The sequence below is a fragment of the Onychostoma macrolepis genome, chromosome 16, assembly GCF_012432095.1.
Source record: "Onychostoma macrolepis isolate SWU-2019 chromosome 16, ASM1243209v1, whole genome shotgun sequence".
NCBI lineage: Eukaryota > Metazoa > Chordata > Actinopteri > Cypriniformes > Cyprinidae > Onychostoma > Onychostoma macrolepis.
In genome coordinates this window covers 13,015,056-13,134,752 of record NC_081170.1, presented here as the reverse complement: position 1 = coordinate 13,134,752, position 119,697 = coordinate 13,015,056, and the positions used below count along the sequence as shown (strand labels likewise).

Below are 119,697 nucleotides of genomic sequence, written 5' to 3'. Positions count from 1 at the left end.
GTTTTGCACACCAGACTCAAACAATTTTATCTGATCTTGCTTTGTTCACAAGAAAAACACCCCTCCTGCAACAACAGTAAAAACGTTGCTCATTGTCATACATACTTCACTGTAATGGTGATGCAGTGAGATTGATCTTCACTGGAAATAGCAAAACCTGTAAATTAGGGGTTGTTCACATTGGACCTATTGTTCCAAGCCACATATATGTAAACGTCCTAGTCATGCCTTTATTAGCGCGCAACAATTGAAGATGAAGATCTCTGCAGAACTTAAAAGAAACAAAACAGACAAATGACTCATGTTTAATCTCCTTCTACCTGTCAACATCTTGCCAGTCACACTTGCACAATTCCCTCACTTGATAGGCTAAACCATGACAAAGTAATTCCAATGTCATAAATCAAACAGCCTTGGTTTGACGTTTGTCTTCTTGAATATTTTAAAATAGTATTTGTGGGCTTTACGCCACACGGAAATATATGAACTTTTATATAACACACTTATAAAACAAATGGTGTTCCAGTCGCGTTATACGCAACGATAAAATTAAGACTTTTTACTTGTTCACGATTTCAGATATCTTCCAACGGACGGCACTTCGCTTAAAAATGTTTTAACGAAGATTTGTGTCCGACTCCTTACCAGGTTTATATTATGTAGTATTTTACCATAACATCTGATTATATATTTTATTTGGTATTTTAATTATATAGCCTATTAGTTTATAATTAATCCAGTTCCATCTCCGTGTTTTAATGTTGGTACCTCTGTATACGTGTTTTTGTATTCACCATCACTGAGGTTATGCGTTCCACTGCGCTTCATTTTAATTCATTTTTATGTAAACATACATTAGATGGACGTCTTTAAATGCTGAGCTTGAATTGGTAATAAACAGTAGGCCTAGCTCAGCTGTTTAAAACGCATCTCTCGAGTCCCTGCAGTTCTTGGATTTGAGGTTGTGCTGAAAAAACTTTGAGGGGACTTCGTGATTTTACCCCTTAAAGGGATAGTTCAGCCAAAAATGAAATTCTGTCATCATTTAATCACCCTTAAGAGGTTTTAAGCTAGTATGACTCTCTTTCCTCGGCTGAACACAAGATATTTTGAAGAACGTGGGTAACCAAACAGATTCTGGTCTCTCAGATTCTGGAGATTTTTTACCCTCACTTTTGTAGTCAATGGGGACCAACAACTATTTTGTCACCCACATATTTTTCAAAATATCTTCTATGATCAACAGAAGAAAAAAGTCATACATGTTTGGAACAATTTGAGGGTCAGTAAATGATGCCACTTTCATTTTTTGGTGAACTAGCCTTTAATTCCAAAGAATCTGAACTCTTGCTAGTGTTGGCTCTTGACAAGCATTGTTAAACTGCTGTTGCAAACCAGCCTTGCTTAATTAAATCACAGTAAACTTATTTAAATGTGTAACAGAACATTTTATTTGTCTGTTTATTTGTCTACATCATTTCACACAATATCAACATTTGTCCTTGAGGAAAGCAATGATCTCCTCTGTATGTTTGTACTAATGATAACTTAAAACACAGATGTTTTTTTTTCTGATGCGAAAAAAACCCAAACTTAGAAAACATTGTACAAACATGAGAATTTTTACAAAACTATACACAATCGAATGTGCTTGATAAAGTTTCATTTTACAATCTTAATGATTTTTTTCTTTGTAAATATACTGACTTTCCATTATTATAACTCTTATTTGGATCAATCAAACTTGTTTCGAAGGAAAATGGGTGCAAGTCATTTACGGGCAGAACATAAGGAGGAAGTAAATAAATCACACCAAAAACAGAAAACAGAGGAACTTTCTGCCAGACAAGTTTCATGACTAAGGCAATCTCCTGCAAGTAAGTTCATTTGAAGCATTAAAAAGGATATATCATTACAAGAATTAGAACATAAGATCCTTACAGGAAATTTGAGCGCTAGTAGGGACCATATGAGGAAAAGCTCTTTGAATGAAGAATGTTATGAAAGACGCTTTTTTTACATTAGTATTTCACTGCACACCAAGACCATTTCACTGAAAAACATCCTCCTTCTACCCTCAATGTATATATAATATACACATTTTACTAAATCTCAACACTTTCTACCATGTGCACATTAAATAAATCAAATTAAAGCCAGTCAGCGCAAAAAGAAACACCTTCCAATGATATGCATACATACGAACAACTCCATCTTGGTGATCGCATGACCACACTTAAATAATTGCATGCAACGCTTGTAACGCTTTAACAGCATTAGCAAAGCGAGGGCTGCGAGGAAGCGGGCTGTGCGCTGGTCTCTGAACAGCTGGACCCCACAGACCGGTTCCTTCTAAAAAGCACAATAAATACGGCTCTAAATCTCCCAGGTCAGCAGTTTGCTGCTAGTTAACAAAACGTCAGAATAAATAGTGTAACTAGGCTTGACATGCCCTCAGGATGCATTGTGAACAAACATGGCATGACATAAACTGTTGGTGTGCTGGCACACAAAGTCAGGGAATTCATCCAATGCAAATGTATCAATGCAAATACATTAGTTACTTTGTCTGGCCGTGTTATTTCTGCCACGCCGAAAATACATGTTTGCATAGAAGCATTTACTTCACAGGAGAAGAGAACTGTCAGAGCTAAAGGCTGGGTGTTTGTCACACATTTTGTTTTCTGATTGAAGAGGTAGTTTTCACATTTATCAAGGGATATGGAGTAAAGTTTACTTTACAGAACACCAGTGCCAATGTCTAATAATCATAATAACATCAACAACAATAACAATAACAAAAGCAAGATGCTCTTTGTAAGTCTCAACAGGACATAAACTACAGACTCTGAGCTTTGCCCTCCTCGGTCCATCTCACAGATTTTCTCTCTCGATAATGGAGCTTGGAATATGGGCAGGATGGAAATGGAAGATTTAGTGGGTTGGGTTTGGGGCGCAGGTGTCATCTCTGCTGTGAGTAGCGGGTACGAGCCTCCGTGTCTTGGAGCGAGGCTGGAGCTGAGGTCCTGCGCTGCAGAAAAGGAGGGAGAAGACACTCCAGGCAGGATGGAGGAAGCAAGGCCTGAAGCTTGGCCAGTAGCACAGGGATACGGGTTAGAGCTGGAAGCCTTCCATCGGTCCCTCCGACTGCTGGAAAATGTACTGGCCCTGATTCTGATCCACCTGCGGAACGATGCTGGCGTCCTCCTCCTCTACACCAAAGTAGTGCTCGATCAGGTCAAAGGCCTTCTGGTAGATCTCCTGGTTCTCATGGCTCTGCAGGAACTCAATCTTGTCCAAGCCTGTGTGGGAACACCAGTAAAACAATTATATAAGCAAATGAACAAACAGCACTGTAAACACTGTCTGCACGAATGGAAAGCATACGACAATTCAGACTATTAAAAACATTATTATAAAATTTGTTGATTTGCTTATGTTTTTTGTGCATGTTTATTTTTGTTTAATAATAATAATAAATGTTATCTTTAATAATACTATTATTATCATTTATAATATTCTTCAACCAACCCAGACAAATCTGAAATTGTGAAAATCAAATGAAAAACACCACCACTAAAAATACATGATTCCTGCACCTTTTAAGCAGTGAATTTTTTATACTTGTCCAATTGTTCAAGATTACTGGATAAGGATTTTTAAATCATTTTCTAAAGACAGAATTGCTGACAAATGAGCAGTTTTGAACAAAAAAAGAGCTGACCATAACTAGAAATATTTATGACTGCAATGACTTTTCCAGACCTGGAAAAACCAAACAATACATTAAATGCATGAGATGATTCAAGGTATTAGGTGAGCCATGCCTACCATAAGCCTCTTCGATGAGAGCACAGTAAGGATTGATGCCTGTTCCGTTCTGTTTGGATTCCTGTTCTCCCAGTCTGAGAATGTTCTCCAGGCCGTTCAGAGCCACCTGCACAATCTTGGAGTCCATCACTGTCAGCAGGTCACACATGGGCTTTATGGTGTTGAGAGAAACCAAGTATCTGCATGTAAAGCACAATTATCAATTTCTTTCTCACTAAACATCCACCTAAATAGCACCCCATAACGCAGTTTTCTCTTCTAGAATGCTGGTGTATATGTGGGTTAAATGGGGAAACAAAAAAACAAAAAAATGCTAGCATAACAATAGAGGACTTCCTGGAGTGTCACATAAAAATTCCACTTCAAAAGTAAATTGGATATTTATTTTTTAAGGAATTTAAGGTATGATTATTAGTAGGGATGTGCGGCACTAGTCGACTAAACAGTTCAGCTCCTGCTAGTCGACACTGAAATCAATAGTCGATTAAACGAGAGAAAAAAAAAATACCATAATTTTAACGTTACATTTAAAACATTTTAACAAGCAGCTAAAATAAAACTTTTGAAAAATAATATATATCAAAATATTTAAATATTTTTAAAAGCGTATCTGGGCGGAAACTATATTTTTACCGTCGGAAACTATATTTTAGACGCCGCATGCCTTTCCTTCTCGTCAGTTTCGTCGAGATCCCGGACCTATAGCTTCTATTTCAACTGGCGCAGCTTTTGTAGTCTTTACGGTAGCGGACTCCGGTCCGAATCCGTGAAGGCTTTTGACATAATGAAATAAATACCAAACGCTAATTTCTAGTACATCAAATTTATATCTAGCAGATCAAGGTCAGCCCTAGAGCCGTTTGGGTGCAGTCGTGCGTGCAGTGATGAGAGCAGAGAGCTGCCCGCTGCACGCAGACAGATGAAACTTTCAGTGGGTGAAAAGCAATGGCATTTTCAAAAATTAGGAAAGTTGACGGGTCCTTAAAAATCTTAAATGTTACAAGAAAGTCTTAATTATGATTTCAGGAGGTGTTAAATGTGGGGACTGAAAGACAAGAATTGCGCTATTTTTTGAATAAATATGAGTGCTGCACGTTTCAAAGTCATCTGCTTCGCTGCTTTGTGGAGTCTGTCTCTTGGGCTTTGTGTACTGCCATTCCCAAAGCGCCACCTGCTGGAAGAGAATGATTTTCCATTTTCAATCAGCCCGTACAGTCTGCTGTTGTCAAAGGCCAATGTGAAAATCAATCCATGTTTTTAAGCAGCAAACACACAGAGTTGTGAATGTGAACTGGTGGATCAACAAGATGATGTGTTATAAAATGTAAACAATTAAGGCAGTAAAATATATTTATATGTTATTTAATTAATATAATACTTGATTATTTTTGTGAAAACCTGCATCTGAACAGTAAATCGTGCTTTTTACAGTCATTTAATTTTTTATTTATTTAGATTTTTTTGTGCAAAAAAAGCAAAAAAAAAAAGGTCTTTAAAAGTCTTGAATTTAAGCTTAAATATCCTGCAGATACCCTGGCCTGGCAAAAACCATCGAATGTTTTTTTTATATATAATTGTTCGGACCTCGGCTGGTGGGGAGGGTTCATTACTGGACCTCGAGCCGTTTTAGTTGAAGACCCCTGCTCTAAACGAAGATTTCCAGGCTCTTTTCGAAACGGTCTGCTTGCTTGTAGTTATCTCTCTGCGTGCCTGTGACTTCAGTTCCTGCCGAGCGCGTTTTTTTTTTCAAGTGCAGAATCGCCTCTAGTCCATCTTTCACCAGACCACGTTAACATGTTAAATTCACTGAACAAATGCGCATGGTCTGAGTAAGTAAAACGAGCATTGTTTTGTTTTTAGACAATATAGCCAACATGAAGTACATTTTTAAAAGCCGTTTTAATGCTATTCCTTGATAAACGTTCCTTTTTTTTTTACTTGTGTTTTAATACGTTGGCTAACGTTATATGAAAATGAAGAATTCTGTCAGTCTATTTTTCATTTCTGCATTTCTCCAGCTGATCTGAATAAATAAGCTATGCACTGGTTTATGTCGAGTTATGCTCTTCCTTATTTTCTGTTTAACGACCGCCTAAAATTAAATGATGATAACGTGAGGCAAGCATACGGCATAATCGTGACCTGTTTTTAGCAGATTTCATTGAGGGATTTGACAGTGTGATGCAAAGATTAAGTATTTCAAGTGTAGGCTGTTATACACGCACAGTTTTTTTTCTTTTGCCATTTTTTGGGGAGTTTCTAGCTTTTAGACTAGTCGGATACAAAACTTCAGTTTAAACGACTGTCAAATTAGTCGTAGCGCACATCCCTAATTATTAGTGCAAATTTTTTAAAGGTTTTTATTATTGTTTAAGTGCACATTACTTGTTTATGTATTAAAATGACATCCCTAGTATTTACATAACCACATGCTGTGAATAAAAATAAAATATTAAAAAAAGAAAAATCACTGATGGGCTGACTATTACTGCCATCTACAGCCCAGAAATGTGTCATGCGCTTTGATCCCACTCTGTGCTTTAATGACTGTTATTAGTCTAACCAAAATCCCTGTGTAAATGATACTAAGCTCTTCAAGTCTGTCTTAAAACAGATTATGGGTAAATGATAACTTAAGGCAGTGAAGGTGGTTTAGCATGCATTATATAAGATTCTCAGAAAATTTACGGTAACGCAATGAGTCCTCAATCAAAATAAATCCTTTTAAATTCCTAGAATAGGTAAAAACCAAAGCAAAAAAAGCCCACAGTGCACCTAATCTGCTCTGGTGTGCCTCCAGAGGTGGCGTTGGTTATTGCCCATGCGGCCTCCTTCCTGGTGCGGAACTCAGCTTTCTGCAGTATCTCGATTAGCACTGGGAATATGTTGGCATCGATTACCGCCTGCAACAGAAAAAGCATCAACCCATGGCTGTTCAGACACAACATATATGTGGTATCATAATCTTATAGTGTCTCGCTCAGTCTAAAGTACCTGGATTTGCGCTCTGTTCCCAGCGGTGATATTGGAGACAGTCCAGCAGGCCTCTTTTTTGATGGATTCCTTCGGACTACTGAGTAAATGGAGCAGGCAGGGCAGAGCGGAGCAGTTCAGAATCACCTGACATACAACACAGCATCACAACAGATCAGAAAAATGCACTTTTTAAAAAAATGCAGACAACTTTGCATGTGATAAACAACAGCTATACTACCTGGGTCTGAATATCGTCTCCAGTTACAATGTTCCCCACTGCTCTCAGTGCAGGGGACACCACCTTGTAATCACTGTGCCTGTGAATGGACAACACATAGCTGTTATTCTAAGTCAGTGATACACATAATGATATGGTTTACTGATTGAGTTAGCATGTCTGGTCCTTACATGAGCAACTCCACCAGCCTGCGGCACACGCCTGAGTCAATAACTGTCTGGATTTTGTCGTTGGGTCCATCGGACAGGTATGAAAGTGCCCAGCAGGCATCTGCAAGAACATCAGGATCACTGCTGAAGAGCAATCTGGAGAGCACGCTCAGACATGGTGACACCTGTGAAGAAACAGTTCACAGTTCGATCATGTTACAAGGGGGAAAAAAACTGGTTTACACAAAGAGAGTGTATTTGTGTGCATCACTGAAATTGGATAACTATGCAGTTGGAATGTGGTTTTCTCAGAACTCGTTTACAAACTCACCTTTGCGAAGTCCGGAGGTGGATTTTTCCCTCTGCACAGGTTGGATAGCGCCCACACAGCGTTTCGGGTGGTAGTGAGCCGGTTTGATTTGGCAAGCAACCTGCAAAGACGAGGAAAGAATACGTAATCAAACCACTAGATGGCAGTAATGGTAAAGTCTTTTAAATAACAGACACACTACAGCAGAAAAATGCTGTGCATAGTGAAATATAAGCACACTGGCTAAAGTCACAAACCACATACCAGCAGGTTTGAGAGTGGGAAACAAAAACTGTTTGTGACATCAGAATGACGTTAGGAAGTGAGATTTATTCAGCGTCAGCTGTTCTTATAAGGATAAGGCCCCTAATCATAAGACTTCTACCAACAAGATTTAAATTCTTTGAACACATAGAGATTTCATTAATTCTGAATACTTGTAATGAGAAAAGAACAACAAGTAGGTTTTTTTGGATTGGAACTTAAAGCAACCTAGACATCAAGATTTGGTCAGGCAGCATGGTCCGGAGAGCCAATGTTTTTCTCCATTGACGGTCATTCAAAACATAGCTGTGTATGCTGACTAAATGTTTTTTGGCAAGCAAAATACAGTAAAAGATACTAGTTAAAATTCTGGGGTCAACTGATCAATTAATTGATCAAAATTTGTAGTAAAGAAATTAATAATGTAACAAATTATTTCTATTTAAAATAAATGCTGCTCTTTTCAAATTTGTTCAGTTTCCACAAAAATATTGAACGGCACAACCTTTTTCAACACTGAGAATAATAGAAAGTGTCTAGAGCATCAAATCAGCATATTAGAACGATTTCAGAATGGCTGCTGAAAATTCAGCTTTGCCATCACATGAATACAATACATTTTTACAATATATTAAAACAGAAAAGAGTTATTATAAGTTTCTGTAATATTTCAAATATCACCTTTTTTATATATAAATGTAAAAGTAAATGTAGTCTAGTAGCCTTAGTTAGTTTTTTTTCAAAAATATTTTCAAACGTCAAACAGTGGTTTTCACTTATATTATAAAAGCATGAAACAGACTTATTTACCCTGTCTGCATTTAACATCACAGCTAGTGAATACTTGCTAGTGAAGGGTTTGGGACTGTGTGCGTTGCGTCCATGCCATTTAATATCATTTTTCCTGCAGGATATTACTTTTAGGGCTCCGCAAAGATATTGGGACCTGCACTATTGAGATAACAGTTTGCTTTCAACAGGTATCATAGACTTCCTGAAAAGCAGCAAATATAATCATGCAATCACAGTGTTGGGACCAGTAGATGACACTCACTGCTGAAGAGAAGGCAAGATGCCACAGTTGAGGACGTAGTCTCTGCACTCGGCATTATCCCCGGCTATATTTCCTAATGCCCACACTGCCTGTAAAAACAGTTACACACAACTGATCACTTTCATGGTGCTAAGGAGTTCTGATAAAACAGCTACTGGATGAAAAGCATGAACCAGGCTACAATCTGCAAAAAAATAAAAAAATAAAAAAATCACCTGCTCTTGTACATCCTCATAGTCTGAGTTGAGTAGCTCTATAAAGATGGGCACGGCCCCTGTCTCGATGACCACCTTGGTGTGTAGGAAGGTTCCCGAGGCTATGTTGGTCAGGGCCCAGGCAGCTTCAAACTGGTCAAAACAAGCAACAACAGCCTCTTAAAGCTTGGCTGTAATGGCAATGTAGCTTTCACAAGACTTGTGCTATGAAATGTTCTTACCTGCAGAGTCCAGTTATCACTCCTTTTTAGGAATTCAACAAACCGGCTGACGACACCAGGTGTGTGGATGACCTCATCAATAGGAGGATTGGGCTCTAAAGGAAATGAATAACATCTTAATCTTGATTCTTGACTTTAAACAATGGTCATCCATGAGTTGATGAGACGTAGAAATAAAGACACCAACCTTTAGAGAGTAACTTTCTGAACTTTTGAGTGGCTATGAGCTGCTGGTCTGGATCCTCAGAGAAGATCATCTGAATCACGTCTTGGGTTATAACTCCTTCCTGCACAGATTGACATAATAATGCTTATCCAAGATGTGGTTTTTGACATAAAATAGTTTAAAAGCACCAGAAAAAAAAGTGTGTATGAAAGGTGTCAATAATGGTCTTATACAAACATACTTCAATGGCTTTTCTAGTAATATTATATCTATCTATCTATACACACACATATATACATCCATATAGAGAGATAGATGATAACATTATTCCATTTTTAATAATTGCTGTTCTTTTGATCTTTCTATTTTCCAAAGGATCCTAAAAATGTATTACGGTTTCTACAAAAATAATAGTAAGCAGCACAACTGTTTTAACACTGATAATAATAAGAAATTGCGGGAAGAAATTGAGGACCAAATGAGCATATTAGAATGATTTCTGAAGGATCACAGAACAGTAAAGATAGGGGGAAAATGACTGCTGAAAATTCAGCTTTTCCATCAGAGGAATCAATTAAAATGTATATAAATAAATTCTATCCACCTTTTTCTTCAACGCAGAAGTAAGCCTATGGGTGAGATTTCCAGTTCATTAGCCGCTATAGGCAAATAACGAGGAGAATAACAACGTGCAGTAAACGGTAAAACTGTTTGCACTACAAACCAGTGTGTTCATAATAAAGATAATACATTAAAATAATATGATGACACCAATTTTCAATATCAAGCAGCAAAACAAACAGTTTTTTACAGCTAAAAATAGCTGGACACGGATGAGACCGGACGCTAGACCCATAGAATTTACAAATTCCATTTCACGACAACAAAAATGTGGATAAACATTCCTTAAAAATCTAAAAATAGGAAACCGTTATTTTAAATTCTAATAATATTTCACAATATTACTGTTTTACTGTATATCTAATTAAATAAATGCTTCCTTTGAGAACATTAATTATAATAACACAATGCTAAAATTGATACAAAATATATACAACTATGCAAATTTGATTTTTTTAAAGTGCTGTGTAGTCAATTCAATATGCTTAAAATTATGCAGGACTAATAACCAAGTCCTATGACAAAATTACTGACAAATATGTCTGTTCTTTGTGAACTTTACGGTCCAATCATTTGTTTGACAACAATGACAGATGGTCTGCTGCCTGGATTACTTACACCTGATACAGGTACAGTGGAGCTGATATCAGGATCCTGAATGGGGCATTCAAGCATGGACTCATCACCAGGTGGCAGAGACACATTCCTCCTCTTGAACAGCTGCAGAGTGGGTAGAACGGTTTATTTTAGTAGTTACTTTTGTACACAAAACTGATACACTAAATGAACAATTCCGGTCATATAACCCTTTAATATATACACTTTTATTCCAAAATGTATGATGAAACCTTCATGAACAAAACTGTAATTTAAATTGCTTGTATAATAAGGAAGAAAAAATGATGACAAACCTGCTCCTCCCTCTTCTGTTTACGCAGCTGTATCCCTTCCTCCTCTCTCCGTCTCCGCATTTCCTGGGGGTTCAGGGCTTTATTCTTGTAGCTCTTCATTCGATAGCTTTCTTTGCCTGGGCTTGCCATTGCGTCTTCAGATCAGAGAAAGGAATGTGGTCAGATGCACATTCTGATAATCAATTTCTGCTGTCTATTCAGCACATCAACCATAAGCCTAGCAATACAGACAAGAATCACAACTGGTCGAGCCAGTACGCAATTCTCCTCAATTTATGCCAAACAGCATGTGGAGACAAAAGGAATAGTTTCTCTGAAAGCAATTATGCTTGTTAATACTAGCATTTCCTGTGTAACACCTCTGAGCACTAACTGACACTTTGCATGCTGAACTTCCTTCATTATCCGGTCAATGTTTTTGTTGTTCAGCTTCCTTTCATATCAAACAAACAGTTCAGAATAAAACATGTTAACTCAGCAGCTTTTGTCTCATTTATCACCAGTATATTTGACTAAAGACGTTCATATTTACAGTATCATACATATCATGAATAGTCTTTAGCAAGTTAGTGGATCAATAATATAGTAGTAGAAACTTTTAGACATTGTTTTAGATTTTGTCTCATCATGATGACCTTTAATTTGGCCCAATGGGCTTTATCATAAATCATAAAATATGAAAATATAGGGGAAACCATGTCATGTATATCTTCATTTCTATTTTTTTATTTTATTATTCTTTATTTATTTGCATTATTTTTGCATTGAAATGCAGAGGTTATAAGTTCCTTTCATTAATACTTTTTTTAAATGTAAATTTTAACATATAATGCAACAACAGTCATTTTACTTTATGCAGTGGATTACTAAATGAGACTTATGCAAGACGGCAGTCTGAGTCACCTTTTAGTTTCAATGTAAGGAAAAATATGCAGTGAAAGTGAATGATGACTGAGGCTGTCAGTCCCAACATCTTCTATTGTCTTCCACAAAAGAAAGAAAATCAACAGAGGGTGAGTAAATGATTGCAAAAGTGTAATTTTAAGGAGGAACTTTCCCTTTAAGGTGCAAAACATACGTCGACATCTTCTCTAATTTCTAATTACTCACTTTACACAAATGCAGCTCTTGTAAACACTGGTGTTTTAATCGGATCAGCTGGTTTTGTGTGGAATTGTGGTGGAGGACTGGACTAATTTTACAAAGACGGTTTATCACATACTACATAAGTAATCACAGCTCTAAATATACAAGTCTAAGCAAAGCATCTATATTAATACCACACAATTTATTTGGCTAATCAAACAACTAAATATTCTTGGTATTCATCATTTCAGAAGCGCATTAGCACGTATTTCGTGGACGGCTGAAACCAAGACTTTATTGGTCACAAATCAAATCAGTTTCATAAATCCACTAACGTACTGTTAATACGTTTGAGGTTTATAATCTCTCCAATCATTCAGTCTTTTCACTTTCAGCCTAAACCTGCAGGGACGACTAAACTGTAACCCACCTTCTCTGTGCTAACATGCTAAGCGTGCTATGCTAGCTTGGACTAAAAGTCAAAATGGTTAATTACTCTGTCAGTTCGCCCTATTGTACTCCCTGGAAAGAAAAGACCTTTACATCGTATATAGTGTATAAATCTCACCCATTAGTCGTAGATAGGAGAGGGATGTACTGGCCGTGTGTTTTTAAATTTCTCTCAAGACCCTCCCGAGTTCCTCCAGCTGAGGGCAATATGGCGTCCACTGGTTAGGAACGTCACCTCCGCTGCTGTTTCCGGTTTTCACGAGCGGCCTCATTCAATCATAATAAACGGAAAGTGAAACGGGTGATTGTTTAAGTCAACATATCTACCTCTGAACAGGTACGTTGCATATCAATAACGATTTCGAGATATATTCGAGTTGAATTTTTGCTGTTGTACATGAAGTCAGTGGAAGAAGGCTTTTAGATGTTATAAATGTAAGTTAGCAGGGTGATTGTCCAGTGTTCTTTGTTGACAGAATCGATGCTTGATGTCGCGTCTGGTGCGTCTCGATAAAATCCGGATTTCAGATTAACTAAAGCCAAATTGCCTCAGAGTTTTGCTATTAGTTGATTATAACGTTTTAAATGCGTTCCAAACAAACGCATCGCTTACCACTGTTTATCGAGTTTTACCCAGGTAAACAATGTTATATATTAATATATTGTAATTAAGTTACTACACATATTTTTAGTTAAGGCCTGTCACGATTATGAACTTTTGCCTGTGGATTAATTGTCACACAAAATTTGCGATTAATGAAATATATGATTTTCTACATGGCTTTATGAACAAACGCTGCACAGCGGTAGAATTACATGAGTAATTATCATTATTTAAAACTAATAGGTATTATTAATAATATTTTTTTTATAAAACTATTAACAAATGGTTACCCATAATTCATATAGGCGTGGGCCATTTTTGTTTCTTTATTTCATACTAATTTGTTTAACCTGCGAAAGTTATACAATTTCCTTTATGGCTGATTTAAAAACATTGCAAATGGGTAGAATTACATGAATTATAAGTGTGATTAACAAATAATTATTATTAATAATATTTATAATTAAAAAAATATATATGTGTACCATATTTTGGGTCTGCATTATTTATTTATATTTGTTTGTGGGAAAATAATGGTTATGTAGGATTAATATTATATTATATATTATTATGTAATATATTTAATATGTTGGCCATAAATCCTTCACTTTCTATTGTAATTTTCAGACAGTGTGATTAAACCCACAACCATTATGTCAAAATCATCGTCAGGTCTATTATTGGTACTAAAATCAGAACAAAATAATATTTGATGTTCTTCAAACTGTGTGAGAATTTTGTCATTTTGATTTTTGTTGTTGTTGTTCTTTGCCACAAATTTGCCACAGTTTACTAACAATACCTGTAGTAACTATGAAATTTTTGCTGATACTATTATGGTTCATTTGTCCATTTGTTTTATCCAGCCTTGTGACAATGCCTGTGTGTGACATCTGCTGTGAAGAGCTCCCATCTGAGGCAGAGATGAGAACCCATCTCTTCCTGAGTCACACGGAGAATGTGATGGCTTGCCCGTTCTGCTCTTTGTCCGGCATCTCATATGACGAGCTGAACTTCCACATCAACACTGCACATATAGAGCAAGACTGCCAGGACACGAATACAACAGTGGTTGACAGTGGACAGAAAAGCTCGAATGACTGCATTACTCAAAGTCCCAATTCTACAAGGACTTCCAATGTGAAAAATATGGACAAGGTATCTCAAGCCTCACCTCAGTCACCGAGTACAGGGACCTCTCTTTCTCAGGGAACCTCGACTAGTCTGAAGAGTTCACCACCTGCAGCAGCCACAGCGAATGGTGCAGTAAAACTAGTCAGAACTACACAAAAATCCAGCAACAAGACAAGCAAGGAGAGGGAAGATGGGCGGCGAAAATCAAAGCAGAAGCGTTTGTCCTCACCTATTAAAGGTGCTCTTGAGTTTACAACATAAAACTGACTTAAATTAGGCCGTTAGACTAATATTTTCTCTCTGTGTGTTGCAGAAGGGTGCTTTGCATGTCCAATGTGCAGTTTGGTCTGCAAAGACTGCTTTATTCTGCAGGAGCATGTTGAGCTTCATCTACAGGGCCAAGCTGAAGGTGTCTTATCTCAAAACACAAATATCACTGTAGCAAGTATATTTGCATGTTTACAAGTATTCATTTGACACTATTTTTATCACCAGCTGTCTATGATTGATGTCTGTTATGGTTTGTCTTCTTAAGGGGCTGGGTCTGAGGTTGGCACTTCAACAGAAGCATCTTCTACAAGCAGTGGTAGATCAGGTGAGTTAGCAAGGTGGTCAATTTGACAGTTCTGAATAAAACTGGATGGCCAAACTAAGCTATAACTGTATTTTTGGGATCTCCAGGTGTGATGCGCTATGAGTGTCCAATGTGTTCTCTGAGTTGTTCCAGTAGTTCCTCCCTTCAAGAGCATGTTGAGCTACACCTGGAATATGGCTCAGCATCTGCAACAGGTATGTGTATATTAATAAGTATGTAACTGCATATGAATTTTATTCAAGAAACGTTGGTTAGTTACATTTTAGTTTAGAAATTAAGATGTTCTGTGGGTTCTGTTTACAAGTACAAAGCATCAAGACGATAATAATCAATCAATTCTGAAATCTGTTGTAGCCTTTGGTGCAGCGAAACTTGTGGTTTCTTAAAACATCTGACTTGATGTTCATTTGGTTTTGCTGTTTTGAGGACATTCATCTGAAGACCTGACTCTGGCCAGGAAGCTTCAGGAGGAAGAGGAGCAAAAGTGGAGGGAGGCTGCAACTAGGCGGGAAGCAGAGGACTTTAAGAAGCTCCAGGTTAGCTAAAGAAAATGTCACTGTGAGATTTCTAGAAAACGTTCTCCTAAAAAGTAGTGTCGATCCTCTACAAAAAGTTTTATTTCTTTACACTTCACTACTCTTCAGAAGCAGTTTGGGCTTGATAACAGCGGTGGTTATCGCAAGCAGATGGAGAGGAATATGGAGAGGGCTGTGTCTCGAGGTCAGATGGTTCCTGCAGAGTTCCACAAGAAAAAAGCGGAGATGCTTGAATCTCTGGCCTCTGGGGTGGATGATGGCAGAAGCAAAACATCAGGTCTGATTGAGAGTGCATCATAGAGCTACATATATATGCAAATTCATTCTCTGCCAGCAGGAGGCGCTTAGAGTGGGAGAAATAGAGGTTTCCCCGGTAACGGCTGTACAGCGCTCCGCTCACAAACGCTGCTTTATCAGACATTACATGCAAGATGAAATGAAAATGACATTCAAAATGTTCTGAAGACCGTTGGTTTCCTTCAGAAATACAGTGATATAAAAACACCCGCACCAGGTTTCGATTTTGAAACTTGCAGTGCTCATGTTTATTCAACGAAGTCAAAGCCTTCTATTTGTGGCGGGTGCAAATAAATCAATTTATGGGAAACATTTTACATAATTAATTATTAGACTGAAAATCTGTTCAGCTATTTTATCTTATTATCAATGTTTTTTTACACAACATTTTGTGTAAAGAGTGATACATTTTTTTATTAGGGCTGTGCAATTAATCAAAATTCAGTTTCGATTTCGGCCTCCAACGTTTATGAAAATATAATAATCGAGATAAAACGATTATTGCGCCCCATAAACCCCCTTTCCAGCAGTGCGCTTTCACTCCTACATAAAAGCCCATTTCCACGTGTAAATCAGTAAAATCGTGTAACGTGACTTTTGCAAAATGGGACGTGCTTGAGTTATTAAAGTTGATTAGATTTATTAATGTTTTTAAAAGCGCGAAAGAGAACTTGCGCTTCCTCAGGAGGCTTGCGCTCAGAGACGAGACGGAACAGAACACGGACATGTAAAGTTATCTTTTAGTGCCTAAATGGTCAAATACACACAAAAATTGCTTGGTGATTATTCACGTAAACCCTCGTCGGTTATGTAATAAATGAATGTAAACAGATGAGAATAAAAATGTAAATTGGATCCGTGCGGCTCTTAAAGTGACAGCGGGCTGTATTCCTGCTGCCGACTGTGGGCTTAATATTAATCAAACAACAAAAGAGACAAAATCACTCACTGCTCTTCACAGAAGGTCTTTTGTAGCTTTAATAAGAAATAAAGGAAGTTTAATTCTTACAGTTAAGACTATGCTGTTTTATTTGACATCTAATTATTCAGTTTCTGTAGGCTGTTAACTGAATACTTAAAAAAAAAAAATTAAAAAAAAAAAAGTTATATGGCCCACTATTAATCGTGATTACAATATTGACCAAAATAACTGTGATTATGATTTTTGTCATAATCGAGCAGCCCTATTTTTTTATAATTAAATTATTTGATAGATAATATTAAAAATTGATAGATACTTTTTTGTAACTTTTTATTAGTGTTTTTACAGTCACTTTGTCAATTGAATAAAGTTATTAATTTCTTTCAAAAACAAATCTCACTGACCCAAACATTTGAACTGTAGTGCGTGTATATATTTTTAATTAATATATATATATATATGTAATTATTATGTAATTAAACATTATTAGTGAATTTAATAAATGTATTTTATTCATTAATAATTGATAATAGAAATTAAAAATATTGTAGTGTTGTTATTATTAGGTTTTTAACTATGTAGCTATTACTTTTTTAATGTTAGATAAAAAAAACTGTAGAAAATTAAAATAAAGAAAACGGCTCAAGGCTCAGATGTAACCTTTCTATTTCAGGACTTATGGGAGCTCTGTATAGGTACTATCAGAGGAACACCTCTGACTGTGCACATTTGTGGCTTTGTGCTGAGACTGATCACTACTCTTCATCGGAGGGGGACAAAGGCTGGGGATGTGGCTACAGAAACTTCCAGATGCTTCTTTCATCTTTGCATAGAATGGAGCAGTATAAACTTTTACCTGGTATAACATCAGTAACATCATGTTATTCTCTTGGCTCCCTGTTGATTTTCCTTGTAACAGTACCCATCATAAAATTTTCCCTCGCAGTTTCAGTTCCCAGCATTCCGAGAGTGCAAGCCTTAATTGAAGAGGCGTGGGGTCAAGGCGCAGATCCTCAGGGTGCTTCACACTTCAACCTTCGACTGCAGGGGACACGGGCTTGGATAGGAGCTACAGAAATCTATGCAGTTCTCACCTCACTTAGTGTGAAGTACGTACTGAAACCCCAAGTTTACGTTCACACACTACTGTTCAAAAGTTTGGGATCAGAAAGATATGTACATTTTCTGCTCAACAAAGACTCCTGAAAACATGTATGGAGGCTTTCTCTAATTAATTATTAAGTAGCACAACACTGGTAACAATAAGAAGTGTTTCATGAGCACCACAGCAGCACATCACAATGATTTGTGCAAATTCAGCTTTGCCATCACAGGGGAAAAAATAGAGAACAGTTATTTTAACTAGTAAAAATAAATAAATAAATAATATTTTACTGTATTTTTGATCAAATAAATGTAGCCTTGGTGAGAGACTTCTTTCACAAACATAAAAAAAAATCAAACCAACCTCAAACTTTTGAATAGTTGTGAACATGTAAATAGCTTAAATCTTATTAATTTCACATCTTAACTGTCCTTTAAAAAATTTTAGAGCCCGAATTGTGGATTTTCACAAGCACACTGGCCCAGGAGACACACATCCCAGACTGTTTGAGTGGGTGAAACAGTATTTCTCACATTCTGCCAGTAGGGGTGCAAGACTGCCACCCAAAATAGTGCAGACGACATTACCACCTATATACCTCCAGCACCAAGGTATTTCAAGATTTCTCTTGTAAAAAAACAAAAGCTGTTTAATTGGAATACAGTGAATTTATTCTCCCTCATGAAACTCAAGATAGCATTATCCTCATAGAAACAGACTTGCCTTTATAAGATGACATACGTGTTATCCTGTCTTTATGATCAGGCCACAGTCGCTCTATTGTAGGAGTGGAACAGAAAGTAAATGGCAACCTATGCCTGCTCCTCTTCGATCCGGGGTGTGCACCTGGGGAAATGAGGAAGGTGCTGTCACAGGATACAGCAGTTACCATGGTACGACGTATGCGCAAATTCCCCGGTAGCCTAAAACACAGACAGTATCAAGTGGTTGCTGTAGAAGGGCTGCTAACACCTGAAGAGAAACAGGTAATTTTGATCTACAGCTTCAGGAATTCAAGAAATTCATATGTGTAGTCTATGTTACAACTGTTGAGCTATTGCTTAACATATTTTTGGCATGTTTGTGTCTTTCAGAGCCGCATTCTTAATTCAAGGACACTATGTGCTGAGAAAATTCCTTGATGGAATTGTCCACATCTGCTGACTGCAATTTTATTTACGATTCCTGCTACTTTTATCAACTAGTCCTTTTAAAACAGACTGTGAAAACTGTATTTTTGTATAAATGTCAATAAAAAAATAACACAGAGTTTTATATTACTTGCTGCACAACAAGTCAGTTAATGTTACTTGCGTGTGAGTCTTCAGTTTTTAGATTTTGATTCATTGAATAATCAGCTTGTTTAGTTTTTAAACTACAGTTGTATGCATATGGTACAGTATCTATTTTTGACACCATCAGTGGTCAAGGGATGTTTATCAGCCTTATGCATTAAAAAAAAAATCTGAACCTTCAACGTCCCACTCCTTTTCCCCACCCCACAGACCAAATTCATGTCATTTACAGATCCTCCCCTCCTTTCTCTGTTTTCTGACCAAATGTGATAAAATACACCTCCTGATTTAATCAAGGCAGACAACACAGGACGGACAGGAATCAAACATTCACTCCAGAGGAGAGAGACAGAGATGGCAGGTAAGTAAACCGCATGGTTGAACTAACCAGGGAGGCAGCACAGTTTAGGACTAACCCTATCACTAACATGCATCATATGGTTAATGTACAAAAAATGACAATTCGCTCACAAATTATTTTTTCATCACAAACATTATCTGCTGCCAAAAAAAAAAAAAAAGCATTTTAATCTATATGGATAAAGACAATATATATTTTTTTATATTACTTGATATCTTCCTCATAGACTTTACAGTAAGGTTCAGTTTCTTAGTGTTAGTTAACCACATTAAAATGAACGAACTCTAAATGATTTATTAATATTAGTAGATGCTAGTTTCAACATTTACACACACATTAAAGTTGTGTGTGTTGTTATTTAATGGAACTAATCTAAAATTAACTAACAATGAACCTGTATTTTCAAACGGAGTTTGCCTTATTCATCACGAATGGGCTACTATATGCAAGTTAGCTGATTAGTATCTTAAACGGTGATCTGTGGGGGAGAAAACGCTTAACACCTTTGCGAGTGGCGTTTATAATTCGATTCTCTGTTTGTAAAAAGGGACATGTGTAACGTTGTAAACTTCAAGGGCTTTAGTACATCGTTCACAAAGAACGCGTTTAGAAATGTGAGACGCCGTGCAGTAAAGTGGGAGATAGGGTTGAAAAAAACAATCTTTAACACTTGGACTTTAACCCTGCATTTTTGCAACATCTTGACATGCACGAGCAGTCTTGGGAAGGTTACTTTTGAAATGTAACAGACTACTAATTACCCTATTTAAAATATAAGTAGTGTAACTCTTCAATTATTTATTAAAGTAGGCTAATGTAACTTATTCAATTTGTTTAGCCTACTGTTTAGAATGTCTTAGCTCTTTATCTTTCGATGCCGTCCGACTATTCTCAGTCTTTGCATGGGCCCATGGAAAGAGTTATGAACATGAAGCCAATTGTCTGTTCACAAACTTCTTCAAAGGTTATTGTCTCCTACATTAGATTATATAGGCCTAGATACATTGTAAGGGGGTGGTGTAATGATTTATCCAATAGGGTAAACATTACATATGTGCGTCATACAAGACAAAAACATGTCATATAGAATGAAATATTAGCAGAAAGTTCTGGTAGAAGAATAACTTATTTCCAGATGCATCCTGTTATTCTTGCGGACCTAGCTCAACAACCTTGATTAAGAAAATAACAACAAAGAGAGAAAACACAGACAGGCAAACTCACAGAAATATTTGGCAGAGAGTATGATGTAATCTAACAGTTCCCCCATTTGTTTATGTAATAAACAACATAAAAGCTCTCTGCCCATTTCCTCCTCCCGTAACATTAGAGCAACATTTTCCTCATTCCACTTAAGATTAGCACATTTAACAGTTCTATTCATCAAGGCACTTACGAACATCTTTTACCAACTTATGAACAAAGACAGAAATCATTCAGAGTATTCACTATTTCTCTTGCCGATAGTTCCTAAGCAATTCGGGTCATATTCAGTTAACCAAATCAATTTATCAATCAACTTTTATCAAACCTTTATCATCTGCCTCATTATGAGGGTTATCTGTGCAACGTGATATTTCTACTATAACACACTTTGCCCTTTAGACATTTGCAGTGCAAGTAACTGCAAGCCTTGTAGCTTTTCCTTGGCCTCCGACTTAACAATAATTGGCTAGTCACTACCACATGTTCATAGCAGATGTATGGTATATATTCATTATCTAAGCCATCTTTCCTCTCCCATATTTACAAGGAAATATGTACAGGTGAGCAGGCTTTCAGTACAGCCAGGCATATTACGAATTTTACAGCCATGGCCTAATCATTTTTAATAATATTCTTGCAAGTTCTAAATTCCTTCCTTCACATAATTCTCTATCAAAATCTAATATAATGGATTGCAAAAAAATTCAATGCTTTGCATTGCATAATACATTGTTCACATCTTTGGTTTATAAAAGGCTATGAATACCTATTTTTCCCCAACTAGATATCCGTAATGTAACTATGAGATCTTCACCAAGACAGTCAGATGTGGGCCATTTCTTCCCACTCTTCTAATTTGTGCTACCCTTTTCATTTTAGATAGTAGTGTGTCCAATGTAAGAGTCAAGTTAATAAGTTAATTAGTTTAAACCTGTAACAACTGAAATCTGCTAAAACAATAACATTATCAGTAATATAAACAGACAAAATAAATCTTTTGATAAATCTAAACCACATCGTAATCTCTTCATTCCATGCTTTATCAGGATGATATCAGGATCAGGATGATTTAATCAGTTCTCCTTTTTCTGCCAAACACTGAGTTGCTCCCCAATCTTTCCTTGATTCCAGCAGGTTCTTTATCAGTTGGAGTAAACTTCTGGCTTTTAAGCCACCATGAGTTTGCTCCTTCTCCTCGTTGGTCACCCTAGGGGACTCTTCTGCCCTGCCAGGGTTAGAGGCACGCTTGGTGTGAGCTAAGGATGTTCCACCTTTCAACAATGTTAAGGGAACACCGAAACCATGTATCTCGCTCTGTCACTCGGATTAGTGGCGTAAACCATCCTTGGTATCAGTAGAACCACTTCTACCTGTGAAAGGAGACCTTAAAATTATTTTGTTAGAGACAACACGTTTATTCATCATCCAGTCGATCCATATTGCAGTGACCTGTGAAGACTAAATTCATGTGGACTGAGGCTGTCCATTTTCCCAATAACACCAGTAGATTAACAGGGCTGGAACCTATATCATTCCAATTTCAGTCAATATAATTTATAATTAATTTATTTATCTGATTTTTTTCATTTCCCCCCCTGTATATCACGTCTGAATTTCAATTCAGCTCAGTTATCTCTTTGTTTAAATGTGTCTCATTATCATCAAATAATTTCTTAAGCATGACTCTTTTATTCAGACTTTTCACCCATTAATATCAGTTTTCTGTGAAACACTCAGCCCACATGTAACATGTTAACAAGCACAATGTATTTCATACATTTGACACAAAATCAGTTTGATGACCCTGCGCAGGTGTGGCACTTTTCTTTCTGCCACAGAAATATCCCAGGCCAGGATAGTTAGCCAAATTAATCCACAGCCATTATTTTCTCAGGCATAATCTATCTTGTGTGCCCGCTTTGAAAATTTGGAGACAGCTGTTCATGGCAGTTTGTCTGCCTTGGTGCACCATCACTCAAACACTTTCACACACTCTCACAGTCCATCACAATGGGGTTGAATTTCATCTTGCGGTCATAAAACCCAAATTTTTCAATATTTTGTCCAAATAGTCTTTTAGGCCTAGGCATGCCATAATTAAAAGAACCACTTTTAATTTCTAAAATACAATTAATCTGTGCACTTTGGTTTCATCTTTATTATCTCTTCCTATTGCTCATGAGCTGCTCTAAAAGTTAGGAGATCGCCACATGAACTTGGATCCATGGCCAATAACGCTAACATCATGTAACCGCAATCTCTGGGTATGACAGCATTTGTGATTTCCTGAATTTGGAATTTTAGAGTTATTACTTGAATTCAGCCCTTAGAAATATCAATTTACCAAGATGGAGTGACCAGTTTCATTGCTTCACCATCCATATTTTTTTATCTTGGACACTTTGTGCCCCCCTATTCCCCTATTTTTTTTTTTATTTATTTCACAGCAACTCCTCTCTATGCTAAATCCACTCAGAATTTTTGCTGATTGAGAAATCAAGCAAACACTTTACTTCTTTCTATGGGGTTGGACTGGTGCCTAATAAAAGAAAGCAGTGTGTTGTTAATTGAACAGAATACAAAGAACTGCTATAAAACCAGTGAATTATCAAATTAATGACAAATCAAAATTTGAGGCAGTCTCTGTAGTGATCATTGTATATGCAGTACCTGCCCAAGAGGGAAGAGATGAAATTCTCTGATATCATCAGTCAGTTGAACATGTTTTGGTTGTTTTAGTGTCTCTCTCCTTATGCAGTGTCTTCCGGTCTGTTACTTGGTGATGAGGATCTGGTGGGGCATCGGAGTTTTGACTCGAGATGCAGTTATCTTCCTCTCAGCCTCACATGGCAGATTGTTTATTTCTGCATTGTTTCTCAGTCCCCTCCCAGAAGTGTCGGATTCCTATTACAGGGGTGTAGCCGACTGCCCATCAGCTTTTCCTGTACTCCACAGCCATTATGTCTCTTTCTTCTTGTCGTATCGCCCATTGGCAGCTGTCCCAGAAGTTGTCTGGTTTCTTCTATAAAATGAACACTCAAGAGAACCGCATTGTAAATTTTGACCACAACTGCATATAAGCAATCTGTGCTATGGTCAGTCATCTTGTGCAACTGTCCAAAATTTAAGGAATCTCATCCAGTTAACAATATATAGCAGTTCTGTATTTTAGTTGAAATATTTAAAGCAAGTTCTTCTTTGCAGAAAAAAGCAAGCAATGTATTCTTTACAGAATGCAGAAAAGAGCAGTAACCTATTCTGTCTGATCTGAGCATATCATACTTCTATAAGCCTTACAAATACATCAGCATGATGCATTGCATTGTATTATAACTTCAGACTGAAATCTTGTAAATAGTCTACCAAATGTGACAACCAAAGTCAAGAAAAATTAATTTTCTTCTTTTCTCTTTTTATTATTAGCTGAAAACAGCCGTTTAAAGTAATCACTCACTCACTCAATTGCGATGAATTCTCATTCATCGCAATGCACAAGTTATTTTAGTTAACACAAACTAAAGTCTCAATCTCTGCAATAAACCACATTTCAAGCTGTCCTCCAGGGATAACAGATACAAACTTCACACATCTGTAGATAACAAGATGTAATACAAGCTATATATTTAAAGACATGTTTAATATTCTACTTATTATTAAGTTATCAATATAATTCTCTTGTGGCTCCCACATTTCATATAAAGTATTGCCTTTAACTTTTTGGAACCAATACGTAACTCAAATCTCATAAAAATATATTTTCAGCCAAATTATCTATCATTAGCAAATCACTCAATCTTGGAAGGACAGAGAATGTCTTAATATGAGAATAGGTAACAAAGATATCTTTTTCTGAAGCGTCCATTCCCTTTTTTTAAGAATGGGTAATTAAATAGGTCTTTGTGCAAAACATCTATTCTCCTTCCCTCATATAAATTGTGCGGTAAACAGTCGGACACGATCCGATACTGTTCTTCCTGTATGTCTTAAAATTGTCTCTGCCAAATATGGCAGAGTGTAAATTCACGGCACGAAAATGTGATCAGTTTCTTAACAGACAGTAAGAATAATTCATTAAAGATTATTTCTCACCTGTCTGTAGAAATTCGCGGAAAGACGAGCCCCCATTTGTTAAGAATGTCTTAGCTCTTTATCTTTCGATGCCGTCCGACTATTCTCAGTCTTTGCATGGGCCCATGGAAAGAGTTATGAACATGAAGCCAATTGTCTGTTCACAAACTTCTTCAAAGGTTATTGTCTCCTACATTAGGTTATATAAGGGGGTGGTGTAGTGATTTATCCAATCGAAACATTACATATGTGAGTCATACAAGACAAAAACATGTCATAAATATTGGCAGAAAGTTCTGGGAGAAGAATAACTTCTTTCCAGATGCATCCTGTTATTCTTGCGGACCTAGCTCAACAACCTTGATTAAGAAAATAACAATAAAGAGAGGAAACACAGACAGCCAAACTCACAGAAATATTTGGCAGAGAGTGTGATATAATCTAACACCTACTTTTTGATTACTTTTCTAAATTTCTAATATTTTCAACTGTTAATCATTTTGAAACATTTAAAGCAGGCAGGGTTAACCAGTAGTACTCTACCCTGATTACTGTCAGACTGTCAAAATCCTTCAGTTGAATTAAAGATGATAATAACTAAGGGATAATGTAGGGTAGAGAGGGGGAAAACGCCCCCTTAAGTTTTTTTTCTGTGAAACAAAAGTTAAATGTGTTCAGAAAAGTTATCATTGTTTTAGTGACAAAGACATAAATTATTAACCAAGTATGAAAAATGTCCAGAGTTTTCATGTTATTAGATTTTTAACAAAAATGTCATTTGTGCCAAGGGGCGTTTTACCCCACCTATGGGGAAAAACGTCCCCATGGGTGGGGTAAAATGCCCCCCAGTCTGACAAAGCAATTTGCTTTAAACCTTTACAGCAAAATCAGAGTACAGGCAGCTTTAGCTTAAAATTAAAAAAGAATATAATAAATAATAATGAATTACAAAATTATAATAGCCTATTTGAAGAAAAATTGTTAGCTGATGCTAACTGGCTATCTAATTAGCTGATGCTAAATTGAGGTAATTTTTAAATATAAAGTCCAAATATTTTGTCAACCAACTATTTAGAATACATCTGATGGAAAAACAAAGGATTTGATGTTCAGAACAACTACAGTAATTGCCCATTTCCCCCTGGCGGTGTTTTACCCCACACACTATGTTAGAGAAAGAAATTATGTCATTCTGAAAATATAATTATATTTTTATTAAATAACACATACTCCCTATCTACAGGCCTTACTGTTCTCATATCATATATAATCACTCTTGTCAACGTAGTCCATAGTTACAATAAAAATTTATTTTGACATTATCTTGTGGTTATTTTGGGAAAACAGTAGGGGGGTGTTTTACCCCATGGGGGCGTTTCCCCCACTCTACCCTACATCTTTATTTTGCAATAACACCTGCCTGGATGTACATTATCCAGCTTATTGCAGGCTGCTTGCCACAAAAGTAAATAATTAAACACAAAGCACTGATCTGAGTTGAAATATTTGAATGCAAAGCTTCCATGAAGAAATCAGTTGCTAGCAAGCGGCAAGTTCAAGGACGGACATTTATGGGATACGGTGCAGTCAAACCTGTTTTATTGCACAACATTCCACCACATAAATAATTAAGTACTAGTATTACAGTGTACAGAACAAAATGGCAGCAGCTGTGTTTGTATGAAACAAGAGAGTGAGTCCACAATACCAGGATAACAGTATAAAGAAATTGTACACATAATATTTAATTGAGTTTTAATATATTTTATTAGCTAACCAAACACAAAGCTTCCACCAAGAAAAACTGTTCCTAGGTAGCGTATAGCGCCGACTTAAGTTCCCCCCGATGAGCCTGCCTTATTAGATTTTACCAGTTGTTATTGGGGAATAACATACGTCACGACTGACCAATCAGAATCAAGCATTCCACAGAGCCGTGTAATAATTTAATATAAAGCACAGCCCCCACAAAATCAGACTTAACACCTCTTATTGAGATCATTCTGAGGTTAAATACCGATTTGAAATCATAACAAGAAATAGTTTAATAGCTATGATAGGCTACTGGTTTTGAAATCAAATGTTTGCATTGCTATGACTGGAAACATTGGCATCTAACAATGCCTTGGGAAAAACAGTTAAAAATAAATAAATAAATAAAAAAAATATATATTTATATATATATATATAAAACATATGCATAATAGGAAATAAAACAGTTATCGGATAACTGTCCTATTCTGTGTCCTAAACTCCTGAAACATTGGTGTCTCATTTTAGAGCAGTCAATGCAATTTATGAAAGAAGTCAATTATATCTGTGTGTGTGTGTGTGTGTGTGTGTGTGTGAGTGAAAAAATTCAGATGTAACCCCCTTTGTAATCATTAACATTTTCTAAAGTAACTAAATTAATTACACATTTTTTTTCTCAGTAACTGTAACTAATTACAATTACATTCATTTTGGGCAACACTTTATTTTAAGTTGTCATAATACAGATTAATTACCTAATTAAGTACTTAGTAGTAGCTGTTGTACTTACATGAAATAAAATGTACTTACCATGTAACTAAATTATGGAACAGCCTGTAATTACAGTTTGTAATTATGTAGATGTAATAGGCAGATACTCCCTTACAGAAAAAACACATGAATTTCACATGTGCAAAAGCACATGTGGTCACATGTGGCCACATATACATGTGATTCTGCACATGTGAAACACATGTGTATTCCCATGTGGAACACACGCATATTGCCATGTGAAACCCATGGTACTTTCCTATGTGAAACCCATGGGATCACATGTGAAACCCATGAGATCACATGTAAAATACATGTAAATTCCCATGTGAAACCCATGGTATATTCCCATGTGAAACACACATATATTCCCATGTGAAACCCATGGTACTTATGTGAAACCCATGGCATCACATGTAAAATACATGTAAATTCCCATGTGAAACATATGTGATCACATGTGAAACACATATATTTTCCCATGTGAAACCCATGAGATAACATGTGAAATACATGTAAATTCCCATGTGAAACTTGTGAATCCCATGTGAAGCGTATATTATAAACCTGCTTGTGTTGCAATGTCATTGTGAAATGACTTTAAAAACTCTAATCAATATTTAACTCATGCACAATATACACTCAAAAAATATTTTATTCTGTTTAAGACCTCAATTGTATAGTAAAATTCCATTACGTTTTATTAAGCAATCCTTATACACTATTCATATTATGAAGAATTTAAAAAGAATAACTACAGTCTAAAGCATTTATATAAATCTTAAAGGGATAGTTTGTCCAAAAATGAAAATTCTGTCATTAATTACTCACCCTCATGTTGTTCCAAATAGATCTTAGTAAGATCTTCGTTCTTCTTCGGAACACAAATTGAGATATTTTTAAACATTTCAGTTGCATTGCTATCTATGCAGGGTCAGAAAGCTCTCGGATTTCATCAAAAATATCTTATTTTGTGTTCCAAAGATGAATGAAGATCTTATGGGTTTTGAACGACATGAGGGTGAGTAATTAATTACAGAATTTTCATTTTGAGTGAACTATCTCTATAATAACTGGGAATGTGCCATTTCAGATTTGTTCATAAATAAATAAATAAAAAGTTACTCAATCACAGTTCCCATGGCATGAAGTTCATAGAACCTGAAAGTACACTGAGAGGAACTATTAAGTACAATTAACACAATATTTATTCATCTCTTTTGTAACTGTGTTGTATTTAGAGCTATAACAACTTGAGTCACATTTCCATAATGACATGAGATTTTCACAGGTTGGTAATGAAATTTGTATCGTCTGTAAAGAGGGCCACAGCAACATCTCCACTCATCAGACTTGTCCTAAATTAATGAATGAAAGAGAGATACAAATCACAAACAAATCCATGGTGTCCAAAAATAGTAGTGTTCAATTTAATTATTTTTTTAACCATAATTTATTTTATTATTATTTTTTTTATTTAAAAAGGTTTTTGACAAATAATCTCACAAAGACTGATGCCAAGCTAAAGGTCACCCAAAATTGAAAATTCAGTCATTATTTACTCTTATGCCATATGGCCTTTCTTTTTGATACCACAAAAGGGGAAATTAAGAAATGGTGAAAAATCAAACAAATTTTTATTTGAAAAATTCTGTTGGCCTGTTGTGGAGGACTGCGTTTGTGAGAATATATTTGCTCAACATTTCACTTCAGCTCACCAAGGAAAGATGAACATTGTAAAAATTTCAAGGTTTAAAACACTGCAAAACATGACTCTCAGAAAACTCAAAAGTATTACTCATCTATTGTCTTTTATGAGGTGAAGATCTCCAGACCAAAATAATGCAAGAACTTGATTTGTTGTTCTGATGGGCAGAAAACAACAGATATATTCACCTCAGAACATAAAGTATGTGCAAAATCTTCTAGGAGCCATGAGTCGCATGTGACTGAATTTAAGTTTTGGGTGAGCTGTCCCTTTCAAATAAATGGCAAATTAGTTTGAACAAAACAACACAGATATAGTAACACAGATGTAGAAAAACCAATCAAATGTTGATGAACTGACTAAACAGCAGTATGAGTAAAAACACTTTGGTATTTTGATGAAATACATAGAGTTGTCCTGCCAGTTAATCAAGGAGACTCACCGTGCAGGTTCTGAAAAAGCCAAACACACAGGAAGGACAGTGTGTAATGCCTATAAAACAAAAAAAACTGAAGAGTATACTGTTGACAGTGAAGTTACCTCAACAAACATGATTTTAAATATTCCAATCAGAAATATTCCAATCACAAATAACGTGTTCACATCTTTAATGCAACCAGAATAGAAAAATAGCAAAAGACAAAATATCAAATAGCAAAAACAAAAACCAAGTGTACTACTTTCAGTGACAGAATGTGTAATTTTGAAAAAGTCTTTACCATTTGGTGATGTGGCTGTGTTGAAATGCTTATCCCTAAAAGTAAATAGAAAGACATCAAGAACAAAGTACTGACTGTATTTCCACAGTGGGTCATTTCATCTTTTAAACGATCTTGTCAATATTGCTTCAAAACAATTAGTTGCTAATTATTTATGTAGCCATGTCTCTACGACTTGAGCGAGCAAGAGCCTAAAAGAAAAACTGTAAATTAAATGAATGAATAACCTGGTAAATTAATGTAGCATTATTGCATTGACTAGGCTAGATTTGACAATATGTATATATGTGACATTTAAAGTGTTAAAATAGTTACAGAGGCCTGATGAATTTATGCAGGTGATCTATACTTGCTGAGTTTACTCACATAGTTATAATTGCATAATCCTTAAACATTGTCTTAAATACAACGTTTTGAAAACAGCTACATCAAATCGTTGAAACAGGAAATTATACATTAAATAGTGTAAAACGGCCAGCATGTGGCGAGCGAGTAATCAAACAGCTGATTCATTCATTCATTCAACGGTAACGGACAGTGGTGGCTGATGGAGTGGCAGCTACCTCTTGCAGTGCAAAGGTTTTACTCTCTGTCCCAAACTGATTTCTCCCACGGTCAAAGTGGGTCAAAGTGGGACATTCGCGTGAAAAGTCGCCGACCAACGGTGACTGTGACCGCGCGCTTAACCAGCTTATTTCCAGTCGAAATGACCGCACATACAATTGGCAAACAGGACTCTAAGTTCAAACGTTTGATGCAGAAAACTATGAAATGTTTTAAAATATAACCCATTTCAGCTATAAAAACTGAAATTCAACATTAAATGTGTAAACACTACTAATTAAAGACATTTTTGCTTACCTTTTCCTCAGCATACAGTGGTAGATGACCGTTATATTTCGAATGATGAGCACGCGCAGAACTCCCACTTCTTCAGTCAAAATTTCAAAATGGAATAAGCGTTATTAAAGACTATTTGGCATTATGAATATGATGTCGACCAAATATTTACCATTTTTAAATACACCGTCTCGAATGGATGTTTTATTTCCGATCATTTCTTCCCCGGCATCATTGTGGCTGTCAGCAGCAGCCGTTGGATGAGAGGAAATAACGTCATCACCATGCTCGCAAATTCAAAATCCTTTCTGTAATGAGCTTTTTTTATTTATTTATTTATATTTATATTTTTTTTAGGGGTTGTGAAAAATGTTAAAGGTACATCTATTGTAAAATATTATGTATCTATGTTTTGCGTCTTGTGATTTATTATTATTATTAATAATATTAAGAAGAAGAAGAAGAAGAATTTATTAATGATATTATTGTAATGTTAATAATATTAATTTTATTAAAATTGTTTTGTAATGTTGTTCCTCAATAAAAAAAAATTAGGTGAAGCATATATAATACATATTATAATATATATAAATATATCGTGTGTGTGTGTGTGGGTGTGTGTATGTATTAGTTATTATGCTACCTGATGATCAACAATTACAGGTACAAGCTAATAACAAGGTGTATCAAATGAGCACATATTAATCATAAGTGGTATGTAACGTATAATTGATAAATCATATATCAGTAGTATGAACTTTATTTTATTTAACTTTTATTTTACTAACTAGCTTATATAGCCAAAGTAACTTTGCAACTACAGTAGCCTACATTACAACAAATAAAGAAAGCTACAAGGGACTACAATGGGAAGCAGGGAATAGGAACAAATTAAAAGTGAACATACAGTGTGAAGCTGAAAATGCACAGTATTTGTTACATGTAGCTAACATATGATCCACATGTGAAAACCTATTTTAACACATGGAAACATTTTCCACATGTGATAACCTATTATAACACAAGGAAACATTTTCCACATGTGATCCACGTTGTCTTCATGTGATCACATGTGAAAAATATATGTACACATGTGATCACATGTGAAAAAAAATGTATGGACATGTGATAACATGTGGAAAATATATGGACACGTGATCACATGTGAAAAAAAATGTATGGACATGTGATAACGTGGAAAATATATGGACACATGTGACCACATGTGGAAAACATGTTAAATTTATGTGGTTTTTCTGTAAGGGCTGTTACACTTATGTAACAGACCGAGTCTGTTACACAGCTACTTGGACACTTAAGTACAATCTTGATACACTTTATTTTAAGTAGTTTATGCCTGTGTAATATTGTGTAATTTTAATGTAATTAGAAAGGTATTACATGTATTTAAGCTGTGTACTGGTGGGTTAAATCAAACTAAGGTGCAGCTAGATAAGGTGTACAGTATAGATACACATGAAGTACACTTAAGTACAATTTTGATACACTTTTTTTTAAGTAGCTTATGTCTGTGTACTTACATTTATTATTACGTTGTATAAAGTCTGCGACACATATGTAACAATCTTTTGGTTACATAAGTAGCTGTGTAACAGACTCGGTCTGTTACATATGTGTAACAGTAGCTGCCTATTACATCTACATAATTACAAACTGTAATTACAGGCTGATCCATAACTTGGTTACATGGTAAGTAGATTTTGTTTCATGTAAGTACAATGGCTACTACTAAGTACTTAATTAGGTAATTACTCTGTATTATGGACACCTTAAAATTAAGTGTTATCTTATTTGATAATTAAATTATGTAATTCCGTTATATGTAACAAGTTGCTCCCCAACACTGTGCGTGAGACGCTGCAAGAGATGAGAAGCACGAGAGCAAAGAAGGTCAAACGCTTCTGCCAAGCCAATGTTTCACGAAAACAACAAAAATCGGAATGCAAAAAGCGTTGTGTGAACATGCCCTATAAGGCATGCTGTTTGTTTTATTGGGATATCAATATCATATGCTCACATCACAGATTTGATTTGGGATCAAATAGGTTGCACAAACACTAAAAGAGCTGTAGCCTAGGACATCAGTATCATGAATATATTTATGAAGTTTTAATTCACTAAAGAGATTTTAGGTTTTAAATGTAAATATTGTTTAATTTGTGCAAATATTTGGCTATTATATATCTCTTGGTGAATATCTGAATGTAGACACTGATGTATAACAAATGTTTTATATTTCATTCTATCTTTATTTCCACGTCTTTTGGTCTCTCAGAGGGTTTCAATCACAGCAGTTGTGCGGCTTTTGAATATAAGCTGGTCCTTCATAGGGGCTTCGACTTAATATCTGGAATCCACTCTCCTGAGGTGGTGGATCAAATTCATAACTTTGAGATTCGAGACTCAGATGTCTTTGTCATTACTTACCCCAAATCAGGTAAGACAGATAACATAGCAGCCACACGCTAGTGCAATAGCCTATATGTAAAAACCATACATAATCTTTGTAACATGTTTTTGGCTGTTTACTCAACTGTATGCTATAATCTTTATCTCAGTTAGATATCTATTATCCAGTTTTCATAAACTGCCTTAAGCATAGTGTGTGCATACATTTACAAACATTAGATTTAATCACAAAAATGCATGCTTATTGAGTATGGCTCAATTTAAAAATCTTCAGTGATCAGTAGTATTAATAGATATCCTATGTGCAATTCATTATTGAATTTGTAAACATGTTCTTACTTTTGTTAATCTTCTTGGCAGGCACTATTTGGTTGCAGCAAATCCTCAGTCTGATAGAGGTCAAGGGAGATGTTACAGCGACAAATGATCAGCTGAATTCTCAGCGTGTCCCATGGATCGAACTTTTGGACTCTGAGAAACAGTTTGTTTCTGCCCCTTCCCCTAGGATCCATGTGTCTCATCTACCATACAAATTCATGCCACTTGGATTAAAACAAAAGAAGGGCAAGGTGAGATCGCTTTTATCAAGGTGCCACTGCATCTATACGGCCTCAGTGAAATAATCAAGTCTTACCAAAGAACTGAATAATTATGATCGCTGCTTTCTCTTGCAGTCTCCCATTTGCAGGCTCCTTAAAATTCTTCAGTCTATTGCAAATGTTTACACAATCTCTTTACTCTGACTAATAGGTCATCTATGTGGCCAGAAATCCAAAGGATATTTTGGTGTCTTACTTCCATTTTCACAAATATGCAAATATGCTGGAGACCCCTAAAGACTTTGATGCATTTTTTGAGAAATTCATGGAAGGAAATGGTAAACAAAATATGTTTTCTTTAATCTAAGTTGCAATTTTAATCAAATCAACTGTTTGATCAACAATCCTTAACGAATATCATCTGTTTCAGTTTTTGGTAATTCCTGGTTTGAGCATGTCAAGAGCTGGTGCTCCCACAAAGATGAGATGAACTTCTTGTACATTACATATGAGGAGATGATCAAGGTTTGACCGCTTTGCTTGTTTTTAAATAAGATAAACTGTACTCTACTGTCTAAAAGTTTGGGATCGGTAAGATTTTTTAAAGACATAAATACAATTATTCAGCATTTCAATTAAATACTCCTTTGAACTTTTTATTCAGCAAAGATTCCTTAAAAAGATATCATGCAGTTTTCACAAAAATACTAAGCATCACAACTGTTTTTTTTTTTTTTTAACTGATAATAAGAAATATTTCTGGAGCACCAAATCCGAGTATTAGAATGATTTCTGAAGGATCATGTGACACTGAAAACTGGAGTAATGGCTGCTGATGATTCAGAAGGTTTCATCAGAGGAATAAATGACCTTTTATTAGAAAACATGTATTTTTAATTGTAATAATGTTTTTATTGTTTTATTTATTTTAAGTTTTATAAGTCTTAAAGGGGTCATAATGCCCATTTTCCACAAGTTGATATTATTCTTTAGGGTCTTAATGAAAAGTCTGTAACATAGTTTGGTTAAAATTTCTCATTGGTAGTGTAAAAAACAACTTTTTCACCCTGTCAAAAACAGCTCTTGTCAGAGCAAGCGGTATTGTGTCATTCTCCTTTAAATGTTAATGAGCTCCGCTGACTCCGCCCCTCTCTTCCGGCTCTAAGGTAAGACACCAGTGCAGTCTGTGCTGAAACGCTGCTGTCAATCAACAATCGTGGGAGGGGCCTCCGTCCGTGACGTCACACGGACAGATGGCTCCATTTGAGAAAGGGGGGGTAAAGATTTAAGGAGATTACAAAAAAAAAAAAACACTGGGTGGATTTTTATCATTCTAGGGTGGTTGTGTACACACACTGCCAACACACATTTCAGTTCAAACAACTTGTAAAAGTGCATATGACCCCATTAAATTCATAGTCATGACATCAAACGTTGGATGCACTGCAAAAACTGATATTTTCCTCCATCCCCCATACCAAAATTTACTTGAGACGGAAAAAGTAGATATTAAGTTTCGTATTCTGAGGAATTTAAAACTAAAACTAAAACCAATAAAAATATTTTCATTAAGGCTGGAATACACTACACGACTTTTAAAATCTGAACAGTCGCTGGGGTATATTTGTAGCAATAGCCAAAATACATTGTATGGGTCAAAATGAACAATTTTTCTTTTATGCCAAAAATCATTAGGATATTAAGTAAAGATCATGTTCCATGAAGATATTTTGTAAATTTCTTACCGTGAATGTATAAAAACTTCATTTTTGATTAGTAATATGCATTGCTAAGAACTTCATTTGGACAACTTTAAAGGCGATTTTCTCAATATTTAGATTTTTTTGCACCCTCAGATTCCAGATTTTCAAATAGTTGTATCTCGGCCAAATATTATCAGATCCTAACAAACCATACATCAATGGAAAGCTTGTTTATAAATCAGCTGTATAAATCTCAATTTTGAAAAATTGACACTTAAGACTGGTTTTGTGGTCCAGGGTCACATATAGACAAAAAACTAATAAAACTGACAAAATTGACAAACTGACAAAACACAACAAAATAACTAAAACCTTAAATAAAATTAAAATGAAAACAGATAATATAAAAATAACATTCAAAATATTGATTAAAAATAGTATTTAAATGATTATTTTGATTTTCAAACTTTAAAGTGATGCTAATACAATTATGTTGCAATTGGAGAACATATTGATATATAGTGTTTGCTTTTGTTTATTCCTTAAAATTTTCTTTAATTTGTCCTGAAAAGTTCTGAATAATTCTTAAATTTACCATCATAAAACCTGAAGAAACCCTTACTCTTTTTACTGTATTTTTGATCAAATAAATGCAGCGTTGGTCAAGAGAATTCTTTCAAAAGCATTAAAAAAATAATGCAGAGTATTATCTTAACCTCAGAGTAGGAGGATCAGTCCAGAATTGTCACTGTAACTTATCAACAGTGCATGCTTACAGGACTTGCGGTCAGTGGTTGAAAGGATCACTTCGTTCTTGGAGAGGAACTTGACACCACAGCAGCTGAATGATGTTGTTGAGCATAGTACCTTCAAAAATATGAAGAACAATCCTCAGGCCAATTACCAGCAGGTCCCTGTCATCCTGCTGAACCACCAGCTGGGAGCATTTATGAGGAAAGGTATATAACACCTCACTGCGATTCACTGTTTCATGCACACAGGTTAAGTATAATGGTCACACTTTACATTAGGTGGCCTTAACTACTATGTACTTGCATCAAAAAATAAGTACAATGTACTTATTGTGTTCATACTGTATTGCAAAACACTATTGCTGCTATTGAGGTGGGATACGGGTAAGGTTAGGGACAGGTTTGGTGATACGGGTAGGTTTAAGGGTGGTTTAAGGTGTAAGGGATGGGTCAACAGTGTAATTATAAATGTAATTACATATAGGTATTTTTAAAAATATAAGTACAATGTAAAAACATGTATGTACACAATAAGTGCGTTGTACCAAATGATTAATTCAAATGTAAGTACATAGTAGTTAAGTCCACCTAATATAAAGTGAGACCAGTATAATTATAAAGTTCACTATCGGTAAACTATCAGAATCAAATTCTCATAAAAATAAAGATTCTGTCGTCATTTACTCACCCTCATGCTGTTCTAAACCAGTCTGACACAGTAGTTACTGACAGCCTCTTTTTCCATGATTCAGATCTTTTGTGTTCCTCAGAAGTAAGTTACAGATGTTGGAAAATATGAGGGTGAGTAAATAATGACAGAATCGTCATTTCATAATCACAAGGATTTTTACTCATAGTGAACTTTATCACTATAAATTATACTTTATCTGTGTGTTAATTTTTGGGTTGACTATCTCTGTCTCTTAAGACTCCTACAAACCACAGTTATCTCATGAATGTGTTTCCACCCATCTTATTATTCCTACATTGAAATTAGTTATATTTTGTAAGTCACCGAATACATGTAAGAATTACACGTTTCAAACATGTCAATGATATGAAGTTAAACTTTCAGAATACAGTCACTAATCTCTTCCATTCAGTAATTCGAATGTTTTTAACTTGCTGAATTTAGTTATTGACTGGATATCTAGATATATAACCTCACTTCTTAACTCTGAACAGGAACAGTTGGTGATTGGAAGAACTACTTCACTGTGGCACAGAATGAAAGATTTGACAAAGTGTACCAACAGAAGATGAAAGATGTTCCTCTTTCTTTCATCTGGGACATGAGTGATCTTGTCACACCATGATTTATTCAGTCTCATCGTGTGTACTCAGCAGGGTTTGAAATCAGAAAAGTAAAAAAAAAAAAAACAACCTTGACCCTTCGGAGCTGTAATATATACAGTATAAAGTACAAGCAGATATATCATTTGTTTCCTTTTTAAATTGCATACAGTCAGGTCCATAAATATTGGGACATCGACACAATTCTAACATTTTTGGCTCTATACACCACCACAATGGATTTCAAATTAAATGAACTGTCAGCTTTTTGGTCCCTTAAAGTGGGAGGCACATATGCAAACTGTTGTAATTCCTACACCGTTCACCTGATTTGGATGTAAATACCCTCAAATTAAAGCTGACAGTCTGCAGTTAAAGCACATCTTGTTCGTTTCATTTGAAATCCATTGTGGTGGTGTATAGAGCCAAAAATGTTAGAATTGTGTCGATGTCCCAATATTTATGGACCTGACTGTACATATACGTGACATAAATCAGTGCTGTCCTCTTCTGGAACATTGTGTTTTGCAATTATCATTCAAAAAGAAGAGTATCTGTATAAAAATATTAAATTCTACATCTGTGGCTTGTGCTTTTTGTTAGTGAAATAAACAGCTGTTTCAGTCAAGCAAAATTAAATGAATACCAAACATTTAAATATTGATACATATTATAAATAAAATGTCAATCAGAAACTCTGAACTAGAATAATTTGATTTTCATCAGATTCCTGAGATTTCTTTTTTCTCAGTTTTTTTTAAAGCATTCATTTAATATGCTAAAGCTTTTTGGGAAACTTTTTATTTTACTGTACACTCTCAGAAATAAAAGGTACAAAAGCTGTCACTGGGGCGGTACCTTTTCAAAAGGTACATGTTTATACCTAAAGGGTCCATTTTGGTACCTTAAAGGTACATATTAGTACTTAAAGTGTACCTATTTGAACCTAATATGTACAAAAGTGTACCTTTTGGAAAGGTACTGCCCCAGTGACAGCTTTTGTACCTTTATTTCTGAGAGTGTATATAGACAAAGACAGTGAATGATTGGAGTTAAACTTAGGTTGTAATACCTGCCAGGTCACATCTCTGGGAAACATCAGCCTAATTCAGCAGAATAAGAGAATGTTTTTAATAGTAATAATTGTGATAAATGACATTGGGTTTGACAGTTATTGTAAAATATGATGCAACAAAAATGGTAGTGACTTAAAAAGTTTGTGTTTAGAACCGGTGAGTTGAAGTCCTGCTCCATGAAGCTGCTACAGAGGATGTTGGCATCTAAATCATTCATGTCAGGTTGAGAGTTAACACAATTCAGTCTTCATCACTGCCTAAGTCCAGTGGGTTGAAATCAGGGTCATCCTCATCCAAGTCCAAATCATCCATGTCTTGAAACAACGACTCGTCTACTTCTACACTATTCCCAACTAGAAGAAAAGAGCAGAGAAGACCAACTTTGAAGGACAATCGAGTTTAAGTTTCAAAAAGCAAATGGCATCCTACATAACTTGGACAAACAACAATAAAAATTTACGGTGCTTACCGTCCTCCAAGAACTGGATATCTGATGTGTCAAGATTATGGTCTGTCTCAAAGAGCTGTTTTCCTGTAACATATTTACAAAAGTAAATAGACAGAACATAAGAAAAGGTGGTTCAGATTTGAGTTTATATGCTGCTTTTAATAAGTTTTCAACCCACCTGTGAGTTTTCCCTTTCCTGCCTGCTCCTCTTCTTTCTGCCTTTTCTTCTTTAGCTCTGTCACTTCTTGTTCAAATTTTGCTTTCCATGTTAGGAAGTTCTCAATTGTGACCACAGTGCCTTGGAATGCACGCTGAGAAAAACAAAACAAAAGAACAACATTTTTCATTTCAATATAAATGATAGCTATGTAATTAAAAACAAATCTAATATTCAAAGCAACAGCATTCTATAAAGTGTACAATAGCAACAACATCTGCGTACAGTTGGGTGGGTCTGTTTCAACCCAAGTGGTCAACCTTTTGTTAGTGTGCATGGCCCCCTTCTGGTAGATGCTGTAATTACACCTTTAGAACAATCATCGTTCGACTTCACTAATAGTCCTTGTTTATTGTGGTTAAACAAATTTTTGGATTGTTGTGATGTTTTTATCAGTTTTTTGAAGTCTCATTTTGACGGCACCCATTCACTTGGTGAGCAAGTGATGTAATGCCAAATTTCTTCTTCCAAAGAAACAACCTCATCTACATCTTGGATGGCTTGAGGTCAAGTAGATTTTCAGCAAATTTTTCATTTTGGGGTGAACAACATTCAGAACAACATACCTTTACATTCAGAAGACATGCTCAAAACAAACCTTCTCAGCTTCTTCGTCCTCCCTTTCTTTTCTTAGGGTTTCTTCTTCTCTTCTGTTCTTAATCTGGTCAATTATTTCATTAAGTTTCTCCTGCACAGCTGTCACTAATGTGAATATCATAACCATTCCCAGGTTTTCTTCAGCCTACAAAAGAAAGGGGTTATTAGAAAGGACAGTAAAAAAATCCCCCAACATTAATGTGTTTTTGCTGTGCAGACCTGTTCCTTTAAAAGTGTTAGAATGTCTTCTGCGTCTGAATCTTCCAGGTTCTCCTGTGAGAAGATCTCCCACAGAGGGGGTTCGTCTGGATAGTTCTCCACATATGTAAACTTAAGGGTCACCTCCACCGCTACAACAGACAGAAATCAGTAATGTTGGGATTTTGAAGTTGTTGCTTTGAGCTACACTTTAGCCCTAAAAGTAAAGACTACTTATATATCACATTTGATCCACAAATTTCTAGGGCCTCTCAATTATCAACATGATCTGAAAAAATAAATAAATAAATTTTACACAATCTTCTATTTGTCTTTTGTTCTCTGATTAATATTTTACCCCTTTTTTAGCAAAGTAAAAGCTGTTTTAGTTTTATTGTAAAAATGTCCACCCTTTGTGGTACTCGTCTTTTTGCTCTAAAATCTGTGAAAACTGATTTTTATAAAGTACAAGTAAAAATAACTTTAATACTGTTTCATAATGAACATTTACTGAACTGAAGCAACTTAGGTTTACTTAATTATCTATACATTAGGTTTTAGAAAAAAACGTTAATTTAAATTACATTAACGTTAATTTGTTAAAATTCGATAACATCAGATTTTTGAGGAATGGTTATCTCTCAATCAACATGGTACTGTATTGCATTATACATTTTGCCCACCACAATAAAAAAACTACAGCTTTGATCATAAAACTAAGCATTATCAGGAGATTTAAAGTGACAAGTGATATTTATATGCATTTTATGGAAGCAGTCTGTTGTACTATTGCAATTACAAATATATCAGAATTTCATCTTACTTTTTGGCCTCAAAAATTTCAGCAACTGCACCAAATTACATATTTTTGCTCAGTTTGGCCAGTGTTTTTTTCCTCCTCCGTAATCTTCTATATTATACTGTATGAGCCATAAAAGCCTGATATATCAAATATGACAGTTCACAGGGTAAATGATAGTAAAACATACTGTAACATATTCCGTGCACAGACACAGATAATAAAGCATATGGACCTACTCTCTTCATTTTCTCCCGCATCAGAAGTAACTGTGATGGTGAAGCTTGTGGGCTCCTCGGAAAGCACTGCATGAAAGAAAATATTGTAAAGAAAGAAACAAACTAATGAAATATCCAGAGCTCACTATTATTTATCACTTCCCACAGCCTGGAAGTAAATAGGTATGGGTGACCACTGACTGAACCAGTACTTCCACAGTTAATTCAAAGCAGCACGTAACATAAATCGGACACAATTTATGCTTGACATCTTACTGCTGGCCATCGGTTATTGTTTGCTTTGTTTCTTAACCTCCCACACAGCTTAATCTGCAGCTATAAAGAATGATATCAAAGAGATGACCGAGTCGCTCGTATGTTTAACTAACTTTGTTTCATGAAAAGCTAGTCAGCTAACGAACAGCGTGGCGAATTTATAAGCATAAAACATAAACTTTGCTGTCAATCCTACCTGTAAACGAGTCCGGGTAAATGGACTCTATTGCTTCTAGTTCATTCCTCTGCTCCTCGCCGTAGTCTGTCATTTTATGTCACAAATGTCCATAGATTAGAGCCTGCATGGAAGAAACGTGTGCTAAGGCCCGGCTGGCATCGATGCTTTCTGCGATCATCAGTAATGTCTGAGTTTGGTCTGGGAGGGGTGAGTAACACCCCGATTTTATTTGCTCTGACTGCTATGCATTTGTACCATTGTAGTAATTCATGCTGTCTCACACCTGAATCCGTTAAAAAAGGCTGTATATAAAATAAACAATGTATAAAAATAAACGCGTGAAAAAGCTTGATTCTGGCATGGATTATATAGCCTGGCGATCCAGCCACTTTAATCTAAACTGCTTTTCCACAATCAAAGCAAGTAACCTGTAATTTTTAAATCCCAATCTCCGGAAATCAATTATTAATCCGTGTCTTTTATTATTACTTATTAATCTGTAGTTTTGTTTATCACAGCATGAATTGGGATTTATGAATTAAGCAGACACTGGTTGGAGTAGTTTTATTGACTGTGCATTTATTGATTATACAAGCAAGAACAAAAATATAGGCCTTTCCTTATTCTGGATATGGTTTTGCCTGTTGAAACAGCTTAGACCAGTTTGGACCATCTTAAATTCACTTAATACACTTTGGCCCGGTTTCACAGACAGGGTTTAGACTAAACCGGGATTAGGCCATTGTTCAATTAGGAAATTTAAGTAATTTTTATTAACATGCCTTTATTAACATGCATTACTGGTGTGCATCTCAAGACAAAACAAAGGCACTGATATATTTTAAGATCAGTCAGTGCAAGTTTCCTTCAGTTAAAACAGCTCAGACTTGCACTTTAGTCTGGGACTAGGTTTAAGCCTTGTCAGCTTTAGGTAGGTAGCAACTGGCACAGGCTGTTATTGTTACAGTTAGATCAACTTGACCACCGCCATCATGGTAAGGCTTGGAAGAGGCTAAGCTTACAAACGCACCTTATACTGTTAACCAGCGATGCATTTTAATTGGTCATTTACCAGCTGAACAAACTAGGATAGACTAGGCTGCCTTTTTCAGCAGGGTAGAAGAGGGTAAATTTTCTGTATTTTTGTGAAAGCCTAAACAATATACATAATATAAATGCAAATGTTAAAATAAAGTATAAATACGTAGAGCAAGGAAAGAAACAAATACAAAAAGTATTATATATATATATATAAATAAACAGTTTAACAGGTTTTATGTACATGCGTTACTTTTACATACAAGCAAAACATTTTGTGTATTTGTCTGTTACATTTAAATCAAAATAGGTAGATGGACTGTGTGCTTGTCATTGTAGTTCTTATCGTAGTTCCTCGCTGTCATTTATAGTTCCGTTTAGTGAACGATTCATTAATATTCTGGGTACAAACCCACAACTGTAACTGTATTATAACAGCTTTTGTTAGTACAACTTTTTTACTAAGTTTATTTAGATTGTTTTTTTTTTGCCTTTGCCATTGCCTGTGCCGGTTACACTTTATTTGAAGGTGTCCTTGTTACAGTGTAATTATTAATGCTGTCAAACGATTAATCGCAATTAATTGCATCCAAAACAAAAGTTTTTGTTTACATAATATAATGTGTGTGTACTGTGTATATCTATTATGCATATATAAATACACACACATGCATGTAAATAATTTATATATAATATAAATTATATTCATATTCACTTATATTCATATCATATAAGTGCTGAGTAATATTAATTAACTACATGTGAGTAGGATGAGGCTTTGGTTTAGGGTTAATTGCTTGTAATTATGCATAATTTATTGTTATTATAATAGTAAGTACATGTAACGTGTTACAAGGACACCTTAAAATAAAGTGTTACCCCTGTGCCTTTGCTTTTAAAGGAAAGGACCTTGAGTCAAGACTCAGGTCAGCCACTATATCTCATTGCTTTGTACACAAGGGCAAGACTGTGGCTCTGACTCAATTTTAATGTCATTAGTTATTTGGCTACATTTGGTTACTTCTAAGCAATATTTTTGCACACTCAACTTTAACTTTAAACTAACATTTAATATACATTAATGTTTTTGGTAATTTTATCACTTACTATTAACCTGAGTATTTACTTCTCTTTCACAACAGTACAGGAAATGCATACCACAGACATGCCGGAAACCACCACCTTACTATATATAATATTTGTGACATTCTGTAGTAGTGCTAGTGTAGTAGTAGTTTTGAAAAGCTATGCAAAGAGAAACTCGTTTTGATCACAAGGGCCTTATTCAGAGCTGATCTGTGGATCAAAACTACTGAAGAAATGAGTGTTGGGCACTCAGAATGTGGGTTTCCTGTTTGTCAAATCTTCTGCTTAAAACCAGCAGAGGAAATAAGCATTGCGGTTTACAAGTTTTTTATTTTGACATGAATACAATGTGACCTTATTGTAGATTTTAATTAATATTGTGCTGTACAGTTACTTATCAGTACCAAAATCTTTTGAGATTATCATGCATAAAAGTGTATCAAAAACACTGCCTGTTTTGTAAGGATATGGTGAAAAAGATTTTAAAATTTAGAAAGGAATAAGAGAGCTACCGGTTCAAAGAGTGCACAAGGCCTGAATGACAAATGCCCTGAGAATAAGTGTTTTTTTTTTCTTTCCCTTTTTTGACTTTGTAAAACCTGAAATGCAGCATTCAAGCAGTATGGAAATTGGATGTTGTTGTGGAAAGTGTCACACAAATCTGTCAACATCTCTTTAGGGACTGAGATCTGTATTGGTTTACTGATATAAAGGTATAAAACTGTAAGAACTTGCAGTTTGAATAGTGCCACAACCACTTCCTTAATGGACAAAACAAAATGTCCAAAAACTGTCATTACAACACTTTCAATACAGGTTGTAGGCCTTGGTACAACTAGGTCTTGATTCACAGTGGCTTGTTGTCTTCAAGGTCATATTCTAGGCTCTACTTTTCTAATTCCAGTTACCAGTCCATGCAGTGTTCTATGTCATCTCGATGCCATCTTGCCCCTCTAGAACAGGACGCTTCTCAGGGCTGAAGTCCCGATCTGCGCGCTCCACGTATCTCTGCAGCGTGCTGTAGTACTGTTCACTTTTTTTAAAAGTGTATATAGTAGAGATCTCCTCCCAGGCCTTGTGATTTGGAAAGGGAAATGGTTCGGGATTTTTGTTATCAAAGAAACTCTTGAGATTTCTCTCTGCCAGTTTGTTGGCATAATCTTCTGCAAACACCTCAAAATTTTGCTTCTCCTTCTCCATGTAGATCTTCTGGAAGGTTAACTGAAGGTAGCTTACTTGAGAGCGACAGTTCTTAAAGCAAGTTCCAATTAGGGCTACTGTTGCCGATATGATAATGATGGACCAGCCGAGGATCTGCGAACATAGATCAATCAGTTGAATGCTAAGATAGAATCATTTATAAGTTAATAAGTTAATTAATAAGTTATCATAGCAAATTATTATTATCGAAACTTTGCAGGCAAAAAGGTAAATTGTATTTGTCAATAATTTATTGAAGCATGAAGCACAACTAACACAGGAATCACTTTCAAACAGTTTTCTGTAGGTCAGCACAGTGATTTGTGTGACCAGTTTGAACCTGTTGTGAAATTTGCCAGGGGTAAATCTTTTGCCCTCAAGATACGGTCATTCCAATAGGAATCCACACAATCAGGAATTTTGCATGAGGAGAAAAGATTCCCCATGCAGATTTAGCTTATGTTCAAGTTGGTCATGCAAATGTCCCGTGCTGACCAACAGAAAGCTGCTTGATTTAAAAGTGACTTTAGTGTGAGCTGTGCTTTATACATCTTCACGCTAAGGACAATAAACTTTAATCATGTTATATATCATTTTAAATTTAACGTGGATGAAAACAAGGCTTTGAGGGATACACTTACTGTTTTTACAATGGCATGCACTGTATAAAGGTTCTAGATCATGTAATTCTCACAATTTAGAATTTTAAAAACTCTACTAATTTTTTTTCTCTGAAAGATGTTCATTAGCTGCACAATAGGTACATTGGTAAACACCTCTACAGTCAATTGAACACTGTACATCTTACCCTCACAGCTTTGTTTTTATTCCTTTCAATATGGCACTACCCTGATTACAGTCTATAGGCATGATTTTTCCCCCCAACCAGTTTTGTTGGTCATATCAATCACAGTGATGAATGCTTACACCAAACACTAACCCCTAACTCTACCCCTCACCCTAACCCTAACCAATGAAATTAGCTGCTGGGTGGGATTTTTCGCTGAACAGGTTTGCGGAAAAAATTACACAGTCTATAGACACTGGACCAGTTTTTGCACACTAAATTTGACTAAAATTGATCTGTGATTGCCTCTTCATGCAAAATTCCCAATGACATGGATTGCATTTTGCCTGCGAAAATTTGCCAAACACTGTAACCACATCTTTAAAGCTTCTGCTAAGAAAAAATTAGTCCACTACAACGTACAAAAAAAAATCAGCCTAGCAACACAAATATATATGTATATACAGGTGCATCTCAATAAATTAGAATGTTGTGGAAAAGTTCATTTATTTCAGTAATTCAACTCAAATTGTGAAACTCGTGTATTAAATAAATTCAATGCACACAGACTGAAGTAGTTTAAGTCTTTGGTTCTTTTAATTGTGATGATTTTGGCTCACATTTAACAAAAACCCACCAATTCACTATCTCAACAAATTAGAATATGGTGACATGCCAATCAGCTAATCAACTCAAAACACCTGCAAAGGTTTCCTGAGCCTTCAAAATGGTCTCTCAGTTTGGTTCACTGGTCTACACAATCATGGGGAAGACTGCTGATCTGACAGTTGTCCAGAAGACAATCATTGACACCCTTCACAAGGAGGGTAAGCCACAAACATTCATTGCCAAAGAATCTGGCTGTTCACAGAGTGCTGTATCCAAGCATGTTAACAAAGTTGAGTGGAAGGAAAAAGTGTGGAAGAAAAAGATGCACAACCAACCGAGAGAACTGCAGCCTTATGAGGATTATCAAGCAAAATCGATTCAAGAATTTGGGTGAACTTCACAAGGAATGGACTGAGGCTGGGGTCAATGAATCAAGAGCCACCACACACAGACGTATCAAGGAATTTGGCTACAGTTGTCCTCTCCTGAACCACAGACAACGTCAGAGGTGTCTTACCTGGGCTAAGGAGAAGAAGAACTGGACTGTTGCCCAGTGGTCCTAAGTCCTCTTTTCAGATGAGAGCAAGTTTTGTATTTCATTTGGAAACCAAGGTCCTAGAGTCTGGAGGAAGGGTGGAGAAGCTCATAGCCCAAGCTGCTTGAAGTCCAGTGTTAAGTTTCCACAGTCTGTGATGATTTGGGGTGCAATGTCATCTGCTGGTGTTGGTCCATTGTGGTTTTTGAAAACCAAAGTCACTGCGCCCGTTTACCAAGAAATTTTGGAGCACTTCATGCTTCCTTCTGCTGACCAGCTTTTTAAAGATGCTGATTTAATTTTCCAGTAGGATTTGGCACCTGCCCACACTGCCAAAAGCACCAAAAGTTGGTTAAATGACCATGGTGTTGGTGTGCTTGACTGGCCAGCAAATTCACCACAGACCTGAACCCCATAGAGAAACCCCATAGGCCACTGTCAAAGAAACCTGGGCTTCCATACCACCTCAGCAGTGCCACAAACTGATCACCTCCATGCCACGCCGAATTCAGGCAGTAATTAAAGCAAAAGGAGCCCCTACCAAGTATTGAGTACATCTTTTATTGGTCTTATGAAGTATTCTAATTTGTTGAGATGGTGAATTGGTGGGTTTTTGTTAAATGTGAGCCAAAATCATCACAATTAAATGAACCAAAGACTTAAACTACTTCAGTCTGTGTGCATTGAATTTATATAATACACAAGTTTCACAATTTGAGTTGTAGCCTATTACTGAAATAAATGAACTTTTCCACAACATTCTAATTTATTGAGATGCACCTGTATATACAGTATGTATAAAAAAAAAAAACATTTTTACAGTAACCGTCTGTGCTCACCTGTGACTGGGCTCTTAACATCAGCAGCAGTTCCGTATTTTCATTCGGAGGCAGTTGGGACTTGCTGCAGGGCACTCGGGGGAGCTCGTCCTGGCATGCACGTGTCTTGTTTTTGCAGAAAATTTGCACCACCACATTTTCATCCAGGCCACTAACAGCACACTCATAAAAAGTTCCATTTAACAGTGCTACACTAAGCCACATGACAGGGGCAATGCAGGCTCCAGATAGCACTTTTACAAACACCTGCAAGCATCCCATAAAGTTACCCCTGGGGCAGAGTTTGAAAGGGTCGAGACAACACCCAGTACATAACCGCCAAAGACGTGTACTAACAAAGAGTCCAATCGCCAGCAAGACAACAGCAGGGCCGATCAGAAAAGTTAATCCATAGGCAAAATTTTGTCTACGGTTGCACGGACACTGGAAAGACACCATGGAGAAAATTCGTTCACTACCTATTGTCAAAATAGCCATGAAGCTGTAGCCAATAGTGGTCTTCTGGTTGGTGAGGAATTTTAGGACGGTCTTAAACGAATCCATAGCTGGTACAGACATGGCTGCAACACTCCAAAAAAGCTGCTAAACCGAAAGAGATGATTTCTGCTATGGCACTCCCTTTGCTCGCTCTCTTATTTTCACTTTGTTTTCCACACTTCCTTTATCTCCTCCTTTTCTGTCTCTGGCTTCCCCACATCTCATCAAATCCCTCCCCTGTCCATCCTTTTTCCCCTCCCATTTAGTGAAAGACCGTGACCAAAACCAGCCCATCAGGTTCTGCCAGAAGTCACAACAGACTGCAGATGTGTATGGACTCATTTACACATCATGCAACAGGAGTCAAACAAATAAAATCCCAACAATGCAATTGTCGGCTGAGCTTTGTAACTGACAATGCGCTTTTTATTATTGGAATGCCAGAATCCGGAGGTCGCTAGCAATGGAATTTGGAAATCTAGAGGCTGGAACAGCAGATTAGTGTGTTTTTGGTCAAATAAAGAAGTGTATTGCAACATAATGCTTTACATTAGGTAAAAAGGAAGTGCTTCATTCTGGTTCTGTATGAGGAGACAGTTTCTGTTCTGCTCTAGTGCCCTGCACTTCTCCCATAAAGACTTAACCTTAAAGCTAACCGCAAATGGTAGAACTTAATGAATATTGATTTTTTTGAGTGAGCTTTTAGCAGTGTAATTTTCAAATTATACATTACTACTTCATGAAAAAAGCATCAAAGTGCTGCCTGTTGAAATATGAGATTGCTAATCATCATGTGCATGATGCAAGTTGAAGTGACACCAGAAGTCTAGCATTATAATGCAACTCTTTTTTTGTACAGTCCTTTAGAAAAGGTCAGGGCACAGCTGTTCAAATACCAATGAATAAGGAAAACAACTGACAATTATGAAAAATTCTACTTGCCATAAGCAAAGTTTTTTAATGTTCATATCAAAAATATATTGACAGACAAAAATAAAATTAAACAACAAAACCCCAGTAATGTTAAAATCATACAATTAAAAAAAAAAGCTAAAATAGCAATACTAGAAGAACAGTGAACTGACACTGTAAAAGGCACAGAAAATAAAGAAGCAAGTACAGCTCTGTTTATGGCCATAATAACAGGGTAAAGCATGAAAAGCTGTCAATTAGCCAGCGCCTACAGGACCAGTTTGCCTTCATCCACAAATGCAAGTGCTGCTGGGTTTGAAAAATCATTTTCAGACCTCATTGATGGCCTTACTGCTGGATTTTCAAGGTCCTCACAAGTGCACACATACTTGTGCAGGATGCTGTAGTATTTGTCCATGCTTCGGAACTTGTAGAAGGAGGAGATCTTCTCCCAGGCCTGTCTAGGTGGACTATTCATAGGAATGGGTTTGATTAAATCAAAGAAACTTGTTATGTTTCTCTTTGCAAGATTTTCGGCATGCTGAGCTGTATAGCTGTCCAAAAACTCACTCTCCTTCTGAGTGTACATCCTCCAAAACTTCAGCTGCATGTAACTGATTGGAGAATAGCATCTGGCCATGCATGTGAGCAGAAAGGTGAATGTCATCACAGAACCTATAAGGATCCAGCCAAGTACCTAGAAGTATTTTCCAGAATTATTCAAATATTAAGAGACATATTTGTTGAAAAATAAAACTGAGATGTGTTAAAGCAGATATCACTATATATATATTTTTTAAAGATGATTGAAGAGGACCTGAACGCAAACAACAAGGCTAGGACATTTAGGCTTCTGCCTGTAAACGCAACTCCTAAGAAATTTTCCTTTGTTTTTCCTTTATTAATACATTTAAAAATATTTATTCTGGTAGACCTAAAGATTTTTGTTTATGACTATGAATTATGGACTACAAGTTAGTCAGAGTGATTTAAAGTCTGCAAACCCAGCTAACAGGAAACATTATCAAAATTTTGGCTAACATTTTGGCAAGGTTATTTCAAACTTATGAACAATGATTATTCCAGTAATGTTAATAGAACGTTTGCTTAAAGTTATGTGGTCTTTAATGATGTTCTCAACACATAGTTCATGGAATGTTTTTTTTTTTTTTTTCTTAAACGTTTTAACTTTTTTATTTGTTACTATAGCCTACTTTCAAAAGTAATGCCATGTTGGCAAAATTATAAAATGGAATGTTCCTATTAGGGATGTTCATTTTAACCGTTAACCGACCGATAAGAATTTTGACCGATTAATACAATCAGTTAAACGGTTTAAAGTCACTTATTTTTTTTTATTTTTTTTCAGTAATTTATCAAGATATTTTAAAAGGTTTAATGCATGGTTAAAATAAGCTACGCGTATAAAAAAAACAACAACAACAAAAAAACGTTTTTTAGAGAGAGAGAGAGAGAGAAAGTCGCCTATAAGTCGCATTTTATTATTTCATTCAGAAATAGGCCGACGCGAATTACAAATATTATAATAAATACTGTAAACATAGCTATGCTATTTTAGTTCCCCTCACTCCACAACAAATCATTTCAATTAACAGTAGGCTATTTAGAAAAGAACAAGAATTAAAAATGTAAGAAGCTATAGCGACAAATCAAAACGAATTAAGGCTAAAACGAAACTGAAACCAATGTTGGGTCTCTCCTTCGACATAAAATCAAATGTTTCCGTATTCGCGATGTATTTGAATGCCAAAATATTATTTACCTTTTACGTAGCCTAGGCCTACTTCACTCGCGTTCCAATATCCACGTAAAACAAAATGTTTTGCATAACTTCACGGCGGTACGGTGATAACGCTTAACGGCACAGATTTTACTACATATTTAAACTGAGCAGTGTTTTTTGTTTTCCCATATGTTTGACTGATTGTTTTTTATAATGATAATGAACAGGCTGCATTGTCAATTAGAATGCTAAACTGTGTGCGGCGCTGGAAAATCACTTGATTTTTATTTTTTCCCCCTTCTAACAGTGGAAGCAGCATACTTCTTTTAGTCATGAAGATAATCGGAATTGTAAAAGGTTAGGGTTGTTTGCTGCTTTTTGCGCATGTAAAATTAATCCCCGGAAAACAAATGTTAGTATTTTTAACGGGTCACAGACACTTATTCTTTCTAATTTAATTTAGTTCTAATTTAAAATAATCTTGTCGGTTAACGGTTAATAATCGGTTAACGAGCGTCGGTTGTCGGTTAGGAAAAATAACCGAAATGAACATCCCTAGTTCCTATATAACTTTAACTAATAACGTTTTAAAATATTTTCAAAACTGGACATTTGGAATGTTCAGAGAACATTAAGAATGAATGGTTTCATAACTTAATGGAAACGTTGGAAAAACGTTCTTAGAACATTTGTTAGCTAGGCGGGAACATAAGCCTACCTTGATTTCTCTGAGGCTCCAGCGATTTAAATCAGCGTCAGTGCATTGAAGAAACAAAACTATTTCCATTATTTATAATTAAATTGCATATTTAGCTACACATCGCAAATAAATTAGAAAAACTGTTTTAAAATGTCTTTAAATAATCTCAACGTATTGCTACCCCGACAATGTCTGACAAAAATTCCTCTCTAAATCGAACCCCAATTAAACTGACAGGCTGAGTTCAAGTCAGGTCACAAGTAAAACTGCCCATGTCTGTCCGAGTCTTAGATTTGAGATCTAGGCTAAGTGAAATGACTTTATATTTTTCTCGGACAAAAACTAAAATTACGCCATGTCTCTTTAACAGAGTTTTCTGCTCAGTGCTCAGTCTGCTCACCTGCGACTCTGCGCGTATGATGGACAGCAAAGCCACTCTCTCACTCTGTGGAATTGTGGTTCCATCACAAGGGAACTTCTCCAGCTCTGTCCGACAGCGAGGAAACTTATCGTTGCAAAGGTGGCGTCTAAAAAGTGTAATGTTGGCGCCAGTCATCGAGCATTCGAAATACACCCCTCTGAGTAAAGCCACTGCGATCCAGCTGAGAGGAGCGACCATCGCAGTCGTGGTGATTTGAAGAAAAACACACAAAAAGCCAATCGCGTAATTTAAACGACATAGCTTCGATTTCCTAAGGCACAGACCCGTGAACAATTTCCATGTTTTATTGCTCAACATGTAACTCAAGATGAGCAGTGCAAGCGCGGGTACGAGGAGGCAGACGTTGCCATAAACGAAATTCCAATCATTGCAAGGACACTTAAAAGCAAAGACCGAGAAGATGTGCTCGCTACCAGCAGTTATAAGAGCAATCAATCCGAATCCTAAATTGGTCTGCTGTTTCTGAGTGAAACTAAGCAAAGGTTTTAACTTATCCATGCCTGCCAGGTGACGTCCGTAAGCTCTCTGTTCTTTAACAATAAACAATGATATTAAATGACACTCTCAGTTCCGTTATGAGACACAGAGTGTCACCTTCAGACGCGCGCGCAATAAAAGCATACAAAGTGTTGGACTCAATTCAAGGAAAAACTGGTTAATGTTAGATTTTCAGCTGTAATGGGAAACTGACTTTATGAAAAATTAAGAAACCAAAAACACAATGTAAGTGTTAAGTTTACACACCAGTTTAGTTGAAAGGCATTGCAAGCGAATGTGGCACAGTATGCAAAACACTTCACGCTTTCAATGACGTGTGATGTTGCAATCTGCATATGTGACCCTGGACCATAAAACCAGTCATAAGGGTACATTTTTTGAAACTGAGAGATTTACATCAGAGCTGAATACATACGCTTTCCATTGATGTATGATTTGTTAGGATAGGACAATATTTGGCTGAGATACAACAAGGGTGCAAAAAATAAAAAATAAAATAAATAATATTGAGAAGATCGCCTTTAAAGTTGTCCAAATGAAGTTCGCAATGCATATGACTAATCAAAAATTAAGTTTTGATATATTTGCAGTAGTAAATTTACAAAATATCTTCATGGAACATGATCTTTACTTTACTAAAACCTAATGATTTTTGGCATAAAAGAAAAATTTATAATTTTGACTCACAATGTGACTCAAAATTGTTGGCTATTGATACAAATACAGGTGCTGGTCATATAATTAGAATATCATCAAAAAGTTGATTTAGTTCACTAATTCCATTCAAAAAGTGAAACTTGTATATTATATTCATTCATTACACACAGACTGATATATTTCAAATGTTTATTTCTTTTAATTTTGAGGATTAGAGCTTACAGCTCATGAAAGTCAAAAATCAGTATCTCAAAATATTAGAATATTACTTAAGACCAATACAAAGAAAGGATTTTTAGAAATCTTGGCCAACTGAAAAGTATGAAAATGAAAAGTATGAGCATGTACAGCACTCAATACTTAGTTGGGGCTCCTTTTGCCTGAATTACTGCAGCAATGCGGCGTGGCATGGAGTCGATCAGTCTGTGGCACTGCTCAGGTGTTATGAGAGCCCAGGTTGCTCTGATAGTGGCCTTCAGCTCTTCTGTATTGTTGGGTCTGGTGTCTCTCATCTTCCTCTTGACAATACCCCATACACAGCAAAATCTCCAGTGTTGAAATCCTAGTGTTAAGGACTTTTAGAGTAAAGTGTTAAAGTTGTGGTGTTGAATTTAGGGGATTAACACTAGCTAGTGTAAACAGCGCTCTCTGGCCGGTGTCAATACGCAGAGAAACTCTTATAACACTCTGTTGAGTGTTATTAGTCACATCCGGGACATTTGCTCGTGTGCGCGCTTGACCCATCTGGAATATTTTTCACAGACGCCATGTTCTTAGACTCGCGATGCGGAGCATAATGAGGACGGAAAACAGCGAAATTAGGTGTTTAATCTTAATCACAATATGTGTTTTGTAATATCATAATATCAAACGCCGAAAGTTAAGTGTTTTATCTCATTTATATGCATTTCACAACATCATATTGATTTATAGCGATATTTGTGTGATGTGCACTCCTAAACTTTTTCTCAGAGCGATATTTTCCTTCACTCATGATGCGGAGAAGACGGGGAAATTGGTTTTATCAAGGAAAACACCGAAAGTAAGTGTTTAACCTCATTTAACGTTACATTTTGTATTTTATAAAATAATATTACTTTATGACGATATTTTTATGCTGTGCGCGCCTAAACGAGCCTAAACGTTTCTCACAGATTCATTTGAATGGCTATGCATTGCCGCGGAAGTCGCTTTTAACAGGGGAAACATAAGTAGTAAGTGTTTTACCTCATTTAAAATTTGTGTTTTATTACATCACATATTGATTAATAGCGATATTTATGTGTTGTGCGCTCTAAACCTTTCTCAGAGAGACATTTTCTTTCACTGGAGATGCGGAGCAGACGGGGAAGTTGGCAACACTGAGTGAGTTAAATTGTTCGTCATTCAAAGTGATTTTGTGCCCTCACAAGTCTTGAAATATGGCACATGAGTCAGATGAACTACTTTAGACACTTTATTATCTTTTTTTTTTAAAGCATGAACGTGTTTTGTGTTGAGCAAATGTGAATGGTATAGGTTTGGAATTACAATTTTATGTTAATTGTTCCTTTAATATTGTTACAGTTCATGCTGGTTTAACAGAAAAATCGAAAGGAGGTGATGTGCTTGAAGAGTATGAAGCCACCAATACATTAAGTGGGATGAGAAGAGCTTTGTTAGGACACATACCAGAGACATGGGTAAGCCACAATTGCATATTTTAAGATTATTGATTGTCATGCTTAATTTTTTGATTATTAAACAATAATAATAAAGAGTCTGATCTCCTTCTAAAAATGTTTCTTAAAAAATGCATCAAATGTAGGTTTTTGGTATGCTTGCATTATTTATTTTATGTGCTGTCCCATTTATGTGCAATCATTTTGGTAGGAGTCCAACCATAAGTGAACAGTAAATGTTTACTTATACTCATGCCTTTTCACTGATGCCATGTATGACAGTTTCTTCTGTTGATTATTCAAAATATCTATTTTTGTGTTCCTCTGAAGACAGAAGGTCCTACAGGTGTGGAACCACATGAGTATAAATAAATGATGACAGAATTTTCAGTTTTGGGTTAACTATTCTTATATTGTAAGTGATACTTGTCCCTGACATTTCACCTGATAAATGGATGTGAAATAATCCTTTTTGTTTTTTCTCCTATTTTACCGGAGCACTTTTGTGATGCTGCAAGTGGGAGTTGGGTATCTTGCTTGGCTGAAAACTGCAGAGAAACACATCTCGTCTTGCTGAAAACTAAAACTAAAAATTGGTCCGCTTATTCACGTCTGGTGTATGAGATTCGAGGCTAAACATAATTTTTTTAAATAATCAATAACATTTTTTAAAAACCTTACAAAAATATTGGTTAAAATGCATCAATCGCACATGGCTTTGCATGTTAAATGATTTACAAGGTGGTGCAAACATTTTTCAGTGTTTGCACTGCAGGACCTATTTTATTATCGACCATTTGATAAGCAGTATTCTTACAATTCTGATGACCGAAATGGATATATTGTGCCTTCTTGTCACTTATTCTAAAAGTGAACTGTCATGTTGTGAAGTGTTGACATGTTAATAAACAACTGCTTTGAGAGCTGCAGTGTAATTGTGATTATTATTTTTTTTTTAAAGTAAAATCTGCTTACCTGTGACAAAATGTGCTTTTAAAAAAATTAAATCATTTAAATTAAGGTATTACATGTGGCTTTTTAATTAAAACCTATACATTGTATAAATAATTGTATTTTTGTTTTTTAACGTGTTGGTCTATTTATTTACTATTTATTTTTTAAAACAACATATCAAATGCCAATACTTCACTTAAAGAAAATCTCACAATGTTTTTGCTGGTTTGCACTTCATATTCGGCGCCTCGTAGACACACATGATCTCGCGCATGTGACCGCGAGAGGCGGGGACTGATTAAGACTCTGGCGTTTACAGTAGCTCAGATGCATCGGGCATAGACGTGACGAGTTACACCCCCGGTCTCTGGACTGTTTTCTCCTGGGGTCGATGCAGATATTTTGTTTGGGTCAGTCAAAGTTGCCAAATGACCCGACGTCAGATAAAATCAGTTCGACCGAGAGAAGAGGACACTGGACGCGAAGGTACACTGCGTGCGTGCGCTTTTTAGCCCGGTGTATGTTTGTATTTTTACCCTGTGTATTTTCTAACATATAGAAGCGTTTAGACAGTGTTTACGGATGGATGCTGAATGGATGTACCGAAACACTTCACAGATGAATGTCATGAGGTTGCAGTTGGGCGGGTCTTCAGTGAGGATTACATTTATTGTTGCCCAAATATTCTTGGTTCTGCCCTGTTGCTAGGAGACCTTTGACAGCTGAGGTTTAAAAGTGATTGTGAAGGCGACCAATCACTCTAATCTGCATTTAGTGACAGGGTTGCTTTGTGTTCGTGACGTAATTAACTTGTCACAATAATAACAATAATGGAGAATATAACATCCGCCTATAGGTTATTATTATTTTTTGGTAATATAACCTGCACTTTGATTTTAACGCGACGGTATCTGATTTAAACTGTCATTCAGCCACCGCAACTTTGATGGATTAAGGGTGTATTCTGGTTAAGTAGGTCAGTGACAGGCTAAAGATGATACATGGGACCATTTGAGTGACACACCAAATCTATTGAGAAAATAGGCTATATGTCATACTGTATCATGGACATTAGTTTTATGGCTCTTATGTCTTTCCTTTTCCCTCTTCTTTTCTCCTCCATCGTCCGTGGACTACAGTCTGCTGGCTGAAGGTCATTTTGTAATCAGATCAATATCTGCTGGGATGCCTCAGACAACCATGGGCCATTAGGCTCCAATGAGTCCTGCAGCAAATCGCCTACTCTCTGCCTTGAAACCATTTGACCATCACATGTGGCTCTATGAGAGGAGCGTCACAGACTGATTTTGGATCAGAATGAACTTTGCCTCTAGCTGTTTTGTATCCAAACACATTGTGCATCAGTAGGGTGAGTGGTGTTTTTATTATGTTTCTACTATTTTGTTGTGCTTTGGATGAGCATTACTGCATGAGTGAATCTCTCAAAAATATGTCTGGTCATATTTTCACTCTTTTCATACAGAAAATTAAGCATGTATTTAGGATGGTTAAGATTTTTTTGTCCTTATACCGTATTTTTATAACAGTTATGCACATTTCATCCCCAGAATTCTCATTAATTTAATATGCATGGATGTTTTAATGTTTAGCTTGTGTGCAATTGTCATCCCGTCTGATCCTGTCTTATGTTATTTTAACATAATTTAATTCAATTTTTTTTTTTTAAAGTTTATTATCTGCTTAAAGCTAGTGCAACAAGTGCTATCATAAAGTATAAATACAATTTAAATATTATATAATGATTTTATGTATTACAGTTTAGTAATTGTGGGAAGAAGTGTGCTTAATTGTAATAAAAAGCTTATAGCATGTGATATGCATCACATACATTTCTCAGTGGATATTTTACTCTGTTTTGCGTAAGCGAATCATTTAAATCTTTAAAAAATCTTCATCTCAGCAGCTCCACTGAGATGCTTAGATATTCAGGCTGTCAGAGGCTTCTCAGAAATGTAGGCTGTGTCCTTATTCGCTCAGTCTTAGCTGTTTCTGTTCTCTCACTATAGAGTGCCGCACATGCTCAGTCGGGCCTGTCTGGTGTTTTGTAGTATCAGCAGGAAGCAGTCCTTCCTCCTCCTCCTCCTCTCTCCTCCAGGAGCATGCCCTCTGAGCCTCCTCCCAGGTACGTTCTGCAAACCTCAGTCTACCTTGAGAGGTGACCGTGTCCTCAGCGCTTTGGTGAGCTTTAATTTGATGAAGACGCCGTTGGATTTGATGGGAGGTATTGTGACATGGTCAGCTTTATTTAAAGAGCTCTGGAGGATGTCTGAGGTCATCCGAAGCTTTTATCTCCCAAGGCAGTATTACTTTGTGTTAACTAATACTGTAAAACATTTTTTGTTAAATTTACTACAGTGATGATATAACTGACACTGCGGAGGCACTTTGGTGACAATGGAGAGCAACATGATGACTTCAGCAGTGCCCTTCACCCCCACCCCAGCAACTGTTGTCAATAATAACATAGAAAGAGCACAGTGTCACCCACATATTCCATCAGGGTAAATCATGTATATGTCATGCCACAGTAATAAAGTAAGCATTAATTAAAGAACAAAAAATTTAGCATTTAGCACTCCAATGTGGATAAAATACTAACAAATGTGTTGGTTTATTCAGCAATTTTTGGTAATGCCCATATCCATATTAATTCAAAGAAGGTTCATAATTTTTACTTATAATAATACAATTTTATTGTAAAAGTGTATATATTGCCTTGCTAAAATATTATAAATATAATCTTGCTTGCAATTAATTTGTTTTTAAAACAAATTTATATAATTTAGACTTAAAATTGTTAGATTAATTTAATTTATATTTATCTTTAAATCTTTACAGTAAAATTACATGTACTTTTTAAAACAAATAATAAATAAACAAATTTACTGTATCATTTCTGCATTATTTTTTTTAAATACATTTTTTTCCCCAGTGTACAGACCGAGAATGAGAGCTAAATCTGAATGTGTTGAGCTGAAAAGAGCTATTGAGGGCCACAGGAGCAGTGAGAATCAATGACATCTCACTTACTGAATAGATATATTGATAGACCTAGTGTTTAGCAGCAGGCAAAGACACATACGCACACATGCACACTTCATTGTTTCTGGCCACAGGATTCCATGATGAGATGTTCACAATTTCCAAGCATAGGCTTGTCTTGCAACATTGTTCTTGTGTCTCAGCTCTCAGGACATGCTGACAGGACAGAGGCTGTGTCAGTCCAAATCCCACCAGGACTCTGTCCTCTCTGCCCTTAATCAGCAGCGCAAGGACGGACTGCTCTGCGATGTCACCCTGGTCGCCGGGGAGCAGAAGTTCCATGCTCACAAGGCAGTCCTTGCAGCCTGCAGTGATTACTTCCGGGTGAGATTTTACACACTAGAGATTCCATCTCATGAAACATGATCAATGAGAGTGTCTGCCACACAGGTTTCTTTAGGTTTCTATGCTCTGTATAAAGCTACACTTATGCTGGCATCTATTAAGAGTACAGTTCTCCCAAATATATATATTTTTTACTGTCATGTTGTTCCATATATATATCTAGCCCATTTCCACCAGATAAGAAATAAATCATGCTTCGGTACATCATAATTATGACATAAAAATAGTCAGAATTATGATGTACAAAGCCATAATTAAATTTTTTTTAATTTATCTTTGCCTTTATTATTTTTGCTTTTATTATGATACAACAGTGGAGAGCAGTCAGGAAGCAAACAATCTAATCTGACAATCTAAATTATGAACATTAAGAGATTATGAGATGTGAGGTCACATGTGAGGTCACAGTTGTGACATACAAAAAAACAACAAAAATGACAAGTTCAAAATTATTAGATGAGGGGTCAATTATTATAAAAGTTTTATTTTTTATTTTTGTTTAAATTTTATGTAATAATTATGGCTTATTAAGTTATAACTTTTAATTTTAATCTCATACTTATGACTTAGTATCTCATAATTTACATTTAGATTTACATTTAGTCATTTAGCAGACAGTTTTATCCAAAGCAACTTACAGATGAGGACAATGGAAGCAGTTAAAATCAACAAAAGAGCAATGATATGCAAGTGCTATAACAAGTCTCAGTTAGTTTAACGCACTACACGTAGCAAGGTTTTTTTAAATTATATAATAAATAAAAAGAAAACAGATAAAATAGAATAAAAAGAATAGAGCAAGCTAGTGTTAGTATAGTTTGTTTTTTAAAGAAAGCAGTAAATGAATAGAGTAATAGAATAGAATAAATAATTCCAACGTTTGATGTCATTATTGACTTTAGAATTATGATTTACCAATGTACATTACACTGATAATGTATAGTGTAGTGCAGGGTTCCTCAATTAGTTTTCGCCGAGGGCTGAATTCTGCCAACAATACCAAGGGCCACTGACATATATATATATATATATATGTGTGTGTGTGTTCTTATTATCTTATTATTATAATTATTATATTATTGTTGCTTTTGTTAAAATAGTCACAAGATGGTCACAAGATAAATGTTCAGATTTTTCCCCCCAGTAGTCTGTTTTATTCAAACAATTATGAACATTTTTGCATTTAGATACAGAAGAACTTTGTAGTGTAATGTATAGTATATGTTTTTTTTTTTTTTTATGTGGCAGAAAAAGGCTTCCATCAATATCCTTTTTTTTTTTTTGGAACAGAAAGGGAGATGTTAGGCAGAATGTTCACGCTGCTATTTTCCATACAATAAAAGCGAATGGGGACAAGTGCTGCTGAGTTCCAAAAATGAAAAAAGCACCATAAATGTACCACTAAAGTAGCCATTCAACTTGAGTGCAAAATTCCAAATCTTCTGAAAGCATCCAAAGCTATTTATGAGAAAAATACAGAAATGTAATATGTACCTGTAAGTCATTATATATTAAAAGTAACGTGTACATACAGTCATGGCCAAAAATATTGGCACCCTTGGTAAATATGATTAAAGAAGGCTGTGAAAATTAATCTGCATTGTTAATCCTTTTGATCTTTTATTTTAAAAATTCACAAAAATCTAACCTTTTATTGGATAAAAAGAATTTAAAATGGGGGGAAACATCATTGTGAAATAAATGTTTTTCCTTTAATACACTGGCCACAATTAACGGCACCCTTTTAATCAATACTTTTTGAAACCTCCATTTGCCAGTTTAGCAGCTCTAAATTTTCTCCTATAATGCCTGATGAGGTTAGAAAACACCTGACAAGAGATCAGAGACCATTCCTTCATCCAGAATCACTCCAGACCCTTTAGATTCCCAGCTCCATGTTGGTGCTTCTTCTCTTCAGTTCACCCGACTCATTTTCTATAGGGTTCAGGTCAGAGGACTGGAATGGCCAGCAGAAGCTTGGTTTTGTGCTCAGTGACCCATTTTTGTGTTGTTTTTGAGGTTTGTGTTTGGATTATTATACGGTTGGAGGATCCAAACATGGCCCATTATAAGATTTCTAACAGAGCCAGTCACTTATTGATTTTTTATCTGTTGATATTTGATAGAATCCATGATGCCATGTGTCTAAACAAGATGTCCAGGACCTCCAGCAGAAATATAGGCCCACAACATCAAAAATACAGCAGTATATTTCATTGTACACATGGGGTACCTTTTATCCCTGTGTTCACCAAACCCATCTTGAGTGTTTGTTGCTAAAAAGCTAAATTTTTTGTTTCATCTGACCATAGAAGCCAGACCCATTTGAAGTTCCAGTCGTGTCTGATAACTGAATATGCTGGAGTTTGTTTTTGGATGAGCGAGGAGAATTTTTCCTTGAAACCCTCCCAAACAACATGTGGTGATGTAGGTGCTGTTTGACAAATTTTTTTTTTTTTAGGTTTTCTGACCCCCAGACTCAACTATTTTCTGCAATTCTCCAGCTGTGGTCTTTAGCCACTCAAACTCTCCTTCTCACCGTGCATTAGGACGATATAGACACACGTCCTCTTCCAGGCAGTTTTGTAACATTTTATGTTGATTGGAAATTCTTAATTATTGCCCTGATGGTGGAAATGGGAATTTTCAGTGCTCTAGCTCTTTTCTTAAAGCCACTTCACTAATTTGTGAAGCTCAGTTATCTTTTGCTGCACATCAGAAATATATTCTTTGCTTTTTCTCATTGTGATGGGTGATTAAGGGAATTTGGGCTTTGTTTTCCCTCCTATTTATATTTCTGTGAAACAGGAAGCCATGGCTGGATAATTTCATGTTCATAATCACCCTGGAGTGCTCAAAATTGTGAATATGAATGGGATTATACTTCAGAGATATTTTACTCATAAAAATTTCTAGGGGTGCCAATAATTGTATCCGAGAAAAACAATTATTTTATAATGATATTTCCCCCCCATTTTAAATTCTTATTATCCAATGAAAGGTTAGATTTTTGTGAATTTTTTTTAATAAAAGATACAAAAGTATTAACAATGCTGATTAATTTTCACAGCCTTCTTTGATCATATTTACCAAGGGTAAATATTTTTGGCCATAACTGTACATTCAAATGTGTATCAAAATGTTTTCGTGCCACGTTTGAAATCAGTGTGAAATTTTAGGAGCTGTACAGCATCATTCCCTTTCATTACGTAGAAAAGAGCAGCATAAACATACTGTTAAACATCTTTTTTAGTCCCTCACACAAGTCATACGAGTTTGGAACGCCATGATAGTGAGTAAACACAGGATTTTCCTTTTTAGCAGTGCAATCCTGATTCAAATATGTACAGTTCACATGGAAGGCTAGACGGGAAATGAAAAGTAGTCAGTGGCCTGGAAACCTTATCAGTGAGATTTGATTTTGGTTTGTTCAGAAGATTACAAAGAAGAAATACGTCCAGCTCTGCAACAGAGAGAAAGATTATCTGCACAGTTCAAAGAACAGAATTAAGTAGGGCAGGTATATTTATCTCTATATGTCTCTTGGGAAGCTCTCCACCTCTGTTGGGCTGGAATGATAAGATTGTATCCCTCTGTTTTTTACTTTAGCCCTTGGTTTCTGATGAGGACACCTTCTGCCTTTGTTATCGAATGACTGACTAAGGCTAGTCATGGCTTATGTAAAACATGGACTCATCCAAAGATTCAGTCAATATAGTTACTGTGTACACAAATCAAAGCAAGCTGTTGGCTCTGTTTGACAGCTACCCTTTGACATTGTATGCCTGCAAGGTTTGTATTATTCCTGATTTCTGTTAGGTGGAACGGTTGAATAGATTTAAATAGGCAGACATGCATGAGCATGTGTCTGATGCTTTACTGTGAATAACAAAATGATTTGTGTCAGAAAATTAATCCTAAATCCTAAGTATTTCGCAAGTGGTCCTGCATTGTTTGTGAATGAATTATACCTACAATTTTAGGGCTTGTTAAGGAGAGACATGTTATTTGAAACACAAAAAGATAGTGACAAAACTGTTATGTGGATGGACGAAAGCACTCAGATCCACCCTAGAAATGTGGCAGAGAGTTTATACGCTTAATTCCAGTCGCATTATCTTCAGAATATGTAAGAAATTATTCCAGTTTACCCAGTGGCACCTGTCTTATTCTATTTTCAGGCATGATGTCCATGAGAAATTACAGGATATTGCACCCTTTTGTGCTTTAACACATCAGCGGCACTAATGAATAAAAGTGAACGGTGTAATCAGCGCCTGTGGCTCTGCCATTAAAGACAAACACTGTAATAATGACATTATTACATATTAGTCCAAAGATGTTTGTATAGCAAAGCTCTTTGAGTAAGCATATCTATCTATCTATCTATCTATCTATCTATCTATCTATCTATCTATCTATCTATCTATCTATCTATCTATCTATCTATCTATTATGACAAATGCTGTTAAAGATACAAGTCAATCTTTAACAGTTAATGACATCAGCAACAATCATGACACAAGTAATTTCAGTGACTCAGATGATGATTCAGTAACCACTCTGGCCAATTAACTTCAGTGAGGGATTCGCCAAAATGATTCAAAACAATCATTAATCTCTTTGAACTATTAATTAAAAAAACAGCTCATAAGAGTAATTTGTGAATCAGACTACACTGGTAATGCTGTGTGTTGTTTTTGTCTGTTTTGTTCTTTCCACAGGTTTAGTGGTGCACTGTATAGACTTAACTTGCATTCAAAGCTCGCGTGAAATATGATTGTGTGGTACTGAAGATTCACTGTGCAGCAATGCTGGAAACACTGATGTGAGGCATTGAATGATTCTGCATTATCATATGGCTCAAAAAGCATGCGTTGTAAACTAATTAGCTTGCAAAGCTGCTGTCTGACCAGCTTGCTCTGCTTTTCCAAGGTCAGAAGTCATCCAGCCAGATATGTGACTCAGGACTGGTCATCCTTAGTACCCACAATCCCCTTGCAAAAAAACCCTGTAAGTCTTGCTTATGGGCATTGGTGTCCCAGTAAGGAGCTCTCCAAGTAGCATCAACAAATCTCAGCTCTAATGAGTCCTTTTGAATGTCTAAATGTGAGCCGAGGTCAGGCATTAAATAAGTGCTGCTCTTAAAATAGAAAATAGGAAAACATGGTACACTTGTACCAAGCACTTCAATTGTGAGATACTACTGGGGGAAAAGTTTCTGAAGGTGAGGTGACAAAGATAAGATGATAAACACTTGGCATCTATTTTCAGCACATGGAGGTTTCACTGAGCCAAGACCTGAATTAGATGTCTATTGATTCTTTCAAAGGACTATGCACTGATACTAATTTGAATCCAGAACTAGACTTAATCTGGATCGGAGAGTTACTGCTCATTGAGTTTGAGAGATATATAGATAGATCACATTTTTTTTAAATTCAGCACTGGATGTTCTAAATTAGGAGTAGTTAGGTATGATCAGTTGAGTTTGGTAGGTGTAATGATGATCCAATGTCCTTTGACTTCCTCTCCTCCATGGGCTCTGATCAATGACCATCTCTCTCTGTGACAGCAATCAATGCTTTTGATTAGTGTACTCCTGCCAGAGAACACAGCGGGACAGCACTGGCCTCTTGTTCTCTTTATTTTGTGTGTGTGAAACTAAAGTACGCACTGATTGATGGTCATGGACTCGCTTTCATTCTCAGTATGAGACTCTTTAGACTTGAATGAAGAGTTTATTGATGTTTTTGTTTTAACGTCTATTTACAGGAAGCTATATTACTCTAGTTCTGTAATGCATCCTGCTCATATGTTTGTTTGTGTGTGTCTTCAGGCCATGTTCAGTCTGTGCATGGTGGAGAGTGAGGCAGATGAGGTAACTCTCCAGGGTGTGACTAGCGTGGGACTGAAGCACGCACTGGACTTCGCCTACACAGGCCAGGTAAATTCAGCATAGCCCACACAGCTACATAGAGCCTGAACATGCAAAACAAACAAAATTGACTGCGCCTCAAGCAAAGACAGGTCTCTAGGTTCTGGAAAGACCCCATTATGAATACACTCGAAATAGGAGCAGATAAGTGAAATACTTGTGAATAATCATATTTATTCTAGAGCTTCACAAAATGGGCTTACGCACTTCTAATTCTGGTTAAATGTAATCCTGGGTTCATCACTCTATACATTTGTGAACTGTGAGTTCATGTTCTTAGATGCATATTTATGAGGACAATAACATATTAATATATATAATTAACATTAATATATATAATTATATTAATATATAACAGACACTTATACAGTCATGGCCAAAAATATCGTCACACTTGGTGAATATGATCAAAGAAGGCTGTGAAAATTAACCTGCATTTTTAATCCTTTCGATCTTTTATTTAAAAAATTCACAAAAACCTAACCTTTCCTTGGATAATAAGAATTTAAAATGGGGGGAAACATCATTATGAAATAAATGTTTTTCTCTAATACACATTGACCACAATTAACGGCACACTTTTATTCAATACTTTTTGAAACCTCCATTTGCCAGTTTAGCAGCTCTAAATTTTCTCCTATAATGCCTGATGAGGTTAGAAAACACCTCTCAAGAGATCAGAGACCATTCCTTCATCCAGAATCACTCCAGACCCTTTAGATTCCCAGCTCCATGTTGGTGCTTCTTCTCTTCAGTTCACCCGACTCATTTTCTATAGGGTTCAGGTCAGAGGACTGGAATGGCCAGCAGAAGCTTGGTTTTGTGCTCAGTGACCCATTTTTGTGTTGTTTTTGAGGTTTGTGTTTGGATTATTATACGGTTGGAGGATCCAAACATGGACCATTATAAGATTTCTAACAGAGCCAGTCACTTATTGATTTTTTATCTGTTGATATTTGATAGAATCCATGATGCCATGTGTCTAAACAAGATGTCCAGGACCTCCAGCAGAAATATAGGCCCACAACATCAAAAATACAGCAGTATATTTCATTGTACACATGGGGTACTTTTTATCCCTGTGTTCACCAAACCCATCTTGAGTGTTTGCTGCTAAAAAGCTCAATTTTTAGTTTCATCTGACCATAGAAGCCAGTCCCATTTGAAGTTCCAGTCGTGTTTGATAACTGAATATGCTGGAGTTTGTTTTTGGATGAGCGAGGAGAATTTTTCTTGAAACCCTCCCAAACAACATGTGGTGATGTAGGTGCTGTTTGACAATTTTTTTTTTTTTAGGTTTTCTGACCCCGAGACTCAACTATTTTCTGCAGTTTTCCAGCTGTGGTCCTTGGAGAGTCTTTAGCCACTCAAACTCTCCTTCTCACCGTGCATTAGGACGATATAGACACGTCCTCTTCCAGGCAGTTTCGTAACATTTTATGTTGATTGGAAATTCTTAATTATTGTCCTGATGGTGGAAATGGGAATTTTCAGTGCTCTAGCTCTTTTCTTAAAGCCACTTCACTAATTTGTGAAGCTCAATTATATTTTGCTGCATATCAGGAATATATTCTTTGGTTTTTCTCATTGTGATGGGTGATTAAGGGAATTTGGGCTTTGTTTTCCCTCCTATTTATATTTCTGTGAAACAGGAAGCCATGGCTGGATAATTTCATGTTCATAATCACCCTGGAGTGCTCAAAATTGTGAATATGAATGGGAATATACTTCAGAGATATTTTACTCATAAGAATTTCTAGGGGTGCCAATAATTGTGTCCAACGTGCATTTGAGAGAAACTTTTATTTCGTAATGATATTTTCCCTCATTTTAAATTCTTATTATCCAGTGAAAGGTTAGATTTTTGTGAATTTTTTAAATAAAAGATCAAAAGGATTAACAATGCAGATTAATTTTCACAGCCTTATTTGATCATATTTACCAAGGGTGCCAATATTTTTGGCCATGACTGTATATATATATATATATATATATTTAATAATTTTATAATTATATGTAATACATTTTTTTTTAATTTAATTTAATTTAAATTATTTACACTGTATGAATATTTAATGAATACATAAATGCTTTGTTTGTGATTGGTTCTCTGTTGCTATATAACTTTTACATTATAGCATTGCTAGCAGAGATATTATGAGGGTACCCATGATTCAGTATTATATACACTAACGTTCAAAAATTTTTCAAATACATTAATATGCATTATATTGGTCAGTAGATCAGAAGTGACAGTTAAGACAATTATAATGTTACAAATGATTTCTATTTCAAATAAATGGGGTTCTTTTGAAATTTCCATTTATCAAAGAATCATTTAAAAGTGAAACAATTGTAAATCATTGTATAATCTAAATTTAAAATACATTCTTAAATATATTAAAGTTGAATTTTTTTTAAATTTACATTGTAATAATATTTCCTAATTTGACTGTTTTTACTGTATTTTTGATAAAATAAATGTACCCTTGGCCAGTATAAGAAACTTCTCTCAATAACATTTAAAAAAACCTTACTGACCCCAAGCTGAATTGGATAAATTGTAGCGCTCACTATCCTTCACAGTTAAAATAATTAGTCGGCTGCTTTTTTGCTCCTGGATGCATATGTGCTTTAGCTGCACCAGCCTGAAAAATACAGTTTTTTTTGCATGATTTGAGCTAACCATCTGTGAATGAAACATGTTTTGTGGCTTATTTCGATTTAGCTCTTAAGCCTCCATGAGAAGAAGCATTTTTGCTTCTTTAAAACGATACTGCATTTGTATGATTAATAATGAATATTTTAATGAATTTGCAATCTAAGCATCATAAAGTATGTAAAGACATTTAATATAGTTGTCTGCTATACATATTATAGAGCTTGCTTAAAATGCAACGCTTACTTTTATACAATATTTAACAAAGGGTCACTGCTCCATCTCTCTCTTCACCAAGGGGTCCTTGGCCTGAAAAAGGTTGAAGACCCCTGTTTGCAAGGTTGTTGTTTCTTAGGATAGTCTTACTCAGGTCCTTTGTCTGTAGATCATGCTGGAGCCAGGAGTGATACAAGACGTCCTGTCTGCTGGAAGCCACCTTCAGCTGCTGGAACTGCTCAGCCTCTGTTCTCACTATCTCATTCAGGTGTGTTTATGAGTCATTTCTGCCCTGGAAACATACACAACATTTAACTACACTGTACGAACAGATCTTTGTTTTACATCGTCACTGTGTTTGTGTTTTTTAAATTTAGATTTTGTTTTTTAAAAGTGCCACGATTTTGCTGCTTCCTGTTCACTTCTTAGAGGAGTAGTTCTGAAAAAAAAAAAAAAAATCTGTCATCATCCATTCACTCTCATGTCATCACCTTCATGCTCTTTTCAGTTTGATTACAATTAATGTGTACATTTGGAGCTTTCAAGCTTCAAAAAGACAAAAATAACAATAGAATTATTAAAAAATAATAATATTGTATATGACTATATATGGTTTTGTGTTATGTTCTCCTGAAGAGTGAGAAATTTTGAGCTGATTCTGTAGAATTCCATAGGTTTTCCCCATAAATTAGCCCAGAAAATGTTAAAAGATCTCCATGTTCCACCTGGGACTTTTCATGGCTCTTCACTGCATTTAAAATGTGCTTATTATTCATTTTAACCAGTAGATGGCAGTCAGTCTCTGTGTGAAGCATTTTTCCTAACCGTGCATCTGTGGAACATCCTGACTGGATTTATCTCTCCGTTGTTCTTTCTTTTACTTAGAATTTTCCAGGCTACAGTTTTGGATATTGTGGTCTTTGATGAACTTCAGCTCTGTTAAGCTTACAGTAATCATTTATTTTAACTGTATTATTTATTGTATTACAATATTTAACAACTGTATGTGTGCATTCATGGTAATATCTTATTGTTTGCGTTTATTTGCTCGAGTCAGGGCGTGTAAGATTTCATTTTAGACTGTAATGGTCAACTAATTTGTGTTCATAGACTTTAGCATCAATAAAACACCCCTTCTGACTGTGAATCTGTCTGTATTTATATCTGTGCCTGAAGGAGCTGAACAGTTTTAACTACCTGGACCTATACAGGCTGGCAGACCTCTTCCACTTGCCGGCCCTAGAGGAAGCAGTGGTGGGCTTTCTGGTGGATCACCTTTCTGAGCTGCAGAGGAACAGACAAGAGGAAGTGCTGCTCCTACCTTATCGGCTCCTCAGGGAAGTGCTAAAAAGCGACCGCCTCACCTCCCTCAGTGAGGAGGAGATATGGCAGGTGTGTGGGCCGCAGATTCACAGACTGTAACTGTTCAAAACATCTCTGAACTGCTTAGGCAACTTTAATGCAAAATATCAGCATGGGGTTCAAAGTTCTGAGACGTCCGCTGTTGTTGGTGTTGTTTTCAGATTTTGAAAACTTTACAACAAAGAACAGTTACGAAATATTTAAGTTTCTACATCATTACTAGTTCACTAATGTGACCCTCTTTGTACAGTCAGATGTTCATCCACTGAAGCTCAAGATGCTCTTTGGAACATCTTGAATCATGCTGGACAATGTGACCATTAGGTTTTACACAGACTTGTGGAGCTCATGCGGTGCTGCTATCATTAAACCATAACAAGAACAAACCATTTTGTAATGGACCCTTTCACAGACAGTTATTATGTGTTTTCCATAGTCATTAACATTGTAAATTGAGGGTTTTTTTATATCAAGATTTGATATACACTTATAAAACTCTACTTTGTATTGTATTACCTTGGTTTTAAATGACAGGACACTAGTTAATGCTGCTGCATGGGTGTTTCGACTACAACGACTGCCTTGTGGCCACTGTAATCAAACTCTAGATATTTTTTCCTCTTTTGCAAAGTCATAGAAATACTATTGTGTTTTATTTATTTTGGGGAATGCAAAATCATATTTGATGTAGTTTCCGTTCACCAATGTAGAAGTTTACCCAACTATTACGACTTCCACTGCACGCTGGGAATGTGAAAAGGGTCCATTAATGTAAAAGTTTTCGTTCAGGTTTGTACTATAATTTGTAATATATTATAATTTAATAATATATAATAATGTATAATTTAATAGTGAAATTGTATTGAAAAGAAAGTCTCCGAATTTTGGACACTGTGACATTCTCTATAACGGCCAAATGCAAAGTGTTGTTAAGTAAATCTGAATGCGTAAGGTCATATTCACAAACACAAACTCCACCTGTTTAATTTATGGTGTAAGAGTGAGAAAAAAAGGTGTGCGGACAATATGAGTTTGTGTGTGTGTGTGTGTGTGTGTATGTGTATGTGTATGTATGTACACACGGGCGGAGGCTGTAGTCGGTGGGGGTGGGGTGGTGGGCTGTGGTGTGACTATTCATTTGCACCAATCAGGCATCCCCCCCACCCCCCTCCCCCCACCCAGCCTCTCTCTGATTAGGCCCACCGCGGCTCCATCAGCGCCTCAATCCCCCAGCTGTCACTCCGGCCGCCCTACTGATTGAAAACAATCAGGCCTCTGATGGCACAATTACCCTGACCCTTTAACCAGTCGCTGCTGCCATAATCAGGCCCTGATTAGGCTGCTTTGGGCCTCCTTCACTTTGCAGAGAAGGTTAATTTGGGCATCAGACGGAAGCGTGATGGGCACAGGGGCTGGTGCTGCCGTCCGCCGGTCCGAACGTGCGCTCGCCAATGCTACCCTCGATATAGTTTGGCTGTCAATCATCGTCATGCAGAGTTCTCTGAGTCTCACGCTCTGGAAATCACATTTTCTTCCTCTTTGTTTTTTTTTTTTTTTGTTCTTTTTTTCTTCTCTCGCACTCACTCTCTGTCTGTCTTTCTCCGTGCGGGAGTGGGTGGGGGAGTTCATTTATTTTCTGCCCCGAGGAAGTTCTCTGATCCAGTGTGACCTTCACAGTCAACAGACGCTGCCTCGCTCACACCTCACTCTTTCTCTCTCTCTCCCTCCCTCTCTCGTTTTCCACTCTCACTCATTCTCTTTCTTCTTCTCTTCTGTTGGCTGTGAAAAGGAGAAGGAGGGTTGAAAAAAAAACAACTAAAATTCAGAGAAAGGAAGAAAGCGAAACAGAACCTCAATAGAGCGTTACATGATTAATGGCGCCAAACAGGAATGGAGGGTTTTGCTGAAACCTCTGTGTGCTTAAAAATTAAATGTGTAATTATTTAGGAATGCACCTTATGTAGGTACCAACGGTTATCGATCGAAATTACAGACTGTTTTTAATTTATCAGAATTGTATACCATTGTATCATATCTTATAATATATTTCGGCCAATATTAGATCTTTAATTGTGCATGCAATTATCATCACAAGTTAATCAGTGTTTAAAAACATTAAGAATTGAACAATCTACAATCCATAATAAATCATGAATATACCTTTTTTTTATACTGCACATTATAATATTTTGATGCCTAAATTCACAAATAGCATTTAAAAATATTTTTTATTTCTTAAGCTGTTTAGACAATATAGCATATAGAATTTTATATATCAACAGTTCATTGCTTATAAGCCATAACATAAATATTTATAGGCTTATTGGCAATGGACATTGAGTAAAAACTATTATTTTGTTTAAAAAAAAAAAAAAAAAAAAAAAGAAAAAATCCTTAATTCACTTATTATATAATTAGATTTATTATATTGCTACTGCGTTTTATTAAAAAACATTAGACAATATTAAAATAAAATATTATATATATTGGCTATTTATTTCTTAACAGTCATAACATAAAGGTAATCAAAGGCTTATTGGTAATGAACATAATTCTAATACGAGTAAAAAATGTAATCATTTTATGCTTAATTCAATTGGAGCATGATTGATTTTTTTTTTTACACTGTGTTTTATTCAGAACAAAAAAAAGAAGACAGTATTATATAAAATGTTATATACCAGCCATTTATCTCTTATCATCCATAACATGAAGATAATTATAGGCTTAACATTTCTTAATGCCTAATATGCATTAGTAGGTTAATGAGTTCAAAAGTGGCTCTGTTTGTTGCGTCTGACAGAGCAAAATCATCTCAATTAGTTTGGGGGCTGGATTTCCTGTTTAACAACCAATTGCAGATGGGAGGAGTGTTTGGGAAACCTTTCTGGTAGCAATCATTATCTCTCCAAATCGGTGCTGCTAGTGGTGCAGAAATAACACACTCTACCTTAATTAAACTCCTTGATTTTTCCTAGAAATACCTTACTGCAATTAAAGTAGGGTAAAACATTTTGTATAAGCACAATAAAATCGACCCATTTATGTTGTGCCATTAAAATCTTTAAATGACGAAATACTCCAAGAAAAATATATTACAAGCATTTAAATTTGCCATTTGTGTGTAGGAGACCGCTGCGGAACGTCTAGAGGTGGTGGCCTATGATCTCGGGCTTCTATAATAAGTTCTCTGTCTCAGGGCTGATTGTGTTAAAAGCCACTTTGTTTCCACGAGAGTGGCATCGCTTATCTCCAGCCATCTCCGCCGTACTCGCATGCCTCTGCAGCTAAACAGTCTAGATTGCTCTCAAGTTCAATTAACTCCCCTTTGTCTAACTCCCTTGGCTGCGCCGGAGTGCGTATGTGTGCATGCTTCACACGCACACCTCATGTACGTGCGCGCGTGTGTGTGTGTGTGTGTGTGCTCATAGAGCCCCCCCCATCTCATCTGCAGCTGTCTTCTCATCACTGTATAGAGACACAATATATTAAGCATTAGCATGCAATGATACAAAGCATTGGTCCTGCGTAGACAGACAGTATTGTGTGGATGGTGTGAGCTGCAGCCTGTAATATGAGCAGTGTGATCTCCTGATCCTGAATCAGTGCTGAATACTGATGAGCCACTCTGCCCTGCTGTAGTTGCTGGTGCGTTGGCTGGAGCATGACTGCAGATACCAGTACATGGAGGAACTGCTGCAACACGTGCGTTACGGCCTGATGGAGGTCACTGCCCTGCACCGTGTGGCCAACAGCCACCCCTTCCTCAACTCCAGCAGCACCGTTGCCGCCCTGGTGGAGGAGGCGTTGGACTACCACCGGTCCGTATTTGCACAGCCTTTACGTCAGACGGCACGGACCACTCCACGCTTTCAGTCGTTGACCCTGTATATCGTCGGCGGGCGCAAACGGGAGGTCAGCCGCGTACGGGAACTGCGGTTCTTCAACCCTTCCGCGCAGGAGCACTTACGTGTTGCCGGGGGTTCGAATTGGAGTGAGTTGGCGCCCATGCCTGCTGGACGAAGTCACCACTGTGTGGCAGTCATGGGAAACTTCCTGTTCGTGGCCGGCGGGGAGGTGGAACACGCCACCGGACGGACGTGTGCGGTGAGGACGGCGTGCCGGTATGATCCGAGGGTGAACCGCTGGACTGATATTGCACCGATGAAGGCGTGCAGGGAGCACTTTGTGCTGGGAGCTCTGGGACAGTATCTTTACGCCGTTGGGGGGAGGAATGAACTGAGGCAGGTTCTGCCCAGTGTGGAGCGCTACTGTCCCAAGAGAAACAAGTGGACCTATGTGCAACCGTTTGACCGCTCGCTGTCCTGTCATGCAGGTTGTGTGGCAGATGGGCTGCTCTGGGTCTCAGGTACTAATACATTACATCACATTTAGCCCACTATCAGGCCCAAGGCTAGGCCCAAGACTTAAAAGCATTACTAGAATCGGTTTAACATATAATGATGGCTCCTTCTGCTGCAGGTGGTGTCACTAACACAGCTCAATACCAGAATCGACTGATGGTGTATGACCCAGGACAGGTAATATATTGGTATTTATGTGAGTCTAATGTAGTGGGTAGTGGTAGTGCATCTTCCTCCTCTATCTATCTATCTATCTATCTATCTCTAATCAGAATATTAGAATCATCATTATAGAATGATTTCTGAACGATCGTGTGACACTGACGACTGATGAATGACTGATGAAAATTGATCTTTGCCATCACTGGAATAAGTTACATTTTAAAATATATTAACATAGAAAGCAGTTAATTTAAATTGTAATAATATTGCACAATATTTTAGTTTTTACTGTATTTTTGGTCAAATAAATTTAGCACTGGTGAGCATAAGAGACTTCTTTCTTCAAAAACATATACTTGCACAAAATATGCTTGTTACTGTGTTATTTTAGTTACTAAAAATAAAATTAACTTATTAACTAACACTAGCTTCTCTAATCTTTTTGTATTCTATCTATTTGTTTTCTTTTTATTTATTATACAATTAACAAAAGCAAAAAAGGCCTCTAACACTAGCTTGCTCTTCTTTTTCTATTCTATCTGCATTAAGCAAACTGAGACTTGTTATAGCACTTGCATATCATTGCTCTTTTGTTGATTTTGATTGCTTCTATTATCCTCATTTGTAAGTCGCTTTGGATAAAAGCGTCTGATAAATGACTAAAAAATAAAAAAATATATACAAAAATATTACTGTAATGGTTGCTGGTTAAAAAATTATTAATAATTAATACACCTTGATGTAGGTTCCATATTATAGTTACTATGTATTATACATTATATTTTTGTATTACCAAGAATTGCTTGGAAAGACATATTTTAGTGCTATGTCAGCTAAATGATTGACAACAAAGTAAAAACATTACAACCTATTAAAAGGACTGCATCTATTTGTGAAAAATGAAATATTTGAAACCCTGATTAAGGTCAGTGGTGTTGAATGTGCTTGTAGAATACAAACTGCATTTCTCATTGAGTAGAAATGAAATATTAATTCACATTGGGCAAATGCTCAAAAAACAACAAAAAAACAAACAAACCCACCTCTACACACCACTGTAATTTGTTAATGTTACATTTAAAAAGACATAAGAATAAGTATCGAAGAACTTCTGTGGCAACTGCAACTGTGTATTTTTCAAAGAGAGAGATATAAAGAAAGAAGAGGGGAGGAAAGAACAGGAGGCAGAGGCTCATTGGTATTCAAAGTGGCTTTGCATTCACCTGCCAGGAACAGCAACCCCCCACCCACACTACCCTCAACAGATGGTCGCCAAACACACACGTGTATATTCACACTCTCACTCACCACTGCTTGTGCAATCTCTGCGTATACACGCACCTCTCACAAATAAATGCACACACACATGCACTGGAATATGCTAAAGAAATGTTAAATCTTTCAATTAATTGTATAGCTTGAAATTATTTAATTAAATATTATTATTATTTACTAATTAAAGTATGTTTTTCTTTATTTTGTAATTCCCTCTCTGTCATAGAATCAGTGGTTAGCACGCAGTCCCATGTTGCAGAGGAGGGTGTACCATGTGATGGCGGCAGTAAAAAGGCAGCTGTATGTGCTGGGGGGGAACGATCTGGACTACAACAATGACCGCATCCTGGTTAGACACATTGACTCTTACGACATAGACATGGACCAGTGGACACGCTGCACATTCAGTCTCCTCACAGGTCACTACACACTCACACTCCATGTAATATATACGATTATTCAACTATTCTTGCAGAGCATTTCCTTTCTCTTTAAAATTTAGCATTTCTAGATATACTGTATTTGTTTTGAAGCACTACATTGTATTAGTGCTATTGGTACCCCTTTCAAAAGTACTAAGGTGATACCATAGTACAGTGACAGTATTGTACTGAATGATTCATATACTGTGATATTTACATGGTGCTTTAAAGGAACAGTTCACCCAAAAATGAAAATTTGCTGAAAATTAACTCACCCTCATGTGATCCAGGATGTAGGTGAGTTTGCTGCTCCATTAGAACAGATTTGAGAAAGTTATCATTACATCACTTGCTCACCAATGGATCCTCTGCAGAGAATGGGTGGCATGAGACTGAAAACAGCTGATCATCACAATAATCTGGAAGTAATCCACACGACTCAAGTCCGTCAATTAACGTCTTGTGAAGCGAAAGACGTTTTTAACTTCAAACCGTTTCTTCAGGCTAAAATATGAGTGCCTCTATCCATAATATTGCTTTCTCCAGTCATCAAGCATCGTTTACAAGTGAAAATGGTCTAAACCATTAAAAAAATTTAAATATGTCAATGGAAGCGTTATGAATTTTGACCAGAAATGACTGTTTCAAGTTAAAATGCCTTAACGATGGATTTGTTTCTTACAAACATGCAGTTTTCACTTTACAAGACATTAATTGATGGACTCGAGTGAATTGCTTGAGGATTATTGTGATGTTTTTATCAGCTCTGAGGGTGTAATGCTACATTTCTCAAAATCAGCTGTTAGAATCTCTACAAAACCATCTTCATCTCGGTTGGCCTGAGGGTGAGTACATTTTCAACAAATTCTGAACACTAAAAACACAGTTTTTAGAATCACAGACTTGGGAGACAAATTAAAGTCATCCAATCAAAAAGATAAAAAAAATAAAGATTCATACTTTCAAAATGGAAGATAAAGTGGTTTTTCACAGTCTCCACAGTGCCTGAAAGGGGTCATAAAACATGGTAATGTTTTTGCTTTTATAAGAGTAATATTTTTTATATTCTCCTCATAGGCCAAAATGAGGCAGGAGTGTCTGTCCATGATGACAGAATCTATGTGGTTGGTGGATATTCAATTTGGACAAATGAACCACTTGCCTGCATTCAGGTGAGTTGGCTCGAATGATGCATATGTTTGAATGACATGTTGGATAATTAGTGTTGAGATGCCATCATTTGTCTGTTTGGCAGGTGCTAGATGTGAGCATCAAGGGGAAAGAGGAGGTTTTTTACGGGCCGACGCTCCCGTTCGCTTCGAATGGAGTGGCGACATGTTTCTTGCCTGCACCGTACTTCACATGCCCCAACCTGCAGACCCTACAAGTACCACATCACAGGATAGGAGCTCTCTAACCTCTCCGCTCATAACTCAAGGACATTCCCACAAACACACTATGAACCAATGAAATCATGTGAGAGCCTATTGTACTTCCACAAATTGTGACTGGTGGATGAAACCGTCATTGATCATACATTGATCTTGTGGAGCTAGTGTTCTGATGGATGTGGAAACCTTCGAAAAGTAGTTAAAGAGTTTTTTATTGTCAAGCTTCACTGACATTCATGCATTTCTGAACTGGATGTGTTGCGGTGCTGCACCATGCTAATACAGTTTAACAAGCAGCGGTAAATCTGTCAGAATGATTAAGAGCCACTTCATGGCCCAGTCTCAAATGGTGCACTTGATGTGAACCTGTGGTCCGTCAAGTCCACAAGATTGCGGGTTGTCCCATTTATCATTTTAACATAAAAAGGGTGTTCATACCTCACAGTGAACTTTACTCAACAATCCATGCAAAATTAAATCAAAAGAAATACGCAAGAGTGGCATTTGGGACAAGGCCGAAGTGTCAAGGAACTGTTTTCATAGATACTTAGGACTCCATCCATTCTCCATTCTGACCTTAATGTTCTGCCGCTTTTATCCACATGTCATTTCTCAGCCTATGACAAACTGTACTTTTATCAAAACTCAGGATGAAGACCGTACAATTGTTTACTGAATGTGTATGACCACAGCTGAGGACAAATGCACACACAGCATCTTCACAATCTGCGTCAATGGCAGCATCCTGACTGTTCTCCATCCCACCACCAGAAACCCATTCCACAAGAAAACATGTAAGGGCACACTTTTTTACATGTCTCTAATAAATACAACATTTATGCAGTTGTGGAATAATGATTAACAATAGTGAGTTCTTGAATCATTGATTCTCTGGAAACAAACAAGAGACAAGCAGTAGCTTTATTTCCAGTAGCTTTATGTTTTTAGGGTTTCTATGACTGGTGAATTTCCAGTCATTTGTGATTGCTAGGTAAGATTATAATCTACTTTATAATCTAAAGTATTTCCCTTTTTTTTTCCCCCTTTTTTTTTCTCAAATTTTCAAAATTATGGCTTTTCTATTTTATAGACTAGCATTTTACCAATTTTCATAACATTCCAGGTCCGGATATTTTTTATTTTTTCCATGGATGTGGGAACCTTGCAGTAAGCAGGTAAAGCAATCTCACAGACTCAGTGAGAAACTTAATAAAATGTGGCAGGGGAGATAAAATGTAGGTCTTAGTAATTTTGATCAATATATATGTTCAATAGGAAGGCAGCTCACTAAATTTTGGAACTAAGCTAATATGTCACCATATACTGTAACACTTATTCTATTAAGGGTGGTAACGTACCTCATAAATGTTAAACCATATAAAAAAGTTACTCTGATTAGCTCAGAGAATGAAAGATAGACGTGACTGAGGTGAGAGAGAGACAGTGTGGCTCATTTGATGGCTCTGCTCTAATGAAGTGTGATGCCTGTGCCACACTGCGGGGTGAGGTGTGAGTGTGCCGGCTGTAAGAGAGGACCGGGAGCTGAGATGGAAATGGAAGGAATGATTGGGATGGAGAAGAGGGGGAAAAAAGAAGGGTAGGAGGTAGAGAGTGATGAGAGGCTCTAGGCAATTTGGGCCCAGAATTGCATGGAGATTGCAAACAGTATGAATAGTTAAAGGAAAGGTTTGGGGTGAAGGTGATTGAGGGAGCCATAGGTGTCATATTTGTGGTTTCATGACTGATTTTGATTACTAGTCTGTGCAGTTGTCAGAAAAGTGCTGATTGATAGCAGTAGACCATATGACAACTTAATGTAGCCTCTTTCTAGATGTGATGGGTAAAAATATCGAATTTCCGATTAATCGCTATCTTTATTTTAGTTCTCTTGGTGTGGTTTGAGTAGTCAAAATGTCAAAAAAAATCATCAAAATGTATTATTTGTACAGCGCTGCTCGTATTGCAGCTGACACTGACATGCACCTGAGGTGACATGAGTGCATTTACACTGCAATTAAAATTGCATATGTAAAATTATGAGATTATTGGTTGAAATATAACATTTTGAATATAACTATAGAAATATTATATAGATATAAGTATTCTATATAAATATTTTCTGCAGAAATAAAAATGGTTGAAAATATGAAATGTTTTAAATATAAAACTAAAACTGCCAGTAAGTGGCGGCAGTCACTAATGTGAGTCATTGATTCATTTAATTCGCTCAAAAGGACTGATTCATTCAGGAACCTCCAAGTGACTGACTGGATCTAAAAGGATTAAGTCATTTGCTCAACCAATCTGTTCAAAATTGGATTTGTTCAGGAACTAAATTCCGCTGTGTTTGCCCGAAGAGGCGTTCTACTAGTTTTGTTCAGAGCTTTTTTTCACAGGCAAAATAGAGCAAAAATAGACAATAGGTGCATTCTAAATCTCATACTTATGAACTATTCTATGACGTTTTATAGTATAAATAGTGCAAGTAGTGTTCACACTTAAAATTCCAAAGCATAAAACGTGCACTTTAAATATCCGGATGATGCACTTAAATAACCAAAAGAAAAAAGTGTGGCATGTTGGACACTTCACGCACTCAACTGTTGCAGCTTTAATTATGTCACAAAGGGGGAGGGGCTGTCAGACTCCGATTATTAAGGACAAATTAAAAGAAAATTCATGCACTACATGGTTGAGTACATAGCGTACAGTGTGTTGTTTGGGATGCAGTTAAGGTGTTTAAAATATAAGTCACATATTAACTTGTTTACCTAACTGTTGTATAGAGTTAATATCACATTTGCCACAGTGCTGAAATTTGGGAAAACAGCATTCTTGTTTGTCTGGTATTACCTAACTTTACTATTTGTTTTAAAAGAAAAACTCATACAAGGCATTATTTTGCACCCACATCTTTCCCAGCAGGCACACAATGACATAAGTCGTTGATATTTGGCTGAATTTCGGTTGCAACATTGGGTAACCAAAATTCAATGTCAATTCAATATCTGTTAATTAATGTCCAATACCATCTGCTGATGTTTATATTTTGTTGTTTTAGGTTGTGTTGTAAAGTAACCAAAATACAATGTCAAACCAACATCAAATTGACATCAACCAAAATGCAAGACATGGGGTCCAACGTCAACTTGCCATTATTTTCGACGTCCAGTGCCAGCTGGGTTAATTCTGGCTTCATTTCGCACCAGACGACCTGCTTAATGATTCCTCTGCCAGTGTTGCTCATTCGCTAGCTGTCTGTAAATTCCTTCAGAAAACAGCATGTGGTGCACTTTAAAGTTTTAAGAGGGTTTAGGTGTAAAACTAGGACAAATGACTATTAACATTTTTAGTATTTGGGCCTTATGGGGTATCTCTTAATACACACTACCAACATAGCTTGATTCCCGAAGCCAGCAACAATGCACAGAACACAGGGTATTCAAACAAAGTTTATTCACAATATCCACATATGGATCCACTATCAAGTCTATACCATGTACACTGTTTACATAAGAGTATTGAGAGTTGATGCAGGCAGGCAGTTGATGCAAGTCAGTCTTCTTCTAAACTAATCATCTCAGCCTGTCCACTGTCTCCAAGCAGGGCCAGAAGCCTCCTATAGCCATTCCTAAAACAATAAGACAGATTTTTAAGGAGGAGAAAATTAAGCATAGTACAAAGCAAATGGGAATGCTAATGGATAGTGCTGGTTTTATCTCAAGTTTCTTCTCAGCTCTCAGCTGACATATAGGTTACTGTTGCTGTACCTGAGTGAGCTATTTTTTCCCAGACCTCTCTTGCACTCTGTCTTTCTAAGGCTCAGTGACAGAAAGGGAATAAGAGCCATCACTGTGAAGGGGTGAAGGACAGCGACAACTTCTAGAACATTATACACTTGCTGGTCGTATACACCTTCATTCTCTTCCACGAAGGCCCTGGGAAAGAAATAAAATAGGTAACAACAGAATGAGAGAGTATAGTCTCTAAAGCAGCACTGATCAGTGTGGGTAACTTACTGTAGAATAGTAGTGGTGTGTTCACATGGCTGCTCTCCTACTGCAGCAGTGCACCGCTCCACAATAAGCTGCGTAACCTCTGTGCTCAGCCTCTTTACTGAGAGAAACGCAACAGGGATTTGATTAAATAAAAACAATGAAATACATTACATTTTATCAGGAGTTAAGAGGTCTTTATAAAAGATTATCTCTCTAATTGATGTGTTACAATGTTTTAGCAATGTGTGAGAGACTAGAGATCACATCTGATTTCCGACCAAGTTCAAATGACCCTTTTTTGGTTTCTTTTCACACCATCTTAGTGAATGAAAATGGGGAAAAAATTAAACAGCTTACATTAACTGGATTAACTTCAATTTAAACCAAGAGTGATAACTATAATAACTAATACCATTAAGTCAAAAAGAGTTTAAAAAAAGAAATTGCTCCAAATCTAAGAGAATAACAGAGCCCACATAAAAAATACACACATTCTATAGATCAGGGTCTGTAAAAACGGTTTTTAACATTAAATTAATCGAAAATTACACTGTTACAAAAATTTCTATTTATAATAAATGCTGTTCTTATTAGCCTTCAAGTAAAAAAAATCCTGAAAAAAAAAAAGTGTCAAAAACACTGACTGCCAATGACTTGAAACGGCATGGTGCAGTTATGTTGACAGAACACGTTAAAATACACATTACAGTTGTATGAATGGGCCTTTATATAGTTTGTCATTGTCTACCTTGTGTTTCATTGACCAGCATCAGACAGCGCAGCACCAAAGGAAGTGGAACTGTGAGCAAGGCGGGATCTCTGTCACTGTTCCTTTTCAGGAGTTCCAACAGGAAAGAGAGAACGGCAGCAAGTCGAGGAGGAGGAGCGAGACCTTTAAACTGGAGGAAGTTCTCTCTGCAGAGACAATGTTATTCCTAAAAGGTTGGTCATCTCCTTTTATACTCATGACAATGAAGAAGCTACATATTTTTTTTTATTGCTGTTCATTTAGATATAAATATGAAATCACATGACTCATACCTCAGCACATGCAAAATGCTCCTCCTGAGTCTTTCCCCCTGCGGGGTGGGTGTTGATTCGCAGGCAGCCAGCAGGACAGGATGATTGACCACTGCTCCAGTAGAGGGTGTGGATGGGAGAAAGCGGCTCAAGTACTGGGAAATGACACTGTGCAGCTGCTGCTTCAGGTACGCCCCCTGAGATTGGGACACACTCACCGCCACTGACAAACCCTGAAGATACCAAGACAGTCTTAGTTATGACAAAGACAGGGAACTTCATCAACAATGACCTCAGGATATAGGGAAAGGTTTCAATACAGAGGTTTCTGAATACAGAGTATGTGTTGGATTTGGAGGTGCGTTAACCTGCAGGAACAGAGGTAGGCTTTCTTTGAGGGCTGACAGCATTTGAGTGTGTGCTCCACTGTCCTGTTGGAGAAGAGCGTGGGGCAGTAACAGCACATCTACAATGCGGAAGAGCAGTTGCTGAGCTTTAGAGGTGGCCAACAGGTGGCTCCAGTGCTTGACCAAGCAGCCTGAAAAATATACAAAACCACCATAAGCTTATAGTACACAAAGTGCTGTTTGCAACCCATTTTACTTTTGCATTTTCAAGTGAAGAACGACATTCAACAAAAGATAGTGTACACGAGTCAAAAGGCACCTACCTACAGTCCAGTATGCCAGCTGTAGACCCTCCCGGCTCTTGTTTAGCAGGTAAGGTTTGATATATTTGAGAATGTCTCCTACATACTCCAGTGCTCGGGACACCGCTGAAGAACGCTCAGAGAGGAGCTGGATCTCACAGTATGATCGACCCACAGCCTAGTAAGGCACACATACTCGGTGTTGGAGATACAGTATGGCTTATATGTTAGAGCTTCTGGTTTGAGTGCGTGTACCTTGATGAACACAGCCATTGCAGGTTTGGGATCTCTGGCAGCAGCAGGATGTAGGCCTGCTCTCTGCAGCACAGACTCCACTTCTGGAAGTCGGAGAACCTGTCTGGTTAACTCAGCCAGCTGTTCATCCAGATTTCTGCCTGTACACACAATACCACAGCTGCTCTCTCTGACACACCCAAATCATTTTAATAATACCGATTCGCTATCACTTGTGAGCAATTTGGGGTTGAAGGAATAATTCATACAAAAAAAATGTAATTCATAATTTAGTCACAATTTACTAACGGACATGTTCCAAACCTGTATGGATTTTTTTTCTTCTGTAGATATTTTTAGATAAGACGATTGAATCTTAATTGAATATCCAGTTTGGTGAATTTGACAGCAATACATTGCGACTCACTTTAGCCCTTTATATAGTGCTGTGCTCCAGTCAGTTTTTGGGCAAAACTCCCTGATATATAAAGGGATAGGTAATCCAAAAATAAAAATTCTGTCATTAATTACTTACCCTCATGCCGTTCCAAACCTGTAAGACCTTTGTTCATTAAGATATTTTTGATGAAATCCGAGAGCTTTCTGACCCTGCATAGACACTAGACAGCAACGCAACTGACATGTTCCCAGGCCCAGAAATGTAGTAAGGACATCGTTTACGATCAGAGAAATGCAGATACATGCGTCGTGGTGCTCTCGATAATGGCAGGTTACAGTGATGCTAAATAGTCGTCGTTATTTTTTCTCTGCACGTAAAAAAAGCATTCCCGTAACTTCATGAAATTACAGTTCAACCACTGATGTCACATGGACTATTTTAATGATATACTTGCTGCATTTCGGGTCTGGGAATGTTTCAGTTGAATTACTGTCTATGCAGGGCCAGAAAGCTCTCGGATTTCATCAAAAATATCTTAATTTGAGTTCTGAAGATGAACGAAGGTCTCATGGGTTTGAAACGACATGAGGATGAGTAATTCATGACAACATTTTCATTTTTGGGTGAACTATCCCTCCAAGCAATTTTGACAGTAAAATCATGGTGGCTGATTTTTTACTCTCCTGTGCACCACAGAGAACTTCACACTCCAGTCCAGTAGGAGGCACAAATGAACCTTTTACATCGGTTTGCCAAAAGTCATAATGTTAGAAGAACCACTACCGACTGAAAAAAAAGACTGAATGTATATTCACACACAGATGGTTTACTTGTATTATGAATGGAAAAAAAATGCACGCAATGTTGTTTAAGTCCCACCTTCTAGAAAAAATTTAGCTAATCGACAATTAATAAAAATCATCACATCACTGTAGCTGCTGTTAGAGGCTCTAGTTCTCATATAAACCTGGGACTGCAGTGGCCTTGCATGCCCAAAATAGCAGACCGTAAAAATTGCACATATGGCCTATAAGTGAACTGAATTTCCCTGAAAGGGACTGAAGTGTAAAATGCAGGATAGTGACAATTTTACTGGTAAAATTCTTAATACATCAGGTTGTTTTTACAAAAACCAAAACCAGTCATACAGTTTTAGAACTACATGAGGTTGAGTAAATGATGACAGAATTTTCATTTTTTAGGTGAATTATCCCTTTAACCACTTGACATACCACGCCGGCTATTACTTAATGAGCTCTTTGTACCTGCTCTTGTATCTGGAGCATCTTGGCTTTTATGGAGGTACTGTTGTAGAACACAACGGATCCAGGCACGCACACATAAAGCCTGGGCCGAACCTGAACCTGGCCCAGAGCTGACCCAACTGACCAGCTCTCTGTGAAAGAGAATTTTTGAGCTCACAGTAAAACCAGTCTAACTATGCAACGGAAGAAAGAGTAAATGGAGAAAAGACACTCACCCATTTTGCAGCAGGTGATTTAGATAGTGGGTTACCAGCAGGGGGTGGAGCATTTCATCCCAGCCGAAGCTTTGCATAATGGACTGGATGGGGTGGGGCTGTAGGTTTTGAGGGGCAGAGCCAGGCATGTCTAATGCCAACAGTGTGAAGCCTAATGGCATAAAATACTATTAGATTTTACACATTCGTTTCCACATTTCTATCTTTAAAAAAGCTACACTAACAGAGAAAGTTTGAGCAGGTCATAATATTTCTCAAAATCAATCAATCAACCCCCCCCAAAAAAAACACCCTGATGAGTTGTCCTGGATGTATGCATCAAAACGACTGCACATTCATACAATTCCCTTCTATTCAGCTCTTTTAGAGCAGAGCCCACAGAGAAAAGGCAGCCATGCAAAGAGAGCCCCTGAGAGAACAAGAGTTCATTTTCTCCGTTTCCCTGACCTGCTGCGGCGTCCGCGAGCTGTGGCGGGGGGGTCTGGGAAAGCCTCATGCTGCACAGGAAGGGGAAGAAGTGGGACCAGAGCGCTGCTGCCACCGCTTGGTGGCGCTCTTTAGCCACACTGGGGAGAGGAACCCAACTGGGAGAGTCTACAGAGTGAGACGGCTGGCCACAGCGCTGGTGAACTCTCCTAAAGAGAAAAACAGAGAAACAGATTAATGCCAAGCACACACTTCAGGACTCTGTTTTTCGGCTATTGTGTTGGTGAGCACTTTATGCAATGAATCCCTCCAGAAGCAACAAACAGGGAATAACCCTATAATAAATTGATAGCAGTTACATATATTACATAAATATTCTGAATACACTAGCAAATGTTTTTTTGGTAACAATTTAATTTTAAGGTGTCATAATACAGAGTAATTACCTAATTAAGTACTTAGTAGTAGCCGTTGTACTTACATGAAACAAAATCTACTTACCATGTAACCAAGTTATGGATCAGCCTGTAATTACAGTTTGAAATTATGTAGATGTAATAGGCAGCTACTGTTACACATATGTAACAGACCGAGTGTTACACAGCTATTTATGTAACCAAAAGATTACTGCATATGCATTGCAGACTTTATACAACGTAATTATAAAAGTATACAGACATAAGCTACTTAAAATAAAGTGCATCAAGGTTGTACTTAAGTGTACTTCATGTATCTATACTGTACACCTTATCCAGCTGCACCTTAGTTTGATTTAACCCACCAGTACACAGCTTAAATACAATGTAATACATTTCTAATTACATTACAATTACATAATATTACACAGGCATAAGCTACTAAAAATAAAGTGTATAAAGATTGTACTTAAGTGTCCAAGTAGCTGTACTCTGTCTGTTACATGTTACAGTAGCTGCCTATTACATCTACATAATTACAAACTGTAATTACAGGCTGATCCATAACTTGGTTACATGGTAAGTAGATTTTGTTTCATGTAAGTACAACAGCTACTACCAAGTACTTAATTAGGTAATTACTCTGTATTATGACAACTTAAAATAAATTTAAATTTTTTAAAAATGTTTTTGAAAGTTAGTTATGTTCACAAGGCTGCATTTATTTGATAAAAAAATAAAGGCAACTTTTTTACAGTAATATTGTGAAATAATCAATTTAATTGAATGGTTTCCTATTTTAATATGTAAAAATGGAATTTATTCCGGTTATGGCAAATCTAAATTTTCAGCAGCCATTACTCCAGTCTTCACTGTTACATGCTTGTTCAGAAATCATTCTAATATTGTGATTTGGTGCTTGAGAAACATTTGTACTGCTTAATATTTTTGTGGTTATATACATAGTTAAAAAGAATAGCATTTATTTGAAATAAAAAATTTTTGTAACATTGTAAACATCTTCACTGTCACGTTTGATCTCTTTAATGTGTCCTTGCTAAAATTAATTTCTTTAAAAAAAAAAAATTCTGACTCCAAAACCTTTGAATATTCATTACATATTTATGATATAAATATATGATGTAAAAAAGCAATATTTAAAAATTATTTACTGTATTTGTCAGAATACATTGCTACTTTTAAAAAGCTAATATGTCTGTCAAAACAGTAATCCATACACTACAGTATGCGTTATCCAGCCTTGACCCCCTTAGTTCCAATCTTTACATTTCTCAAAGAAATTTGCTTAATAGCAGTGTGAGTGTTTTTGTACTATAAAGAAGAAAAGGAGCTTAAAAATAAGAAAAATGGATGAGACAATGGTTAAGCAGATGTGAGGAGCAGTTTGATGTTGTTTTCCATTGCCATTCCCATTTTCCCCCCCATAATCAAGACAGTGTGTACACACCTGATGATTGCTTGGACAGATTTTAGACAAGTTTGAAATTTATCGTAGTGTCATTGGCTTTTTGTTGCAGACTACAAGTGCGAGGAGCTTCAAAATAATTGGCCCTCTCTTCCTAAATTCAGTTCTTGTGTTTCATTCCCCCATCTCATTTATCCAGATTCGTCCATACCATTTCAATTTTCCTTTCTCTTTCCAACCTTCTTAAATGTGACTGCTGCCTTTCTCACTGTCTGTATTATCTCCGGCCCCCTCTGCCCTCTTTTCACTGCAAATTCTCCTCATCTCTCCGGACAGAGGGATTAGATGGAGTGTGCTGGTGTGGGGCAAGCGGTTCCTCCGTGGCCTGGCGGTAGCTGTGAGGCTGGGTCTGAATGGGAGGCTGAGAGCACGAGTCTGGCTCTGCAGCGGCTGGCATTAGCTCAGATAAGCAGCTGAAGGGGCTGTAATCTCATTTAGACTGGAGATGATCCTCCTGTCCTGTCATTCTCAGCGATGAAAGTGAGAGCGCCGGGAAAGGGCCGGGGCAAGCATCACGTGTGCGCGCACATGCACACACCTTCGCGCCTTCCAGCAAGGTTGCATCTAATCCACGGAGAGCTGAGACAATCGATTAGAGAGTGAATTCATTAGCTTCGTTACCGCGGCGGAATGGGCCTTTCACACCCATCAACCCTCATTGTACAAGACATCGTCAGAGACCCCACTTAATCCCCTCACTGCGGCGTCTTACACGCACACACCCCGTACCATCTGAACACTCGTTTAATCTCTCCCCGGACTGCAGCACAGATTTTGAACACACACCTCTGGAACGTACACACCGACTTACACGATCACGCCGGGCGCCTTCGTGTAAACTGACACACAGAATCATACACTCAGATAAGCATCATGAGCACGCCATCTGACACTGTGCGTAAGCTCTGATATCTCCGTATCGCTCAACACACACCCCGTTGATGGAGGAGCACGTCCTTCGCTGTGACATTAAGCAACGGTGCTTATTTCTGACCATGCACGTGTTATAGTATCAACTCATATGCCTTTCAAATCGGCAAGTAGGCATACTATAGTGGGGACAGATGCCATGAAATCCAGATCAAAGTTTTGTGGCTTTTAGTCTGTCTATAAGCTCTGAGGTTAATCTATATGCTAGTGCGCTCGTGAAAACATTTCACTTTCCATTTCAATAGTAAATATGTCAAACCATTTGAAGGTTTTAGGTTAGCAACATCAATGTTTGAAGGTTAAACTGTATAGTGAAGAATTATTGAGTGAAATTCCCATCAGTAAGGCTGTAGGCTCTGTTTGCTCAAGGGAACATTTCGGTACAATTAATGTAATGCAAGCATGCTAAATATTAATTAACAGCAAAATGAATCCTAGCTAAATTTCCAAAGCAACAGTCAAAGACCTACTGAAATCAAAATTTTACTTGTGTATTAGCTATATGCTAATTCAGGGGTTTTCCAACTTTTGAATGTGGAATATTATAGCAATTTAAAATAATTTAAATTTTAATATATTTTAAAATGTAAATTACAAATCTGAATTTTCAGCAGCCATTGCTCCAATCTTTATTGCCATGTGATCCTCCCGAAAGTAGCAATGTCTTCATGTTTCAATAATTTAATGCACAATTGCTGAATAAAATTATTCATTTCTTGCTTTTGAATGGTAATGTGTGCTGTATGTTGATGTATGTATATTAAAACTTATTTATCTTATGTAAAAAAATGAGATATTAAAAAGACTGTTTAAAAACTAAATGAAGAAACTAGAAAATATTACTAATTTAAAATGATATAATTGATTGAAATAATTGATTTCGTACAGCACTTTTCCCAATAAATTTTGGTCCAAAGCATTTTTTTTTTTACACTTTTTTCCCCTCTGGAAAATCTTTTGCAAATGTACTCCTAAATATTGACAAAAATAATTGAAAATATCATTCTCTTCCTAGAAAACATATCAAAAACACTGATAACTCATGTTGCACCACACAGATTTTTATCCAAACAAAAGCTCTCAAGAATGAGAATATCTGGAGTTACCATCTGCAACTCACTAACACTAGAAAATCATAGTTCATAGCGGTGATGTAACCCTGTTAGTTCCTTAAAAATAGTCAAGAGGTGAATCACTGATTACGTTCAACTCATTAATAAACCTTCATTCTAAATTCACTACAATTCTTGCATCCTTTTAAAGCTATTTTGTCCTAACAGTTTAAATGAATAAAAACAGTTTTGTGTTCTTCAATGAGTTTGACAAACAGCCCCTGCTGTGCTGAACAGAAACATAGAAACAAGAGATAATTCTCACCACCTCCCTTCTTACCCTCAGTGTCACCGTGCTCTCCGTTCTCCTGAGGGGAGACGGTGTGCACGGCGAAAGCGCAGCGGGAAGGAACCGGATTAATCGATTGGCGAGAACTCGATTAGTCACTTGGCAAAGACGCCACCGTGCTGCAGGGGTCACCATTGCGATCTCACTGCCCACACACACAGAGGATCGTGGCAGTGAATGCGATGAGGAGAATTAAGAGCGTGACTAGAGCCTGGCCTGTGTTATCTGCGTGAATCATCCGTCAGTTACAGTCTGCCTTACATCGCCCCGTAGCCGCGTGCTGGCTAATTCACGTAAGGCTTGCGCATGCCGTCTCCAACCTAACAGCCGTAATGAAGCCAGGGTTCAATTTACCGGACCACATAATAACGCATTAATTGTGTCAGTGAAAACGCATTAATAAAAGCGATACAACAGAACCGCGGTGAAATTAAGAGTAATTTGTAAGGACACGTCGAAGAGCACCCCGTCTCTTTAAATTGGGTCAGCGGGATCTTGGTGCCAACATGAGCCTGTTCGGGAAAAATTTGCTCGACTCAGTTTTATCATCCATTAATGTGCAAATGAGTGGCCTCCCACCCACAGATCCTGGTTAGGAATTGTGGGAATTAGTAGTGTTAAAGTGATTCAGTGTTTGATTTGGGTAAAATGAGAGGAGTGGACACTTATGCAGTGGATTCTTTACCTTGGAGGTCTGTGTGTGTGTGTGTGTGTGCTTTCAAACCTGGACACCTTACTCGATCGCACCCTAGCCACCTTTGACTGTGTTAGCCATGTAAGGCACACCAATGTCCCTGCCATGAACTCGTCCCTCCCTTCAGCTCAGTCTACACTCAGCTGTCTCCAGCCAGGACCGGACCCATGGGTCGAAACTCAACACAGCTCTCTTCCAGCACCTGTACGGGCTGACCCGGGTGCCGCGGGCCCCTAGAGATGCACAGGGGACCTTACAGGGTCTCTGTGCACAATGGATAAGCTTATCTCCACACTACGTTGTAACTACTGCACAATCAAGCCATTGTCAACATACAAGGGATGCAGGGGAGAGATTTGAGCTGCGCAGGGGCCAGGGTGACATATGTATAAGCTTCTGGGATCACTGGGGGGTGGGGTGGCTTCCCTGTGTGTTTGAGGAACCAACACATCTTAACGTCTAAAGTAAAGCGTGTGTACTCTCACCGTAATTGCGCCAGCACTGTCTGCAGGAAGCCCAAAGCGGAGCTGAGCTCGGACTGACGGCAGGCAGGCAGCAGCAGTCCAAAGCCCTCATTCAGAAGCCTCTCCTCTGACAGCGTAAGATTAGGACTCGTCTCGAACACCTCGCTCACCCCCTCCAGGTATGAGCTAAGTGGCGTCCAGAGAGCTAGCTTGCGCGAAGGCTCGGTGGTCTTCAGGTAGAACTCGCGGGCTGCTTGGCTGAAGTAGGTGGCCAACTGCTCTGCCAGTGCGCCAGCATCCAGTCCCTTCTCCAAATACAGCAGCACGAGAGCCAGCTGGCCCCTCCACTGCAGCGTGCGCAGGGCCGGGGGCGTGGAGTCAGCGGGTAGCATGGCGAGTAAGTCGCACACTCGGCTGGCCACGTCCTCCAGCTCTGCACACTGCGCCAGGACCAGGAAAAGCAACAGGAAGTGCAGCAGGCCCGTATCAGAGAGCTCCGTCATCCGCCTCTGGTGGAACTTTGAGTAGAGTCTGTGGACACAGGAGACAGACATGGTCATAATGTGGAATAAACACTGTGTTGGTACAATTTTCTAAACAATCAATCAATTTTTATTTGATTATGTTCTTATTTCCTACAGTTCAATTACTGAATCTTTCTGAGTCTGCTAGTAAAATGGTCTTATTTTGCATTCATCAAATATAATATTTGTTATATTTAAGGATGTTTTTTTAGCTGGCACACTTTTGCTTTCCCTGTCAAACATTTTCACTGGCTCCACCATAAAATTAAGATTAAAAAAATAAATAAAAAAAAAAAGTGTCATTTATTTTTTTGTATATTTGTTAGAAATACTATTTTTTTAATTAAATATTTTAAGTTTGTTCACATTTTCTTCACAAGATTTGCAATATGCTGGAACAAACTTATTTATCAATACACCAAGTTTATAAACACTTTTGCAGGAAAACGAGGGCATATAATGCAAAACATTGCGGATTCATTTGTAATTTAACACATTCTTATGGATGTTTCAAAGACTATCAAACGTCTTTCAACAAATCTCCCTGGAAACAACAATCAGAAAAACTAAACATTTCATACCATCTTCAAGTTTGCAAGGCATACAAAATGGGTAAAAATATATCAATGAATGTAAAAAAGCATCTCACGCTAGCTATGTTTCTATCCACCTATTTTTGTGAGCATTTAAGCATATTGCATTAAAAAAAAAAAAAAACAGGTAACACAATAAGGTGTCATTTGTTAACATTCATGTTAACATGAACAAACAATAAACAATGCATTTATTACACTATTTATTAATGTTAGTTAATGAAAATAGTTAATTGTTTATTCATGTTAGTTCACAGTGCATTAACTAATGTTAACAAACACACCTTGTGATTTTAATAATGCATTAGTAAACGCTGAAATTAACATTAACTAAGATTAATAAATGCTGTAGAATATTGTTCATTCTTGGTTCATGTTTACTAATGTTAACTAATGAACCTTATTATAAAGTGTTACCAAAAAAGAACGATGGATGAAAATGCCAAGATGTGCATAAATTCTGAAAATGTGCATAAAAAAACAAAAAAAACTCATGCTCTCAACTAAATCGGATAAATTTCTTATCCAGTAAGAAAACATGCACATAAACTAAGATGGAAACACTTACCAAATAATTGACCGAATTAGTCTCATGGCACAGCATCTGAAATACTAGTTTTGTCATTCTAAAATGCTTGAGCAAAGTCTTGTCAAAGTGCTTTGCTATAATGAACACCCAGAACTGTTCCCAAATAGCAGGCTCCAAAATAAGATGTTTTGTCTGCGTGCTCTGAAGCTCGTAATTTATTATATACAAAAATTATTATATACAGTGCCTCCTCCTACTGCAGCAAATAATAAAAAAAAAGAACAATTTCTGTGATATTTAGCGAAAGTTTATCAGGAAGTGACGATTTTGTTCTCTTCAACTCACTGGATGCACAAATGTTTTATGCGATATTCCAATTTTGCGTCAAGTTTAATTCGTAACTATGAATGGAAACATAGCTACTGTGGGTCATCTTTGTTGTGCCCTAAATGATATCATCAACATAACAATGAATGAGAAAAATCCTAAAACTTTATTTCCAGGTTTAAAATAGTTTTTAAATACCAGATCATTAAAATCGCCCTAGACTTTCAGGACTTCACTGTTGTAAAATTTGTACTGTGATGAGTAATTGGTGATACTTAGCCCTGATGTACAATCAATGTCTACAATACTCCAAATTTTCCTCATTGACTCAAGACTGATCAATATTTAATTCATTCCAATGATATTTCCACAACACAAATGCTGACATAGCTTTAAAAAGTTGTTGGGGTCCATCAGGATCAAACATTTCAACCCAAGTACTCATCACTAACCTCCTCCAGATATTCAGTCTTCCTGGAAAGCTATGCCTGTGAGCAGCATGTGCAAGTTTGCTTATGTGTGTGTGTGTGTGTGTGAGAGAGAGAGTGTGTTGTTTGATCCTCCGGGCACCACGGTGAAATGCCTTTAAAAGACCATGTTAAATGTCAGAAACACTCAGGCACACAGTGGTAGCTGCACTGTCGTGTGCGGCTCAATTTGCTGCAGCACAGAAGGAGAAATCAATATTGACCCCCTCCGCTCCCCCTCTTTCTACTGTTGACTGTTTGGCCCAAACAGAACCCTGCAGGTTCCATAAACACACTGCACTACAAGCAGGCCTTTGAGCATCCGTTTAATGTTTGGACAAAAACACATCATGCAAAGCTGCGGGGAGTCGAGCCGCGTCGCTGCTACAGATAGACGCGGTGCACAGAAGTGTGGTGCAAGCTTTTAAAGACTGACCCGAGATAGAGAATGAGCCAAAGATGAACGGAAGGCTGTCGAGATATTGTTTGCGTTTTTTTGCCTGTCTGTCTAGTTGTTTGTTTGTTTATCATGGACAGCTTTTTTTTCCGCCTGCCACGAGCAGATGCTGCTCATTCCCAGAGTACGAGCTTGAACGCGCTCCCTGCCGATCTCATTAATGCACCGTGCGCCGTGCCTCCCACCGAGCGCGCTCCAAGCCCGAGTGCCATCAGCGCAGCCCACACCTCCCCGTGTGGCACGTGTGTTTGTGTGTGTGTAGGGGAGGAGGTGGTCCTGGAGCCGGCCAAGTCAGCCCCCGCCACAGCATTGCTGGAAGCCCGAACGCCTGCGTTAAGGTGAATTAACCGCTATGCTCGTTAGCTAATTAGCCTTCGCACTTCCCGCACGGCTGAGCACGGTCCAGACAGAAAAATTCATTATCCAGATTCTGTCTGTTTCAGCCTCTTACCGGAGCTCCACCAGGCAAACCGAATTGGCAACTGATCTGAAATCAGAACGTAGGGGTGACTAGGTCTAAACTTTGAAAATAGGTGTGAGTCTCAAGGCTCATTCTCACCTGCCCTTGATCTGTCTCCAGGGGGCTCCGCCAGCATGTTCCTGGCTCAGGTGAAGGGCCAGAATACGCAGGAAAATATGGAAGGAGTTGGTTGAGCGGTAGAGCTGCGTGTGAGAGTTGGAGCCGACAGATGCAGGGCTACAGCAGCTCTTAGCCTGCTGCAACAGACAGAGGGGAGTCCTGCTGATACTGCCCAGCCCTGACACACCTAACCAGGGCACGGTGAAAGAGCTGTTCTGCGCATACACATAAAAAAAATAAAAAAAAATAAATAAAAAATCAGAATTAGAAGTAGTACTGAAGGGTGTCTTTCACACTGATAAAGTATAGTCTAATTGCAGCATTAAAGTATAGTCCACATCAAATGTGACCCTGGACCACATTTATACATCATCTGAAATCTGAATAAATAAGCTTTCCATTGATGTATGGTTTGTTATGATAGGACAATATTTGGCCAACAACTATTTGAAAATCTGGAATCTGAGGGTGCAAAAAAATCTAAATATTGAGAAAATTGCCTTTAAATTTGTCCAAATGAAGTTCTTAGCAATGCATATTACTAATCAAAAATTAGGTTTTGATATATTTACAGTAGGCATAAAAGAAAAATCAATCATTTTGACCCATACGATGTATTTGTGGCTATTGCTACAAATATACCTCAGCGACTTAAGACTGGTTTTGTGGTCCAGGGTCACAAATGTTTTTCAGTATATTGAATATACTCTTCAAGTCCAACATTAAGAAGACCTGCAAAAAATCTGGTTCAGCATGATCTAGTCGCTATGAAACTACAGCTGGTATTGTAGAGATCACTAGTGAAAATGCTTTCATTTTACATTTTTCCAATTAATAAATTACATTATCAGCACAACAACAGTTTGAGTGAGTTTAAATTATTAAAACTTAATATTAAATTAAAATGCCAATGTGATCTTGCAGTAATTAGCTGATATGGACATCACAAGTAAATATAAATATAATGTAGTATAATTAATTTATTAAAATGATCAAAACGAATTACTTTGAACTTATAAAACTTGTTTACATATTTAAATGGGGAAAAAATGTGGACTTCTAGGTCTCACGGTACGTTGTGTCTCCAGTTACAGAAATAATATTTAATGTCTATGTAATCTTGCAGTAATGAGCTGATACGGACACCCCAAGTTTGAATTAATATAATATAATATAATATAATATAATAATTTAAATTCTTAAAACATTATTGTTTCCGGATTTAAATAGGGAAAAACTGAATCCTGTACATCATGGCTTAAAATAACTAAAATAATTGCAGTCATGACTTACTAAATTTTTGCTGTAATACTCCCAGAGTGTTGTGACAGCACTGACATTTGGGCCCCACATCAAACTGAGGCTGAGGCAGCAGTGGACAATCATTCGTATCTGCTCTTCCTGTGCAGCTTTCTGAAAATTAATCATAATAATATTTACCTTTCAGAATACACAATGTGCACAGTGCAAAAAGGTATCTAATGCTATTCATAAACAGACAAGACAAACAAGCATATTAGCCAAATAAACACATAATACACCGGAATATGCAATATTATTTTAATCACCTTTGGATCACAGCTAGACTTAAGCAGCCCCATCACAAAGCTCCAATTATCCTCAAGTTGTTTCTGAAACAGCAACAAACTCACCAATGTAATATTCATTATTAAAATTAATAAAATCTCATCATGTGATACTAGTTTGTGTTGATCTACCTCCTGTTGAGCAGTGCCGTTCCGGTTGTGCATCCCAATCTGGGCCAGGTGTGTGAGCAGCCACCAAGTGAAGCCGTCAGGGTCTTTAAAGTGCATGGGGAGACCTGGGTCACGGTCTCCTGAAGGCTTCCCCTTCAGGACAGTCTGCAGCAGGGCATTTACATAACTCCAAAAAGACTGGATTGAAAAGAAAAATCAGAATCAAGAATCATTCGAAACAACCATCTATGCTGAGATTGTGTATGTGCTAACCTGAGTGTGTATGGTTTTGCTCCTGTGCTCCAGTAAATGTACGAGTAGAATCCATAATTCCTTTGTGCAGAGGCAGTGATAGTGATGGCTGTTCAAAGTCTCTGTTGGTCTCACCTAGAGAGAGTGAGAGAATGAAAGATTGTTCTACCTCCTAACCTTTACACCACAATGTTTGTCATGTCTGTTAAATAAAACACACACCTTATTATATTTGTTCATGGCCAGGCCAATGAGATCACAGAGCAGGTTGTTGACCTGGTCCTCAAACAGACTGATGTTTGTGAGCGTCTCGCCTGTCAAATTCACGAACTGGTGCGCATAAACTACCTGACCTTTCAAAATCACCAGGACCCAACACTCATTAGTATGAGTCCCAGATTCAGGACCACATGTACAATCTAGAGACAGCTACTGCAACATACCCATCATCCTTTGCTCCAACAGGTGCAGGATCTCCAGAACAGACCAGTGGATGTCCAGGTGCAGATGCAATAATTGCCAAGATGGAGGAAAGAGCTGTAAAGGGGGGGTTAGAATTTTTTTCTCCTTATGCCACTTTCTTTCACTACTTGGGAGAGTAATATACTAAAATGTACTTGTGTTGCAGATCAATACTGTATTAGTTTTAAACCACTCTGTATTTGGCCATCAGCCTTTTAAAAGTCCATTCAAAGAGACCAAAAGTGTGACAAACTGCTCCTTTTAATGAAACCATCACAACCACTGCCATCAGAATAATACATTACATTTTAAAATGTGTTGAAATAAAGTTATTTTAAATTGTAATAATATTTTCCAATATTACTGTTTTTTTTTTTAATCAAATGTGTGTAGGGAGCATAAAAGACCTCTTTCACAAATATTTAAAAAACCTTAGCAAATCAAACTTTTGAAGAGTAGTGTCTGTGTAGAAGAATATAGTTGTATATTAAGTATTGTTACATATATATGTGTTCATATACTGAAAATAAAAATGATCTCTCTTCCTGTGTTGATTTAACATTAATTTAGTGACAAACGGTGTGTCTTAATTATTTTAATTGCGTTTAACTTTTTTAACCTACAGTACTTGGCAACAATGCCAGTTCAGTCAAAATATGGTTCCTCTGAAAAAAATTAAATAAATCTCTCTATTTAAGTAATAGTTCAACCACAAATTAAAATTCTGTTATCATTTATTCTTACTCACTCTCAAGCTGTCACAAACCCGTATGGGATTTCTGTTCAACATAAAAAGATATTTTGAAGAAAGCGAGTCCCCATGAACTTAGAAATAGAAAATAATACTACAGAGGTTGGTGGGGACCATTAACTGTTTGGTCGCCCACTTTCTTCAAAATGTGTTCTATTGTGTTCAGAAGAAGAAAAAAATTCCTACAGGCTTGGAACAACTAGAAGGTCACTAAGTGATGACAGAATTTTCATTTTTGGATGAACTATCCTTTTAGGCCATTTAGTAAATACATAACCAGATACTGAGGAATATCATCAATAGGCTAAAAGATATCATTTATCTTGTGAAAATGGCACGGAGGTGTTCTACATTACCTTTCCCTGATGCTGAATCGCAAGAGCACTCTGGACGTTCGCTGGCAGATTTTTGATTCGTCCAATAAGCAGCGTGATACTGAAGAGCTCCTCCACCACGACTGAGGGCAGTTGAGCCTCTGCGTCTTTAAAGGGATGAACAGGACCTTCATCTAGGGATTGTGAGGGCTCCAAAAACCTGTAGAGCAAAACACAAGGTGAAACCAGTTTCTGATATTATTTCACTACTACCAAGCCACAGCAATCTGTACCTGTAAATGAAGACCTTGATATAGCTGAGGAACAGCACACACTGCTGTCTCAGTTCCTCTGCCTCATAATGAAGACTGCTCGCTTGACCTGAAAGCGTCAACATATAGTTATTCATATTTCAGCTGCAAAGTACTGTCAGACTGTAACAACTCTTCCCGAAAACTCTGTCTCCAGATGCTTACCAAAATCATGTGAGCTGGACTGCACCAGCGTCTCCAGTTTTAGCACCTTTTGTCTGAAAGGAAAGACAGATTGTCAAATTAACAGACTTCCTGTTTCAGCAGACAACATGGCAATCCTCCAGAGCCAACACACCTGCACTCCTACCTGAACAAGCCAAACAGAAGTTTGGTAGATTCTACCAGCGCTGTTTCTGTCACCCACGGGAAGTCAAAAATATCAATCGTGTCCCCCTCAAAATCCGCAGGAGCTGGATCGAGCTTTAACAGCAACCTAAACATAGAGAAAAAAGGATGTAAGTTTAACAGACAGGTTGACACAGAGCATATCATCATTATAACACCAGGACTTAGTACCTCTTCAGGGCTCCTCTGCTGATGTAGCCATTTGATGACAGTCGTCCTGTCTCTTCTCTACCTGGTTCATAAGCACAGGTGAAGCAGGGAGGCCGACTGGGAGCAGATTCACCATAATGATCCAGAGCAGATGGGGATACAGGCGGGGTGAGGGACTGCGAGAACTCGCCCTCCATGTCAACAGGATGGAATAGACACTGGGAAGAGTTTTGAAAGAGACAATGAAAATAATGCAATAAAATCTCTTTTAACCACGAATCAGACGGTTTAATGTAATCATACAACCATATGACAAATATTATAAACAAAAAGCTGTAAGGCAACCGTAAACCAGGAAAGACCAGCAAATATCTTTGGCTGGTTAACGCTGAAATTTTTAGCAGTGAACACTTCTTTTTCAGATCTTTTTAGCGCAATTTTGTGAGCTATCGACCTGGAAATTGTATCAGCAGAGAGAGAAACCATATAATTTTTAACAGATACAACAATTTCAGTCCTTTAGGATCTAATAACGTTTATAATAACACTTACTTCAACACTACTGCGTCTATGAACGACCTTCCTCCCAGTGTATCACTGCATTCCCGCGCTACAGTCAAAGCAACACTGCGCGTGCGCACGGACGTGTCGGTCATCCAAACCGCTCTTTGATTGGTCTGAAGTTCTCGGGGGGCGTGGTCAGAAACTGTAATAATATTAACACGCTGCAAACAGTGATCGAAACGTCGAAAAATGTCTTTGTGTATTTTTGTCTTTGTTAGTAATTAAACGTATTAAAGAACGCGCAACAGATAAAACGACAATATATTGACATTACATGCAAGAAATGAGTTATTGCCGTTTAAATCACAGCTCCAGGCTGGTAGTAAAGAAATAGGAGAGGTGATTTTGAATCGTGATGCATTAATACGTCTTTTAAGTTCCTTGGTCTGCCCCACATTACTCCGGTCTAATTAATAACCAGTACATCACTGTAAAGTAAAACTGGACCCAGGGTTATCCTGATTTCCATATGCAGATGTATCTCCGCCGGCTGCAGCTTTGGCCATCACCATGCATACATTTAAAAGCATCTTTTCAGTCCCCGCATCTGAATGCAGATATCTCGATTTGATAATCTTTTATTCGACGCTCAGGTCTTATCGGCTAGATTTATATGCGGATGTAAGGCATGTCAAAGCAACATATGTCGTCCGACTTTTCCGTCCGTTTTTTAGCTGTTACATCTACGACAAAAGACGAACTTATGTTTTTTTTAATAGCCTCTTCGTTTTATCCAAATTATGGTTGCGTCTTGCAGTACGTACGTGGATCTGTACAGCTCAGCGCGCGCACGGACAGAAGGTAAGACAATTAAAGTCATGTTGACACTAACCATTGTTTTCGTGCACGAAAGGGAGGAGAGATCTCACTAAAACGCTCTTCTCCACCCTCTCTGTATGTGATTTTGTGATGTCTTACAAGAACAGGGCACTGAAAATGGATGTAATTTCCATATTTTTTATATTTTAAATACTTGTGCGTGCATGCAGAGAGAATACTTTTTATTTTTTTTTTTTGCAAAATGAGGTTCTGTCTCAAAACCTAGCAAGCCCCCTACTAAGACAACACTGAAAATGCTGTCCAGATTTTCAGTCAAAATGTTCAAGTGAGTCCCATTTTGTAGCAATTTTTTAGTGAAGTGATTAGGTTATCCTAGAGGCTGCCGCCGTCTGTCTCAATCTATTAGCTCTGAATAATTTACGTCCGTAATTTGTGAATGAAATGATGTTCCTGTGTAATCAGAGCACTAGGACGTGTCAGGCAATATGCTGATTAGTGTGCATGAACTCTCTGCAGTTGTAAGGATGAGATGAGCTATTGTCTATATGTTGCAATATATTGGGACATACGGATGTACAGCCTATTTCGTCTTATTATCTACAGGTACGACCCTTGTGAAAACAAGGAATAGTTTAAGGGCAAATACAAAGTAGAAATGCAAATAGACTTGAAAAGCATGCCTGCTTGAAGGGCATCCTATGGCTATTTAAAACAATTAATTTATGTTAAACTAGTTATTTGACCTTTTTTAATTCACTTTCATTAAGTGCAAAAAACTATTATACTTTAGTTAACCATTAAAAGGCCATGGACATAAAAATTAATTTACAGTTTATAATTTCTGTTTTCTAATGCAATAGAACCTTTTCCCCTCAAATATTATTTTCAATTTTACAATTTCTACCTTTTATATGAAAAACACATTCAACACATATCCGCATTTACTTCAAGGTCAGGGAAATTCAAACTTTGCTGGAATACCTAAAGTTAAAGATGGCAAGTTGATGCCAGATTTTTCATACCAAGTCATTTGAACTGAGTAGTTGCAGGGATCCCCTTTTCAATATTTTTTCTCACAAATTGGACCCACTTGCTTGTTGCCTCATGTCTGTTTCCCCCAGGATACAAAGAAAAAACAATAAGGGTTAAGTATAAAACAAGTACTCAACAGAATAAATCCCAGTCTCTAATAGGTCTACAAAAAGTGGACTTTAAAAGTGACATACAGTTAAGCTCCACAATGAGTTTAAGTAATGACTCATATTTTACTCTTTATTGGGTTCCTTCCAAAAAAAGATTCCACCATTGTACTTCAAAATGTTCCCGTCTCTTTTATCTGAAGGTGCCCCCCATGGCTTCGTCTTGATCAATTAAACTGCTGAAAGGCCCTTTCCCTTAGCCTTTTCAGCACAGCGCTTTAGAGAAATATAAAGTTATCAGTCGTCCTAAGCGATATGAGGAGAAAAAATAAGTAGTTTGTCTATAAAAATGTCCAGGTGCTTTATCAGAGTCCCTGTAGGCCCTGGGATCCTTGTGCTGAATGTTCGCTCTGTGGAATGGATCATCTGTGGCAGACCCCTGGCCCCCTCCTTCCTCACTTCCTCAGGCCGAGCAGCTTAGTGGGAATAGGTCCCAGCTTCACTGAAAGATTGACTGGGCGATTTTGAGGCGCAGGGAAACTCCGTCCATATTTAAATGCATGCAGAAATATTGATATAGTACATTATTTTGAATGTGCTTTTTCATATCACATCCGTTCTCTGCCAAACCATACATCTGAAACATATAAAATCAGTTCATAAATGATTCCTTTTAACATTCATTTCTTTGTTATAATGCATTTAATTTTAAATAATTGTCTGTGCTTTCTGAACTCTGTGCAAAGAATATAGCGGAGCCCTGCAGATGGTGAGTGAAGGTAAAGTTAGATAAATGCATCGTTTGCATGCCAAGAGCAACTAGCGATAGCACTGTGTCTTATTGCCGAAGACATTTGCATCGAAACCTGTAGATAGAGTGTGTAGGAAGAGGTTGTGTGGGTGGTTGTTATTCGTTTCTGTCAGAGAACCGTGACCTAAGGTGATGGACTTCAAGATTTTTCTGCTGTGGCAGACAGGTAGCGTTTGTATGAAACTTAACATATCTTTCTAGGAAAAACTTTCAGATTATTTTATGATGTGCAATGTGAGTGTTTTTGTAAAATTTACTGTTCAGTCATAATTTCATGACTAAATATGTTTTTCGATGTAATGGATAAAGTTGTTTTTGTATTTTACTTTATTTATAAATCTGTTCATTGAAATTGTTCTAAGGTATTTTCATTTAAAAGCACTGAGCACTGTATTGAAAGCACAGCTTTACTTCAGAAATTATATTAAAAATTTAAAATTACATTGAACTTGAATTGTTGGTTGAATTGTTATTATATCACAAAATGGATTTTAAAATTCTAAAAAGCAATTGCATTTTCCTTATTCTGAAAGTAAATCTGAAGCCTGCCCTTAATAGATTAGATTAGTATTTATTAGCAATTTCAATATTTGTTCGTGCTGTTCATTGTTTTCTCAGTATTTAATTACTATTATCCTTTTACTAATACTGCTACAAATATTTACTGTTTGATACTTCCAACACACCACCATATTCCCCACCTTTGCTTAACCTTTGTATTCCTGCATGTTACCAGCAAATGTCACTCTTTCATCTCTTTACTTTGCTGAAACATCCTCTTTCAATTCAGAATGTTACTCTTGCTCCTTTGTTCCTCTGTTTATTATACGGTGCTTTACATGAAATATGCATGAAACACAAATGGACTCTCCAGTTCATAAGCATTTTCATAAGTGAATATTCTCAGTGCAGATATTCATGTGGACACACAAATTCTCACTTTTCAGATCACAGTTCTGGTTTTGTTGCCTGTTAACTCGAGAGTGTTTTCAAGAGCAGAATGGTGAAACCAGTAGACTAAAACAATTCAGAGACTGAATTGCTTCATGGGTCTAAATCACTTGTAAGTCAAACCCATTTGATTGGTATGTTTTTCTCTCATCACATCATTTTTCTTACAGCCCAATCTTTTCCTCTCTTTCTTTTAGTGTATTTCATAATTTAATTTAATTAATTTTTTTAATTTTTTAACTGTAAAGCAATGCTTTCAGACTCTCAGGACACTTTTCATAATAATCATATCGGTCTTGTTATATTTAATTTCTTAATACAAATGGCTCGCTGTTTATTAATTAATTACCTTACAAGGCTTAAAAATGAATAATTTGGGAAATATTGAGAAAACTAATGGGAAATATACTTCAGTGTTCACTGTTTCTATCATATTTCTTTTTCCAATTAGTTTTTTGTTCTCAATTTAGAAATTTTCCATGGACCCCCTGGTTTGTGAGACGTCCGCAGTTTGAACAACTCTGGTGTAAAGATGTAGGTATTCAAATTCTTTCATCATGCCTGTCCAGTTGGCCCATATTAATGATAAATGTATTTTCCAGCCATTTAGCATAGACCTGTTAAAGTGTCATATTAACACTGAGCTTAAGCAGGATACATTCTTGAAATAATACGACTCCATTTCAATGGGGCAGCTTGTAGGACTGTACTTTTTGTTGGGACCCAGCGGTGATACCCCCCTTCAGCCAATCAATGCATTTCAACCAGTCATCAGTCCTTTTGAACTGCTGAAAGGCTTCACTAAATGTAGGTATTTAAGAAAGAGTGCTTGCAGCTCTTAATTGATACCATTGTGAATGGCAGGGCATGGATTGGAGAGGCCCGCTGTGCTGCTTCGGCTGCCCACACACCGCTGCAGTTGCACTGTTTGGCCGCCGGAGGGCAGCGCGGGACCGGCAGGCACCAGTGGCACCGGAGGGAGGGAAGGCGGTCGAGAGATCGCTGGCCGTCCAACACGGACTACAGTTCATCTCACGGGTCAGCGCATATTTTAAACAGCCTTTATTACCCTAACCCATACCCCCGTTTTTTCCCTTCCCGTTTCTAAATCCGTTTACTGAGGGTCTTTTATAAGCAGAAATGTGAAAAGTGCTGACTGCTATTCCCATTTTGAGGATATCTGACTTCATCAAATTACAGTTGGGTTTTTGAATATTTCATATTTGATCAAAAGCCCTTTACAAGCTGCACACACACAGGGGCCCACATGGGGCATGATCAATTTTTAAAACTCCAATCATTATGCACACATTGACCCACAATGCCTACTTTAATTCAGGTATTTATTAAGAAACCTTTGCACCTTTTTCACTTGTATTATTTCAAAGGTGCCTTTAATGAAAGCCTAGGCGTATAGGCTAGTGTGTAGCATTAGCCTTTTGTGCAATAAGTTTGGTGCTTGCACGTAAACCGATTCATGCGCTCTTGTTGCTATCGAACTGCACAATGCTGCCGTTCCCCTTTTAACCCCCCATCTAAAACACTTTAAAATGGCCAGCCTAGGACGGAGGCCAATATTGGCCTTGGCTGTACCTTGAATAATGAATAATTCATCTGTTTGACCTTTAGCTGAAGTTTATTGGAGGGTGAAGGCGTCCTGCTGGCCTGCCTGCTGCCTGGCCCAGCTTGAGCTCTGTTTCCCCTCTCAGTCATGTCCCCTTCGATATCCTCGCCTTCTCTCGCTGTCGCCAAGTGAGGTGTGAGGACACAAAATGTCTTGACCATCAAAGTTCCTCGCCGTGTCTTGGTCTTATGTTTTGACTTGTTTTGAAGGTCATGTTTGTTACGTCCACCTATATTAAACATAACCTCTGACCCAGCGTGAGCTGCTCAGAATCGTGGGATCGTCCTCCAGTTGTATGTCTACCCTGTGAAACATATTGTATGTAAATGTACATCCAGTGTGCAGAATGACAGTGAGTGATTGCTTTGAATTGGTTGCGCGTTTGTAGAACTACGTTCGTTTTCAATTAATCCTCAATCCCAGTGTCCCATCGGTCCCAGGAGCTCTTTTGCAAAGAAATGGCTGACTGGACTGTTTTACCTGTCGCCTTAGGCTGGTGCTAAATGTCATTGACATTAAATTCCCTTTGTTAAGTCTGATTTAATTGTGTCACTGGTGATTTTTGTCCTCAACTGGCCAAATATGTCAAATTCTGCTCGTTCCATTTCCCTTAGCTTATGCTCTCAAATGGGTTATGTCTGCTCATCCTGTTTTGCAATATTAACATGTCCTTCACGGCTAAGACTAAGGGTTTGAGTGGTTATCAAATGGGTACTTTCAAAATCTCTATATATTGATAATTTGTTTGAAAACATTTGCTTCTGAAAGGTTTTATACGACAAGAATCTCCAAGGACACCATCAAGGATAATTTGTTTCCTTCTCAAAGAAATGCTTACTTTTCTCCTATTATCCAGAATTACCCATCTGTACATTCAAGAAGTTAGAGCTAAAGATTTAAATATGCAGAAAATTTTGAGTTTGAATATGTTGTAAATGTGGCAGCAGTTCTCTGGAATACTTGATTCATTGGTCAATTGTGGAATTTAGCCCTGAGATATTTCAGTGTTTGGTGTCTCACATGACAACGCATATGTGTGCAACTGAAACAAGTCGTGTTATTTTCATGTCTCTCTGTTGCACAGCAAACTCACTCTCTATAAAGTGCAGCAGTTGGTTCTGGATGCAAAAATCCAATTCATTTTCTCCACAGGGGAACTGAATTTTAATGATAACTCATAAACCTTTAAAAACACACTTGGCTATAAGTTTGTTAATCAGTAGAACATCTTTTTGTCGAAGCTGTCAGCATGCATTATTTTTTAAATAATTGTGTATAACAGTGAAATTCCTAATGGAAAACTACATTACCCATGATTCTGCAAGAAATCTCCACTGATCAGAGTCTTGTGACAAGTAAATTGTGCTGAAAGCACTCTTTAGTGCCTGTCCATTTCCATGAACCATTGTGAATAATGTAATAGAGTCAGTCTCCCTGCACTAAATTTTTGTGCATATTTTGCAATGAACTTAAAATACATTGTCATTGTTAATTTGATTGTCATTCGCAATGGGATTGTAGTTCTTTTCTTCATTAAAGCTGTTAAGTACACAGTCTTGTACTTTTGTCCCCCCCCCCCCCCATTTCTCAAACAGGTATTGGCTTCAAATCTAAGTTTGTAATGTGAGCATGTAGCTGGTTAGTTTGGTTCATGGCTGATAACTCTTTAACAAAGACTTATTTTAAAATCCCAGATCTGGCCCACATCTGGCCCGCATGGATTTCACGCGGGCCAGATGTGGGCCGGATCTGGGCCAACACTATGTTGCTGTCTGGGATCCCTATAGAGAAAAATACTTCCAGAACCCCAAGGTTGCTAAAAAAAAAGTGGGCGGTCACCATAGCACTTTATTGTTTCATACCAGTTGCCGTAATCATGTGTGTAAGTTGTCGATTGCAATGAAAATGACCTCAGTTTTAAAGGAGTCATGAACTGCAATGATGAGATCACTGCATTCATGTGCTCAATAGTCTTGGTGTCAATAAAAGCTGTTTTTGGACTAACAAGGAAGTTTTGAGCTCTGAAACTTACAGGATGTTTTTATAGTACAATGACCTCTTACATGTCAAAAGGTCAAAGAAAATTTCATTTCTCAATTCATGATCCCTTTAATATTACACTAATATTTTTACAGTGTTTGTCTTGTTACTATCCTAATTGTTTGGTATGTTGTAGTAGGCTATTGTTAGTGGAAGCTTTAGGATTGTTTTAATACACGGGTAATATGATAAAATATTAAAACAAAAAAAAAACAAAAAAATGCATGTCCACATATTTATTAATGCATGTGGTGGGTAGCTGTGTAACTGGAATAGTGTACAGTCAGCCAGCCGGAAAAATTGCGGCTTTCTTTGACATATGCTTATTACATATGGCACAAAATCTTCTCACATTCATATGGGATTGACCAGCTGTGCCACAGGAAGAAAGATCATTTCTTGTCGTAATAGAGGGATTTGGCAGAAAGCGTCCATAGCATATATAGGCTGTACTGCCTCAGTGCCGCCACCCCTCTGTGAAACAAATCTTCATCCCATCTTGCTAATATCCTCTCACCATGTAGTCGGCCATAGCACTTTGCGCTTAACGTTTCCCTCACACCTTACAACGACGTCATGTGCATTTGAAGGTCATTACAATATGTTTGTTCTCACTCGGAACGGTTATGGGCTGAAGATGCTGTCAAAGTGAGCTTGCTTTTATTTTATGTGATTTATTATGTTCTCGGTGACATTATGTCACCATTTCCAGCCTCTTCAGTCCCATCATAAAAGGTCACTGATGAATCTCTTCGTCTGCAAGGGCGATATTAAAATCTCTGAACGTAGCAGCTTACACGCTGGCAGGCTAAATGAAAACTCCATTGAAACCTGCTGACGCAAGGCTTAAATAAACAGGTGTAGACAGAGGAGAGTTTGTTTATATGAAGGTTTTCTATGTAGTCTGAGACTTGTTTCGTAGACCTGTGCGTACCGTAATGCAATCCGTGTGTAATTGTTAGTGCGTGTTATGAGTCAGTAATCGTCTTACAGTGTGGTAATGAGTGTCCAGGCACATGTCAGGAAGTGTTCCAGAGGTTGTTTGTGCATTGTTGGGTTGAAATGGGATCTGTGTGTTGTGTGAGAAGTGTGGGCACGAGCACGCAGACGCACGTCAGGCAGATAATGGTGGCTATTATGGGTTTGAGGTTTCATTTGAAGTGCCAGGAAAATACCTGACACCTTTGCAGCGCAGATGTACACATTCACGCTTGTGCACACTGCGACCTCTGGTGAACGTGAGAGCCGGTGCTTTTTGAGACCTCCACACATGCTCGAATTTGTGAGACGCAAACCCTCACAATGGGCTAGTAAAATGCTATAAGAGTTCAGTGTTTGTGAATCTGTGCATTTGGTTCAAAGCAAAAAGAGTGTTTCAGTTAAATCAACAATGTTGTTTTAAAAAAAGCAACACTGATGGAAAATTCTAACAAAATTATTGTTAAGTGAAAATTATGTTTATAGGCATCTATGGAGCAAGGCAGTGTATACATTTTATCACCACTGCAAAAGTATTTCACAAGGTATTAAACATAACACATGACTAGTGTGAAAATCACTTACCAACCTTGCAACATTATACTATTTAAATATGCAAGTTAACAAAACAGGAAAACATTGTCATTTACATTGTCCTTGCCCCATATACTTCCAATGTGATTTACGTTCGTTTTTTCAGAGTGGAAATTATTATCTGTGGTAATCAACAGCATGTCACAGATGCTGTTGACTGGACTTTTATTTAAACCGCTTGTTTCTATTTAGTTTATTTTGAAACTGATAAACCTGTCTTTTGAGTGCACGGAGAGCTGAAAGTGTGTGTGTGTGTGTGTTTGTTTTCACTGTGGGACAGAGGTCTTTACTTTCCACCCAGTGGTGAAGGGTCTGACTGAAATCCTGCCACACCTCTGATATGTAACAGTGTTTCCGGATTAGCATATCATTACCATGCAATTTCCTCAGCGCTGTATGGGTTAGTGTGTATGGACAAGGTATTACCTAATCAAGAGGTTCAGCTCTCTGTCTTTTGCTTGTCTTTGATCACTTCACACCCCGTGATATGTTGTTTTCTTCATGGCTTTTATTCCAAGCCACTCACTTTGAATCTAGAAGATGACAAAATTAACTTCTGTACCCATTTAAAATTGACAATCTTTCTCTTAAAGGACATCAGGCCAAAATATTGACTCCTGTATAGGGATACTCTGTATTTTAACAATCACTTAACGTTATTTTAAAAAATAAAGATAATAATACTGTTAGTTCTGCAGTTACTGTTAAATCTCCAAAAGAGCATATTTCATACTATACAATATAATGTTGTGCCTAAATCATGCCTAAATTCACTTGTGCAATTCAAAAAATAATTTTTTTAGTGTAGTGTTTGACTGTTAATTTATTTAGACATAGTTGTAGAGTGTTAGTATTTATTTATTTATTTATTTATGTATGTATGTATGTATGTATGTATGTATTATTTCTCTAACTTTCTTAATTACATTTAGGTTATTTACTTTCCCAACCATCAATTGATTGTGAAGGGACTTATTTCGTTGACAGACTGTGACAATTTTTTTTTTTTTTTTTTAATGGACATATTTAAGTCAATGGCTTGTCAAACAGACGGTTTCCTTTTTTTAATTTTTTTTATGCATCAATACAACTGCACTTGTTAAACCATTATATGGGGTCTTTAATGACAGCCCTCTTTTTTTCTCTTTTGTTTGTATAATAAAACAATAAATGAAAAGAACATCAACAGTGGTATGAAAGCAACGTTACATCCTCTAACATGTGCTGTTTGTGCGAGTGTAATTTGCGTCCTCTGTGTTTTCGTAGTTTTTCTTCAGTCGGTGGTTGAGATATGATCTGCCAATCTGTGTTTCGATTCTCACATCTGTTTTGGCTATTTCCATTCACCAGTTTCCCCATTTATCTTGGATACGCCTGTCCTCTCTATCTGATATTAAGTGTTGATGTGCATTTGAAACTTTTCCCCTCTTTATTTATTTATTTTTTTCTAGAAACATTTCAATCAGTTGTATCCAACATGTGCGAACATCCCACCATCAGCCTTTTTAGATTCACATAATATCCCATCAAATGCAGGGCAAATGTTGTGAATGCTCTGGTGGATGTCAGACACTGTAAGTATACAGTACATTTAGAGTGAAAGATGGGGAGTGTGTGCGTGTATATGTGTGTGTAATCATGTGGACACATGGCAATGCTCTAATGGTAGTGAGGGAGCTTGTGTTCGATTACAGAGAGCTGTGTGATAGATACGGCTGTGCCATTTACTGCGGAGTGGAGATGGAGACAGGTTTAGGCCAGGGCAGAAAGGAGGGAGGAACGGCATTTTACACACACACACACACACACACACACACACACACACACACACACACACACAGTGTGGTGTTTAGTCTCTCTCTCTTTAGCTCTGTCTGTTATTTTCTGTATTTCCCCCCATTTTATTTCTCCCCTCGATGTACTTGCTGTTTCTTCCTGTTGTGTTCTTCCAGAGAAGGATTGAGATGAAAAAGTGCTGAGGGCAACGCTCTGACTGAGGCTACAGAGAGACAGAGACATGTCTACATCTCTGTAGGCAGAAGAGATAGAGATAGATTTATAGACAGAGAGAGAATGAAAGAATGTGTGAGTGAATGAGAGAGAGAGAGCGAGAGAAACGGGAGAGAGCTGATGCTGTATGCTCTCTGCAGGGTGAGATGATGTATGACTGGAAAGGCCACATGTTGGCCGTGTGATGGATTAAAGCACTTTGTAGGAAAATTACCGAGAGCGCCTCGCCACCCCCAAGTCCTGTCTTTAATAAAACTCCACACACACACACACACACACACACACACACACACACACACACACACACACACACACACACACACACACACACACACACACACACACATATCTATGCAGAATGAAAGAAAGTGTGTAGCCCAGATAAACACATCTGGACTCAGGTAATGCATGTTAATCTACATAAATTTACAGTTATTTGTTCAGCATTTAATTCAATACACCTGAGCACCAGAAGAAAAGACCTTGAATAATATAGTGGCGGTGGAAAAAATAGGCCGGTGTTTATAAAGTATGATTTGAGAATATAAAAGTATGTGGGTAAGACTAAGTGAAATGGCATCTGCAACTCATTTGGCTTCTGTATTGTCCCGTATTTATGAGAAAACAGGATGCTCAATAAGAAACAGTTGAGGACAGGACTGGATTTTAGCTATCAGGAATTGATTGGATATTGAAAATTGGGGTGTTTTATACCAGAATGGACCAGTCCTGTGTATGAGTTTGCAGTCGATTGCGGAGGAGCTTGAAGGTCAAGATGGCTCTTGAGAGCATCTGATCATGTTCTGAAGGTAATGCTTATTTTTAAAAGAAATCTGTTGTTATTTGCTATTACTGTCATAACCTTTATTATATAATTACGTTGACTTCTCATATTCTGATCTGGATTGATGATGATGATGATGATACACTATCATTCAAAAGTTCTGAGATTTAAAAAAAACAAAAAACTTTTATTCAACAAGAATGCTTTTAATTGATCAAACGTGACAGTAAAGACATAATGTTACAAGAGATTTCAAATAAAGACTGTTCGTTTAAGCTTTCTATTCTTCAAAGAATCCTGAAAAAAATATATAATGGTATAATTAAACTGTTATTAAATATTAAACTGTTTTCAACATTATAGTAATAAATATTTCTTAAGATGATTTCTGAAGGATCATGTAAAAATGAAGTTTTATAGTAATGCTGGAAATTCAGCATTGCCATCGTAGGAATAAATTACATTTTAAAATATATTAAAATAAAGTATATAATAAAACAGTTATTTTTGTTAAATTGTAATTATATTTCACAATGTTTCTGTTTTTACTGTATTTTTATTCAATAAATGATGCTTTGGCGAGCATAAGAGACTTCTTTCAAAACCTTTAAGACTTTCTTACAAACTTTTGAACAGTAGCATATATTTCAGTACAGTTCCTCCTCCTCCTGCTCATATGGTATTACGCATGCCATTTAAGAAGATCTTCATTAAGTATTTCATTAAGGTTTTGCTTGGAATTGTTGGATTCAAAATAACAAGTGTAGTAAGTGTGGAAGACTTTGAATATAGTGCACAAGTCTCCATGGATGAAAATTTGCACAGGTAGGAAGTGAAGGCAAATAAATTATTAAAATTAACCATTAAAACATTAACCAGCAGCCCGCATGGCCTATGTGACACCATCAAAAAAGTAGTTTGGAGCAGAGTGATTTACATTTTGATGAACATATGGAACTGACTCAATAATATGAGGTCCACTTAGATTTCATGTCTACTGTATGGTTTGAGATGTTGTTGTGGAAGTTGTTGGCTGATGCGAGAGCTCCATGTGGTGGGCAGAAATTTAATTGGTCAGGGTTAGGGCCCCATAGCAAAGTTCTCCTTTCAGTTCACCCCTGCTAAAGAAGCATATGAATATTCAATGAAAGAGTGAAAGGGGACAAACAGCAACAGAGAGAAAAAGGTTGAGGGTGGGAGGCAAAGACCAAAAGGGCTTCATCATTAGCCTTCCCTTTTACCCTCAAAAGAGCTGTACATCGGGCTAACAATTCATCATCCTCATCCTCATCCTCATCCTCTTACACACAAACAGTGGGGTTCTCAATTAGGTATAAATTAATAAATTAAAATAAATTCACACAAAAATTTTAACATACACATTGCTGCCTGATTTATATAACTGAATCAAACCATAGTGATGAGCTGTAGTATTTAACTAAATATGTACCCACTTTATATTAAATGTCTTTAAAGGAATAGTTCACGCAAAAAAAAAAAAAAAAGAACATTTAATGAAAATGTTCTCATTTTCAGGCCACCCAAGATGAGATTGTTTTCATCAAAACAGATTTGGAGAATTTTAGCATTAAGTCACTTACTCGCCTATTGACCCTCTGCAGTGAATGGGTGCCGTCAGGATCAAGTAATCCACATGACTCCAGTCCATCAATTAAATATTTCTTGCAAACATGCAGCTTTTCACTTCACAAGACGTTATTTGATGGACTGGATTGGTATGGATTAATGTGATTGTTTTTATTAGCTGTTTGGACTCTCGTTCTGACGGCACCCATTAACTGCAGAGGATCCGTTGGTGAGCAAGTGATGTAATGCTACATTTCTCAAAATCTGTTCTGATGAAGCAACAAACTACATCCACATCTGGAATAGCCTGAGGGTGAGTAAATTAAGCACATTTTTATTTTCGGGTGAACTGTTCTTTTAACACAAATGTACTTACATTTACACTAATCATTGTGGTGCCACACAATGTGTATTTACAAACAGATTATTAAAATTAAAACGAATCAGGCAGACTTCGAATGCAGCATAAATGGAATATTCAATGAAAATGAATTTAATTATTGACTAATTTCAGTTGTAAAACAATGAGATATGCTACTGAAAATTTAGTTAAGTTGGTTAGCATCACTGGTTTGAATCAGTTAGCTCCCTACTGCATCTGAAACCCTGCAACCCTTTTCAATATAACCTTGTTTTTCTTCTAATCCCTCTGTCTCTTTCTGTTTCACACAGACCTGTTTCAAACAAAAACAGTATCATCACCTCCAGATTGCAGGTTCATGGCACCTCCGCAGCAGCAGCAAGAGTGGCATTAGTTCTGCTTGTGTGTTTGTGTGCGAATGTTTACAGGACGTTGTGTATATTGTTACAGTGTGCAATGCAGTCCATAGAGCGGCCCCGGCGTACAGGCTGTGCCATCGCAGTATGTGTCTGTACGTCCCTGAGGGGACATGTGTTCCACATAGTTTATGATTATGGTTTCTGTGGGGGAACAAGAAACAAGATGCGGTGAACTAGCGTGTGAGGTATACAGCAACAGCAACAGCCACGCTCACACAAAACACAAGAGGCAGGGACTGCACCATAGAGTTCTGCCTCTCCCCTTCGCGAGGTCTGATGTCTTTGTTTATTTTGTTGTTTTTTTCTCGCACATTCCTTCCCTCCTGTCATCTTTTAGATCTGACAGCGGGAGCAGCTCCTGGCAGCGGCTTGATAGACATGTCAGGAGTGTAAAATACCTGTGTGGTATGAAGCGCTCGCACACACACGCAGAGTTCAGCTGTGCCGGGTTAGAATTATTCATCACAACCCGATCCCTGTTGGTCTCTGAACCGCAGGATAGCTGAAGCATTAATGCTGCCTGACTTCCTTTATATAGTATTCAATTAACAGGCGGCATTTCAGGATGCTGTATTTAAGACCAATTATTGGCTCAAGTGTAGTAACAAAATATCATTTTTGGGTAGACTTTTTAGCGTTGTTTGTGAGCCAGATATTGATTTATTTTTCCAGTGGACTTTTCATGGTGTTCAATGCATCTGATGCACACATTTTCATAGAGCTTCAGAAAGCAGAAGAGCGGTTCATCTGAGTAATGGATTCAATTTTTTTTGTACAATTACGTTTCTGAGAGTTTGTTTTTCTGCAGATGTATGCATTGAAACCAGGTGGTATTTATAGATTTTTTCGCCTTTGTAATACTCAGAAAAGTCAAGAGAGATAGAAAAAGGGAAAGAGAGCATAGAAATGGGAACTGGACATGACATAGGTCAGATTTTACCTGCAGTTTTGATTTTTGTTATGTTTTGTTTTGACTAGCACTTTGTTAGCAAGAGAGTGAGGAAGTGACATGACAGGCCTGGTTTTGTTTTGTGTTTTGTTTTGTGTTTTGTTTTGTTTTTTTATGTTTTGTTTTGACTAGCACTTTGTTAGCAAGAGAGTGAGGAAGTGACATGACAGGCCTGGTTTTGTTTTGTTTTGTTTTGTTTTGTTTTGTTTTGTTTTGTTTTGTGTTTTGTTGACATGGCACTTTGTTAATGCTTATAAACATTGTGTACCATTACATTAAAATTATAGGCACCACTTCATCAAATGAAATACAATACACCTTAAATACTGTATGACAACAACTATCTCCTAATAAATATATTGTTGTAGATATCACTGTCTATAAATATGGTTATCATTGAGTAGCAAGTATTACTGATATCATCACTGTACCAAAAATATCACCCCTTTGGGTGTTTGCATGATGGAGAGAATGGGTATTTTATTTTATTTTATTTTATTTTATTTATTTATTTATTTATTTATTTATTTATTTATTTATTTATTTATTTATTTATTTATTTATTTATTTATTTATTTATTGATTGATTGATTGATTGATTGATTGATTGATTGATTGATTGATTGATTGATTGATTGATTGTTTTATTGTTTTATTGTTTTATTGTTTTGTTTTGTTTTGTTTTGCACTTTATTAGCAGTTACAAACATTTTATATCATTACATTAAAAATCCCCTGTTCAAAATGCACCCATTTCATCAAATTACTTGTATAAATATCGCATAAATACAGGGTATATCAAAGAACCATGGTATTACTGTCCCTCTGTGCTAGTGATGGGGACCTAATTCACTCCTGGACAAAACTAACGTCACAGGTATTTAATATCTAATGAGAATGCATCATCTCAGAGTTCACTTACTCTAAATTTCATAATCTAAATACTCTAACGTTTGATTTATTACTAGAGACCGTTGCTAGACTGTGTAAATATAGAGTAATTTTCATGGCTACAATAACAACTAACAAAACACTCCTGTAATTAATGTTGTGGGTGCGTTTGCATTGTGTTACACTGATACGCCCATTTGCGAGAATGTTCAGGCTGAAATATGATTATCACATTAAACCCAGATATGATTAGTGTGTGTGTCGTGAAGGAGCTGATGGAGATGATCAGTGTTTTGATGGCAGTCTGAGGGCTGATCCTGGCCGAGATGCAGAGACTGAAGGCGTGTGTAATTGATAGTGACAGTCCTCTCCTGCATTTAATTGCTGACCATGAATCAGATTACTTCCTCAAACTGCTTTCATTAACGCTGAGAGATCTGTGGCAACGCAGCTCGCACTGGATTCATATTGGCCTGCGGTGGGATGTCTGTATATGTGGGTGCTTGTGATTCTCATATCCTGATAGATGACTTATTTGATTTGTGACATGATGGATTATTTTTTGGTATAGTAGCTAAAGCTAGTATCTCAATCTTGTATCTTCAAGTTTAAAGCATGTTTGTTATTTCCAACAACAGCTCTCTTGAAGTGGCAGTTCCAAATTAAAGTCAGCATGTGGCAAACTGATCGTCTTTAATTTCTTCAAGTCAAATTCATTTATACAGTATAGCACTTTTCAAAATACACATTGTTTCAAATCAGCTTTATAGCAAACGTGTTTGTGTTTATAATATCGGTAACAGTTTAGTATAGGGATCAATTCTCACTTTTAACCAGTTGCTTATTAGCATGCCTATTATTAACATATCAGTTGTTTATTAGCACTTATAAAGCATTTATTCTACACGACCATATTCTACATCCCCAATCCTAAACTTAACAACTATACCTTACTAACTATTAATAATCATCAAATTAGGAGTTTATTGAGGGATAAGTCATAGTTAATTGTAGAGAATTGAACCTTAAAATAAAGTGACTGTGATATCTTAATATCGGTTTACAATTTGTATCAATACAAGCAATTAAGCAGTTGAGATATGCTACTGTTACAGTATGTATCGCCCAACATGAGTATACTGTATATATGTGGATAAAGTTGGACATAATTACTCATACAAGCCTCTTTTCATGTAAAAATTACATTAATTCATTGACTCATTCATTCACTGATGCAGGATATATAATTGGCCAACGGATGAAATGTTAGTGGGGACCGGAAGTGTATCTTTGTTGATGAAAGATGGTTATAGTTACTAATATTTTTTTTTCTGTGAGATACTTTACTGCACGAACAAAAAAGTATAATGCCTTTCACATAGTATAGGTTTGTAAGTGTGGTTGCATTGTGTTTGTGAGATGGGGTGAGCGGGGTAAGTTGTGCCACTTTTTCTACATTTAAGGTATGTACTAGTGCTGTCAAAAGATTAATCGCATCCAAAATAAAAGTTTTATGTATTTTGTATATGTACATACACACACATGCATGGATATATTTAAGAAAAATATGTCATATATATATATATAAAAATATTTATATATAATTATCATATATATATATATATATTCAAAATATATACTGTATGTGTGTGTATTTATATATTCATAATAAATATACACAGTATTCACACATACATTATGTAAACAAAAACTTTTATTTTGGATGCGATTAATCGTTTGACAGCACTAGTATGTACATTTTAGTTGATAGCGGTAATGATTTTCTAGCATTAAAAACTGCTTCCCACTTTTATCACTTGCATATTTCCATCATAGGCAGCTGTATTAGAAGTGCCCTGTCTAAATATATGGTTTCTTAGCAATAATAATACACATTTACCCCACTCCTAGCCTGAGTCTCAGTACACTTATTTTAGTCAGTGATCTCTGTGAGACGGCCTACTGTTACAGTCATTTCTGTGAGGTATACTGTCATCTCTGGAAGATACTTTTACAGTCATTTCTGAGGTATTTTAGTCAGTCATTTCTGGGAAATACTGGAGTCAGTCATGCTGAAATAGTATAATATACTCTGAGGATTACAAGCATGTCATTGAAGTTGACATTTGAGCAAAAACACTTTGAAAGGAAGCCTATGCTATTAGAATGACTCTCACAGTGGGGTTTATCAGCCGTCATCGCTGTCAAATGAAAGTGTTTTTCTGTTTGCTGCGAGTTTGTTCACAATTACATACCGACAATGTAAAATAAAGCATGTACGATGATTTTTCAGCCAGACAGCGGGAGCTAAACGGCATTAGTACAGGTTGAATGGAGACAGCCTTAGTTGGTCCACCAGCGTTAGCATTGCGGCCACATGTGACCAGACGCGGACCCCGTACACAGCATGGGGGAGCGTGCTAGAGATCTCCCTGCCGCTATCCATCAGCGCAGGTCTCGGCTAGCCCGAGCTCGGCTCCTACTGAGCGTAATGGGGTGTAGGAGAGCCAAGGGAGCAGTGTGCGCTGCGCTAGGCTCGGCCCTGGCAGCATTATAAACTTACTGTGTGATTATTGTCAGAGCGGGACTCTACCGCCTGGGGGTCCGCTGTGATGGGTAGTGTGTCAGGGAGGAGAGCGAGAGAAAGAACACAAGCCGAAGGAGAGAGAGGAAGCAAGGGGGAGGGGGAAGATAGATGGCGTGGTAGACAAAGGGAGCTGGAAGAGAGAAATACGATGGAAGAGAGGGACAAGCAATGGAGAATCAGTTAGAAAGCAACTCTACGGTGGGGGAGAGAGCGAGAGAGACGGAAATTAGAGAAAATTGTTAAGAGCCTGACTGTGCCAAGATTGTTTTTCCCTTTTTTTTTCTCACCGCCTCTAAACGGCGGAGATGTGGCCTGTCTCTGGCGAGGAGAGGGAACTCAATTTGGGACAATTTACTCTGCAGTCTTCTCGCTGATATACCTTCGGGACAGAGAATAGGGAGCGAATGAAACTGAAGGAAGATAAAATCAGCGAGACACTGACACACACAAACAGAGACGCACGCTCACACTCTCGTACCGCACACACACACGGATTTCACTTAGTTAGCTTGAACTCTCCCAGTTGGTCGATATGATTCGGTCTCTATGGCAATGAAAATGAAAAACCTTTGAAAGGGTCAAAGGAAAGCCACTGGATTTGATTTAGCTCCACCCTGAAGATTGATGCGGCTAGACGGGGTGTGTGTGGATGCGTGAGTGTGTCTCCTGTGGATATTTTGTGCCCTCTGTTTGCATGGCACTACCCTTAAGCTTCCATTTGACCTTTAACCTCGCATTTAATCATACAGGGCTGTCAAAATGACATTGTGTAAGCAGTCCAGTGAAGTTATAGTTAAACTACACAAGTTACTAAAAAGTGAACTGAAATAGCTTGTTGTAAAAATGCAAGTTTTTATTTATACATTTTGATTTTCAATATTTAACACTTTAAAATAAACTTCTAAATGACTGTTTAGAAGTCCCAATGTAAAAGATGACACAACGTCATTGTGGTGCTTCTAATTAAGCGATTAAAAAGCAGTTGCAAGCATTTTACAAAATTCACATACTCTTCTCTGCACCAATAAAATGTGTAACACTTTACGTTTTAATACCAAATTATGTGTAATATCTAATTACTTTAACTTACACTAAAAAGTTTTCTCAACATCTTACAATTTTGGGCCGAGTTCCTGGCATGACAAATCATAGGATATGCATAAATTCTGTTCCAAAGAGGTATTAGAGATAGTGTGGATTATTTTATTTTTTGTCTATTAAGGGCAATGAGCTTTGGCATTTTTCAGACCTGGGACGGTCTGAGACAATCAGTGCACTTACTTTCTGTCTAATGCACATGCTCTTAAGCAGTCAAGGCCGCAAGTGAATATTGGGACAATGACTTTAATTGATAAATCATTTTTATGAATGGGTTTTATGAGCTGTCTGAACAAACATACTGAACAAACTGAATCACTTTTTTGAAAGCTACATAGGACAGTTTAGTTGAAGACATTGAAGTTGTGTGTGCCTATAAGTTGACATTTAAAACATTTTGTTTCGAAACTGTTAAAATGGGCTAGACGCACGTCTGTGTCTCATAGCTTTTTCAGGGTCTTGATGCAGCGCAATTCGTCAATGGAGAGGTTTGAAACATTGGATGTGCTTTTGCTGAGTCTCCTGTTTTTAAATGCAAGAAGTCGTTCCGTCTGAAAGGCCCCCATCATTTGCCATGGCACTGAAAAATGTAATACAGTTAGTAGCGTCAAAAGGTTTAACTTGTGAAAGAAAACAGAGATTATTATGAGTGAAATATTGCAAGTAGTGAAACGGTTTTGTATTTCATATTAGAATTTGATCATATCTGCATATGCTCTGTGACCCAGCAGATTGGCTTTATACTCGAGCAGACAGTGAGAGCAGCCCATCTCTGGACTAGCAGTGAAAACAAGACTGAAAAACTGACAGAAGCACTTCTAACATCTCAGCTGTATCTGCTATTTTTTTTATTCCAAAGTGACTTTAACATACAGTAGAAAACATAACGTAACAGTTTATAGTAAAACGCTTTATTTAAATAAACGAAGATGTAATTATATTTATATTAGTGTGAATGTACATTAGCCAAAATTAATAAATTGTGTACTGCTATCAAATATTGACATCCATCTAATGCATAAATGTAAAACTTTATCAATCTATCATAATGTATAATATGTAAGTTATTATGAAGCTATAAGTTATGCTTTTGGCTTTTAAATGCATACAAAAATAGTCTTGTAGCGCCAAAAATAGTTTTTGTTGTTGTTTAGCTGCAGACTAATATACAAAAAATATATAAATATCATATACATATGTATATTTGCATGTGGTTGCATATATAGATTTATTTGTATTATTGTCCTCCACAGCCATTCACTTGATTTTATGGCAAGGGCACTGAATATTTTAGCAGTGGATGTGCTGGAAAGTTGGACAGTGCGCTCTTTATGCCCGGAGGCTGCTTTAGTATGCAGAGCAGGCTCTATTGATGAGCTATCTCACAACGCCCAGCTACCTCAGACTGCTGACATTGCGCTTCCTCTTTCCTAGCTCTTTCCTTCTCTGGGTGTCTCTCCTGAGCATAGAGATCTGCCTCTTCTCGTCTATAGTGTGCATGAGAGGGGGAGAATGAACAAGCATGTTTGATCTGGAGAAAGAGAGAGAGGTCAGTATCATAGGAAACTGTATCTCTACGAGTACTAAGAAAAATATTAAGAATTAACCTACTTAGCTATTTATACACTGGGATCCAAAAGTCTTTATTTATGTAGTTATTTTAAATTATTTTTATTTAAAAAAATAAAAATTTTTTTTTTATTTT

General features: G+C 37.1%; 8 protein-coding genes and 2 long non-coding RNA genes across 28 annotated transcripts; 5 read left to right on the top strand and 5 right to left on the bottom strand.

Annotated features, from left to right (window-relative positions):
* Window positions 1-1,433: 1,433 nt before the first annotated feature.
* On the bottom strand, window positions 1,434-12,750 carry kpna5 (karyopherin alpha 5 (importin alpha 6)). Of its 2 annotated transcripts, XM_058746161.1 has the most exons (14): window positions 12,611-12,750; window positions 10,957-11,090; window positions 10,664-10,765; window positions 9,446-9,545; window positions 9,259-9,353; window positions 9,038-9,169; window positions 8,823-8,911; window positions 7,526-7,625; window positions 7,216-7,379; window positions 7,046-7,124; window positions 6,826-6,951; window positions 6,607-6,734; window positions 3,832-4,010; window positions 1,434-3,302 (listed from the first exon to the last, which is right to left on the bottom strand). In XM_058746161.1, exons 1-14 carry the CDS (start codon window positions 12,612-12,614, stop codon window positions 3,115-3,117), a joined length of 1,620 nt encoding a protein of 539 aa, XP_058602144.1. In that variant the 5' UTR covers window positions 12,615-12,750; the 3' UTR covers window positions 1,434-3,114. The 2 variants fall into 2 exon arrangements, with proteins under 2 accessions (XP_058602144.1, XP_058602145.1); XM_058746162.1 differs by lacking the exons at window positions 1,434-3,302; window positions 3,832-4,010 and adding an exon at window positions 4,022-5,002.
* On the top strand, window positions 12,694-18,916 carry zufsp (zinc finger containing ubiquitin peptidase 1). 3 transcript variants are annotated; one of them, XM_058746159.1, is made up of 12 exons: window positions 12,694-12,829; window positions 13,963-14,468; window positions 14,544-14,639; window positions 14,766-14,825; window positions 14,912-15,019; window positions 15,252-15,361; window positions 15,470-15,638; window positions 17,254-17,439; window positions 17,527-17,689; window positions 18,133-18,296; window positions 18,451-18,671; window positions 18,780-18,916. In XM_058746159.1, the coding sequence occupies exons 2-12, from the start codon at window positions 13,973-13,975 to the stop codon at window positions 18,825-18,827; spliced, it is 1,821 nt and encodes a 606-aa protein (XP_058602142.1). In that variant the 5' UTR covers window positions 12,694-12,829; window positions 13,963-13,972; the 3' UTR covers window positions 18,828-18,916. The 3 variants fall into 3 exon arrangements, with proteins under 3 accessions (XP_058602142.1, XP_058602140.1, XP_058602141.1); XM_058746157.1 differs by having other exon boundaries at window positions 17,254-17,689; XM_058746158.1 differs by lacking the exon at window positions 12,694-12,829 and adding an exon at window positions 12,844-12,927 and having other exon boundaries at window positions 17,254-17,689.
* A 339-nt stretch (window positions 18,917-19,255) lies between these two features.
* LOC131521452 (amine sulfotransferase-like) lies at window positions 19,256-37,935 on the top strand. Of its 2 annotated transcripts, XM_058746164.1 has the most exons (8): window positions 19,256-19,341; window positions 32,702-32,863; window positions 33,196-33,404; window positions 33,586-33,712; window positions 33,805-33,899; window positions 35,856-36,036; window positions 36,582-36,630; window positions 37,015-37,092. In XM_058746164.1, the coding sequence occupies exons 1-7, from the start codon at window positions 19,335-19,337 to the stop codon at window positions 36,626-36,628; spliced, it is 828 nt and encodes a 275-aa protein (XP_058602147.1). In that variant the 5' UTR covers window positions 19,256-19,334; the 3' UTR covers window positions 36,629-36,630; window positions 37,015-37,092. The 2 variants fall into 2 exon arrangements, with proteins under 2 accessions (XP_058602147.1, XP_058602146.1); XM_058746163.1 differs by lacking the exon at window positions 36,582-36,630 and having other exon boundaries at window positions 37,015-37,935.
* Window positions 37,936-38,238: 303 nt separating this feature from the next.
* On the bottom strand, window positions 38,239-41,342 carry rwdd1 (RWD domain containing 1). Its single transcript, XM_058746952.1, has 7 exons — window positions 41,148-41,342; window positions 40,697-40,762; window positions 39,680-39,810; window positions 39,462-39,605; window positions 38,825-38,957; window positions 38,668-38,730; window positions 38,239-38,551 (listed from the first exon to the last, which is right to left on the bottom strand). Exons 1-7 carry the CDS (start codon window positions 41,218-41,220, stop codon window positions 38,439-38,441), a joined length of 723 nt encoding a protein of 240 aa, XP_058602935.1. The 5' UTR covers window positions 41,221-41,342; the 3' UTR covers window positions 38,239-38,438.
* Window positions 41,343-41,696: 354 nt separating this feature from the next.
* On the bottom strand, window positions 41,697-47,877 carry LOC131521998 (calcium homeostasis modulator protein 5-like). The gene is made up of 2 exons (XM_058747197.1): window positions 47,224-47,877; window positions 41,697-44,567 (listed from the first exon to the last, which is right to left on the bottom strand). Exons 1-2 carry the CDS (start codon window positions 47,779-47,781, stop codon window positions 44,178-44,180), a joined length of 948 nt encoding a protein of 315 aa, XP_058603180.1. The 5' UTR covers window positions 47,782-47,877; the 3' UTR covers window positions 41,697-44,177.
* Window positions 47,878-48,553: 676 nt separating this feature from the next.
* Window positions 48,554-52,296, bottom strand: calhm6 (calcium homeostasis modulator family member 6). Its single transcript, XM_058746978.1, has 2 exons — window positions 51,457-52,296; window positions 48,554-49,309 (listed from the first exon to the last, which is right to left on the bottom strand). The coding sequence occupies exons 1-2, from the start codon at window positions 51,994-51,996 to the stop codon at window positions 48,881-48,883; spliced, it is 969 nt and encodes a 322-aa protein (XP_058602961.1). The 5' UTR covers window positions 51,997-52,296; the 3' UTR covers window positions 48,554-48,880.
* Window positions 52,297-52,827: 531 nt separating this feature from the next.
* Window positions 52,828-55,230, top strand: LOC131521869 (uncharacterized). 3 transcript variants are annotated; one of them, XR_009266388.1, is made up of 6 exons: window positions 52,828-53,475; window positions 53,626-53,695; window positions 53,808-53,867; window positions 53,963-54,018; window positions 54,220-54,335; window positions 54,645-55,230. It is a non-coding gene; the product is annotated as an uncharacterized LOC131521869 (long non-coding RNA). The 3 variants fall into 3 exon arrangements; XR_009266387.1 differs by having other exon boundaries at window positions 52,829-53,475; window positions 54,813-55,230; XR_009266386.1 differs by having other exon boundaries at window positions 52,832-53,475; window positions 54,220-55,230.
* Window positions 55,231-55,536: 306 nt separating this feature from the next.
* klhl32 (kelch-like family member 32) lies at window positions 55,537-81,368 on the top strand. Of its 13 annotated transcripts, none has more exons than XM_058748086.1 (15): window positions 55,537-55,754; window positions 56,408-56,637; window positions 57,296-57,411; window positions 57,645-57,790; window positions 58,475-58,655; window positions 64,516-64,623; window positions 67,659-67,757; window positions 68,666-68,881; window positions 72,494-73,220; window positions 73,334-73,392; window positions 74,879-75,071; window positions 76,152-76,246; window positions 76,330-76,550; window positions 77,115-77,259; window positions 81,231-81,368. In XM_058748086.1, exons 4-13 carry the CDS (start codon window positions 57,684-57,686, stop codon window positions 76,489-76,491), a joined length of 1,947 nt encoding a protein of 648 aa, XP_058604069.1. In that variant the 5' UTR covers window positions 55,537-55,754; window positions 56,408-56,637; window positions 57,296-57,411; window positions 57,645-57,683; the 3' UTR covers window positions 76,492-76,550; window positions 77,115-77,259; window positions 81,231-81,368. The 13 variants fall into 13 exon arrangements, with proteins under 13 accessions (XP_058604069.1, XP_058604067.1, XP_058604066.1 ...); XM_058748084.1 differs by adding an exon at window positions 77,589-77,640 and having other exon boundaries at window positions 76,330-77,259; window positions 81,231-81,336; XM_058748083.1 differs by adding an exon at window positions 77,556-77,640 and having other exon boundaries at window positions 76,330-77,259; window positions 81,231-81,336.
* Window positions 62,295-64,482, top strand: LOC131522544 (uncharacterized). Its single transcript, XR_009266554.1, has 3 exons — window positions 62,295-62,468; window positions 63,401-63,504; window positions 63,617-64,482. It is a non-coding gene; the product is annotated as an uncharacterized LOC131522544 (long non-coding RNA).
* Window positions 79,234-98,513, bottom strand: mms22l (MMS22-like, DNA repair protein). Its single transcript, XM_058748079.1, has 25 exons — window positions 98,378-98,513; window positions 97,847-98,043; window positions 97,638-97,763; window positions 97,493-97,545; window positions 97,310-97,397; window positions 97,059-97,236; window positions 95,933-96,026; window positions 95,712-95,842; window positions 95,511-95,624; window positions 95,259-95,435; window positions 95,109-95,171; window positions 94,834-94,953; window positions 93,520-93,755; window positions 90,085-90,594; window positions 84,694-84,881; window positions 84,247-84,397; window positions 84,032-84,162; window positions 82,388-82,527; window positions 82,154-82,310; window positions 81,852-82,021; window positions 81,505-81,716; window positions 81,212-81,378; window positions 80,485-80,581; window positions 80,236-80,403; window positions 79,234-80,096 (listed from the first exon to the last, which is right to left on the bottom strand). Exons 2-25 carry the CDS (start codon window positions 98,020-98,022, stop codon window positions 80,021-80,023), a joined length of 3,723 nt encoding a protein of 1,240 aa, XP_058604062.1. The 5' UTR covers window positions 98,023-98,043; window positions 98,378-98,513; the 3' UTR covers window positions 79,234-80,020.
* Between the last annotated feature and the right edge of the window lie 21,184 nt (window positions 98,514-119,697).

What these genes read in the sequence shown, in the direction of transcription:
- calhm6 (XM_058746978.1), bottom strand. Translation starts at nt 51,996, where the DNA reads ATGGATAAGTTAAAACCTTTGCTTAGTTTCACTCAGAAACAGCAGACC. An exon ending in TCATACGCGCAGAGTCGCAG is followed by an intron (nt 49,310 to 51,456) that starts GTGAGCAGACTG and finishes AAATACTTCTAG; the next exon opens with GTACTTGGCTGGATCCTTAT.
- LOC131521452 (XM_058746163.1), top strand. An exon ending in GAAATTCATGGAAGGAAATG is followed by an intron (nt 33,713 to 33,804) that starts GTAAACAAAATA and finishes CATCTGTTTCAG; the next exon opens with TTTTTGGTAATTCCTGGTTT. An exon ending in GGGAGCATTTATGAGGAAAG is followed by an intron (nt 36,037 to 37,014) that starts GTATATAACACC and finishes AACTCTGAACAG; the next exon opens with GAACAGTTGGTGATTGGAAG.
- zufsp (XM_058746157.1), top strand. Translation starts at nt 13,973, where the DNA reads ATGCCTGTGTGTGACATCTGCTGTGAAGAGCTCCCATCTGAGGCAGAG. An exon ending in TTTGTCCTCACCTATTAAAG is followed by an intron (nt 14,469 to 14,543) that starts GTGCTCTTGAGT and finishes TGTGTGTTGCAG; the next exon opens with AAGGGTGCTTTGCATGTCCA. An exon ending in TAACACCTGAAGAGAAACAG is followed by an intron (nt 18,672 to 18,779) that starts GTAATTTTGATC and finishes TGTGTCTTTCAG; the next exon opens with AGCCGCATTCTTAATTCAAG.
- mms22l (XM_058748079.1), bottom strand. Translation starts at nt 98,022, where the DNA reads ATGGAGGGCGAGTTCTCGCAGTCCCTCACCCCGCCTGTATCCCCATCT. An exon ending in CTTCTGTTTGGCTTGTTCAG is followed by an intron (nt 97,546 to 97,637) that starts GTAGGAGTGCAG and finishes CTTTCCTTTCAG; the next exon opens with ACAAAAGGTGCTAAAACTGG. An exon ending in GCTGGTCAATGAAACACAAG is followed by an intron (nt 80,582 to 81,211) that starts GTAGACAATGAC and finishes CGTTTCTCTCAG; the next exon opens with TAAAGAGGCTGAGCACAGAG.
- kpna5 (XM_058746161.1), bottom strand. An exon ending in CCACTGTACCTGTATCAGGT is followed by an intron (nt 9,546 to 10,663) that starts GTAAGTAATCCA and finishes CAATCTGTGCAG; the next exon opens with GAAGGAGTTATAACCCAAGA. An exon ending in GGCACACCAGAGCAGATTAG is followed by an intron (nt 4,011 to 6,606) that starts GTGCACTGTGGG and finishes CTTTACATGCAG; the next exon opens with ATACTTGGTTTCTCTCAACA.
- rwdd1 (XM_058746952.1), bottom strand. Translation starts at nt 41,220, where the DNA reads ATGACAGACTACGGCGAGGAGCAGAGGAATGAACTAGAAGCAATAGAG. An exon ending in TGCGGGAGAAAATGAAGAGA is followed by an intron (nt 39,811 to 40,696) that starts GTAGGTCCATAT and finishes TGTCTGTTGTAG; the next exon opens with CGGTGGAGGTGACCCTTAAG. An exon ending in AGGAAAGGGAAAACTCACAG is followed by an intron (nt 38,731 to 38,824) that starts GTGGGTTGAAAA and finishes AATATGTTACAG; the next exon opens with GAAAACAGCTCTTTGAGACA.
- klhl32 (XM_058748086.1), top strand. Translation starts at nt 57,684, where the DNA reads ATGGAGAGCAACATGATGACTTCAGCAGTGCCCTTCACCCCCACCCCA. An exon ending in GTTCTCACTATCTCATTCAG is followed by an intron (nt 67,758 to 68,665) that starts GTGTGTTTATGA and finishes CTGTGCCTGAAG; the next exon opens with GAGCTGAACAGTTTTAACTA. An exon ending in CACATTCAGTCTCCTCACAG is followed by an intron (nt 75,072 to 76,151) that starts GTCACTACACAC and finishes TTCTCCTCATAG; the next exon opens with GCCAAAATGAGGCAGGAGTG.
- LOC131521998 (XM_058747197.1), bottom strand. Translation starts at nt 47,781, where the DNA reads ATGTCTGTACCAGCTATGGATTCGTTTAAGACCGTCCTAAAATTCCTC. An exon ending in TGTTAAGAGCCCAGTCACAG is followed by an intron (nt 44,568 to 47,223) that starts GTGAGCACAGAC and finishes CTATGTTCGCAG; the next exon opens with ATCCTCGGCTGGTCCATCAT.